This window comes from Erpetoichthys calabaricus, chromosome 16, assembly GCF_900747795.2.
Source record: "Erpetoichthys calabaricus chromosome 16, fErpCal1.3, whole genome shotgun sequence".
NCBI classification, from domain to species: Eukaryota; Metazoa; Chordata; class Cladistia; order Polypteriformes; family Polypteridae; genus Erpetoichthys; species Erpetoichthys calabaricus.
In genome coordinates, this window is record NC_041409.2 from 58,363,226 (window position 1) to 58,507,404 (window position 144,179).

The 144,179-nt window shown below is 40.4% G+C and overlaps 1 protein-coding gene across 1 annotated transcript; it reads left to right on the plus strand.

Annotated features, from left to right (window-relative positions):
• Positions 1 to 7,766: 7,766 nt before the first annotated feature.
• On the plus strand, positions 7,767 to 119,585 carry LOC114666611 (protein kinase C eta type-like). Its single transcript, XM_028821532.2, has 14 exons — positions 7,767 to 9,279; positions 61,743 to 61,806; positions 79,932 to 80,085; positions 80,421 to 80,455; positions 82,377 to 82,459; positions 83,603 to 83,732; positions 83,819 to 83,952; positions 84,625 to 84,753; positions 90,296 to 90,469; positions 94,698 to 94,852; positions 108,589 to 108,727; positions 109,725 to 109,913; positions 111,142 to 111,288; positions 119,105 to 119,585. Exons 1-14 carry the CDS (start codon positions 8,929 to 8,931, stop codon positions 119,252 to 119,254), a joined length of 2,034 nt encoding a protein of 677 aa, XP_028677365.1. The 5' UTR covers positions 7,767 to 8,928; the 3' UTR covers positions 119,255 to 119,585.
• Positions 119,586 to 144,179: the final 24,594 nt, after the last annotated feature.

Consider the following 144,179-nt stretch of genomic DNA (forward strand, 5'->3'; position numbering starts at 1 on the left):
TCCTATGAACAATTACATTCCAAATGTAATTTTCTAGCAACACATTTCTTTCACTATCTTCAAATTAGGAACTTTGTTAACAGAACCTGCCCGATTTTCCCCATCTCCCACCTTCCTCTATGCAGGAAAAAATATTGCTCAGTCTCGAGGACTCAGACAGCATTTCTGCAATATCTTAAGATATTTTACCGTCCTTCTCTTTCAAAGATCCAAGAGGACAATGGGAAAAGGATCTGTCACTCAACATATCAGAAAAGGAGTGGAAGGTAACAATGCAGAGAATTAATTCGAGCTCCATATGCGCAAAGCATATAATTATTCAACTCAAAATTATATATCAAGCACATCTGTCTCACTTGAAACTGTCCAAAATGTTTCCAGGGCAAGATCCAACCTGTGAACGCTGCAATCAAGTTCCAGCCTCACTGGGTCACATGTTCTGGGCCTGCAACAAATTAACATCATTCTGGACAAAAATTTTAAGTGCCTTTCAGACAGCCTTGGTGTCACAATCCCTCCTAACAGCTGTGTTTGGTTTTCTTCCAGATGGGCTTAAAGTGGAGAAGGACAAACAAACTGTGATTGCCTTCACTACACTATTGGCACGCAGACTTATTTTGCTAAACTGGAAGAATCCTAACTCTCCTCTTTTAAGTCAGTGGGTAACTGATGTTTTATACTATTTGAAACTGAAAAAAATCACATTCTCAGTCAGAGGATCTGTGCAGAACTTTTTAAAAACCTGGCAGGATCTAATCAATAATATTTTAGAATAAGCTCTTAAACCACTGAGGAAGCAGATTCTCTCCCATTTCTTTTCCTTCTCCATTTATCTTTATCTGCCTAATAAACTCATCAATTTATTTATTTTTACTATTTTTAAGTTTTAGTCCGTTGGCCATGCTCTCTTTCTCAGGGGAGGGGGTTGATTTGTTTTCAATCCTATTTTTTTGTAAAAATTGATCTATTTGTATGGAATGATTACAATAAAATCAATAAAATTAAAAAAAAACAAAATTTGAAGAATAACGGAGGTGTTTTAAATGTTTTGACCGGTAGTTTATCAAGTATGGGGAGTGTTACCAAAACAATCAACCAGCCCTTCAAGGAAGTTAAATGTAATTTTTATAATGAAATATTGTATTGAAAAATGTTTCATGTAAGCACAGCAGGCTAAGCAAATCACTGTAAAATTGTATTTGGGCTGGTCCTCGCTGCACTGTGGGATATTTTCAGTTTGTGTATTTTCAGACCCTTTCACATACAGTACATGTGTGTTAAAATTACAGGGAAACTAAACAAAGCTTGTTTGATATCGTACAAACATTACAAAGTTTTCATTCACAAATAAAGAAATCAATAGTCAGGTAGACAGAAGGAGAACTTTGGGGACCTTCAAAACTCAAAACTTCAAAAGCCTGATGTTCATTTTGAGGAAAACAGGTGAATACACTATAAAGAAAATCCTGTAAAAATACATTACATTAGCCGTATATTTTCAAAGTGAAAAAACAATACAATGCAATAAATGATTAAAGTAGTGATTTTAAACAGAAGAATGCATGTCCACTTACATGTAAGCAGTGTTGTAGCTGTCCATATCAACTAATTGTTTCAATGTGCAGGACTATATAATAAATATTTTGTCTTGTATTGCTGTACAGTGACAATGGCACAGAATTCCAAATTTGCATAAGAAATGTCCCCCCTTGCATCAATGCTGCAAGTTGTTCCCGGTGGCCCCCACAGCTTTGCACTGTGGGTAATAAAAATGCAAAGCTGTTTTCTTTGTGTGTGCTGAAGGTTTTTGTGTGGTTTGTGATAACCCGGTGAATGTGTAGCACACCCTACATCACAAAAGCAAGCTTTCCTTCTCCACCAGACAACATGAAATGATTCTACTAAACAATGAAATTCCGTTAAAGTATAAAGATGATAGTCTGTGAGTCTGTAATTCTCTGTGATGGATGAATGATTAGGATTTGAAGTAGTAGTTGATTTGATTGTTCTTAACTGATATGTTTTTACAATGTAGTATGGATAATTTTGCTAGGCTGAGTAACACATTTTAATTGAATTTGTAAATTTACAGTTAATTTTTGGCTATTCATTTGGAGTACCTCACAATTCAGGAAAACTATGTGAATTGGAAAGGATTAATACATGTAATTCAACAGTAGCATAGTGGCAGATATAGTAAAATACTGTGAAAATAATGCAACTAATAGCCAGTCGTTTTCTGTAAATTTCCAGTCAAATGTTGTACAGTGCAGAATTCTGTGAGTGTCAGCCAAGGCATTTGACCACTGCAGTGCACAGGGTCTGATTTGCTTTCAGGCTGTGTGGTGTAGTGGTTAAGGCTTTGGACTTCAAATCCCCCTGAGGTTGTGGGTTCAAATCTCACCAGTGATGCTGTGTGACCCTGAGCAAGTCACTTGACCTGCCTGTGCACTGACAAAAAGAATTGTAACCAATTGTATCATAAATGTTGTAAGTCACCTTAGACAAAGGCCTCTGCCAAATAAGTAACATGTACATTTTCAAAAAGCTTTTAACCAAGTGCTGAATAAGAAATTGATGCAGGGGTTCAAGGATCAACATATAAACATGTACGAAATGGGCATAAACAAAAGAAACAAGTTGCACTACAAGGACATTTTTCTAAATTAAGTGATGTTGAAAACAGTGTCCTTCAGGGGTCAGTGCTGGGGCTGCTGCCAGGGCCGGATTTTCCAATAGGCTAACTAGGCTTCAGCCTAGGGCCTCAAGATCAAGAGGGGCCTACATTCAAATTGTTAGCAAAATTAAAATTACACTATTCTAAAAACAGTGAACACTAAAACACTGAACCAAAAATAAGGAGAAATTCTACGCATATGACTAATAAACAAACATAAAAATGTATTGGTTAATCACAGTAATGATGTATTTTATTATCTCTCATGTAATTTACAAACTTAAAAATGGAAGGTGAAAGGGCCTCATAAGTGGAATAGCCTAGGGCCTCTTTTCATATAAATCCGGCCCTGGCCGCTGCTCTTTTTAATTTTAATAAATGGCCCAGATAATAATGTAATTAAAAAGCTGGTTAATTTTACAGATGACCTTAAAAGGAAAGAAATAACAGACAGATATAGCCGGCAAAAGTATTACATCAGTCTCAACACTGGTGCCCAGCTAAATTTAAGGCTGATTTCTACATCCTGCTTCTAACAAATTATAGCACCTATAAAAAGTATTCACTCCCTTGACGTTTACACATTTTGCTGTTATACAACAATGAATCTCAGTAGATATAATTTGGCTTTTTTGATACTGATCACCAAAAAAGACTCCTTAATGTCAAAGTGAAAACAGATCTCTACAAAGTAGTCTGAATTAATTACAAATACAGTATAAAACACACAATAACTGATCACATAAGTATTCACTCCTTTAATATAACACCCCTGTCCTAATCTGGAGCGATTCCTCCAGGCTTAATATGGTGAAGCCTCCAAAAAGAAGCTAGGAAGTAGGCCAGAAACTCAGCTGGTCTGCCTTGGAGACAAACCTTAACTTCAGCCAGACCCTAAGGCAAAGTCTGGGCATCAGCTGGAGCAAACCCTGGTAGCGGGAAGCTAGCAGAACAACTAGCAAAGTCCAAAAAATAGCACAAAGCCTTACAAATGGACTTTTGGCTTGTTATTTAAAGGCAAACAAAGAATCTTTATAAATAAAAAGATTTATTTTTCAAAAATAGCACCAAAGTCACAAAAAAGGCCTTGCCTAAAATAGGCAATCCTATTGTCCTGAAGAACAATGTGAAAGAATGGTCAAAAACATAACAAAGAAAGTTGTAATCCAGTAATTCAAATTCCTTAATACCAAAACACAAAGAACGCTCACCAACAGCAAGCTTTAACAGAGTCTCCCGATGAACTGTCTGTCTGCACAGCCTTTATAGGCCGGGGGCAGTTCCTAGACAGAGATAGGTAGGTGCCCCCCCCCCCCCCCCCCCCCCCCCCACCCCCCCCCCCCCTCTTTTGGAACCACCCACAAACCACAAAGAACAGAACAGAACACATACTTCTATATGGAAATGTAATAACATGGAGCTAAAATATTATGAACATAAAATAAACAGTAATTATAAACACATAAAACACTTTAAACTGAATGTAAGAGGCATAAAAGATAAGCCTAAGCAGAAAATTCAGAATATGAACTGGTGGACACATAACAACCCATAAATTATGACTAGTGCTGCCAATTGGTCTTAGAAGTGCCAGAATAAGTTCAGTGAACATCGCCTGTCTGAGATTTCAATTGATTGCAGTGCAAATGCAACTGTATCTGCCTCCTTTCAGTCTAGGCTGAAAGCCTGTTGCTTTAGTGTAGCATACCCTGATCTGTCTATCTATTGTATGTATCTATCAGCTGTTCATACTGAAGCTCTGCTAGATGGACATTTATATAAAAGTGGAAGTTTGCCAATCATTGCGAACTCTTACTGACTTTCCAGTTCTCTTCTCACTATCCCACCCTGGCACTTGGTGCCACCATCATGTTTCCAGATTACCATTTCTGAAACAGAAAGTGGATCTAGCAGTAACTAAAATAATACCAGACCATCTTATTTTATTTCACTTTCTACAAGTTATAGATTTTATGATGTTGTAAAAAGATGAAATGAGGAAGATTGCCTATTGCCCAATATAATTCACTGTGCTTATCCTCCATTGCAAACTAAACAAATCTCAATTCTTAGGCTAATTGACATAATTTTATTATATCAGCTGAGATTAATCCCTTGAGTATTAAAACAGGCCATTGGTGTATGTCTCCTGTGTCTCTGTTATTCCAACAAATGGAGCAACGCAAACATTAACTCCAGTTTTATTAATTCCATGCCAAATGGCATATAACAGAGACATAAAAAAATGCATGTGGATGGTGAATGACATGAAACTAATGGTGATATACAGAATGTTGAAACATCATGGCTGCAGAACCCAGATAGCTGCTTCTTATGGGTAGAGACAGATGCTTTAGTGTTACAGGTTTGGAGATTATTTGGAAAGGTAGTACTTGACTAAGTGTTTGTGTTAATTTTCAACATGTAAATAAATGTAAATAATTAATGTATATAATAAACATATACAGCATCCAGCATTGCATGGGTAAATCATTTTAAGCTTTGGTCCATTTTTCTGCTAGTCTGGCTTCAGTCTGTTCTGGTGTTTCACTTGGTGTGAGCCAGCAGGTGGCATTGCTTCTCCAAATGTAGGAAAAATGATTAAAAAAAAAAAAAATACCCCCATGGTAAAAATGTTGGATCAGGACAAAGTCTACAGTCTTCCCCTGTTCAAATGTGAGAGGTGTTCAAATTTTGGCAGAGATGTGTTGAATTGTGTGGATTTTTATACCGGACATAATCATTTTATGCCTGATTGCTGTGTCTGGGTATAGGAGAGTGGTAGATCCTGCTACAATAAATAACCGTGCTGCTCCTGTTTCAAGCAGAATAAAGTTGGTTCTGCTAAAGTACTGAGACTCACCCTTGTGTTTTGGGGTGTAAGACAGGGACTCATATGTCACATGATACCAGACGTGGGGTTCTTGCAGTGATAGATTCCCAAAAAATACAGCCACCCCAGAGCAAGATGAGGCTCCGGCAGTATGGAATCACACGTCACTATATATGTATATATATATATGTATATATATATATATATATATATATATATATATATATATATATATATATATATATATATATATATATACCATATATATATATATATACATATATATATATATATATATATATATATATATATATATATATATATATATATTTGTAGGTCTGAATCACAATCTGATTATTTGGATGGTTACCTACCAGGTAAGGCTTTTGGTTGGTCGTCCAGTCAGCAAATATCCGCCTCACCCTCTCAATTGCGAGAAGCACCTCATAGATATGTGATACAGTACCTGCCAAACAATACCAAGAGTACACGACATGATCTTCACCCTGTCAAGTAAACAAGTGTCTGTGTGTTCATATGATTGCTATGTCTCTGTCATTCCAACAGATGGCACATTGCAAACCTCCTCAGGGTTGGTGTGTCACGTCTGCGTTTGTCTGACTTCATGTCAAGTCCTAGTTTGTGTGACATCAAATTATGACATCAATCCATAATGGTGAAGTACATCACAAACTTTAATGAGAGCTGTAGTGTTATACTGTTTAGCACTTCTTTCTATTTGTTTCTCATTAAATCAGTCGTATGCACAGTATACTGTCCAACATCTAACTGTGGACATGTTCCCATGGTGTTTGGATGTGCAAAATGGTGTGCAATATATTTTTATAAACTGCTATTTATTCCGATTGAGCAATACAACAAAGATTTTCGTGGATGCATCCATGTTGATTTTCCAAATGTCTTACTGGAGCGTGGTCAGCTAGGATGTACCGTCATTCCCATCCTGGTCATCCAACTTCTGAGGTAAACAGAACACAACATTAGTGCATAATCCTGTGTAGTCTATGCATACAAGCCAGTAGCCTGAAATGAAAGTCTAGGCAAACTATGGGCTTGTGAGAATGGCCCACTGTCTTGGTGAGGCCATCGGGGAATGGGTGGTGTGTACCCTGTGGTCTTCATGTGGATCCCAATGTCCCAGGGCAGTGATGGTTATGGTGCTGTCATTCAGATAAGATGTGAAACTGAGGTCCTTACTCTCTGAGGTCATTAAAAATCCCTGGGTGTCTTTCAAAAAGAGTAGGGTGTTCCCCTATCACCTGGCTAGATTGCTCACCATTGCCTCATTCATTCTGCCCCTTTAATCATCCCCTGGTTCTAATTCAAGTATATATCTCTATATCTCGGAGCCTCCACCCTGGAGCTCCAAGAAGATGGAGTTGACTCCAATGAATGGTCCAAGTAGGTGGAGTTGACTTCAATGGAGTCTAGCTGTAGACCTTCAGAGTGCTGCCCAGATACAATGGTTAAGATTAGAGTTGTCGGAGACTCATCTGACACATGTAATACCAAGTACTGCTGGGTATGTCAGCACAACCTACTTGGAGCTCCAGGATGGACGTTCCATGTTACAGATACTTGACTCGATTACACTCAGTCACTCTCACCACTTCACCATGTAATAGCTGATTTGTTGTGAGTGTACTGGAGCAAGAATGGCTACTGCTACATCATCCAGGTGGATGCTACACATTAATGGTGGCTGAAGTGGCTCCCCTCTGTCCATGTATAGTGCTTTGAGCAACTAGAAAAGTGCTATATAAATGAAATTAAGTATTATTATTAGTGTTATTACTATCACTGGTGGAGAATTGGCCTTGAAAAGGTAACAATACAGTATATTGACCGTTCTAATCCCCTCTCCGGGCCTGCAGCACTTGTGACGCTATAATAAATGTAATCAGGCTTGAAATGGACAGGCGCACACTCGAGCACCAGAGGGGGGCGGTAGTTTAACGAGTCCGAAATTGGAGATCTAAAAAAGGCCCCCTGAAGTTTAGTTGTAGCGAAATAAGCCTTCCCTGGTCGTTTCAAAGCGCCCTCGATTCCTTGGGTAAACAATAAGAACAGGTTTAAATGTGGCCATTCCCCACTATTTTACTTTATGGTGCAATCGCCCTCGTCTGCATAAACGCATGTCTGTAAATGTTAGTTTACACGCATTGCACATTGATGTCCTTAAACGTGTCCCTCTATTTTTGCAGCCGTCCCTCAGTTTGCTGCCTTGCGTGTGCAGATCAGGGTGACGGGAAGCTGCACTCATTGGCCCTAAAGTCTTTCGGCCGGCCGGCTGAGCTCGCAGGTATATTCAAAAGCGCCTCTCCGCTCGCTCCTCTTCTCGCCACCCGTCTGAACCCGACGGCCGGCAAGGCTTCAGCACGTACTCTCGCAGTTTTGTTGCTTTTTAGCGCCTGTCTATTTTTATAGACTTTACCGAGAAGTGCTGGTCGCACTTTGCAGGGTGCGCGTGTGTAGAGGGTGGGGGCTGATGTCTGTGCATATTTCTTATTTTTAAATCACCTACTTCCCTGTTAGGGACATGCTTGGCTTCCTGATTCGAAGACGCGCGTCTGAGTGGCGGAGCTGTGAAAAGAACGCACACGCACCCTTGGTGACATCCCACAGCACACAAGACACCAGTGACAGGTGACAACCGGTTCAAGAATAAATGGAAAAGGTTAGCTTTGTGTGGAGGACTGTACGTTCCACTTCAGCGCCGCGACTTTGCCGACCTTGACCGCGATCGGAGGGAGACTGCAGATCAGCAGGTGCGCTACTCTCACTTACCAGCCCATGAAGTTGCTGTTTTGTTCATCTTAAATGTAAACTGGACTTAGATCAATCATCTGGAGGCTAAGGGTATTGATCATATCTGTTCTGATCAGAGATCTATCACGGACTCAGATCGACGAAGTGATGTGAACGAAGTGGACCTGAAGTGTGTACTGCGAAATCTGAATAACGGACACCGGACCATTTGGGCCGATCCGAACTAGGACTGTGTAATATGACTTGATTGTAACTTGCCTATCGGAAAGTAACAAAATATTTTCCTCCCTGTATGGAAATGCAGATTTTCTGATTAACCAACTGCCCTTCAGGTAAGCTTGAGCCTGGTTCACTAATCAGATGCAGTATTTTGGATATCTCAGGGTTTGGTTTACCTGATCTCAGCATAGGCAAGACTGAGAATTTGAACTTTACTTTTTCATTTTTTTTATTACTCCCGGTGGTGATCATTGAACTTCCATCGTTTAAAACTCGGTTTACTTGTCTAATGTGATATCAACCTCATTGAACTGATTTGAACTTCATTTCAATACAACCGAGACCATTAGGATTGTGCCGCCAGCCCAATGAACTGAAGGGGTGAACCGGAGCGAGCCCAGTAGCAACCATGAAATTCAACGGGTTTTTAAAGCTGCGTATCGGCGAGGCAGTGGACCTGAAGCCCACGGATTTCTCCCAGAGACACACCGTTCTGTTCAATAAAACTGCGGTCTGTCTTGATCCTTACATTACGGTCAATGTGGACGAATGGAGAATCGGACAAACCCACACGAAACAGAAGACCAACAGCCCCACGTACAACGAAGAGTTCTCCGTGAACGTGACCAACGGCCGAAAGGTCGAACTGGCGGTCTTTCACGACACGCCGATCGGCTACGACGACTTTGTGGCCAACTGCACCATCCTGTTCGCGGACCTTATCGGCGCCAGCAACTCGGATGAGACCTTTGAAGGATGGGTAAGTGTTCTGACCACACGCACAGGACCCTGGGAGGGCAGACGGGGCTTAAGTATAGCGAATGGCTCAAGGGTGGGATCAATCTGAAGTTCATTTGGAGAGACGATTTAAAAAAAAAATGTAACGACGGCATCGCAATTTACAGTACTGCCAATGATTGTTCGGGGAGCATGGCTTTCTGCCTCTTCACTCTTCTCCCATTTTTGCTTTTTTATGAGAAACCATGAGTTTAGTTCTCTGTCCATATCGCCCCGCACCACATTCTTTCAGATTATGCTCTATTTCATTTCCACTTCTTTGTTTACGCTTTTCGGATTGAGTCTTTGTGCCCCTAGAGAGGTTTCTCTTTCATTTGCATTTATGTTCTAACGTCTTTGTTCTCTCATTTGTTCATCATTCTTCTATCATTATCCTATCTTAATCCTGTGTGAGGCCTTTCATATTTAAAAGAGACTTTGCAATGATGCTTTTACCTGAATTTCAATCTGTGTGTATTTTTACACGTTCTTCCCAGTAAGGATAGTGATTTTCTGTACTGTGGTTTCTTCCCCCATGCCAAAGACAAGCAAGTTAGTATGGTGTCATCCGCCTGGAAAGGACCATCCCCTGCTAGCTAAAATAATAAAATCATAAAAGGGACAGTGAGGTGTTTAGTAAAGCACAATGCACTAAGGTATAGCATCAGACTGGAGATATTCCAGCCATCCATCCATCCATTTTCCAAACCTGTTTCATTCTGAGCTGGGTCATAGAGAAGCTGGAGCCCATCCCAGCAAGCATCGGGCACAAGGCAGGAACAACCCCTGGATTGACTGCCAGTCCTTCACATGGCACATTAGTAACTTATTCCTAAATATTGTATTCATATGCAAGACGTCAAGCTTTTTGAAGTGCACCCCTATTATAAGCCCTCTAGACCCCAAAAACACTCTCATTTTTGAAATATAGATTTTGAGGGAACTTCCACCATTATGATAAAAAAGTAAACCAATACATGTCTTAAGCAAAAATAATCAGACAAACCTGTATGCCACATCACCTGACCCCAGGGGTTTACCCACTAATGAGAAGCAAGGGGTCAAAGTTACTCCTTTTAACAAAACTTTGTCTAAATGGGGATTAGTAATATAGACATGTGGATTGTCATTTTATGCTGCTTTGAGGCTGCTGATCACAATTATGATTCTGTTTTTAATATTTAATTTTTTACTGGGGGAGGCATGGTGGCGCAGTGGGTAGCGCTGCTGCTTCGCAGTTAAGAGACCTGGATTCATTTCCCGGGTCCTCCCTGCGTGGAGTTTGCATGTTCTCCCCGTGTCTGCGTGGGTTTCCTCTGGGTACTCCGGTTTGCTCCTACTGTCCAAAGAGATGCTGGTTAGGTGCATTGGTGATTCTAAATTGTCCCTATAGTGTGTGCTTGGTGTGTGTGTGCGCCCTGCGGTAGGCTTGCGCCCTGCTCGGGGTTTGTTTCCTGCCTTGCGCCCTGTGTTGGCTGGGATTGGCTCCAGCAGACCCCCGTGACCCTATAGTTAGGCTATAGCGGGTTGGATAATGGATGGATGGATGGATTCTTTACTGGTGGTCTCAGCCCACTAAGAGCACAACCAGAAGGTTAAAAATGACATATGGCAAACATAAGCATGTGAGGTATCATTTTAGACAATTTCAAGGTCTGTAGTTATTAATATGATGTTGTTTTTGATTTTTGATCCTTTACTAGGTATGTACTCCCCTATCAGAAAAAATGATACATTTCTATTCAATCAAGAATATTTAGACTTTAAACAATTAAATTGAAGAATACATTTTAATATTTCAAATACCAGGTGGCATGGTGGCGTATTGGTGGCACTGCTGCCTCGCAGTAAGGAGTTTGCATGTTCTCCCCGTGTCTGCGTGGGTTTCCTCCGGGTGCTCCGGTTTGCTCCTACTGTCCAAAGACATGCAGGTTAGGTGCATTGGCGATCCTGAATTGTCCCTAGTGTGTGTGTGTGTGCCCTGTGGTGGGCTGGCACCCTGCCCGGGGATTGTGTGTGTGTGTGTGCCCTGTGATAGGCTGGCACCCTGCCCGGGGATTTGTTCCTGCCTTGCGCCCTGTGTTGGCTGGGATTGGCTCCAGCAGACCCCCGTGACCCTGTGTTAGGATATAGCGGGTTGGAGAATGACTGACTGACTGACTGACTGATTTCAAATACCTGAAGCAAGTGTTCTTGTTTTTTATGTACTTCTACCTCATGAAGTGAATCATTATATTTCTTTTGAAAACCCAGAATTAGGACAACTTACACCAACTCAGACTTTTATATATGGATTTAGTCCATTATATGCCATCATTTCATTTTATCCATCCATTTACAGAGCCTACACAATTGTTGTATTATAGGAAGCTGGAGCCTATCCTGCCAACATTTTAAGCAACCAACTCAGAATGGGATGCCAGTCTGTTCACCAAATCCCTCCTGAGCTCATTTTTAGGTTAGGTTAGGTTAGCCTTTATTGTCTCATTTAAGAGAAATTTGTCTTGGACATTCGAGAGAACACAGGCGTCCCAGTCACCTACATATCACTTACTCTAAATACATTACACAGAAAAAAAATCATCTCTTATTATTTAATAATTTAATTGATAGTGGAACTAAGGAAATTTGTATCTGTTCAAGTTACAGGCTGGTAACCTGTATCTCTTGGCTGAAGGTATTGTATTAGCTCATAGTCCTTATAAAGAATATGTTGTGGGTCACCAATTATTTTAAGGCCCTTTTAACTGCCAATGAACCCAACCTGAACATTGCTGGCATGTGGGAATAAACTTAAGCAGATTCAGAAGATTGTGCGAGTGCCACTTAACCCGAGTCATTTCCTGAATTTGAACCCAAAACAGTGTAACTTGCAGCAGTAGCAGTAGCCCCAACAAGCTAATTGAGCCATTTAAATAAATTGTATTTTTATTCAAAAAGTTCTACAAGCTATGTCCAGAGCACTTCTCATTAATACAGTGAATTTATCTCAGTTAAAATTCATCACATTCTTTCAATTTTATGAGCATTTGACTAAAACTTGAAAGTACCCCTTAAGAGAAGGACTAAGGAGACCTAACAGAACAGAAGCCATTAAGAAGGCTAGCAGAATGTTAGGTTATACAGGACCCTGATGTGTGGACTACAAGCCATGGGGGCAATCAAGGAAGCCAACAGCATGTTAAGTTACAGTATATAGTGACCCTTATATGTGGAGTACAAGTTAAAGAAGGTTTTGATTAAGGCATATAACATGCGGTGTGGTGAAATGGTAAAGATTTTGGACTTCAAACCCTGAGTTTCTGGGTTCAAATTCTGCTGCTGACACCCTACGACCACAAGCAAGTCACTTCACCTGTCTGTGCTCCAATTAGAAAAGCAAAAGAAATGTAACTGATTGTATCTCAAATGTTGTAAACTGATCTGAATAAAAGTGCCGGTCTAATAATAAAACATACTAGTGAGGCCTTATCTAGAGTACAGTTTTGGTGTCCATTTTACAAACATAGCAGCACTAGAGAAAGAGAAGAGTGACTAGACTGGCCCCAGAAGGAGATGAGTTATGAGGAAAGAGTGAAAGAGCAGAGCCTTTTCAGTTTAAGCAAAAGAAGATTAAGAGGAGACATGATTGAAGTGTTTAAAATTATGAACAGAATTAGTACAGGGGATCGAGACTTTGATTTTAAAATGAGTTCAAGAACACAGTTGGAAACTTGTTAAGGGTAAATTTCAGACAAACATTATGAAATTTGTCTTCACACAGAGAACCACAGACACAGGGAATAAGTTATCAAATAGTGTGGTAGACAGTAGGACTTTAGACACCATCATAACTAGTCTTGATCTTAAGTGGACAGGGCTGGTAAACTTTGTTGGTCTGAATTGCGTGTTCTTGGTGAGACAAATATTCTTTATTGCATGTAGCATCTTTTCACAAAAGAGCAACTCATGGGTTCAGTTTCTGCCTGTTATTGCCTGGTGGCCTATACCCCATGGTTGCCAGATCTTTAAAAATATATAGTCCAAGGGCAGCTTAAAGGTGGAAATTTGTCTAAAACAAAAGTAGCTCGGTACCTGATGGTGTCTGAGTAAGAGGCTTAAGTTCATACCATCGAAGCCCTGGAGTTTGGATATTCAAATAGATAGAATAGGTATACAGCATCACACAATGGAGATTTTACAACAGAAAAAAAACATGTACAAGTGCAAATAGCAGGAGAAACGGTGTCAAATGAATGAAAAACATGGTAAAAAAATTCAGTGGAGGGGGTTGAAAAATAGCCCAAAATACCACATTGTTTATGAAAAAGTAGCCCAAAAAATCACAACTTGCAAAAGCCCGTTTTTTCTGGCAAACGACGATCAAAAATAGCCCAACTGGGCGGGAATACTGAGGCCCTGGCGACCTTGCATATGAGTAAGTTTGGAAAATGGGTGGAGTGGCAGCAGTGATAGTAGTACTCGTTCAAACAACAAGCCTTATCTAAATAGCACCATCTGAAGATACTGTGCAAGTACCACATTTTATATTGTGGACATATTTATAATGTGCATTTTTGTTATATAATTGAACCACAAATAAATTACGTGTCTTTCTCAGTGTGATACAGTCTGAAGTGGCTGTTGAAAGGACCAAATTAAGACTTCGGGCCAAATGTCTTCCTAGTGAGTGATGTTTGTTTCACTGCCAATGGATCTCTTTGACTAATATATGAGAATCCATCTGTCCACTTTTGAACCCAATTCATTCATATCAGAGTTGTGGGTAGGGAAGACCCTGTCCCAAGCAACCCCATGTATAATGCAGGAACCAACCCTGTGCATTGTGTCCATCCATCTTGCTTTCTGCACATCTGCTTGGCCCTCTTGTTTGTTGCAGGAGTGGTTAGCAGTGCGGTCAAAAGGCCAAACCAACTAGACTCACCTACAAACGTAATTAAGCTAAGATTAAGAGAGCAGTAAATAGATGATGACCTCTCATTTTATGATTTGCACAGTAACTGTGGCGTGGCACAGTAGGAACTATTACTGCCTCACAGATTCACTGTCCAGAATTCAAATCTCATACCCAATTGTGGTCCAATATGGAGTTTGGTCTTTCTTTCCTCCTTGTGGGTTTTCTTCTGGGTATTCCAGTTTTAATGGATTGTTGCTGCTTTTATTCTGGCCTTTGTGGGAGTGGGCTCTGTGATGGACTCACATCCTACTTTGGGCCCAGTGCTGCTCAGACAGGGTCCAGCACCCCCATGACATTGAATTGAATTAAGTGGGTTAAAGAATAAAATCAGATGAGACATAGCAGTAGAGTGTTGAACCGTGTTAGCCATAGTTTGATACAGGAGAAAGTAGGGTGAAAAGACACCTTTTATTGGCTAACTAAATAGATTACAAATGCAAGCTTTTGAGGCAGCTAAGGCCTCTTCATCAGGCAAGGTGTAGTCAAGGTGTAACACCTTGCCTGATGAAGGGGTCTTAGCTGCCTCGAAAGCTTGCATTTGTAATCTATTTAGTTAGCCAATAAAAGGTGTCTTTTCACCCTACTTTCTCCTGTATCAGATGAGACATTAAAGGTGGCATGAAAATTGCCTCTTCAGCTGACAGAAGTAACACAAGTTTTGGGAAACACTGACGTTTAGTCTCGACTGGCCTTTTTAGAACATATGTGAAATATTTTTTGTTATTTAATCGCTTAGCCAGGTGACTCCTACTTGCTGGAACAGAATTAAAGGCACATTCGATAGATAGATAGACAGACAGACAGACAGACAGACAGACAGACAGACAGACAGACAGACAGATAGATAGATAGATAGATAGATAGATAGATAGATAGATAGATAGATAGATAGATAGATAGATAGATAGATAGATAGATAGATACTTTATTAATCCCAATGGGAAATTCACAAATGGGAAATGGATCAGAGCCATGACAAGTGACCTGTGGAGAGAACAATTCCTGACTGAGATTCTAATATCACCTCCTGCAGGACCACATGCTTAGTAATTGGGGGTCTCTGCTCCTTAATAATGCTTTTGATAATAAATGTAACTTCTGTGGTGTTCGGACTACTTCACGTTTGAAAGATTTTATTGATACACGTAAACCTGCAGAGAAAAATGAAGGACCCAAGTAATGCAAAAAAGAAAATGAATATTGCATATTCTAGTGCAATGTTTCTAAACCATTGGTTGGGTCGTGGGCCACTGCTTGTGGGTCACAAATTGCTATTGTTTATATTGCAAGTGGGTTATGATGGGTCGCAATAGGGTCTCGCAGTGGGTCATGGAGGATCATCGGTCTAACAAATACGCTCCACCACTCTGATGATTGCACTTGAGTCACCAAAGGGAAAAAGTGGGTCATGACACCAAAAAGTTTGAGAAACATTGTCTAATGCATCCAGCCTCTGGGTTGAGGGTGGTCTTAATGTAGGTTTTAGTGGCCTCTGTTTTTTTAAAGTTTCTTCACGCTTTCTGCGAATCATATCTACCAGTTTGAAAAGCTGTGTGGTCAGTGTGTGAAGGGCACTTTCCATTTCTTCATTGATTCAACGAGTGTGATTTTGAGCTCCTGCTGGCCGATCCTGGCTCACTTGGCATGGTTGGTAGCCCTGGTGTTGTCTGAACTTGTGTGCTGGGAGAGTTGGCTCTTTTTTATTTTATTAATTTTATTGATTTTATTGAAATCACACAACATTCCATACAAATAGATCAATTTTACAAAATAGGATTGAAAACAAATCAACCCCCACCCCTGAGAAAGAGAGCATGGGCAGCAGAATAGAATTTAAAGTTTGTAAAAATAAGTAAATAGATAAATTATTAAGTGAATGAAGATAAATGGAGAAGAAAAAGAAATGGGAAGAGAATCTGCTTCCTCGGTGCTTTAAAATATTAATCCAAAATGTTATTAATTAGATCCTGCTAGGTTTTGAAAAATTTCTGCACAGATCCTCTAAGTGAGAATTTGATTTTTTCCAATTTCAAATTATATAAAACATCAGTTACCCACTGACTTAAAAGAGGAGAGTTAGGATTCTTCCAGTTTAGCAAGATAAGTCTACGTGTCAGCAGTGTAGTAAAGCAATCACAGTTTGTTTGTCCTTCTCCACTTTAAGCCCATCTATGAGTACACCAAACACACCAGTTTATTGGTTTAGATGGTACTGTGACACCAAGGCTGTCTGAAAGGCATTTAAAAATTTTGGTCCAGAATGATGTTAATTTGGTGCAGGTCCAGAACATGTGACCCAGTGAGGCTGGAACTTAATTGCAGCGTTCGCAGGTTGGATCTTGCCCTGGAAACATTTTGGACAATTTTAAATGAGACAGATGTGCTCGATATATAATTTTTAGTTGAATAATTCTATGCTTTGAACATATGGAGCTCGATTTGATTCTCTGCATTGCTACCTTCCACTCCTTTTCTGAAATATTGAGTGAGAGATCCTTTTCCCACTGTCCTCTTGGATCTTTGAAAGGAAGGAACTGTAAAATGGTTTTATATATTACAGAAATGCTGTCTAAGTCCTCGAAACTGAGCAATATTTTTTCCAGCATAGAGGGAGGTGGGAGGTGAGGAAAATTGGGCAGGTTCTGTTTAACAAAGTTTCTAGTTTGAAGATAGTGAAAGAAATGTGTTGCTGGAAAGTTAAGTTTGGATTGTAATTGTTCGTAGGATGCAAAGACGTTGTCTATGTACAGATCTCTAAGTGATTTAATCCCAAATGTTTTCCAGACATTAAAAATTACGTACGTTTGAGAGGGTGGAAAAAGGTGGTTCTCGTGCAGAGGTGCTACAGATAAAAGATTCTCCATCTTAAAATGCTTCCTACATTGGTTCCATATTCTGAGTAAGTGAAGCACAATTGACTTGTGTGTTTGCTGCCCAGTAATAAAATTGAAAGTTAGGTAGAGCCATGCCACCTTCTGCCTTTGGCCTTTTTAGGGTCGCTCTTTGGATACATGGATGTTTTGAATTCCAAATAAATTAGGTTATGGTTGAATCTAATTTCTTAAAAAAATATTTATTGATGTATATTGGAATGTTTTGAAATAAGAAGAGAAGCTTAGGAAGGATATTCATCTTAACATCATTAATTCTTCCAGCTAAAATGAGATGGAGGGTTGACCATCTATGCAAGTCTTGCTTAATTTTTTCCATACACACGGCAAAATTTTGTTGATAAAGTGCTTTATGCTTACTTGTGATGTTTGCCCCTAGGTATTTAAACTGATCTGCAATGATAAAAGAGAAGGTGTCCAATCTAATATTATATGCTTTTGAATTCACTGGAAAGAGCACACTTTTGGTCAAATTAATTCTGAGACCATAAATCTTTTAAAATTCTGTTAGTGCTGTTAGGACTGCAGGCACAGTATTTTGTGGGTCTGATATACAGTATACAGTACCATATCATCTGCATATAGAGAAATTTTCTGTTCCAGTCCTTCTCTGATAATCCCCTTTATCTCATAAGCATTTCAACAGTGAACTGCCAGTGGCTCAATGGCGATTGCAAAAAGTAGTGGTGACAAGGGGCATCCTTGTCTGGTACCACATTCTAGTTTAAAGTAGTCTGAGCAAATGATATTAATACAAAAATGTTATTAATACAAACTGAAGCTTCTGGATTGGTATACAGTAGTTTGATCCATGCACAAATGTTCGGGCCAAACCCAAATTTCTCCAATGTAGTGAAAACGTAGTTCCATTCAATCATATCAAATGCTTTTTCTGCTTCCAAGGATAATAATATATCTGGGATGTTTGACTTTGAGGGTGAATATATTACATTAAACAGGCGTCGAAGAGAGTTGGCTCTTAATGGGCCACTTATAAGCTGTGGGGAATGAGTGGGGCAGTGGGCCGAGTTGTCCCCTGTCATCTTTATTCAAAGAAAATGAAGATAAGATCATTTTGTTATATTTTCTAATGGGGTCGGTGGGGACAGAAGGTTTGATAAATTAATGGAGTTACAATGTGTCACAGATTATGAATTGGTTATGCACGTGTCATTTTTGGGATGGGTGCTCCTCTCAGTCAATGGTTCAAACCGCTGAGGGGGCCCATGAATCTTTGAGACGAGCAAATCTAAAGCTTGAGTGACTGAGGCGAATGCATCATGTCTGCCTTCTCCTCTCAGCATCCATCTTGCATGATATGATGCACACTGGAAGCCATGGCTATGTTAAAATCGCTTGATGGTAGGAGCTGTCTTGGTCACTGTCCACAATCTAAGGTCAGCAAGAACAGCTTGGACAAGATGTCAAGAAGGCACAGAGAGAGTTGGAAAGATGTTGTAACAGTTGGACATAGAGATTGTCATAAATATTCTGTAGATCAGAGGTCTCAAAATGATGTCCATCATGGTTCCAGGTTTTCATTCTTATTAATTTAATAATAATTTTTTACATTTATATAGCACTTTTCTCACTACTCAAAGCACTTAGCAATTGCAGGTTAAGGGTCTTGCTCAAGGGCCCAACAGAGCAGAGTCCCTTTGGCATTTTACAGGATTCAAACCAGCAACCTTCTGATTGCCAGTGCAGATCCCTAGCCTCAGAGCCACCACTCCGCCTTTATTAATCTTTATTAGAAACCAATTCTTGAAATACTGTTTCATTCTATGTTTTGTTAGTTTTACCTGGTAAAATGGAGTGGCGCTGTGGTAATGCTGCTGCCTCACAGTAAGGAGACCTGGGTTTGCTTCCTGGGTCCTCTTTGCGTGGAGTTTGCATGTTCTCCCCATGTCTGCGTGGGTTACTTCCGGATGCTCCGGTTTCTTCCCACAGTCCAAAAACATGCAGGTTAGGTGCATTGGCGATCCTAAATTGTCCCTAGTGTGAGCTTGGTGTGTGCGTGTGTGTGCCCTGCGGTGGGCTGGCGCCCTGCCCGATGTTTGTTACTGCCTTGCACCCTGTGCTGGCTGGGATTGGCTCCAGCAGACCCCCGTGACCCTGTGTTAGGATATAGCGGGTTGGACAATGACCGACTGACCTGGTAAAATGTTTCTTATACTGTGAATTTTATTATTCTGAGACTGTCAGCCCATTTTTGTTAGGTGCACTCACTTATAATGTCATCATTTTGTCTGTTGGTCTGTCTGTCTTTCTGTCTGTCTGTCTGTCACTCTTCATGAAACAATTTGACTCCCAGTGGAACTATTTCTTAGCTCCTCATATTTGCATTACAAATATTTCATTGTAATAGATATATATGATGAAAACACATGGGTGCAAATCAGGGCCATCTTTTTGCAGAGATCAAGGTCTTAACCCTTCCATGATTTTCACGTGTTACTTAGGTTACTCAAATAGAAAATCCAACAGCTTTGGTCTGGATACCCTTTGTCCTTCACACAGTGATCAGTGGATAAATCAAATAGGATAGACATAAAGATCAGGGGATTACCAGTATTCTTGTAAATTCATGAAAAAAGAACATGGAGTTGGTGAAACATATCAGGATCTAAAGCCTCTGATACCCCCTCCCTCCTAAAGCCACTCATGCAAAGTTATCTGGTTAGCTTTTTACTTAATTTCCTACTCCATTTCTTAGCTAATAAACGATAAAAAGGATCAATGAAAGTTCTTTGCCTTAATAGGAAGTCAATTCAAACTTCGGCACACAAGCCTGTTCCATTAGCAGCAGCGATTAGTTACTAAATTAAAGAGTGGCAGAAGAAATACCTGCAGCACTACGTACTACACTTTGACTGAAACTGAGAGGCCCAGTTCCATTTTCTCCTGGTATCATTTGCAAGTGTGTTAAGGGTCTCCTGTGCTAAGTAATGGACTTCACCGGGGACTTTAATGCTATGACTATCAAGGCCTCCCTTACATTAGCTGATCAATGGCCGTTTCTCCAAAAGGAGACGGATGAATGCACAGAATTGTAAGAAGGCCTGCATCTTACAATCACAACATCCATCCATCCATTTTGTGAACTTGTTTTTTCAAAACTATTTTATAATTAGAACCATTTTTATCATCAGTCTAATTCAGGGGTGGGCAAAGTCGTTCCTGCAGGGTTGTAGTGGCTGCAGGTTTTATTCCAACCTTGTTGCTTAAGAAGGACTTATTGCTCAAGTAACACTTCTGCTTCATTTTAGTTGTCTTGCTCGTTAAGATTTTGAACCCTGATTGCTTATTTTAGTCTTAAACAGCTGTATTCTCGGCTCCTTATCAGCAATAGGATGCAAATGTCAAAAGAAACCAGATGTTCTCTATTTAGCTTGTTACCATTTCCACCTGTGTGTATTAATTGTGCACTATTTGGTTTAATTAAATATCTTGAAGGAAAGTGAAGAGAAAAAAGTGCAGGATTGATTTAGACTTCAAATCATTTGGACGATATCCTTGGAAAGGAAAAAAATCTAGGATATGAGAATGATCTGACATGCACTAGCAAGCAATGAAATTAAATTATTGGCAAGGATTGCTTTATAATTAAGCAACTGGGTTGGAAGAAAAACCTGCAGCCACTGCGGCCCTCCAGGACTGACTTTGCCCACCAATGATAAATGGAAAAAACAGCTGGCTAGCTTTGTAGCCACTGTATAAGATGCTTGCCACCCTATGAAAACACCGTTCCTTTGGCATTTCCAAGTGGACGTGGGTGAAGTTCCAAGCTGTTTAGTATGAGTATGATTTTGTGCCATGATGTGCACTTTGTATTATGATGTGAATCTTCTTTTGTGATCTGCATGCTCTAAAAATGGCAAAAAAGTATGAGGCCTCTAAAAGATGAATAAGCCAGGCCAGAGCCTCATCCCAGACAGCCTGACCCCAAACTCTACTGGCAGACTTCAACTTGTCCAGGCCACTAAAAATGGAGAAAAGGCTTTCAAAGTTCAAAAATACCTTAAATGTTCAAGCTTACCTTTTTAAAATGTCACTCAAGGGAAAGGCAAACTGTTAAAACACAGTAAATTGAGAAACAAGTGCATAAGAACCTCTATAAAAAAATGTACAAAGTTATTAGAAAATAATCAAAGAGAGCAAAAATGTCCAAAAAACAGAAAATACAAAAGGGTTTGTGTAAAGAGCTGAAACACAACAAACAAATGATATCTATAATCCAGTAATCATAACTCGAAGACAGAAACTATTATGATTTGGTGTTCTTTATTAATTTTTATTCACTTTCTTGAGGAGTTCCTGAGACTTTCTGGTGGCTGTTCTGGGATTTCTAAGGTTAGGGAATTTGAAACAAGTATTTATTTTTCCTGTATCTAAATTACCGATGAAGATGAAATATTTTAACGTCTTATTGTGTCTTCATTTTGAATATTGACAGATGGCACCATTATGGTGAGGTTCTCATCAGCCGTTGCCAAGGTAATCTTCCAGAGTTCCTCAGGAGCACCCTTATGTGACGTCATCAACGTGACTTTATATAAGATCATATTATGTGCCGTTTCGAGATACATGTTTGGAAAATTCTAAAAGACTTTAAGTACACTTCTCAGTATTTTGGTTTTTGGTTTTCTAAATTATTGTCTCACATTGCTGAGTTGTTGTAAGATCATTTTGACTTTTTGGTTTGGATCCTGGTGCATACATAATTCATGAAAACACATACATAATAATACATTTAGAAATAACAGGAAGGACAAACAAAAAATAAAACATAAGCCAGGGAGCACACCCTGGTCGAAATGTAACATTGTGTTGTTTTAAGGCATAATGGCTCAGAAAACATCAGTAATGAAATTTAAAACATTACAGGTCCTGCCTTACATGTGATGATTTCAGAGATAGTGATGCATTTTAATGTGCAATTTGCCCACCTTAATAATTGACTCTAGGCTGTACACATTTTTCCTGTCATAAATTTAATATTTTACAACTATATTATCTCCTAGTTATAACCCTGCAATTACATTTTATGACTGAAGTCCAGGAATCAAGTCTGAATTTTATTTGTATGCAAATACCTGTCATGGACTTTTATTAGATTGAAATGCCGTTTTTTTTTTTCATAATGTTGATCACATTAGTTTCCTTTCAAAGTCAACAATTCTTGATCAGCATGGCTCTTTATGGTTCCAGCCTTATTGTTTAACAGTGTCTGCAACTCAAAAACCGATTTGGCATCACTTTCACACTTACTGGGTGTTTGTCCCATCCATCCATTTATTACAAAATTCACCTAATTCAGTTCAGAGTCATGTAATATGAAGTCATCAGCACTGGGCCCACTGGAGGAGACACTCAAGCACACACCCACACTCCAGCAATTTAGGGGTGCCAGTTAAAAAGGCCATAAATCCTTGAGATGGTGATGGGAAAAAACTCAAAAAGGTAGCCATGTTGGCCCCCTAATCATAATATTTGGACTGCTCAACATGTGGGTGCTTTAGTCATGTCAACTTACCACAATGACCCCTAACCCGGGTAATATGCTGTATGCAGTTGGCTTGGGCACCATGTTCTGCAGGAGTGTACCAAGAAACTGTATACAAATATTTCTTCCAAAAGATACAGTAGACACTGTAAATAAGTAATACTGTGTGCTTTTTGCAATGGCTAGCAGGGAAGCAGAGACAGATCTATAAAGCAACTGCCATTTGGTGGCGAAATGCTACAATGGGACCCCCCATAACCCGAGGTCAAGGGGGGTGATGTATTCATTAATACTGGAGTGAGTGAAGGGCCCAGTGTCCACCATGATAAGTAGACCAGCACTGATATAGCCCCAGCCAACGTTTCTGTTTTATTTGAGTGAGGTCCATCAGCCGAATGCACAAGGCCTTGCACTTGAGGTCTTGTTATATAAGAGTAAATGAGGAATAGGAGCATGTTTGCAGTAGCTAAACTAAAGTATTACCAAAATATTTTTTGCCATATTGTTTCAATGCTTAATAACTCTGCCATCTCCTTTTCTTTTTCGTTCACTTTTTTCTTTGGAGTTCGATGAGCTGAGCAGACACACCATTGCACACAACATGCTAATGCTAATGGACTGCTACAGCATTTCACGAGTAGCCACTTATGTGATTATTAGTAAATAACAGATTAACCTACCAGAATGTTAAAAAGCAAAAAGAGTGATTTCATATCAGTCTACCTTACATAAATTTTTGTATTATTCTGTAAATATTTAGCATATCCAGTTTGTAATTACCGGATTAACACACACATAATAAACATGAACTGGGAAGTAGCAATTTGCTTATTTAAAGTACAAATGAAATTAAAAGCAGACGCTGGGTGGGATGGTAGTTGCAGGGGGCCCCCAGGACTGAACTTGAGAACTACTGTTATATAAATTATGAAAAGGAAAAGCAAGCAACATAACTAATTAATTGTAAGTAGAAATAAGAGTGAATTTTCAGAGCATTCAGTCTTTACCTTCAGTTTCTGCACACTTCATTATATTGTGGATTTAATTTTAAATTGATAAACTTACCATTTGTGCCCATCAATAGCAATGGATAACAACTAGTGTCAAACTTTAAGCACTGCATTAAAGATAAATACATGTAATGAGAAGTCAAGCAAAATGACACCTTTTATTGGCTAACTAAAAAGATTACAATATGCAAGCTTCTGTGGCAACTCAGACCCCTTCTTCAGGCAAATGTGAAAAGGTGATCTAGGCACCTTCATGTGATTAAGTCCCCTTCGGCCCCTTCTTGTGATTTAGGCCTCTTTAGGCCTCTTTGGCACCTTCATGTGATTAAGTCCCCTTTGGCACCTTCATGTGATTAAGTCCCCTTCGGCCCCTTCTTGTGATTTAGGCCTCTTTAGGCCTCTTTGGCACCTTCATGTGATTAAGTCCCCTTTGGCCCCTTCATGTGATTAAGTCCCCTTTGGCCCCTTCTTGTGATTTAGGCCCCTTTGGCCCCTTCTTGTGATTTAGGCCCCTTCTTCAGATAAGTTGTAATGAAGAAGGGGCCTGAGTTGCCTGGAAAGCTTGCATATTGTAATCTTTTTAGTTATCCAATAAAAGGTGTCATTTTGCTTGACTTCAATGGCTAACATGGTACAACACCCTAGTACTACAGATAAATATATGAAACACAAAGTTCTTGATAAGAATAACATTAAAAAATGTGAATGACAGTAAACAAACAGCATAGTTTGTGATGCCACCTGCCATCATAGGCACTTGGACAGGGAGAGTGACGGTGACAGTAAGAATGTCACTGTTGTTGTTGTTGTTCATTACACTTGGACAAATGTGGAAGTCCAACCAATAGTAAAGCATTGATGGGGCATTATTAATACATGGCGTTCTCACAATAGCTTTGATGGGTGATCATTTTGATTATTTTTTTTCCTCTTGGTGACTTAGGGAGTGTTTCAAGAGGAGGACATTCAAACGGCACTTTTTTGGAATGGTAGTGTGTCAGCTCTACTGAGAGTCGTTTTTGTACCCAGTGCCACATTTGCTTTTTGGAATCTGGGGTATTAACTCAGGAAAAAAAAAAAATCTAAACTTGTTTAATTTGAATTGGATTGACTGAATAATGGCAATTGCTACTTGAATTTTGTTTTAACAAAACTGTCAGAATAAACCAAGTAAATTTGCTGGTTTAATGTTGATTATTTTCAATTTTTTTTCCTTCGCCTTACTCATTGCAGGCTGAGCCCTGAGCTGTGATGAGCACATAAATGGCATCTTAACGTCTTAACAAACTATCATAGCGCCTTATCATGAGATCTTCAGAAAATTGTGAGCACTGCTAAATGTGAAATATTGGCACGCAAGTCAGTAAATGTGCTGTGTTTATGATTTCAGCTTTTTATGCAACAGTTGGCCGTTGGCACCTTCAGCCAAGATCTGTTGCATCTAGCCATAGCCTCAACAACTTTCCATTTGCTGTGTGTTTAGCGACCAACATGCATCTGCTCACACATGCACACAGCTACTTCTGACTTTGTTAGCCTCATGTACAGTGAAATGTGATAGGGAAGCCACAAGAGATTGAGAGAGATTGAGCTTGAAAGGCCTAGATCAGAACATTGCCTCCTGTTTCACTTGGAGCCTGGACTCATACTCTCTCATTCCCAGATGAAATTCTCTCTACTGTTGCTTGTTGCGTGTCTGCCCTCCTGAGCAGTGGAGGGAGAGGCCTGCATGGTGAAGTTGGGCCTGGTGCTGGCTCCTACTGTACTAGTGCTTTGCCGGTCCACTGACCTCACACCAATGCTGCCTCCTTTGAAGTCCCATGAGGATTTGTGTTGCCAAGGCTGTGTGGCATGAAAAGTCTGTTGTTTTCATTTGCATTATATTTCATATGACTACCTTAAATTTATAAGAAAGACAAAACTATTGATATGCACATGGGAGGGCACATGTGTGGACATCTGTGACAAAGTGGTCTTCACAAAGCAGCTGTCAGTATGCCACAAGCCTGGAGGGGCTGATGTCTATTATCCATGTTGGGATCTGTATTACATTGTTTGAATCAAAAAGTCATATACTCAGAATATTTATCATGTTTGTGTTATATATTTTCAATTTGCTGTCAAAAAAAAGTTGCACGATCAACAGTACAATGGACATCTCCCTTACTGGCTGGTTAAAAAAATAAGCAAAGATTACCGCTTGTGCTTCAGCTTTTCTATGTGTTTTGGTCACTTTCTGGCCCAAACCGATGCCATGCTCATATACTTCTGCCATTATAGACCTTGCAGGTAGGTGAAAGGTTCAGAGGAATTCCTCCCAACGTCTGGTGTGACTTCTTTATCTTTACGTGGTGTCCCCTTGAAATCAGTGTAACAGAGTTGGAAACATGTCCATGCATGTGACATTGCATGTGCACTATACTGCTATTATCAATACCTTTATGTTTAAATCTAGAAGGTTCCAGGAAATACTCACCCACATGGGCATAAAGATATACATAAGAAGGAAAACTGTCACAACAGTGTAATTGACTAGGAAAATTAATTATAATATTATAAGATTACAATACAAAATATCATGGAAATTTGTTTTAGTTTCAGTGCATCGAAGAGTTTAGTGGCTAGCGTGGCTGCAGGGCATCTGCAAGGACCGTGGTCCACATCCTGGTCCTGTTATTGTCTGTTTGAACTTTGCATGGTCTCCTTCTGCCTGTATGTGCATGTTTAACATGCAGGTTAAGTTTATTTATTTCTTTAAACTGTCCTAGAGTAAGTCAGTAAGGGTGAGCATGAGAGTGTGCTCCATGATGGAGTGGCATCCTATCAAAGGCTGGTCCACGTGCCCTGATCCTGAACTAGAGTACGTAAATTAGAGACAGGGGTGTCAAATATCTATAATATATATAATTCACTAAGACCTTGGCAAGCAAGACACACGCAAGACAGAGTCACGCCTGCTAACTCACAGAGCCCCGCCCACCAACAATTCACTAAGCAGACAACTATGGCATGCAAGACAGAGACCATGGGATAAGCATGACAGAGCCACACCCGCCAACTCACAGAGCCCCGCCCACCAACTCTAAGACCATGGGATACGCACGATAGAGCCCCGCCCACCAACTCTAACCCTCCTTCCACGTCCATTACCTTCACATTGTTTTCCTTTTATTTCTGATCCCGTTCAACAACTATATGGCAACATCGACTTCTCAACTGTGACTCCGGAACAACTCAGCACGCGAGCTATATTCAGCGTCACCAGCGAAGACTCGCTACACCTTAATGAACAAGTACTGAAACTTATCCCTACCGACGAAGTGACTTTCACCAGCGTTGACTCCATCGTCACAGACGATCCCGCAGATCAAGTTTCATTCCCCAAAGAATTTTTTAACAGTCTTACTCCCACTGGCATGCCTCTGCATAAACTCAAAATTAAAATAGGTTCAGTTGTCATGCTTCTCAGAAACCTCATGCCAGCAAGAAGTCTCTGTAATGGCACTAGACTGACTGTTACCAGCATTCATCGCAATGTACTGGAGTGTAAAACTATCGCAGCTGCTACCTCACAAACTGTCCATATTCCCTGGATTTCCCTGACCCCATCAGATTCAAATTTGCCTTTTACTTTTAGACGCAGACAATTTCCTGTTAGATTGGATTTTGCAATGACAATTAATAAGGCGCAGGGACAAACTTTCAAAAAGATATGCCTGTATCTGCCAAAACCAGTTTTCAGTCACGGACAATTGTATGTTGCTCTCTCCAGAGTTCCATCTTTTCATTCTCTCACAGTCGTATCCTCAAACCCACCCCATTTGGACAACTGTGTCTGTCAGGAAGCGTTCACCCATCAATAAATAATTATGCGGCGTATGCTACTCTGCTGGTTGGCTAGTATTGTATTATTTACCATCTTCTAGTATTTTGACTGTTTCACTGTTACATGTAATGTGTTACAATTAGCGAGGCTCAGAAAGAAACTTTACATGACATTTGTTCATGTTCACAGTCAGGCTGGTTGAGGCATAGAGACTCCCAGTTAGATCAAAGCACATACAGTTAGGTCCATAAATATTTGGACAGAGACAACTTTTTTCTAATTTTGGTTCTGTACATTACCACAATTAATTTTAAATGAAACAACTCAGATGCAGTTGAAGTGCAGACTTTCAGCTTTAATTCAGTGGGGTGAACAAAACGATTGCATAAAAATGTGAGGCAACTAAAGCATTTTTTTTAACACAATCCCTTCATTTCAGGGGCTCAAAAGTAATTGGACAATTGACTCAAAGGCTATTTCATGGGCAGGTGTGGGCAAGTCCGTCGTTATGTCATTATCAATTAAGCAGATAAAAGGCCTGGAGTTGATTTGAGGTGTGGTGCTTGCATGTGGAAGATTTTGCTGTGAACAGACAACATGCGGTCAAAGGAGCTCTCCATGCAGGTGAAAGAAGCCATCCTTAAGCTGCAAAAACAGAAAAAACCCATCTGAGAAATTGCTACAATATTACGAGTGGCAAAATCTACAGTTTGGTACATCCTGAGAAAGAAAGCAAGCACTGGTGAACTCAGCAACGCAAAAAGACCTGGACGAAGATAACAGTGGTGGATGATCGCAGAATCATTTCCATGGTGAAGATAAACCCCTTCACAACTAATCAAGTGAACAACACTCTCCAGGAGGTAGGCGTATCGATATCCAAGTCTACCATAAAGAGAAGACTGCATGAAAGTAAATACAGAGGGTGCACTGCAAGGTGCAAGCCACTCATAAGCCTCAAGAATAGAAAGGCTAGATTAGATTTTGCTAAAGAACATCTAAAAAAGCCAGCACACTTCTGGAAAAGCATTCTTTGGACAGATGAAACCAAGATCAACCTCTACCAGAATGATGGCAAGAAAAAAGTATGGAGAAGGCATGGAACAGCTCATTATCCAAAGCATACGACATCATCTGTAAAACATGGTGGAGGCAGTGTGATGGCTTGGGCATGCATGCCTGCAAGTGGCACTGGGACACTAGTGTTTATTGATGATGTGACACAGGACAGAAGCAGCCAAATGAATTCTGAGGTGTTCAGAGACATACTGTCTGCTCAAATCCAGCTAAATGCAGTCAAATTGATTGTGCGGCGTTTCATGATACAGATGGACAATGACCCAAAACATACAGCCAAAGCAACCCAGGAGTTTATTAAAGCAAAGAAGTGGAAAATTCTTGAATGGCCAAGTCAGTCACCTGATCTTAACCCAATTGAACATGCATTTCACTTGTTGAAGACTAAACTTCAGACAGAAAGGCCCACAAACAAACAGCAACTGAAAGCCGCTGCAGTAAAGGCCTGGCAGAGCATTAAAAAGGAGGAAACCCAGCATCTGGTGATGTCCATGAGTTCAAGACTTCAGGCTGTCATTGCCAGCAAAGGGTTTTCAATCAAGTATTAGAAATGAACATTTTATTTCCAGTTATTTAATTTGTCCAATTACTTTTGAGCCCCTGAAATGAAGGGATTGTGTTAAAAAAAATGCTTTAATTGCCTCACATTTTTATGCAATCATTTTGTTCATCCCACTGAATTAAAGCTGAAAGTCTGCACTTCAACTGCATCTGAGTTGTTTCATTTAAAATTCATTGTGGTAATGTACAGAACCAAAATTAGAAAAAAGTTGTCTCTGTCCAAATATTTATGGACCTAAGTGTAGAAGCCTGACGTTCCTCCAGAACCATAAGCTTGGCAGCCATTACCTCGGTCATTAAAAATCTAGAAGTACTCCATCCATCCATTATCCAACCTGCTATATCCTAACTACAGGGTCACAGGGGTCTGCTGGAGCCAATCCCAACCAACACAGGGCGCAAGGCAGGAAACAAACCCCGGGCAGGGTGCCAGCCTACCGCAGTGTGCCACACACCAACACCCATACACCAAGCACACACTAGGGACAATTTAGAATCGCCAATGTACCTAACCTGCATGTCTTTGGACTGTGGGAGGAAACCGGAGAGCCTGGAGGAAACCCACGGGGAGAACATGCAAACTCCACGCTGGGAGGACCCGGGAAGCGAACCCGGGTCCCCCAACTGCGAGGTAGCAGCGCTACCCACTGCGCCGCCATGCCACCAAATCTGAACCAACATAAATAAATTGACAATATTAAACCTGTGAAAGAAAAATGAGCATAACAGCCACAAAGATGATCGCGTGGCAATGCTTTTTGATAAAGCATAATCTATACTAATAAAAGGCAAAGCCCTCACTGACTCACTCACTCACTCACTCACTGACTGACTGACTCACTCATCACTAATTCTCCAACTTCCCGTGGGTGGAAGGCTGAAATTTGGCAGGCTCATTCCTTACAGCTTACTTACAAAAGTTAGGCAGGTTTCATTTCGAAATTCAAAGCGTAATGGTCATAACTGGAACATATTTTTTGTCCATACACTGTAATGGAGGAGGCGGAGTCACATATCGCGTCATCACGCCTCCTACGTAATCACGTGAACTAAAAACAAGGAAGAGATTTACAGCATGAGTCACACGCGGGAACGAAGGTAAATGACGTTAATTTTTGACTGTCTTTTAATACTGTGTAAGCATACATATTAACACATGTGCAATTAAACGTGTGCATTTACGGGGTATTTTCTCAGGCTTAAAACCTCACCTTTTATCAAACGCGGGAACAAAGGTAACTGACGTTGTTCACTGTCTTTTAATACTGTGTAAGCATACATATTAACACATGTGCAATTAAACGTGTGCATTTACGGGGTGATTTCTCAGGCTTAAAAGCTCGCCTTTTACTAAAAAGGTAAATGCAAAACTATTTTCAATCAGTTTATTGAAACGCTCCCGTTAAGGATTGCAATAACATATTCGCGACATAAAAGAACGAAGTAGGGGGAAATGGAGGAACAGCCGCAAACAGCGAAGAGCAAAAAATTAATTAAACAATTGAGAACGGAGCGAGTGAAGCATACAAGCATGTTCATAAGGGAAACAAACCACGGTGTAAAACGTAAGTTTAAATTAAGTTTATAGAAACGCTCCTGCTGCGGATTGCAATAACATTCGCGAGATAAAAGTTTAATGAGAAGACACGAGGTATAAACGAATCACACGCCGTGGCGCAACGTTAGGGGCAACAGTTTCAAACATTCTATGATCTGCTTCTCGCAACTGAAAGACGGCACATGGCGGATGTTAGCCGACTTGCTGACCGCAACGTTAGGGGCTTCAACTATGGCGCTGACGCCACATCTCAGTGCCAACACTTTGCAGACTCTACTTAAAAGACACGCCCTCCTCACTGGACAGTTAAAAAGACCAATGAAACTAACGATGACATCAAGTATTACCCAATCAAAAGTAGGAAAGGAGGCATCTTCATAAAATGCGTGTGGGATGATTTGCATCACACGCTGCTTTAAAAAAAAAATTATAAAAAAAATACGGGATAAATCCCGTCCAGTATTGATTCAAAACGGGACGCGCAATTTCATTCTCAAACGCGGCACGATTCCGTATTTTAAAGGACGGGTGGCAACCCTACAGTGCCAGGTAACCACCCATACAATCAGATTGTGATTCACACTAGGAATGCAATGAATGTAATTACCCCGATCTACATACAAGGCGAAAGTCTTGCAACATTCAAAGATGATGGTTTGGGATAATTAGTACTTATTAAGTACACCATGGAACATAAAAGAGCTTATGAAGCCTTGAACCGAAAAAAGCAAGATCTCAGAGATCGTAAAAAAAAAAAAGGAGGTAATGTCGTTTTACTCGCTGTAGATTTTAGTCAAACATTACCAGTTATTCCACGAGGGAGACCAGCAGATGAACTCAACGCGTGTTTAAAATCCATGCTTCTCCCACGGTCGGTTATATGTCGCGTGTTCTCAGGTAGGTACACCAAAAAATGTATACATTTAAGCATGTAATGGGCAAAGAAAAAATGAGGTATACCCGAAGGCACTGCAGTAGTACTCAATGTAACTTTACTTCTTAAATGTTAATGTTTTACTGTTTAATAATTTATACGCTTCTTATATATTGTTCAAATTCTTTTATCAAAATACCAGTGACAGCGCAATGCACGATAACATGGAGTGAATACACCATACGCATCTGCCCACGGCCGCCCTGGTGTGCGCAGATAGGAGTTGATTCTAAAATAAAATAAACATAAAAAGAGTAATACAGTCATCACCCATAAAGCAGATAGCAGACGTGACGTATTATATGTGTACCAGATTTCAAGTCAATAGGTGAAACGGTTTGCAAGCTACAGGTGATTTTAAATCCTGGACAGACCAACGAAAAGCCACGGTAGCAAATTATAGAAGAAGATTTTACTGTTTAATAATTTATATTTATATGAAATGTGCTTCTTATATATTACTTCATACTCTCATATGATAATGATGTTAATGTTGTTTATATTGATTTCTATGTTATTGTAAGTGCATCTATGTGTGTATATGTATGTATGTATGTATGTATGTATGTGTATATATATATATATATATATATATATATATATATATATATATATATATATATATATATATATATATATATAAAAAATATATGTGTATATGTATATATAATATATCTGTATATGTGTGTATATGTGTGTGTATATGTGTATATGTATATATATATGACAGCAACACTCATAACAATGACAACACAATTACATTGACAATCATGTTACGTTATTTTTAAAATGTTTCCTTTACTTTTTCATAACCTCTTTAACACACTACTTCTCCGCTGCGAAGCGCGGGTATTTTGCTAGTGAGAAATATTCACCATTTATCTCATTGTTGTCTGTTTTGTTTAGCAGACTTACATATTCTACATAATAATAATAATAATCATCATCATCATCATCATTTCTCTATTATATTAAAAAGATTGCCAGCGGCACAGTGGCGCAGTGGGTAGCGCTGCTGAGGTCCTCCCTGCGTGGATTTTGCATGTTCTCCCCGTGTCTGCGTGGGTTTCCTCTGGGTACTCCGGTTTCCTCCCACAGTCCAAACACATGCAGGTTAGGTGCATTGGCGATTGTAAATTGTGTGTGTGTGCCCTGCGGTGGGCTGGCGCCATGCCCAGGGTTTGTTTCCTGCCTTGCAGCCTGTGTTGGCTGGGATTGGCTCCAGCAGACCCCCGTGACCCTGTAGTTAGGATACAGCGGGTTGGATAATGGATGGATGGATTAAAAAGATTTCAAATATAGAATAGAAAGATTTCTATTCAAGAATATTATTAGATTGTGATAGAAAAAGAGCGATAAGAGCTGATAATGAACTTTGAAAAAAAGAAAATGAACAAAAAATGAGCTGCATATAATAAAAATGAAGAACAAAGAGAATCATCCAATAAGCAAAAAAGAGAAAAATATTGTGAACAATATCTGAACAGAAATGCAAAAAAGCAATGTTTATAAAATGTAAGTTAGAGGATAAAGTGATTTATAAGATTGTTTATGACGAGGCGTTAATGTAATGTAATTTAATTTTATATTTACTTTAAATTACGTTTTACTTTTTTACTTCTTCTTTTACTTTTTTATTTTTACTTTTTACTATGTTTTTTATTCATTGGTATTTAAAATAGACAGTTGTAGTGAAATACTGATGTAACTGATTTTCTATCTATAATAACTAAGTACTAAACCGCCTTCCTCCCGTGCGCCGCATACTCTTCCATACACCATCTCTTTAAATACACACTGCTCTTTCTAACGGAGGAGCGCCCTGATGCCGTTTGAGCTGCTCAGCCACGCAATAGGGGGCACCCCGCCCACCCAAAGGTAGAGCCCCTTTGTAATAATACTCATAATAATAATAATTTATGTATAGATGCAGCACATTTCATACATGATAATTATAATTTGAAATTTTCCTTGTGTGATGTAAATTGCCCCTGGCATTCATCCACTAGTGGTCTTATCTTCCACCCAACAATGCTGGGGTAGGTTCTTATCCTGGTGACCCCAAACTGGATTAAATATTTTCTTGGAGAAGAAAACATATTGAATTGTATTAATCTCTACTGTAGTCATCTTGCTCATCATTCTGACATTGTCTTTCTTATTTTCTTGTCAGTTGTTTTCATTTTGGTTGATTTAAATATTCATTTTGCCTGAACTTTAACTGGTTTTGCTCATATTTACCATTTTGAAAAGACTGTTGATTTGTTTTTTGTGACATTCTCTGCCATGAACCTTCAAATGCGTAAATTTATTTTTAAGGCTTTTATTAGTCTATTATCTTTAAGTTAATAATGTATTTTATTTATAAAGTACATTCCCCACATTCTAGGTGGTTAAATGAAAAGTTCACCATTTTGACATATGAACTCTTATCAGTGGCAGGGCACGGATTTTTAATTGGAAGGCAAGCTCATTGCATAACTTTCATATAATCAACCCCACCCCTCCATCTTAATGCACGTCTAGTGCACAATGCCTAGAAATTCCAAAGATTTAGCATATGATCAGTAAGAGGTGTTACGACATCAGGGGTATGTATCTGATTGTTGAACCAGAGTGGATTAGTTGGGTTGCTTTCTTGAGTGTTAAGCCTGAACCAGGGTGCTCAGTTGGCGTTGGTACATTATGATGTGTCACTGACCCTGTCATTTTATTGACTTGCTGCACATTCATCTCTTTCTCCTAACTATAGTTTTATCTTTATCTGTCACACTATTTTCTATTTTATGTGCGTGGTTGTTTTCTTCATTGGATTATCAGTCTCTGTCTACCTCACACTTGAAGCATAGAAGAGTGTGAGTGGAATCAATGCTGAAATAAAGAGAGCTCTTCCTTGCTGTTTTCTGCCTGACATGGGCTTACCCATTTTGTAAAGGCCTTGTGGTGAAGCAGTATGTTTATACAGTTAACATGTGCCCTTTTCAAACTCCAACACTGAATTCTCTAACATATTTATTATTTATGTGAGGCTTTATATATTGGGAATGTTGTTAAATAGATTTTTTAGTGTCAAGTTTGTCGGCCTGTCTTAATACCATACACCAGGCTTATATCCATTGTCTGTGCACACACCATTTCTTTCTGTGACTGGCTTGATTTCCTGTCAATCAAGTGTTAGCATTTTTTGATTGATTAATTTAAAAAAGAAAAGAAAAAAAATAAAGTAAATATCAATAAGTGAATTGTAATAAGGGGTGGTAGCCTAGGCCAGGTTGCTTCTTATTTCCTGTTTTAAAAGGCCTGCAAACAGATAAATGGCTAGGGTACCAGATGGATCCGTGTATGATGGATGAAGTAACAGGACATTTTTAACAGCAACTATTGCTCTCGTCAGTCTCTAATCCAATCTCAGTATTGACTAGTTGGAGACAATTCCAAGGTTCTTTGGTGCTAGCAGGACTATGGAGAAAACAGAAGGGTCAGTTACTCTTCTGTTTGGCAGTGCTGGTCCTTCCTGTCTTCAGTTATTCCTCCCCACACAGAAGGAATGATAATCACACTTGTGACACTGAGTTGAAGGTCAGCAGTGAAACATGCTTCCTTATCTCACATTTAGTAAGATGAGAGATAATGACTAAAGAAGATAAGCCAGGCTTGGACTGGCAAGAGGAAATGTACGTACAAAATATTATTTTTAAACATGTAATGATGCAATGTTAATAGCAAAGGAAACTGATGTGATTTTTTAGCACATTCTAGGGCATCTAGAACATTTTTTGTTCATTATGAAAATTGTAAATCAATAAGATGTAAACTGAGGTCATGAACTCAGCCCTGGAGAGCATTAAAATGAGCCCAGACATCAAAAGGATGACCTTCTCATTGAACGCTAATCACCAAACTTAAATGTAAAACCAGGCAATGACTCATTCGTTCTGTTTAGTGTTAAATCTTCAATCTGATAATTGCCAATTTATATTACATTCAGTACACAACACTACAGATAACATTTTAATGGATAAAAGGGTTCCTCTAATAAAACTAATAGCTTTATTTTTCCACTCTGATTTGTAGCACCATGTTTTCCACTGCCAGTATCATTTTGCTTACGTTTTGAGACTTGGACATGCAGAAGAGCTTCTTCTGTGCCAGACGACTGTGACCACAATACACCAGTAAAGCTCGACCCGACTCCATTAGGCCAAAATAAATGTACAGGGAGCCAATCAAATGTCCAAGAGAAGTAAACACAGAAAGAGAAGCCTACAGAAAATCCACATAGTTTGGCAAGACTTTTGATCGACTTGACTAATCTGAAATGCAGAACTCAGGGCTGGTGGTCCACACAGGCTAACATTAGTGAAGATGTATGAAAAAATGTTTAGTTTTGGTTTTTTCAAAGAAATGTTCCTGACATTAGACTTGCCAATCAAATCCCCTTTAACCCTTTTACGGTTACTCCTTAGATACCTCGTCCACTGCTAATCGCACTCACACTGTTATCATGAGTTTACTCATTTCCAGTGAACTGCAGTCGATGACAAAGAGTGGCTACTGTCACAGTATTTGTGACAGAGGTATACAGTGGTGTGAAAAACTATTTGCCCCCTTCCTGATTTCTTATTCTTTTGCATGTTTGTCACACAAAATGTTTCTGATCATCAAACACATTTAACCATTAGTCAAATATAACACAAGTAAACACAAAATGCAGTTTGTAAATGGTGGTTTTTATTATTTAGGGAGAAAAAAAAATCCAAACCTACATGGCCCTGTGTGAAAAAGTAATTGCCCCCTGAACCTAATAACTGGTTGGGCCACCCTTAGCAGCAATAACTGCAATCAAGCGTTTGCGATAACTTGCAATGAGTCTATTACAGCGCTCTGGAGGAATTTTGGCCCACTCATCTTTGCAAAATTGTTGTAATTCAGCTTTATTTGAGGGTTTTCTAGCATGAACCGCCTTTTTAAGGTCATGCCATAGCATCTCAATTGGATTCAGGTCAGGACTTTGACTAGGCCACTCCAAAGTCTTCATTTTGTTTTTCTTCAGCCATTCAGAGGTGGATTTTCTGGTGTGTTTTGGGTCATTGTCCTGTTGCAGCACCCAAGATCGCTTCAGCTTGAGTTGACGAACAGATGGCCGGACATTCTCCTTCAGGATTTTTTGGTAGACAGTAGAATTCATGGTTCCATCTATCACAGCAAGCCTTCCAGGTCCTGAAGCAGCAAAACAACCCCAGACCATCACACTACCACCACCATATTTTACTGTTGGTATGATGTTCTTTTTCTGAAATGCTGTGTTCCTTTTACGCCAGATGTAACGGGACATTTGCCTTCCAAAAAGTTCAACTTTTGACTCATCAGTCCACAAGGTATTTTCCCAAAAGTCTTGGCAATCATTGAGATGTTTCTTAGCAAAATTGAGACGAGCCCTAATGTTCTTTTTGCTTAACAGTGGTTTGCGTCTTGGAAATCTGCCATGTAGGCCGTTTTTGCCCAGTCTCTTTCTTATGGTGGAGTCGTGAACACTGACCTTAATTGAGGCAAGTGAGGCCTGCAGTTCTTTAGACATTGTCCTGGGGTCTTTTGTGACCTCTCGGATGAGTCGTCTCTGCGCTCTTGGGGTAATTTTGGTCGGCCGGCCACTCCTGGGAAGGTTCACCACTGTTCCATGTTTTTGCCATTTGTGGATAATGGCTCTCACTGTGGTTCGCTGGAGTCCCAAACCTTTAGAAATGGCTTTATAACCTTTACCAGACTGATAGATCTCAATTACTTCTGTTCTCATTTGTTCCTGAATTTCTTTGGATCTTGGCATGATGTCTAGCTTTTGAGGTGCTTTTGGTCTACTTCTCTGTGTCAGGCAGCTCCTATTTAAGTGATTTCTTGATTGAAACAGGTGTGGCAGTAATCAGGCCTGGGGGTGGCTACGGAAATTGAACTCAGGTGTGATACACCACAGTTAGGTTATTTTTTAACAAGGGGGCAATTACTTTTTCACACAGGGCCATGTAGGTTTGGATTTTTTTTCTCCCTAAATAATAAACACCATCATTTAAAAACTGCATTTTGTGTTTACTTGTGTTATATTTGACTAATGGTTAAATGTGTTTGATGATCAGAAACACTTTGTGTGACAAACATGCAAAAGAATAAGAAATCAGGAAGGGGGCAGATAGTTTTTCACACCACTGTAGTTGTATAGATAGATAGATAGATAGATAGATAGATAGATAGATAGATAGATAGATAGATAGATAGATAGATAGATAGATAGATACTTTATTAATCCCAATGGGAAATTCACAAATGGGCTGTCAGAGAGTAATAAGCGTGAAGACGAAAACAATTTGTCATGTTATAGTACTGACCATTCTTCAGAAACTGACAGTGACAGCATTATAGATTCTAGTTCTAGTAAGAGGGAAACATACGAGTGAGGAGAGGATTCTGTGCAAATCTTAAACTCTGACGCCACTTCTGAATGTGCGTGGTGTGACAAGAATGCTGGCCATTTTCAAAACTGGCCTTCACTCGATCTGCAGGGCACAAGACAGATGTATAGGATGCAGATGTTTCCTTTTGCATGCCATTGTGTTCATAAGTGTTGGCACATTAAGCCCATGTCACATTAGATGACTTTTCCACCAAATTTTAGTTGTAGTTGACATAATCTTAGCCAGTAGGGGACAGTTTGTGACCCTGTACCGATCGCCTAATGTGACTTACCTAACGAATGAGACCAACTAGTACTGGCTACAATTTAATCAAGCAGGGTTGATTTTGACTTTAGTTGTAGAGGTGGGCGTATCTGAAATGTCAATGCATAGAACATAGCAATGAGGAAAAAAGGAATATACATGTTTTAAACCTTGTGTTCAGAAGAGAGAATCTTCTTTCTAATGTCTTGTGTTTTACACATTAAAACAGAATGGACAAAAGATAAAAGGGATGTGATGCAGCTCAAGTCGCCTCAGCTGTTAACCCTTCGTACAGTGCTGGTACATCGCTGGCTCTGTCAGGCAGCACAAGGGCTTTGGACCCTCATCTGTATGATGTCTTGGATGACAAAATGGAGAAAAGTAATATACAATGGCCGAGATTGTTGCTGAACTTTCAGCAACTGAAATCTGTGGCACAGTGCTAGTACAACACTGGCTCCATCAGAGAGCACACTATTGGCTGTCAGTAAAGGGACAAGTAGTCAGGTAATTTTACAGGGTGCAGCAACGAGAACACCATCTGAGGTTAGTAAGTCTGACATGCCTCATGACAAAAAGTCACATAAAATGAAATTGACTTTAGAGGTAATTGTGACTCAGCCCAGCAAATGAACACCGGAGGTGATCCAGCAACACACACACTGAAACCAAATTACAGAATCTGAATGCTGCTTGATGTCAGTCGGGGGGAGCTGCCATCTTTCTTTGTAATTATTGTACAGGCAGTCACTCAAAAACACAATGTTGAAATGTACTGATCAATAAAATGTTTATTTGAAGTGCCTTATGAACAGCAGATCATAACTGAAAAACATTTCAGGTAACTTCTCAGGTGTTTGCCTTTTGTTAAATTTCACCTCACACGGTGGTGAGAAATCCTTTTTGAAAATGAAACTGTGCTTTTAAGTATTGATGGAGACGGTTCTCTACACTTTACATACCTGAGCAGACTTGTTGTTGTTGACATATGACATGGTTTGGAAAGGTTGGTTGGCAAAGAAGCGACACAAACATTGTACAATGACTGAGTTGGCTGTATCTCCACTGAAGAACAGGCCAAGTGTATTGGTAGTTCAGCAAAATTCTTGTGAAAATTATTTGGTCACAGAATAATGCTTTAAATATTTTCTATCCATCTCTCTTTTGTCTATCTTTCCAAATAGATGGTCTTAGGGTCAAACTGCCATTGTTTTTAATGACATGACATGACAGATTGTGCTGTGATGCTATCAAGTAGGGTTGTAGGCTTGACATTACATTGTTTCTCTCTCAGTCTCTCTCCCTCTCTCTCTCTCTCTCACTCTCTTTCTGTCTCTGTATATATATATATATATATATATATATATATATATATATATATATATATATATACCTATTCTCTCTATATATAAAATCCTAAGCCTAAAAGTTTAACGATTTTATGTCACGTTTTAATGTCACGCATTTTTTTCATGCTTTAAAATGGGCTTATTTTAAAACCTACATATATATGTTTGGTTTCATTCTTTTCAGAATTTATCGGACTTTAATGTGATATTGTTAGATTTCCAGATTCTTATTCCGTTTTTAAATTATAAACTATAAAATATCAAGAACTCACATCCCGCGAGACGAGTCAAGACTTTGTGCAAAGACATTTAACATTTTAAATGTTTGAAGCACCACACGAGATGCAGATTACGTGGCACGGCAGCAGCAGCAAGCCAGCAGCTGATCGAGCAAAGAGGAGGTAAAAAAAAATTTGTTTCTCATTGCATCACCGTTTAAGAGTGACCTCGTCTCCTTGGGGTGCATTCAGCCCCCCTCTTCACAACACGAGTGGCAGAGATGCAAAGTGGCTGGCTGGCCAGGGGGGTTGGCAAGCAAATCGCGCAGGGGGTAACCCCTTAGTATTATATATATATATATATATATATATATACACACATTTTTCCTTTAAAGGATAACAGGGAGCTATATCCTGTTGCCCATATATCCCAGGGCACACTCAGTGGACTCAGTATTTCATATAATGTGCGCAACTTTGGGATGCAGATGTCCATGGGAAAGAAGATGCAAGGGGGCAATGTACAAACTTCAATATTAGGTCCCTCCTCAACATTCTCAAACTACCCAGCACCATGACTGACGCACGCTGCTCACCACCAGTAAGTATTAAAAAGGAAACCCAATGGCCCTGAACGAGTTTAATAAATATAACACAAGCAGTCCGCCCCCTCTTCCCTTCCCCTGCCTCACCCACCATATATGGAGGCCAGATTAGGTCTGGAAGGTTGTGTGGGTGTCTTGTGGTTTTACTTTAATACAGATAATATTGTTTGTCACCACTTGCTGCAGCTTCTTTTCTGCTGGTCACTTGACGCTTAATGTCAGTTGTTGTAAGAGCAACAGACTGCCAAGGACCAAGAAGCCCTTGTGATGAGTAGATTTACACTGAGGGGCTTCTGCTGCAAGAAAGAAGTTATCTCTTTATAGTGTGTCATCTTCTCGAGTGCAGCTGTGTTAAAACAGCTTGACTACAAAAGGTCTCCTTGATTAATTTCATGACTTAGCAGACAAGATGCAGAATGAGCTCCAGGGTGGACGGCTTTGCTTCTTCACTTTTCTGCATGGATCAATTGCAACTCACCTTTATGTGTTTGTACTTTAAATATTTCTGAATTTCAATTTGTTCCTGCCATTCTCCCATCTATTGTTCTAATTCTCAGTTGTCTTAATTCAGTGGCTACCATGACTTGCCATTCTGCTTTAGACTTCTATTTTGGCTGTATATCGGCACACTGGTTAATACTGCTGCCTCCTGGTTCAAATGGCAGAATAAATGCAATCATGTGCAGTTTACATGTTTTCTTGTGTGCATGAGGGTTTTCTCTGGGTCTTCTCATATTCTGAAATGACTTTACCTCATCTAGAGAAGGACCCTGCTTTGTGCTAAGTGCTGCCAGTATAGGCTTAAGCATCCCATGACTCTGCACTGCAGTAGAAAATTAACCAACATACAGTTCATGCATATTTCTCCATTTATAGGCTGTCTGGCTCAGGTTTCTAAGTTGTCATCCTCAAATGTGGGTTCAAGTTCTTACTGCAAGGAATTTTGTACGTTCTTCTAGCATTAGAGTGGCACATTGTCTGGAGTCTCCTGCTTCTCACACATTTTCTGTTATGAGGGTAACTCAAAAAAGTGAATGCAATTTGAAAATACAATGATGAAAGTTGATGTAATACAACCCATTCACATTGGCTTATGGGTAGTTCAAACATGCACAATGCAGCACTCTGCCATTAGCCTAGTTAAAGCGAAGGTCAAGTGAACATAGATGCTGTGCTGCGAGACTGCAACATTGTTGAACAACATGTCGTAGTGAGATTTCTTTGGTCAGAGGCTTTGAAACCTGAGGAAATTCACCGAGGGATGTTGGCTCAGTATGGAGGTGAAAACAGCATAACTCAACAAAAAGTTTATGAATGAGAAGAAAGATTTAAAGCAGGAAAAACAAGTGTAACCCACGAAGCTCAGTTTAGTCAACCACCAACATCGTGTACACAAACCTACATCGACATAGTGAATGCTTTCAGCAGCGAAGGTCAACGGATTACGTTGTCCACTGTTGCTGCACATTTGAAAATCAGCTATGTATCTGTGCCTGCCATAGTGCATGATGACTTGAGGCACCACAAAGTTTGCACAAGATTGCTACCCAAAAAGCTTGTTGATCTCCATAAGCAACAGCAAGTGGAAGTTACGACTCAATTCCTAAAACAGATTGTCACTGGAGATGGGACATGGGTCCATTACTGCAAGCCGGAAAGCAAGAAACAAAATATGCAGTGGAAACATCTGTCTTCTCCAGTAAAGAAGAAATTCAAACAACAGCCTCTGCCAAGAACATCATGATGACTTTCTTTTGGGCTATGAAGGGTCCTATTGTGGTGCATTTTGTGGAACATGGTCAATCAAAGAGCAGCTTAGAGAGAAACTAAAACCTGCAATCCACAGACATTTTGAAACTGCTTTAGTTCAGAAAGAACAGCTGCCAAAACACTACCAAAGTTGACCACTAGAGTGGGGAAACACCATCAAAACACAACGACTAGAGCCAAAAAGGGGCGAGAAGAACCTTGATAACAAGCTTTATTTTCACAAAGGCTATGCAAGCCCCAGAGCTCCAAAGAGCACAAGGAGAAACCTAAAAAGGCAAGTCCTAACACAGTAACCAAAGTCCTAATACAGAACCCAAAAATCAAGGTCAAAAGCAGAGCAGAGGTTCAAAAAATATCAATCAGCTTACTCCCAATACGAAATCCAAAAAACAAATTGAAAAAAAGGGCAGGAGTTCAAAGTGCCAGAAAATCGAAAAGCAATGAGCAAGCACAGCAAAATCACAATAACTCTCCACTCCTCGCATATTCAATGAACAGCGAGGAATCAACCCTCCCCCAAATAAGGTGGTGGGCTGTTCCTGGCGGTGATGTGCAGGTGACCCCGCCCCTTGTGGGACCACCCACAAAGCACAAGGGACATAACTAAAGACCTTCCCTTTTCCCAACATACAATTAAAAAGATGTTCATAATAAATGAAATTAACATTAATGCAAATAAACAGCATAAAATAACACTTTGAACCCTTGCCAAGGGAGACATGCTGGCTGAAACAATACAACAGAAGAAGAAGAATGCTGCCAGAAACTGTCTTGCTACTCCATCACAATGCAACATCCACAATGGTGGAGTCAATACACCGTTTGCTGTTTCAACATCTTCAGCATCTCCCTTATAGCTCAGGTCTATCCCCATGCAACTATCAAATCATCTGTCCATTTAAAGAGGCTCTATACAGTTACAGCTTCACCCCTGATAATGAGGTTAAGGAAGTGGTGCACACCTGGATTTGGGAGCAGCTGAAAAGTACCTTCCCCAAAGAAACGACAACATTAGTGGTATGATACAAGAAGTGCATTGACATGCAGGGAGACTATGTGGAGAACTGATAGAACTGTTATGTTCATCTCTTCACAGTTGCTTATATTAAAGGGTAAGTTCTCTCTCAAAAATTTTGTGTATTTGCACACTTTTGCAATGGATGTGTTATCTGAGGTATTTTGAAATTATGATTGCAGTTCTGCCTTTAATGGCCTTTGCTCTAGTGCATGCTGTCAAAGGTGTTATAGTTACAGTATATATAAAAGTGTTATATATTATTTACTGTAAATGAAAGATTAATTTATTAAGGTGCACTATGAAAATGCAGAAGATATCTGTAGTGCTGTTTCTGTAATTCATGTCAGTGGCACAGGTAGATTATGCATGGCCTAGGCCAGTGTTCCTCAAGGTCTTAATTACTGGGGTCAGACAGAATGGTAATAGTAGTAGAACTACTACACTACTACTACTACTAATACTACTTCTATGCTACTATCACTAATACAACACTACTACACTATTACTACTACTGCACTACCTCTTCTACACTACTTCTATGCTACTACTTATATCACTACCACTACTATTGCACTACTAACTAACACTACGCTCCTACAATCACTATTAATATTACACTACTACCACCACTACACTAATACACTACTACTACCACTACTACTACTACTACTACTAGTACTACTACAACAGCACTACTACCACCACTAATACTACACAACCACTACTACACTACTACTACAACTTCTACCACTATGACTACTACTACACTACTACTACCACTACTACATTACTACGCTACTACTGCTACACTACTACTACGACTACTACATACAGTAATTAGTCTACAGTCTGTCACTTCTTGTTTAGCAGTCATATTGGATTATAAGCACTACCCACTGAAAGGCCACACTCATTTTGACAGTAAACATATATCTGGGTGACTGGTGATGACCTAGAGTTCGGAAAAAATGTGGAAATGTTCCGAGGTATGGCACGTTCAGCTGTGGGGTAGTCAGTGGGAAGGAGGACCTGAACTAGTTTTTTTTATGGTGCAATGGTCTTTAAAGTGTTGCTGAGGATTAGGGAAGCATCTGCCAGCTATGCTGAACTGATTATTGTGGTCACAAAGGTTCTCACTACCTAATCTGCACTAGATCGCAATGACCATAATACGCTTAACCCAGCAGTAAAGACACAACATACAATGAATCTGTGCAGAACAACAAAGTATTTTCATAATATTCTCATTATGGTTATTTAACGTAACCCTCAAGTGAAAATGCTGCAAGTTTTTTTTTTTCAAATTCACATGCGTGAAGCAGATCAGGCAGCAGCGTAGAGTATGAGGCTTACAGTACACATGCATAAAAGGCCTGTGCATCAATCAGGCAGGTAGCACAGATCGAGTAGTGACATCCCCATTCCACATTGGCTGCCACAACCCTGCTATGTCTTTCTGGGAAAAAAAAAGTCTAAGCCGACCACATGAGGAATTTTTAAGAAAAAAAATAAAAACAAGGGCACTGACCAATCCAGTGCATTCACTGCGATAAACACTTTGGTGAATTTCACCAGTCAGCACTAGTGGTGATGAAGGCCACATTCACTGGGTGAGAAAATGTCATTATCTCAAAAGCTAAACCATTGACAAAAGGAGACCAGTATCCCCCACCTGGACATCACCCATTTTTCAAATCGCAATTTAATTTCCTCCCTCTTAGGTGCATGAGAACATACTATAAAGTTACAACAGGTTTACTAACATCTATCAGAATGACTGATCTAAAAAAAGTAAATTTTGTATCCATTTCTTAATCATAAGAGGGCTGGGTAGTGGTGGACTTTGAGGTTTAGCAGTTAACCGTCAAGGGTTCTGCTTCTGTCCTGACCTCCATCTCACTTTGTGGCCATTCTTAACCAGCCAGTGTTCCGGTAGCAGAAATGTGAAAATACATGCACTCTGTCTTTAAAGCATTATAGGATGGTGTTTGCTTTGAAAGGCACTATATTCTGTACCGTGACGTATGCATTGCAAATTGCATGTGACCGAGTGATTAAGGCTCTGGACTGTAACCCACCAAGAGTGAGTCACAGCAGTGGCCAGCGTTACAGTTATGTAGACATACCACAGCTCTGCCACTCAGAAGCACTGCACGCATGACAGTAAACTTGACATTGACAGAGTTCACAATAGAAAGCACTATGCAAAATAAAGGAAGTTTGTTTCTGTCAATAAGTATGATTGATTAAACATTTATTTGCTGTATGTTCAACTTTTCATAGCCCCATTAGACATTAAGGGGTATTTCAATAGGAATATAAAACTAAATTGGTGGGGCCATGCTGTGCTAGTGCATGTCCAAGGTGCTGGCAGCCGGCAGAATAACTGGAAATTTCTCCATGGTTTCTGACAAGGCTCACGCCGTCGACTGTTCGGTGAGTCACAATTTAGATGAGCGTCCAGATTTTTTTACAAGTAAGTATCTCTTGGTTAATGTTGCTATTGCCTGTAGTGGTTTTAAGAAAACATGTTAGAAAAAAAAATTGGGGGTGTCGGGGCATATGGTCGGTTAATTCCGAGATCTATGTTCAGTTCCTAGCCAGATCGTGATACATGGGCAGTTTGCACGTTCTTCTTGTGTCAATGTGGGTTTTTCTCACACTTCTTATTTCCTCTTTTACCACAATGACATGCATGTTAGCCTAATCAGCAACTTTAACTTGGCCTAAAATGAGAGCGTGGGTGTGTGTGATTGTGTCCTGCGTTGAAATGGGGTCTCACCCAGAATGGGTGACCACCTTTCTGGTGATACATGAGTTAGCTAGGTGGTGGAGGACAAGGGTTCAACATGAATGGATGGATGCACTTTTACTGAATAACACCTTTCATGATAAACACCATTGCAAGGTGTTTTATGTTGTCCATATTATATATACCTCCTTTCACAATGAACACACATACAGTAGTTCCTTTTATGTGATACATTTCATATTGAACGTCATCACCATGTATTTCATTTCAGCTCTTTTGGTAGAATTAGTAGCAGTAATGTCACAGGGATTTTAGTGCAGTGAAATTCTTACATATATATCTGGCATATATTCAACTTGTTGCATATCGCTTCCTTTACACTGAGCACCATCACAAGATGGTTCATTGAGCCCCTTCTGTAGCATAATTCACAATGATTTCTGTCACAATGTACTTTATGCCACCTTTTTTTATATAGCAGCATTATCATCACTTTTATACAGTACCCTTCTCAGTGAACAACTTCATAGTATTTCTTGTTATATTTTGACATAGCACCTTTCTCCTTTTTTTTGATGGGTCCTAGGGTGACCTTATTCTTGACCTTATACTCTTTATTATGTACATCGGAGCTAAATATCCCATATCCCTGCTATAGCCTTAATATGTAACACTACCTTTTATATCAGTGACCTCAGGCCACAAGACAGAGCACTAAAATAGGCAATCCACGTAATTCAAAGTATAAAGGGGAGAATAGATAGATAGATAGATAGATAGATAGATAGATAGATAGATAGATAGATAGATAGATAGATAGATAGATAGATAGATAGATAGATAGATAGATAGATAGATAGATAGATAGATAGATAGATAGATAGATAGTAAGGTCACCCTAGGACCCTACCACAACACAACACTTGGTGTAGTCAGCAGGAATTTAGGTAACCATGTTTTGCAAATACAGTTTTCATGAGTGTGTGTATGTTTGATATGGAAGAAGATGATCCACTGTGGCGACCTCTAACGGGAGCAGCAGAAATAAGAAGAAGATGAGTATGTGTACGTTTGTGTGTTAAGTGGTTATAGGGCACCTTGTGGTGGGAAGATTGCCACTTGCTTTTCCACAAAGGGTTAGTAGGCTGAAGGTGACATTCCCAAAAAAATGGACCTCACAGTGAGAGTAAGCAGATTGTTGGTTAGTATGTGGTTTTAACCAAAGTCTTCCAGTCTAAAACTCTCCCAGCGACACCCTAGGTAATATAGCCACCTGCTGTTTGTACCAAAGCTAGTGAGGCTTTTTGTGGAGCACTGCCGGTGTAGCCATCACTCATGTGTATTTGTGTATATAGGATGTGCGTGTGTGTGTTTGTGTGGAGTTTAGGGTGCAAGAGACGAACAATCCAATAACAAATCCCATGATAATACACACAGTGATCACCATTGCTAAGTGTGTTATAAAGCACATAAGATACTGTATCATCCATCTCCAATGTGAACACTCATAAAATTATAATGGCCGGGGACTTTAATTGTGTTTTAAATCCACTCTTAGATAGGACTCCTGTCACAGGGGGGATGACATCTAACACTGCAAAGACAATTACACAGTTTGTAACTGACCACAACTTATCAGACCCCTGGAGGTTTCTAAACCCAAACTCAAGAACATATTCTTTCTACTGACCAGTACATCATTGCTACTCAAGAATAGATTATTTCTTTATAGATAATAATTTTTTGCCTACGATTAAATCTTGCAAGTACTGGATGCTATTGTTATTTCTGACCATGTACCTCTGATCTTAGAGCTAAAGTCACTATGCCCCACACACTCACCTCGTAGATGGTGTCTTAACCCGTTTCTGTTAGCAGACAAGAACTGTACAGAATTTATATCCAAACAAATCAGTTTCTTCATAGAGTCAAGCACATCCTCAGAGGTCTCTGCAGGAATACTCTGGGAAACTCTAAAGGCCTTCTTAGCAGGACAGATTATTTCATATCTTTCCCACAGGAATAAATTAGAAACCAAGAAAGTATAAAGCACATGAGATATCACTGTTGTATGCCATCTACTCAAGTATATTCATAAATGTATCTTTTTTGGTTGCTTGTTCTGCTGTAGTTAACTCATAAATGTTGTGGAAGACCAGCCCTGGCACAGACAGGCAGACACTGATGGTTCAAACACCATACACATTTTATTTACAATTATTTACAATGAATATAGTCCCACAAAACCCAGTGTCCTTCCACCAATCACCCTTATGTCCGGGCCTTTCAAAAGTCCTGTCTTCACCGCCTCCACTCCTCTCCTCCGAGCTTCGTCCTCTTCCACCCGACTCCGGCTAATGATTGGAGGGAGGCGGACTCTTTTATGCCCACCCAGACATGCTTCCTGATGAGCTTCCGCCAGCCCTTCCAGGTGTGGCAGAAGTGCTAATGTCCAGGGCTCCTCAGTCATCTGGGCACCTCCTGGCGGTGGCCACGGGGCCCTATAGGGTTGAGCTTCCATGCTCAATTCCCGTGGCCCCCACACAATCCAGGGCGGCTGCCCTCTCGTGGTCTGGGGGATGCATATTCCCTCTCTCTGTCCTTCTCGGCGTCCTGGCTGGGCACAGCCCCCAGCCACCCGCCACAATGTATCTTTTTAGGTTGCTTGTTCTGCTGTAGGTAACTATTCAATGATCAATCACATGAACATCCCGCCAAAGTGTGGGTCTGATTGCACCCAGAAGTTGCTCGCCAGTGAGATATCATAGCACAAGGAACTTGATGAGTCCTGCAGCAAGAGTGAGATACACAGAATGATGAAAAATATAAGAGAACAAAAGAGTACATTTGACCACCTTCATCGCTGGAACTCCTTCAGAAGCCCATGTAGAGGGAGAAGTTAAAAGTGGAGAATTCACAGAGGTGAATTAGTGCTTGTTGGGTGTTGCATAGTTGGACTTAGATATAATGAGAAATCCAATATCAGGAAATCTGCAGTGAGTGGCCTTCAGGCATTTACTTAATAATGTTCCAATTTTCTTTATGCATCAGGTAAAGTGCATTATGAAAGGCACTATATAGAACATTTAGTTGTTTTATGCTCTGGAACCATTCTTTGCTCTTGATTTAGACTATAGGCATAGGACATGAAGAAGGCCTGCATCTTGGGCCTCCAAAGTATCTTCTACAAACCACTGGAGCCCTTAATTTCACTAAGTAAAAATCTCCAAATCTAGTGGCCTGCAACTGCCCAGCTAAGGGGTGAACAAGGCCTGGAGAAGAAGTAAATGCTGTAATATCCAGACCACTAGACTATTTGGCACCTTAACATCTCTTCTGCATCCTTGAACATTTACAGGTTATTCATGTCGGGCAGTGTACCACCCTGCAGTGAGTCAAAAGGGTCAGTAGGTGTGTGGCCTTCTAGGGGGACAGAGCTGATATGTGAATTCCATCTGCTAAGCCCCTTAAATAGCATGCACTTTGTGTGTTCCTTTCTGTTTAAAGTTTGTCTGAGCAACAGGTTCATGGCCTTTTCCTTCTCAAAGTTTTGCTTGCCTGTGGTTTGGTTGTGTTTTTTTATCTTGATTTTTTTCCTGTTGAGGACTCTAAATAAAGCAAAGCTTGATTGATAGATGGATGGTGAAATATGCTTGGTGTCCTCAGATAGCACATTGTAGGCATTGGCATAGGATTATTGGATGTCACCTATTCAGTATATTCTATGCTTCACTATCCCAGAAATACCCAGTTTATCTGTCCATTCATCCAGCAGTTCTTTTTCACTGTAGTATGGAAGCATCAGATACAAAGCAGGACCACCACTTTTTGAAATTAAAACATGATAAGGCAGGTAGGAGGCAATGATAGAGAGATGTCTTCTTCTCTTACCTTAAAATTTTATACACATTTTAGTTTTTATCCACTGCAAGATCTGGAGCACACAGGGCTTTACTTGCCATGGTTCATTTCTCTGCCAAACTCATACACAGAAGAAAAGTGAAAGTGGGTAGTAAAATAATTACATGGAGAAACTGTGGTGTGCAGGCTCCAACCTTCAGTGGAGATTCCATGCGCTGGAATTTGCCTGCATCTGAAGAACAATTCACAGCTCCTTAAGATCCCTCAAGCATTATGTCACCTGGCTGGCCGAGAGACGTGATGTGCTGTCTTAAGTGCTTTTTCTTTTCTTCAAAAGAAGAAAAACTTGCTGAGCTGGTGATTCCCCATCGGGTTACATATTTTGCATTCTTTAATGGTACTTCATCAGAAGAATAAACTTTAAATCTTTGTGATATTCAAGCTGAAGATTTAGGGCTAAACAGGGCTGAGGATGCTGGTTTAACAGTAGCTCCACAGCCCATCATCCTTCCATGAAGTAAAACTGAAAGCAGGACAGTTGGGTCCCCTTCTCATCTGCTTGCCATCTGCTTGACACCTGCATGTTTTCATACTGAAGAACCTACACCCTTTCATCCACCATTTGCAATGCATGAAGGGGAGTTGGGCTGTCAATGAGAAATGGATGACTTCAGTTGGGCTGCTTGGTCCCCTAAGGTTTGGATTGGTGGATTTCAATATGGCTGCCTGGCTGTCACATTGCTGGGATGCATTTCATTAAGGCCTGGACAGAGAACCCGTCCATCACTCACACTGATTCAGTTAAGAGTCACCAATGAACAGTATGAGCACATCTTTGGGATGGGGGATTAAACAGGAGTACCATGAGCAAACCCAAATGGACCCAAGGACAGCCTGCAAACAGACAGAGGCTAGCTGAGATCTAAACCCAAGACTCTGGACAGTGCAGCACCATGATCCCCAAGTGTTGGCACAATGAAGTTATAACGTGTGCACACAAGCAGTTGTGATCTGAGAGGAAAAGATGAATATCAGGCACAAGTAAAGATTGTTCCTTTATTTTAGTTTATTGTCTCTCAGTTCGGTGACATGGATTTGAAGTTCAAACTACAAGAAGCAAACATCATGTCAGCAAAAATAGAAAAGGCCAGATTAGAATATGATAGACAGAAAAGAGATGTGCTAGCTCTGCTTTGAGCAGAAAACACAAAAACATTAGCTGAAGTGATTGGACTATAAGATACTGTGGTCTGATCTGTGCCATGAACAGAAAGAGAAGAATGACTTTAGAAATGGACAGAAAGATGGCGTCGGCCTAAGGACAAGAGTATACCTCCAGACTCAGTGTTGTATGCTTTGTCATGCAGAAGGATACTTGAGGCCTATCACACCAATGAGTTCATGGAATGACTGAGTCAATCTTCTGATTTCAGTCTAGTTAAAACTGAAAACTCCTACAAAGGAGAAACAGCCACCAAAATTGCCAGCAGTGATGGTACATCAAACAAGAACAACCTTTATTTCTATAACACATATTAATACACAGGATGTAGCTCAAAGTGCTTTACATGATGTCAAAGGAATAGCTACAAGAATAGAGAAACAAACCTTTTTAACAAACAGAACAAGAGTTTCATTACGCCACGCTTTACACAGATTACGTTTTTTATCCATCCATTTTTGAACCCGCTTCATCCAACAACAACAACAACAACATTTATTTCTATAGCACATTTTCATACAAACAATGTAGCTCAAAGTGCTTTTTACATGATGAAGAAAGAGAAAAAATACAAAATAAATAAGAATTAAAATTAGGGAACACTAATTAACATAGAATAAAAGTAAGGTCCGATGGCCAGGGAGGACAGAAAAAGCAAAAAAAATCTCCAGACAGCTGGAGAAATAAATAAAATCTGCAGGGTTTCTGAGGCCACAAGACCACAGAGCCCCCTCTAGGCATTCTACATAACATAAATGACCACAATCAGTCCTCACTGTAGTCAGGGTTCTCATGGAAGGACTTGATGATGACGGTCACGTGGACTTCTGGCCTTTAATCCATCAATGCTGGGACAGCACAGTGCTTTGATTAGGTGGTGGTGGTGCAGATCGCCACCATAGAAAACCGGAAAAAGAACAGAAGAGAAAGTAGGGGTTATTACGGATTGTGGAGCCACCATGAATAATAATGATAATTAATTGAATATACAGAGCATCAGGATTAAACTAAGATGAAGCTATGAGAAAGCCATGTTAAAGTAATGTGTTTTCAGCAGGGTTTTAAAATGCTCCACTGTATTAGCCTGGCGAAGTCCTATTGACAAGCTATTCCAGATTTTAGGTGCATAACAGCAGAAGGCCGGCTCACCACTTCTTTTAAGTTTAGGTCTTTGAATTCTAAGTAGACACTCATTTGAAGATCTAAGGTTATGATTTGGAGTGTAAGGTGTAAGACATTCTGAAATATAAGATGGAGCGAGATTATTAAGGCTTAGTAAACCATAAGCAGTATTTTAAAGTCAATTCTAAGTGACACAGGTAACCGATGTAGTGACTTCAAAACTAGAGAGATGTGCTAAAATTTATTTTCCAGGTTAAGATTCTAGCAGCTGCATTCTGCACTCGTTGCAATTGATTGCAGTTCGGGGGTACATAAACTTTCCTAGCATCAACTAAACCCAAATGCCTGATGCTTATGCTCACTTGAAATAGGAGTGGAGGTTCGAAGGGGGATCGTTCTGAAACATTAAGGTATATCTGTCCACAAAGGCCCACCAATAAGAGGTGAACTTCTGAAATGTGGCATCATTTTCATCTTTCATCTCAGAATTGTGTGTATACAACATGAACAGCACTTATGGTGGATGCGTTACATGGAGGCTTATACTGTGATGTTTAATTCTGGCAGACAGTGGAAATAATTTTTAAGTGGCTTGCAATACCTGCCTATTTCTAAATAATGCAGGGAAGTAATTTTGAGTTTTATTAATTACAATCACATGTATGTGTAGTTTTACAGATATGAAATATTTTCTAATGCCGTAAATATTATGAGGCGACGTCTTGAGCACTGTTTCAGGTTTTTATTGTGCATACCACCATATTATTGGTAGCATTGGTAGCAACGGACTGTTGTTCAGTTGCCAGCCGAATGGTTTGCTGACATTATTACACGAACCGTAAAATGCTGGCAACTTAATTATTCATTCATCCATGTACTAGATCTCCTACTCTTTCTCTCAACTGCCCGTGTAGTGTTAGAAAAGCTGAAAGACGCTTAGGACCTGTTTTGTGTTTTGGCCATTGTAACAAAGGCGCTATATAGACGCCCAACCCGACACAGATTCGCACTGGAGTTACACGTATAAAATAAATAAACTTTTAATTTTCTTCACCTGTGGGGCACTTCTTCCCCGTAATCCCAACAGGCACAACACAGTCCCAAAAACACCAAGTACACCACACACTTCTTCTCCTGCACCACCACTCCTCCCAGGCAACCTCGTCCTCCTCCACCCGACTCTGGCCCCTGAGTGGTGGTTGCTGGCCCCTTTTATAGCTCACCCAGAAATGCTCCAGGCGCTTGATCACCTGTTTCCGGTTGCACTTCCTGGTGGGGCTGAAGACTCATCCAGCTGGGCTCAGGGACCCATGCAGCGCCCCCTGGCGACCACCACAGATCCCAACAGGGCTGTGGAGAACTCCATCTCCAGCTGAGGCACCACTGTCAGCCAGGGAGGCTGCCACCAAGCATCCCGGGAAAGGTATTGAGCAGCCCATGGTTGCTCCCCCAGAACATATGTCGAAGGGGTGTCCCAGACGGGCATGGGACCCAACCGTCCGCCACACAATTTCTGCTTTAGTGTTTTTGGATTGATAAAAGATTCTTGCTGAGTTTTGACGTTGCCCTGTTATTTTGACTGTGGTCCTACCTGTCCAATTAAACATTTACATGTCCTGGTCATTTGCTCCTGCTTTCACCCTTTGCAGATTTCTGGTATCATACCTACCACATGCCTGGGAATCATTTAGAAGGAAAGCAAATATTAAAGATGTAGTGAATATAAGGCAGTCAAGACATGCCTCTTTACATGAGGATGCATGAGGATACATGATCATACGTACAGCCTTTACCAGCAGATGCTGTAGTTAACATTTTTATACATTTTTATGAAGTTCTCTTTAAGCTCCACAAATTATCTCTAGATCTGTTCTGGTGCTTCTTACTCAAGAGAATCCACCTTTAATATTTGTTTTTTCTTTGAAGCCATTGTTTAATATTTGTTAATTGAAAAATGTAATTTTTGACACTATTTTGTTTTCTTAATGGTCATTGCCATTTTGAGAGCTTTGTGTTACATATCACCTCCATAATACTCCCATCAGGCACTAGGACTACGCCTTATGAAAGGCAAAACACAAGCTTAAAAGGTTAAAGCACCGGAGATAAATGTATTTAATTGGCAGCCTTGAATTCCAGCAGAATAAAGAAAAAAAACAAGTTGAAGATTTCAACATTTGGTTGAGGTTGAGCATCTTATGCAGATGCGAGTTTCAAAGTGATTGACTTTTTCCAGTGTAGTCGGTTCTTTTGTGAGTCATGGGGCAGAAGAGGCAGGACTTCCAGGTGAGAGGAGGAAGTGATGTCAGAGCTCCTCCTTTCAACAATCCTCAGATCTGAGAAAAAAAGAGGAAAAGGTGCAAGCAACAGCACAAACCCATGTACCAGGGTGGAATTACAGGCATTACCGAAATCCTGAAGATGCCCCATACTAATGCATGCCTGACACATCATTCAGCTCACGCAAGCCCCAAAGCATCCCAGATTAGATAATTCTCTGTAATTGGTAATTATTCACCATTCTCTTATTGTTATTTTGGTATTAGATCCCTGCTTGAAATAGGACTTTGATTTCTGGTTTTGACCTCTGCTTTGTTTTTTGGTCCCTCCATTCAAGTTTCCTACTTTCTCCTTCAAGATTATACAGCAGACTCCATTGCATTATGATTTAATCAAAGATTCTAAGTTATGTCTTCCTAAGTTTATTTTTGCTATCTATTTATTATTTTTTTTTTTTTTACCATTTTAGCATTGTGCAGTAATGACTCTATCAGTTTTACCATTTTAGTTTTGTTTGTACATTGCAAAGGCAATACGGCGGCCATCTTGTTTAATGAATTTGTAGCATTTCTTCATTTTTTTCAATGCGTTATTCATTTTAATTCATGATTGCATATTATTCTAATGACACTGCACTGTAGCCATTTTGTTTGCTTTATTTTCTACAAGCACTGCATACAGTACACTTAACGGCATACAAACTTTAAGAAATTCAAGCAAAAAATTCATAAGAGTCTTATGGTTGAACAAACAAATCATTTACAGTGCATTCTGAATCTGGTTTTAAGTTGGTTTTCTTTTCAGTTTCAATTTTAGCCCTTAAATGTTGGTGTTTGCTCTAACATCGTGTTTACCAGGTTCTGTGAATTCAACCCAACTCTACTCTCACCAAACCCAACAAAGGATTTAACTTGATTAATGGCAGTATGACATAGTGGTATGCTTTTTTGTTTCCTCCAAGAGCAGTATTTAAGAGCAAAATTATGTTTTCACTGTTATAATACTTGCTTTTATACATTTTTCATGGTCTTAATACATTTTTCATTGGTACTTGATATTTTTTTTCTGCAGTTTTGAAATTTGTAGATCTCATTATGACTTTTATTTCATTTTACTGTCATATTGTAGATTTACAAAATATTCCATCATTTTGTCCAGCAGTTACTAAAATGCAAACATCTGTTGCTAAGGACAAGCCCCTAGAAGTGACATCATGTGATGTCATTGGCACAACCCTATTTAAGCCAGTGCTGTGTGGGATTTGGTGTTCCAGTGTAATGAGACGAGGTGTCTCTGATTGTTGGGAGGTGAAAAAATAACCAGGAGATGCATAATGTCCTAGAAACAAGTTCAATAAGCCAGGAAGAGGTCATTAATAAGAGGGGAGAAGTGATCGAAACATCAGACCTACAGGGCAAGGCAAAAATCACAGTCGAGAAACAAAAGGAGTTTGAAAACCTAACACGAGGACCTACTTGAATTGAAACTAACACTAAAATATCTTTTGAGACTTTTTTAAGAAAATCCACCGAGGGATACTGAAAGATACAAATGTCGTCTTTATAGCATCACTTACTCATACGTCAACAGAGTAAACAACGGGAACAAGATGCTTTTTGATTCAAAATGAAAGATCAAATAAACTAGAAAAACAGAATCCTTGACATAAAAAACCTTGATCAGACTAAAATTAACATATGCAATGCCCAAATACTACACCAAGTTTATGAATAAATTATAAAACATTCTATGAGTGCTTTTTATGTGGTTTTAAGAACTCTTGTCTGAGTCGTCTAAGACGTTGATTTTGGTTTGTACACCCGACTTGGTTATATGACAGTTTGATTCCTGGCTTTGACCCCTGCTTGTGATGAGGTAAAGCTTTCATCTTTTGGTCTTTATTCTGCTTTTGCCCTTGTGGCCTCTCAGTTTACAGGTGTGAAAGAACATTCTGCTGTCATCTGAACTTTATTCTTGAGGTGAACTTTTTCCAGCAACAGAACGCAAGTTTCTCAGACATTTTCTTTTCTTTTTGCGTTTCCTAATTTTATTTCTGGCGTCAAGCCTGTCTTTTCGAGTGTATTTGGAGGTCACTTATTTTTGTGTTTTAGTGTAATGACTTGAACTCTGCTCGGACTATTCTTCCAGTAGAGTGCTAAGGTGACCCTGGCTCATTCTAGTTTTTATAAACTTTCTGATCCACCATTTTGGAGAAATCAGAAGATTTATGAAACATTGTAGTTTTGCCCAAATGGACCGAGGACTTAGTACTGAGTTGTAAATTAATAATATATTGCAACTACTAAAGGCTCCTCTAAAATAGTAATTCTTTAGATGAACCTGCCATAATTATAACCCCACTTTGTATGAGAGAAGTTCTGAAATATAAATGTGGTCAACAAGCATGGGTTGGGGAGGCTAAAGTTTAAAAAAGCTTGAGCACCTCTGATACGGTGAGCTATAACAGGAGAACACCACCCAACATCTTTCATACTCTGAATACTGCCAAGAATGACAGGGCTATGAGAAATTATCAAAAAGTGTGATGTTTTTTAGAAAAGAAACAAACACACACACAAAATCAAAAAGGGATGACAATAGGGAAACACAAAGTAATAATAGAATTGAAGTGACTCAGACCAGGTCCTGTTGACCCACTGACCCTTCTCCTACAGGTTATTGTCCTGGCTGTCTGTAGGGGTAACTTCCCCATTTTCCCACCATGTGTCTCTCTAAAAAGGAAATAGTGAGTCGCTGGTTTCATATTTATTTTTAAAGTGGCAGAGATTGTGTGAAAATATAACCATTGAGGTGTAAAAAGAGGTGCGGTCCCAACCCGTGAAATGCTGTTTATTGCAGGAAAGGGGTGCAAAATAAGTCAAAAAAACATTCAGAAGTCATCCTGGAGTAGATTTACAGAGATGTGTTCACTCTGTCAAAATGGTGACAACTTCCTGACTTTGTCTTCTTATATGGAGACTGGGACAGAAGAGTTGGGGGCAAGGGAGAGCAAATGTGATGTTAGGAGTCTTCAGGTGGAACTTCCTCTGGCCCGGGAATAGGTATGGATACTGTTACAATACACAGTGTAACCCTATATCCAGTCCTCCCAGTTTTCATAAGGCTCTCACAATACTCGGATGTTTGATTAGCAGAATACACATACAAGAAACTGAGACCTAAAGATAAGTGAGTATCAATCTGTTGAATGAACTGTCTTAATACTTGCTTTTTCTTTATGGGTGCCAACATTTTGTCCAGCAGTTGCTAAGATGCAGATATCTGTTGCTGTGGACTGGCCCCTAGAAGTGACATTATATGATGCCATTGGCACAAGGTTATTTAAGCTGGTGCCCTGCGGGGTTTTGTCTTCAAATGTAATGAGGCAACCAGACACTGATTGGCTGTGTGAAAATAGCACCACAGACACATAAAAGGAGTTAGGAAGAAGGAGTTAGGGAGCTGATGTGAATTTCCATATGACCATCAACTTCCACCAAATTGCCTAAACTGATGTCCAGTATGGTTGAATAGCAGTCTCCTTCTTTTACAACTTCTCCTCCTCCTTCACCATCCATATACTGTATGTTCTAAGCCAGTTTTCTCCATTACAAAGCTGAAGAGAGGTGAAGCCTATGCTAGCAGCATGGGGTGTCAGGCAGAAACATACCCAGGAAGGAATGATGGTCCATTGCTCTCACACACACACACACACACACACACACACGCACTCACACACACACACATACTGGCCCAGTTTAGAGTTGCCATTTCAGATAATGTGCATGCCTTTGTAAAAGAAATGGAAAGTAGCCCTGTGAACATGAAGTAAACATGAAACTCCTGTTTGGCACCCACACTAAATGCAATAATCATATTTAATTAACAGGGATTAAAAATAACTTTGAATGCAATCCAGCCCCACATTTTAGTTCATAAACTGATTGATCAATTCTGTTTCGATCCTTACGTGGTGGAGTGGATTCTAATCTTTTCAAATAACAGAACACAGAAGTAAGTGTTAATGGCTTTTTCTCTGATAGTCTTAACTAATCATTGCGTTCACTTCAAGGCTGCTGTCCATCTCTTTGTCTGTTTACCTTATAAACAAGTAACAGGTAGGAGTTCATATGAGGACAGACATATCCTGGAATTTGCAGGTGAAGTTTCTACAAGATAAGAGGGATAGTCATGGACCAGTTGTTGGTGAGCTTGTTCAATGGTGGGGTCTGTCCTTTTACCCCTAAATATCTCTAAGAGAAAGGTTGCTGCTGCAGATTTCAAATGCTCCCCTACTCCAACGCTCTCAATAGTAAATAACTGTGGACATGGTGGAACACTACAAATATCTTGGGACCAGTAATGGTGCACTGCATAATAACATGCACTTGACTTGAGCATTCCTAGTTTTCATACTCTTTCTCTGTACCTTTAGCATTCCTTTGCTCAGAGGTTGATGCTCTTGCTGCTTCGTGAGCAGCTTTTGCTTTCTCCACCCTAGCGGCCCACACCTTCTCTTCTTTTGTCTGTATCTTTTCGCATTAAAAGTGATTAAGTCACTTTTTGTGTTGCAATACTTAGTACGTTTTCCTTAATTTTTCACTTAAGCTGGCACTTAAGATATGAAGAGGTAGGAAGTGACGGCGAATGTGGTAGGGATGAGAACTGTGTCCGTACGCATACGCCACACGGCTGCCCTGCTGGCCGTTGCCGAGAGTTGATTCTACAATAAAATTAAATAAAAATAAAAAGAGGAAAACCTTGGAGGTCAATCATCGCCCCAAAAGTGGATAATAGACGTCACATAGTATACAGTATGTGTACCAAATTTCAGGTCAATAGGTCACACGGTGTACGAGCTACAGGTTGATTTAAAATCCTGGACAGACAAACGGACAGCCACGGTAGTGTATTATATAAGGAGATAATCATTAATAACAGGTCAACTTTTCATCTGAGCACAGAACAAATTTATAAGAAGACACAGAACAGCTACTCCTTCTTAGTAATCTCAATAGTTTTAAAGTGGACAAAACCATAATGACACTTTTTTGTAAGTCTTTTATTAAATCATTTGTCACATTTGCTGTTGTATGTTGGTTTGACAACCTCAGCATTAAGAGTATACATGTAAACCATCTTTAACAACATTGTAAAAAATAGCTTTAGAATCATTGCTTAAAATAGCTGTAGAATCTTTGGTTTACAGCAGATGTCTGCCAATGAACTGTACCTCAGACAGGTTAGACTCAGTCCTGTCGCACAGTAGACATCCTTTGTCTCCCCTAAATTTCAGCCTTTGCCATCAGGTTTAGATTTCTGGGGGTAAAGAGCCACAGATTTAAGAACTCTTTAATTCCCAGAACTATAATCATTTTGAATTCTGTTACTTGTAGGGATGCTGTTGAAATCTGATGTATTATTTTGTGTACTGTTCCAGGCAATTATTCTTCTTTGTACTAATCTTCAGTGAATATACTGTACATATTATAAAATATTATACTGTAGTTGTAAGTTGCTGGCATATTTTCTTGTATCTGTTTGTTTCGTACCTTCCTGTGTAACAACAAGGGGGCACCACTTAGCCCCAGACCACAGACACAATAGCACCCAGCACAACTTTAATCTCAAATAAATGATTTTATTTGTTTCCTGACTCTGACTCCCTGAGGGTATGCGACGAGTTTCTTTTATCTTGGACTCACGAATGCTTTCAATGTTGCAGCAGCAGTGCTCCAGATCACTTCCGGGATGTACATAAACCAGGACAGTCTTCCCCCAGCAGTGTCCTCTTGAAGCACCCAAGGACCCCGACAGAGCTACTCTTCTGTATTGCAATTTCCCTACATGAGTCCTAACCAGGACCAGCCTGTAAGGACACTGCCACCTACCATATGTGGGAATGAACTGCCTCGCACATCTGTGTTTGTGCCCAGTTCCATCATTATCTTCTCATCATGACTGGGATAAGTATCATCACCCATCCCGGTCCATCCTCTTCCAAGCTCTCCTTCCATTATGGCTATTTAGCCAGGTAAGGAGTTGTTGTTCGACCCAGTCGGGATGCCAATCCCATTGTCTTGGCATTCACATCTGTTTCAAACCAAATAAATGTTGCCTAAACTCCATGAAGACCAGGACCTAAGTGGGATTTGAATGCACATCTTCGGAACTGTGAGGCAGAAGTGTGAACCGATTTTTCAGTATGGCAGCAGTTTTACCATTTTGCTATAGTGCCCTCATATCCCTCACCCACCCATCCATTTACTTTAACTCTTGTCTGCATGATTATTTTTATCACTCCTGCTTTTGTCTTTTACAATAACATGTATTAGCTGGAGGCTGACCCTTAATGCCGTGAACTCAGGTGCATTTTTCAACAATTTCAGTCATTTCAGAAATGCTGCTCATCCAGTGGATTCTGCACACCTGGAGGCAATAGGCTTGTCGTTCAGGATGGGCAGGTAGTTCTTCTCATTCTGTTGCCAAGCACTCAATCCATACTTGAGAAGGCAGTAGAAATTCTGACAACATCACCTTAACCTTCTGTTCCTGAATTTGATAGTTTATTTTTTGGAAATATGTGTTTGCTAGGGCACGTAGGCCTCCATTCACTTGTAACCCTTTGACTCAACTGCCACTAAACTAGTAGATCTGAGGCCAAAAGGTGAAAGAAAATCCTGAGTCTAAAAATGAAGCAATACAAAGTTGTGCTGAGGAACCAGATGTGAAAGACAATACTCTTTTAACACATCCTTGATCGTGTTGATATCTCCTCTGGTCACAAATCGAAAATGTGGGGGTTACTTTGTTGGTTCTTTTGTGTTGAGCAGTGACTGCTAAACTTCTTCAATGTTGTAGGTGTTTTCCTGAACACCATCATTCTCCACCAAACTACATTTGAGCAATATGTAGGACAATGACAAGTCCCTTCCAAAGATGTAGTACACCCTGGCATATGCTCTGTGGTGCCCCATCTCTGCAGTTTCTCCTGATGTCGGCCCATAAAGCTCCAAAATATAGGCCTGCCTCTCCCAGTGACACTCACTTTTAGGCTTCAGTCCTCTCCATCGCTATAGTGACTTCACGCTCTCTATCTGTGTTGTAAGATGCCTTGCTTTGTAAAGCATTTTGAAAGACACTATATAACATAAACGTTAATTGGTGGACTGAGAAGTAGCTTGGAGATTCAGGCTTTAATACCGCTGTCTTTTCTTCCCAGGTTGACCTGGAGCCGGAGGGCAAAGTCTTCATTGTCATCACCCTCACAGGGACCTTTGTGGATGGTAAGTAAAATGTGTTGTCCATCCATCTATTCGTTTGTTCTGTCTGGAGCATCTTTTGATTACTTTTGAATATATTTAAATAGTTGTATTTGGTTAGATTTGCCGTTTCTAATACATTTTTCCTTATAAGGAATGAATGAAGTGAAGGATTACTAGTTAACTTGGGTACATCGCACAAGCTGATGAGCATTGGTACTAGGAAGAAGACGAGGATAAAGAGCATTTGGAAAGGACAGCATTTAAGCAGTTAGAGTATTGATAGGTATTTTATGTTAGAAAAAAGGATACAGCAAAGAGAGGGGACAAAACAGAGACTTAAGGGAAAATCTAGTAAGCAACAGCAACACATCCAGCAAGCAGCTGAAAATGTGTCAGTAGTAGAGGGTAGTAAGAGCATCTGAAACATTTAATAGAGTGGCTTAGAGAGAGCCAGTAAGTATTAAACAGGTACTGTTGTTTGCTAAACTCATAGTTCATTTATATTTCATTTTGGAAGAGATTCACTGTCACACAAGCAAATTTAAATCATTACAATGCAAGTCTTGCATGATGTTGGACTTTTTTGGAAGTTGGCTTCGGTGAGGTGGACTCCCTGGATATCTACATCTGCCACCTCAGGTTAAAGACCTTTAGGAGGACGTAGCTAGCCTGCATTGTAGTAAATAATTGACTTATCTTGCTCAGATGTCCTTTAGGGAAATAGTGTGCACCCCAAAGTGGCACAGAAGTAGATTCCAGATTAGAGAGGTAGGAAAGGGTTGGTCACGGTCGGATTTAAGCGCAAGACAGGACTTACATGCTGTCCAGGGTCATCAAACCCAGAATTTGAGGTTTCCAACTGTTTTCAGTCTTTTGCAGAACAATATGGTGGTTCTGATGAGTATGAGGTGATAGGTAGGGATGAGGAACTTAAATGTGTTACCTCCAAAGCAGCATCTAGAAAGCAAGAAGTATTGATAGTAGAGGACTCAATCATCAGAGGGATAGAGATGCATGCATCAGTCCAGGAAAGGCTGAGGAGTTTAAAGGGCTTAACAGTTGGTTTTAAACTTGATGTAGGATAGAGGAGCATAGGTTTATGGGATGTTGGAACTCCTGGAACAGATGAGACCCATTACACTGGGATGGGTTATATTTAATCAGATGAGACACCAATGTACAGTATTGGGGAGGTGTATGAGTAAGTTAGTTAAAGACTGTTCAAAATACAGAATTTAGCACAGGCCCGGTTTAAAACAAAAAAAATTATGGACAGTAGTAAAATACAAATATACAAGATAATCTGGACATTTCTAGTACATTATTAAGAAGTCGAGTTCTACACTAAAAATTGTTTTCCTTAATGCTAGGAAATATTAAGAATAAACTAGGTAAGCTAGAATTATATGTAGCTACACATAACTTTTATATAGTAGGAATAACAGAAACCAGTCTAAATAATAGAGATGGACAGGAGTATAAAAGAGGGGAACATATTATTGATGAAAGGCAGAATAAGCCAAAACGGTGGAGGAGTCACCATTTATATAAGCAGGATTTGAGTGCAAGTTTTCTTCAATAAGATGGTGAGACGCAACATATTAAGGTTGTTTGGATTCGACTAGACAGCATTAGTGATTGAGGCCTCATATTAGGAGCGTATTATAGACATCCTAATGCGAACAATGGTATCAATTTACATCTTTTTAATAGCTAGGGGGCTTTGCCCCCTACTCGCTTCATTTGCCCACCCCCCAACCCTGCATGTTGCTAACCGACGATCATTTAAAAGCCTGTACAGCAGCTGCTGCTACCGCGCTGCGTGTTCTGCATGTCGCGCTGAGCGACGATCATTTAAAAGCCTGTATAGCAGCTGTAATTTTGTCTCACTTCCTTGTCTCCCGGGATGTTAAAGTGTCTCCAAGAAATTGTTTGTAAGTAGGGCTTGACATGCAAATAGTCTCGTGGGACTTCAAAGTGTCTCTCAGAGATGATCACGTCTCGACCCAGGATTTTTTTTTAATAATAGATAGATATCAAAATAGCAAGTTTAGAGGGAAACTTTGTAGTCATGGGGGAATTTAGTTACCTAAATATTAACTAGGATAAGCTTACAAATAGCAGAGCACAAGAATGGGAGTTTTTGGATGTAGTTAATGACTGTTTTTTAATTAAAGATGTTAAATCACCAACGAGAGGTAAGCCTTTCCAGATTTAGCATTAGCATTTAGCAGGATGTAGGTGTGATTGAACCTCTAAGATCCAGTAGATTTCACAGCATTGTGGCAGAATGCATATTTTAAACTTTAAAACAGTCAAGTTTAATTTTAGTAACGTAAATTTTGAGTTGATGTGGCTTGGCCTAAAAAAATAAATTAGGATAAGTGTGTAAGAGTGGAGGCAGTTGAAGATATGTGGAACAGATTTAAAAGTGTTTTATATGTAGCTAGCTGCATGTGGTCTTTGGGACATAAAGCAACCCAAAGATTCCCTAGCAGTTTCACTATATTAGTAAACTTGCAGAGGCATCAGCTAAGTGGGCAGGTGGGACAAGTGGCATCTTGTCTGAGACAGATGTGTAGTCGAGTGCAGCTGTTGCACAAATTGAGTGGGACAAGCTGGAACCTTTCTCAGGCAAACATTTGGTAGCTTGTTGTGTGAACGTACAACGTGCATGTACCACAAAGCTCAGTTTGTCTGCTTGGGTTGAATGGGAAGTGAGGTGCACGCAAGTGTCGAAAAAATTTAAAAGCGCACGCCAGGCACCATCTCACCAAATCCACCAAGTCACACTTGTATAAGCTTCTACATCTTACATAGAATCCACACCAACTCCCATGGCTGTGGCTGAGTGTGAGCAGAGCAGACTGCTAAATGCACACACAAATACGCACACACACACACACATACACACATACACACACGGGTCTTTCATTTATATATGTTGTAGCAAAAATGACCATCAGACATTGTGAAGGTTTGGGGCAGCCACCCGTATAATTTTTCCCGGCTGCAAAACTGATTCAAAATCATAGACATGTTCACACAACTGAGCCCAAAACAGAACTGTTTCAGTATCAACAAGATGGCAGCTTTAAAGGCCATTAGAGGAAGTGATGTCATCGAGACCGGAACCGGAAGTGACATCGATGGCTGCCCCAGAGCCGGGCGGGATTTCCCTAGAATGGTCTGCAAGAGATCAAGAGAGAGAATTAGTGCACTTCACCACCCCCTGGTCCGGCATGGAATTACATGTACTCAAGCCCTTTAGTTGCCTCCTAAACACGCGTGTGTGACAATGTCTAATGCTGGACAAGGCAATTCCAAAATTAAGAAGCAATAAGAAATTAAAGAATAAGAGCTAAAAAAGAAGTTATAAAGGCAAAATGGCTATATAAAGCAACAGTTAAAAAGAATATTAGGAAAGCTAAAAGTCAGAGAAATATTGCAGAAAAGGCGGAAGATGAGCAAAAAGGTTTCTTTTAATGTTTTAGTAGTGTAATAAGGACACAGAAACTCATAAAGTTTTGGGGTTTCCGGCCCCATATACTAAAACACGGTCAGTGATATGACTTTCAAGCATTACACCCAACGTCTTTGCATGTGATGGAGGGAGCATTTATGAGGTGGGACCAGAAACTGATGAAAGGAATGCTGGGAAGGAACAGAGGTGCTGTATGGGAGCCATGACGTCATTGAGATGGGACCAGAGGAATGCGGAAGTGGTAGTGCGTGGTTTAGGGAATCCGTGCAAAGTTACGGTGGTGTTGTTTCTTACTTTCTGTGGGAAAAAAAGAAAGAAAGATTATTTCCCCGCCTTGATTCCCTGGCACGATATGTTTCCTTGCTTGTTGGGTCTTTACGCGGCTCCCTATGCACGCGTGCGTGACAGTAGTACTGTAAATGTCAAGAGGGAGATGAAGAGTATTAGGAGTGGTAAAGTTGAGCTAGCATATATAGATAGTGAAATAGCAAATATTTGAATGTGTTTTTTTGAAGTTATTAAGTTTTAAGAAACCAATAATATCCCAAAAATAACAGGGGCTACTAAGGAGCTACTTAGTGATTTGGAAATTGTAAACAGGGAAGTACTGCTTAGATTAAATAGGCTGAAGTCTTTTAAATCACCCGAACAACATAACATTTATCCTCACATTTTAAGGAAGTCATTGAGTACATATATTAATCCTTAACACATGTTTTTTGAAAAGTATTGCACCGTAGGAAAATTCCTAAAGAACTGAGGCTAGCAAATATGATTCTGTTGTATGAAAAGGACGATCAGGCTAATCCAAGTAACTTCAGCCCAGTAAGCTTTACGTGCATCACAGGCAAATTAATGGAAGGAATTATTAAGGAAAAGATCGAGCCACACATGGCAGAAACAGGAGTATCAGCAAATAGTGCTTGGGCTCAGATGGGGATGGCTGTGTTTCACTAATTTGCTGAATTTCTACTAAGAAACAACAAGAGCGTACAATAAGAGATGCACATTATGTTATTTATCACATGAAAGGTTAGTGATCAAACTAAAACACGTGGGAGTTCAAAGTGAAGTGTGTGGGTGGGTATGAAATTGGTTCAAACACAGAAAGCAGAGTCATGATGACAGGAATTAGGTGATAATAAAAGTGGTCTCCCTCAGAGGTCAGTGTTGGGGCCACTGCTCTTTTTATTATACATAAATAATCTGGTTAAGAATATCATCAACAAGCTACTTAAGTCTGTAGAAGATACCAAGCTAAGTGGGTGTGCAGATAATGCAGTATCAATTAAATTGTTCCAGGGGGATAAGGACTGCATACATGCTTAGGAAAATTTGTGACTGATAAAATTTAGTTATATAATTAACTAGTGAGGCCTCACTTGGAGTACTGTGTTCAATTTTTGTCTCCATCTCTATATATTTAAAATCCAACATCTATCTGTCTGTATGTCATGAGAGAACTACTTAACGGATTTAGATTGGGTTTTTTTCTATAATTTGCTTGAACATACCGGTTGATTTTGCGTCTTCTCTCATTGCGCTAAGAATTATAGTTCACTTGCAGGAGTGATATATTCTCGTTAATCTGAGGCAGCGGTCGCTGGCCGAGGGGAGGGGAAGCGTGACGTCAGGAGTGGGGATCCAGGGAGGACCCTCCTCGCTGTCCTGTTTAACTACTATGCAGGCAGAGCCGCGGTGGACAGCTAGTGTTACATAAAAAACATAGCTGCGTTAAAAGAGTCCAGAGAAGAGGGACTAGCCTAGTTTTAGGAGACTGAAGAAGATGAACCTTTTCAGTTTAAGCAAACATAGGTTAAGAAGTGACATGATTGAAAAGGTTCAAATTATGGAAGGAATTAGTACAGTGGATCCCTGCTAATTCATCAACAAGAACACTGGGACCTGGTTGGAAACTTGGTAGATCCTCTAACACCCTGAGTAGCCCAGTACTGGGCTGAGCAATCATTTAAAACTCTTTCACTATATCGTACAGGAGAAGTATGCCACAGACCAAAATAAACAATACCTCATTTGCAAATGATGGATGTTGGATTCACACTCTTTTTAATCAAATTGTTAAAATATTTACAGTTGACTTTTAATCTGGTATGAAATCATACACGTGGTGTTTCATAAAATGGCACAAAAAATATTTCAAGAAATCGCAGTAATTGTTCTGTATAAGGAACACCCAATTATTATGCATCAATCAAAAAGTCCCGACCAATGGCTTTCAACCAGAGCTATGAGCCCTCCCACTGACAGGGTAAACGAGAGCTATAGGCTGAAAACCGCAAATAGAGTTACACCGCTTTTCTGATTCTCACATATTACTTCACAAAACAACACCAAATATCTAGAAGTATACACATCAGTACTTACAATAGATTCCCCCGATCAAAACAAGTGCAAGCACATTACTGTATGATGATTCAATAATGAGCTATCCTCCAAATCAGAGGAGTCACAAAGCCACCATTGGCAAGTACCATTTCACATTTCATTAGATCTGACTCAGTAGGTCACACACTCACAAACCTCACGCCATTGGATGGCAGCTGCTGTGATGTCTCCAATGGTACATAGTTGTCCATATATGGACATAATGAGACACAGTTGATGGTGTTCATAATGAAAAACTACACTGTTTGAAGCAGGAGCAAACAATGTAAATAGTTTTGTGTAAATGTGTAGGTGGGGTACGGGGGGTACTTGGGTGTAAGAGTGTATTAGGGGGTGGGGTTCAGAGTTTTTATATGATTCACTGTTTTATGTGCAATAAAACTGTTCTGAACCTGGACCCTCACTTGGAGAGATTTTACAGGGGGAGTGCGACCCACAGTGCCGAATGCTGTAACTAACTAACTTTGTATTATCAACATGAAACTTTAGACAGGTACAGTTGACATGTCTGGGAATATTTCAGAGCTGAAAAAAACTGCCCTGGCATTCCCTGTACATGAGATATACTGTCTCAGGAAACAAAAATTTGAAAATATTACTGTAAGCGTCTGTTTTTTTCCTACTTTAGCAGCAGTTTCAAAGTAAATGAATGTGGAAATTTGTCGCAAACACAGGTTCTATCACATTTGAGAAGTTCAAGTTTTAGTGGAAAATTGACTGTCCTGCCTTTATTTTTTGAATAATAAGGCTTTATTTTGGGGTATTCCCCTCAGATGGAGCTTACTGAAAAAAAGGGTGCAAGGGGATTTATTGAGGGCAGATGTTTCACAAACATGATAAAGTTTTCTTTACACAAGAACCATAGACATATGGAATAAATGACCAAGTAGTGTTGTGCAGAGCTGGAATTTAGTGACCTTCAAATGTCAACTTGAGGTTATTTGGACAGTCTAGCAGAAAAGAATAGACAAGCTTGTTGGTCTGAGTGGCCTGTTCTCGTCACAATTGTTCTAATGTTTTTATATAGGGGTTTTATTAAAATACAAAGGCATTAGAAATGAGTACATTAGGAGGGTCGGCTCAGGTTGGGCGGTTGGGAGACAAAGTCAGAGAGGCGAGATTGTGTTGGTTTGGACATGTGCAGAGGAGAGATGCTGGGTATATTGGGAGAAGGATGCTAAGGATAGAGCTGACAGGCAAGAGAAAAAGCGGAAGGCCCAAGAGAAGGTTTATGGATGTGGTGAGAGAGGACATGCAGGTGATGGGTGTAACAGAACAAGATGCAGAGGACAGAAAGATATGGAAGAAGATGATCTGCTGTGGTAACCCCTAACGGGAGCAGCCGAAAGAAGAAGAAGATTAAAAATACAAAGGCACTATAAACACGTATCTTCTGTTTTGTCTGATTTTATATTTTATCGATATTTTTGCTTGTCTTGTGCTTCCCCTATGCTTCTTTCAGGAGGAGTGCTTAAGATTTTCAGGGTGTGTTTGCCCAAAGTAGACTGGTACAGCTTCTTGAAAGTTCATGTTTATCCGAGCTGCTCTCACCTCCCTAATCAGCTATGGTCATTAGGCAGAATTGCTGTGAATTTTTCCATGATTTGTTCCTCTGTCCCCCTCTTCTATGTTTTGAACAATTTGTGTGACTTAACCAGGAGCAATGAACAGTTGTCCAGCGACCACAATACTTCACAATGCTATACCCCTGACACCTTTCTCCATTTCACCCCATTAACGTCCATCTTTTTTCTTTAGTTAAACTTGGCCTATCTTCTTTAGAACCTCTTGGGCCTCTTGGACCCAGAATTTACCTTCTGCTTGTGGGTGATAAGTAGGAAAGTCCAAAACCCACTACAGTGCCGAAGACTTCTTCAAGTGCAGGCTGGAAATTCAAGATTTCACAATCAGGCGGTGTCAGACGAACCCCTTCATTTAGGCATTTAGCCCTGAGGCCAGAGACATGCTGAGCAGTTGAACGTCAAGAATTCTTTAGACAATTAAACATCAGCCACTGCCTTTGATGGCCTCACTTTCACTTTTGATGGAAGTTATTTTCAAGGTACCTGCAATGTGACCTTGTACAATCCAGTGGTCTGAAATGTGCCTAACAATGTGCATGTACTCCTGGCCTCCCTCAAACCCCTTAACAGAGGACATGGCAGTGGTCCTAAGAGTAATCCTCATTAGACACAGGATTTAGGCTAAGGTCCTAACTTCAGGGTATTGAGGGAATCTGGCCCTCACTCAGGGTATGTGTGGCCTTTACACCTTCATCCCTTATATAGCACCTTTCGTCCTGCACCATCTTTTCCAGTTGTTTTCATATTGCATCAAAGGTTAGAGTGAACCTCACAGACATCGACATTCATGTGGGTTTATTGTCTACATGTCACACATATTTGTTAGTTACAATAAACGGCAACATTCCCAACATTCTGGGTGCCAATCTACGAGCAAACTAGTTTAGTGGCCTTCTCCATCACACAGGTCCATGCCAGCTCCATACTGCCTGTATAATCTTCTCACTTTTCCTCACTCCTGAGTTCACGCATAATCTGAGTGTCACTTTCAGCACAGCACCTCGTCACTTCTTGGCAGTACTCTGTTCCCCGTCCTGCCAGTCAGACCTGCTCAGCCAGCCTTTTGTCACTAAGCACCGTGTCACAAAACCCAGGAGGCGTTTCACTTGGGCTCAATTCTGTTTGTTTCTTACCAGCATTTAATTGTCAGGTTGGCTTGGCATCCACTAACTCAGCTTGACCTCTGCCCACATAAAACGGGCAACAATAAATGATCAGGTTGGTGTGACATTCACTACTTCAAGTTGACGTATGTGAACAAAGAACTGTAAGAATATTATGATCCTTGAAGGCAAAACATCAAATGCTTGAATGAACATGAGCCACAAAAAACACTCATGTGGGTTTTTTGTCTAAGAATCACAAATGTTTTTTTTAATTAGAGTAAATAGTGACGTTCCCCACATTCTGGGTGCCAGGTTAAAGCAGAACAATACACTTGCACATGTCAACAGAATGAAATTTTTAAACACATTAAATGCTTACTCACATTGTCTTGAAACTGAAGCTGTTATTCAAGATATTTGTGAAACAAAGCGATTACCCAGCTTGCACTTATTCATATTTGCATAGCCCATCCCACTACTGGTAAAAGCATAGTGACTGTGACACAGACTTTTTATGATTTTATGACACCATGATGACTCCACCTCTTCAATACCCTGGCAATGAGCCACCTGCTTAGTGCCAAAGCCTGACTCTGCTGATTCTCCTCCTTGACCACACCGTTGACCACCACATCCGCCCACAACATGGAGCCTTCAGGAAGTGTTGGCGTACTTGAGGCCACATATTGTCTTTTCAGTGCCTAAAAGAAAGCATATTCTTTAAGATGCACTTCGCTTTTTATAGCCTTTTATGGTGAACATCACTGCAGTGGAGTGTAACAAAACAAATGATATAATAAAGATTTCTAGGGGAATTTCTGATGTTTTCAAAATTATTTTCCAGCACAATTGAGATGAACAACCTCTGAGTGACTGGGATAGATGTAATGATCGAAGCATGAGAGAGTTGTTTGGTGGAAAGGGAAGAAGAAAAAGCATTGGATCGATGGTTCAGAAAGGGGGCAGAAAAACATATTCCACCCATTTTGAGAATAGATCTAATCTGTAAAATGGAAAAAGAGTATTGTAAAGTTGTCATTAAAAAATGGAAGGAGGTGATGTCAATTCTGTCAAATAAAAAGCCAAGCATGCTGGTACCTCATGAGGTCCAAGTTGCCCACCAATGTTTAGAGAGCTAGTGGCATAAATTAGTGGCATAAGGGAGTACTAATGCAAAATAGAGCCAAGGTGCTCTTCTACCCAAGGCATAATTCATAAGAGGAGCATATTCATCTACTCTCTGCTTTGTTTTTAAAAACTGCTGCAAACTATGAGCAGTTACACATTTTTTCTCCATAAGTAGCCAGGACGGAGGGGGAAGTGAGGTATTTAACCAGAATCGGATCAGACGTAGGGCGTATGCCCAATGGTATTGCTCAAAATTAGGATGAGAAATGCCTCCAATCTTACTCAAACAGGTCTCTCTTTATCATCTTTGCATATCTGCACACAGCCATTGTTCCTCATTCTTTTCTCCTAAGCTGCTCAAGCTCTTATCACTTGCATGGGGATCGTGATTGTGAGTGGCCAGTGTTTTTCAAGTTCAGCTGCAAAGGTGTTGACATCTGGCCACTAAAGGACATCCACATTGCTGTTTCCAAACCATTCCTGTGTAGCTTTTTTACTTTTTTCTTGCCATTGTCATCTTGCTGGAAAACAAATATTCTCCTAATGTGAAGGTTTCTTGTAGGCAGGTTTTCTCCAGGATTTCTGTGTATTTTATTGCATTCCTTTTATCGTCCAATCTCATGAAAGAAACATCCCCACCGAAACACAGGGAGAACATGCTAACTGCACACAGGCAGTGATGGTCACCAGGGGGGGGCCCACTGTGAGGCCCCCCCTCGCTGCCCATAATGTAATGCTGATTTCATTAGGACAACTGACCACAAAGTGCTTTAAACATTAACATGAGTGCCACTCAGAATAACCCAGGATTGTGAAGCAGAGTGTAAGACAAGGTAATGAACCAATACAGGATACTGAAGACTCAACAAACATGGTGTCATCAAGGCAGGTACAAAGGAGTCAGTTTCATGGATTTCCCAAAGGAAGCAGATCTATAAGAAATAGTCAAGGAAGCGCAGAGCTGAAAGAGATGGAGGCTTTAGAATAGAGAAAGAGAGACACGGCCTGCTTTGGAAATCAGCGGCTCTTTAAAATCTGCACCCTTCCACCACAAGCCCCCCTATTTCACTGATGCCATCTCATAACCTGATCCACGGCTGTTACAACACAACTTATTCATATGTGATGTTCTTCATAGAGTGCAGGCGCAGAGCATTGTGAGTAAGTTACTGAGAACAAGGTAGACGCTGATTAAACATGAAGGGAAACCGATAATATCTGTCCATTAATTAAATGATGCACTATGGTCATTTGACAACAGAGGAGATTAAAATGGTAAAAGAGAAAATCAAAGGCAAAATCAGACATGGCCACAGTGCAGGAGACTTCGGCTTACTGGACGCCTACCCGCTCCTGGGTTTTCTGTAGAGGAGTCTGGAGAATCTTTCCATTGGAGATTTCTCTTGAACACATCTCCATGTTAGATGCACCTCTTTAGAGCCTAGATGTTGACAGATTTTGTATAACTGAACACCCATCATGTTGCAGTTCTTCTTCCAGGACCTTTAACATGTTTATTGTTCTTTGAAAGCTGGATGCAATGTACTTTTACAGCCCTTCTTTGTGACCAGCATTGTATGTAGGACCTCATGGCTGCCACTACAGCTTCATATTGACTATGGTATGCTCTCTCCATTTCATTTTGGTTGGATACGTGCAGTTCTACTGTCAGACTCCAGATGTGAACATCTCTACATGTAGCATTCACCACATCACCCGTGGCCTCTTGTCAGGATCATTTGTTAGCCTTTCCTACACATTTGCCTTGATTTTAAAAGTTTGATCAATGAATATGGACACCAGCCAAGACCCCTTCCTAACAGAGCCCTAAACAACATATCAGGTAAACTCTCAGCACGAAAAGCTATTTAGGCACTACAACAAAGTCTAGTGGGTGTCCACTGCTATTTTATGTTCCTAAATTAAGAGTGCCACCCTCAAATATTTGAGAAATGCTTCTGCGCTTGTCTGATAGGCCCCTTAACACACTTGAAAGTCATTTCCTGTATAATGCCCACACGCACACTTTTAATAGTTTGTTGGCTTCCTCCGGAGCTGCAGCTCACTGGTGCGGTGCTTTCAGCTCAGTGTTACCTGCAAAGTGTGCTATGAGATGTGTGGCGTCAAGTTTTAGCAGGCATTTATGGGGGGATGTTAGTGCAACTGAGACGTGGAGAGTGACAGCTCAGGGCTCACCTACAGGTGGCCCTGGGAGTGAAACCTGACCGTCCTCTGAGACAATGGTGACACAAGAGTGCCCCCTGTCCCCAAATCTGGGCATAAAATGGGCTCTGATTCAAAAGTACAACTTGGAGATACAGCTACAGACACAACAGAGCCTTAAAAGTGTTTAGTAGAGCTTTCTTTTATCCTAATCAGAATGGTAATATATTTTATGGATTATATGAGGGTTCCTTATCTGTGCACCTTTTTTGTTTGCCTGTTGATTTTAGGATAGTGTTTACCTTTGTGTAGTTTTACTGTTACCCACCATAATTCTGGATTCATATAAAAGATTTGTATTTGTCACCAGCTGTTTTGTAATTAAATACCAACCAACATGTTCAAGTATAAACAGATTCTCATCCTCCTGATGAGTGTCGCTCACCGCCTCCCGACTCTGACTCCTCGAGCTGAGGCTGCGGGCTTCTTTGAAACTTGACATCCAGAGCTCTTTTGGGTCAGGTGAAAACTGGGGTAATCCTCCCTTGGCAGCACCCTCTGGCAGCACTCAAAGACCCCAGCAGGATTGTGCTTCAGGACTCCAAGTCCCATCCCATCCTGCGGGTGTCTCAGTTGTGTTCATCCTGGAGAAACACTGCCACCTGCAGTGTGGGGGAATGAACTGCTCCTGCCACTCACGATTGCCCAGTCCCTTCATCATCCTCGAAGATGAAGTTGAAGTTGAAGAATGTAAGGCTTTCCAACCAAGTCGAGTCTCGACTCCCGCCGTCCTTTCACTATGGCTGGGCAAGAAATCATCCTCCATCCCAGCCGAGATGCCTGTCTATACTGTCTGGCACTTACAGCATTTATATGTTAGTGTTTTTTTTCCATCAATTTGAAGCAAAGGATTTCATTCAGCTAATATTTTTTAATTTGTGTGTGTGGATGTCGCCTTTCTTGCATTATTTTACTTTTGTTTGTTATTGTATGATTGTACACTTCTTACTTGGCTTTGCTAATGGAAAGTGTGTGATTTTATTATTTGTTTTGATAAGATATCACCTGGGACTAATACCTATTTGTGGTGATTTCTGCTTCCTAGTTTTGTTTTCATTCATATTCTGTGCATTTTTTGTGCCGATGCTTATGTAAAGCTTCACTTGTTAAAGTTTGTTCTGTCGCTCATTCTCTTGAGCATTTTGCTTGGCGTTATTTGTGTACTGGTGGCTCTTTTTGTCTTCTCTGTAAATTGTACCCCACTGAGTGTCACACATCACCAAGTTGTGAACCAGATGCCGAACTTGTCATCAGCGGGGATTGTGCTGGTCCACACAGAAGGTGCCAAGACAAGAAGTCAGCTGTCAGGAGAGAGCTTTGGGGAATGTTCTCCACACTTCCCTTTTGCTTCACCGTTGTGCCGGTGAGCCTTTTTTTTTTTAGTGTGACTCATTTTCATCATGTGCCGTCACGAGTTCTGCACATCTTTGTCTCCGATGAGAAGTTGGAAAAGAAAAGAGCCAAAAGACCTTACAAAAGGGTTCAGGGGTTTGAACTCCCTCTAGTGGCGAAAGGAGGTTCCTGTACATTTTATAGTTTTCCCAGAATGCCATCTGCCTTGAAAAATTAACCTGATGTGAGGCAAGTGATGAAAACTGAAAGCCTGGGTGATAGGACTGGAGCTGCACTTTACACTTCACTGCGTATTTGTTATTGCACCGGTGGTCTCTAGTCTCTTTCCTGGAGGACTGCAGTGGTTACAGGTTTTTTTACTCCACTCGGTCTCCACATTAGGTGTCAGTTTCCGCTGTTAATGACCTGAGTTGTTTCATTCTATGCCACAGAGTTCTCATCCTACTTTGTCAAGCATGTTTGTTTTCTGAGAATGTCATTAAGGTGTTTTGTGGTCATTTTTTGGTCTTTTATTTCTTTCCAAGTGCTTCAATAAAAAACAATTTATTTTATGAACACACAGATACACACAGGGACAAATGGAACCAATGTAATTACTTCTGCAACTGCTTCTTTATTATTTATCATCAGTGTAAGCAAACAGGAAGCAGATAGAGCTATGAATGCACCAGTCTAAAGGGTTCAGAAAGAAATAAAGGACTGTGAGTCTTTGTAGATGAACTAAAATTAAGTCCAGATGAAGTGTGCCTTAGCAGCAGTACCTGCATTCTAATTAAAAAACTGGCCAAACCAGTGCAAACCAGCTGGCTGCAGCCCTCCACAGCCATGACGAAGAACCCCTGAGTTTGAAAAACAAAATCAGAAATCTACGAAAAAACAGCAGGGTGGGTATACAAATAAGGAATAGCACTGAAGAAATTAACAGCAGAACTGGGCTTTTAATGTCTCCAGAGATTAGTTGGAGCAAAAGCCTGCCACCTCTGGGGCTCTCCAGGACTGAGACTGGGCACGTCAGCATGTAACCACTAAGATGATAAGAAATCTGTTTTCTGTTATTTCTGAATTGATTTTACATTAGTGACTTTAGTCTTAATTATTTTTGTATGCTTATTTGTATACCCTAAATGAGCACAGAAATTCCTAATTTAGTCAACATAATGTTCTATCTCAAGCACAGCCTTTCAAGAGTTTATGTAACACATTTTATATGTGGCAGTAAAGCACCTCGTGTTGGTTCAACTCATAATGAACTCATAATGGAAAATTAAAGTGATCGTACATTTAGATCACAAAGATATTTAAGGAAAATGCAATAAAGCTAATGAGCACAAACAACAAAGAAGCCCAGCTGCTCCTGACTCCACACAGACGTACCTTTATGACATCACAGTTATTTGGCCATCTGTCCACCCTTAAGGGCCTAAAAATAATCCCTCAAGTTCTCAGTTGCACTCCTGCTCACCTCCTTGTGGTGACACTTCTTCTCTGATGATAACCCTTCATCCAACTCCCCTCCACAGGCGTTATGTACCAGTAGAGAGTCATCTTTCAAAACTTCAGGGTAGATTTACCTTTCAGACAGGCCTTGAATTTGAAGTGGCAGTCCATATTTGCACTGATGTTTTGGTGTTATCTAGTGGCCTTGGAGTATGGAGCTGCTTTCTTACCCATCTCCATATTCCTGTCTGCCTGGTCTGTCTTTAGGATGGTACTTTGTATAGCTACTGTATGCCAAAGGCAACCCTATTTATCAAAGGTGAAATTTAGGAACCTCTCCAGTGTTCTGCCAAAGTTGAAAGCTAGCAGACAAGGGCAATATAATATAATATAATATAATATAATATAATATAATATAATATAATATAATATAATATAATATAATATAATATAGGCGGCACGGTGGCGCAGTGGGTAGCGCTGCTGCCTCGCAGTTGGGAGATCTGGGGACCTGGGTTCGATTCCCGGGTCCTCCCTGCGTGGAGTTTGCATGTTCTCCCCGTGTCTGCGTGGGTTTCCTCCGGGAGCTCCGGTTTCCTCCCACAGTCCAAAGACATGCAGGTTAGGTGGATTGGCGTTTCTAAATTGGCCCTAGTGAGTGCTTGGTGTGTGGGTGTGTTTGTGTGTGTCCTGCGGTGGGTTGGCACCCTGCCCAGGATTGTTTCCTGCCTTGTGCCCTGTGTTGGCTGGGATTGGCTCCAGCAGACCCCCGTGACCCTGTGTTCGGATTCAGCGGGTTGGAAAATGGATGGATAGATGGATAATATAATATAATATAATATAATATAATATAATATAATATAATATAATATAAGAAGACAAGAACCTGGAACACACTTACAAGCAAAAAGTAGTCCTAAATATAAAATTTTAGGCAGCAGCAACCTGGTGCCAAATAAAGAAGGCAAAGTGACCAGAAGTCATGTTTTTATGGAAAAGTGAATGAATGGCCAACTGATGACCACCATAATGGCATAAAGAAAAAGAAGAGCAGTGACATCTGCTAAACATCATTCAAATTGCAGAATGCAATTAAGTGACATAGAACAAGAAAGAATAAGAAGCAAAGATGCTGAACCACACTGACAAACAAGAAGTAATCCTGAATATAGAGCAATTGAGCAGAAAATAAGCATGATGGCTCATAAGCATGCAATATAAAGTCCAGGAAATAGAATATAAAAATGTCACACAGACAGAAATGTGCGCCGACAATCAAGCAGATCACTGAATAGTCAAAGTTTCCAACCGTTTGAAGTCATTGCTTTTACACCCCATACATCAGTGTTTCTTTGAAGACCACTGCTTAGCCAAGTGACACCAGCGATGTGATCAATGTCACACTATATTTTTTCATACTGAAAACAAAACATTGTGTTGCCAAAATAGAAACATTCCACTTGCTCTAGATGAGCCACCAGAATTAATCAAACGCATTATGACTGCTACAGCAACTTAAAGATGTAACTAATCAGAAAGCATAAGTATCAACAACTTCTTTTCTTTAACTTGATTTTTATTTGCATTTTGTTTAATGAATGGGTTCTCCATGGTATCCAAACATTGGGCCAAAGTCAAGGGTTCACCTTTGTGGTTAAATCTGTGGTTGTCTGTTCTGGAAAGCTGAGTAAAGAGAGATGCTCTTAAGTCATCAGCACCTTCTTGTGGTCTGTCTTTGGTGACTGAACTGACATGTGACATTAATGGCCCTATAAACCTGTTAGTCCCAAAGAGGTATTAAGGACATCCTGAGAATGCCAAGCATGCCCTTCTGATTGAGCTGAAGTTACCTATCACATTCACCTTTCTTCTACATCTTAATGAGAGCCAGGGACATGGAACTGACCCAGGTGAAAACCACTGTAGTTGGTGCAGATGAAAGATTATTAGTGTCTTTCATGGCGCAATGGTATATCAAATTGGTAGACACAAGTGTCAAAAGAAGCTGTTAAGTTATCTATATCTATATATATATATATATATAATCCAACATCTGTCTGTATGTCTGTCCACTTTTCATGAGAGAACTACTTAATGGATTTAGATATTGCTTGAACATTCCGGTTGATTTTGCGACTTCTCTCATCACGCTAAGTATCATAGTTCGCTTGCGGAACTGATTTATTTGCGTGAATCTGAAAGAGTGGCTGCGGGCCAAGGGAAGGGGGGCGGGGCCCTCCTCACTCACGCGCCAGCCTCCATTCAAGTCGGTCTACCTCTGTTGGAGTGCACCTTGCCTCCACTTAGCTAGCGATACCTGTTTCTTCAACAGACATTACCATCTACAGATTGTTAAGGAGTAACGTTTGATGTTTTTGAGTGAGAGATCAGAGCTACATGTGTTTAGAGGGTAGCTGCTGATTGCCAGAGATATCATAGCCATGTGCTTTTCTCCTCACGCGGGGGACAATCTCCCGTCAGAGCTGAACACGATCAGATACTGTGCCAACGTTTGATGTTGGGATGTACCTACTTCCGCTTGGCCAGAATTACATTTTTTTTAATGATTTTTAAAGTTTCTCCTGTTTCACTACTACGTGGGCGGAGCCGCGGGGGACAATTAGTACAGTATGTTATATTAGCAAGAGTGTCTGTAGATTTGAATGAGAGATGCAGATCGGAGGAAGCAGCAGTGACCAGAGTGAAGGCCCAGAGGTGAGAGCAGCCTAGTTAGGCCATGAACCACAGACAATCCATGACCCAGGAAGGGGGCTAGAAATGAAAAGTTTGATCAACAGTGAAACCTGTCATTCCGGAGAAGCAGTGTACTTTCCATCTAAGCCATGGCACACTGGATCAGCTCTTTGCCCTTAAATAGGTGCTTGAGTGGGTCATGGGAGTTTCCAGTCCTGTCTGTGTTTATTTTGTAGTTGTAGAGTGATTAAGAGCAGTCAACTGAGATGATATGTGTACAGTATCTCTGGGAACTCCCATCAAAACAATATCTCAGACATTAGTTAGACTTAGAATGCATGGAAATTCCTCAGGAGTAGCTGGAGGCTCTGACTGCAGATCAGGAAGTCTGATCTGAGCAGTTTGGCCTTCAGTCATCTCGACTAAACAGAGAGAGCAGCATTTGGTTTTTATGAGTTACCCTTGGTGTTGTAATGTGAGCTACCTTCATGCATTGTGTGATATTTGCCTTATAAATTAACAAATTACTCACAATAATGCAAGTGCTGTCAATCTTTTCTATTTGTCTGCATTTCTGTGTCTTATTTTGTTATGTACGTCTTGTCTCTCTTATTGCTTCTGTTCCTGTGACAGTATGTATGAGTACTGTGCGTGCAACTACTTCAAAACAATTAGACAATTTCTCCACTAAATTCTTGAAAGTGAAGCCCTGATTCGGACTTATTTCTTCAGAGTCAGCGACCAGCAATGGCCGGATCTACAAACAACTGTCCAGGAAGCGTCAAAGAGCGATGCGCCGACGAGTGCACCAGGTGCACGGACACAAATTCATGTCAACGTACCTGCGGCAGCCAACCTACTGTTCCCACTGCAAGGACTTTATTTGGTAGGTAGAAGAAAGCGTTCCTGTTTTCGGGGTCTACTCTGGAAATAACCTCAGGGACACCTGGTCCACTCGTTCGCACTGAACAATTAAATATAAGGAGAAAATGCTTTCTAGGTGCACCACAGCAAGTGGGCCACTGCTGCAGCCTTGTGTCAGAAAGTTTCTCAGTTTGCAGATAGCAAGACTACCAGATCAATAACTTTGGGAATGAGACATGGAGACTCCTCAGTTACCCAAAATGCAACACTTCATGTTAAGGCTTACCTTTTCTTAAACAACTTGCTACTTGCAAGCATCAGTGCTGCTGCTTAACTCTTTGCATGTTTATCTTCTAGGGGAGTGTTCAACAGACAAGGATATCAGTGTCAAGGTATGCATTGCCACCTTTGAAATACTTAAGCTTAATTTGTTTCAGAGATTCATCTTTTGGATCCAGTAGATTTGTTCACAGTGATTCAAGCTGAGTTTTGTATGTGTTTACTATTGTAACAATTTTCATATAACTTTTGTTAAACTTGCAGGTCCGCATGATGTTGCGTGGTCACCTTATTTCCCAGTGCCCCTCAGTGTCCTCCAAGTCACCTCACGTTTAGTTTTATCTGAATTAGCTTCTGGAGGTACTACAGAGCAGACCCTGAACCCGAAAATGACCAAGAGGATTTCAGAATTCCCAAATGAGGGGAACTTTTCTCACTAAATAAAATGCAAGGGAGGGCATACATTCAAGATGAGCAAAAAAGTTAACATATATTTGTCATTAATTTAGACCACAGAGATCTGTGTTCACTTTGACATTAAAGAGTCTTTATCTGTTGATTAGTGTCAAAACAGCCACATTACATCCACTGTGATCCAATGCTGTATAACAATAAAATGGGAAGACTTCCAAAGGAGTGAATGCTTTTCATAGGGCCTGTATGACACAGTTCTGACCATGCCTAATGGTGCTCCTGCAGATGTCTACTCATCCCATTTCAGACACTTCTCCCCAATGTATCTCTGAATCTCATCCTAGATCAAATTCATTATCCCAATGTGCCTCTAACTCTCATCACTGTTCAGACACTTTGCCCCTTTGTCTCCCTGAGTCTCATCAATGTTCAGACGCCTTGTCCCACCATGTTTTTGACTTTCATTTCAGGTTAGACACGGTGTTGCAGTGTGATCTCTGAATCTCATTCCTGTTCAGATTCATTGTCTCAGTGTGTCTCTATGGCTATTCCCATTTAGACACTTTGTCCCAATGTGCCTCTAACTCTCATCACCGTTCAGACACTTTGCCTCCCTGAGTCCCATCACCATTCAGACACTTTGTCCCACCGTGTCTCTAACTTTCATCTAAGGTGTGGATAGGTGAATAATTGCAAGTAGAGTCCCAAAAGTATTGGGGCACTAATGGTGTCGCTCCTTTTAATTCTCAAATAAGACAACTCAAAATCAGTGCTCGAGGGCACAAAATAGAAACAAAAATAAGCAGCCTTCTTGGCTCTGTGGAATGGTTTGGTTCTTAAGAGCAGCTCTGTCACAAGAAGCTCCATCCTTTCGCCAAGTCCAGGTCTAAATGAGACGTCAACATCAGTAGGCATTGGACCTTTATAGCCATACAGGGTTTTTTTTTTGCCTCTTGCTGCTGCAGAGAAGGAGAAAAAAATGACAAGGCTGTTAGCAATAGGGCCTTCGCTCACCCCATTGGGGTACTGTGTACCTGTGTACCACCGGTAAGGTGGTCCTCTGACGCACATATGTGACACGATCCCACAGTGTGTCTCTGAATCTCATTCAGACGCATTGTCCCAGTGTGCCTCTGAGACTCGGCCTATCTCAGACACTTTATCTCAATGTGTCTCCAACTCTCATTACAGTCTAGACACTTTGCTCCTTTGTCTTCCTGCACCTCATCCCTGTTCAGGTTCTGTTTCCCATTGTTTCTGCAGGCCTTTCTGGTTTCTAGATTGAGCATGAGTTATGTTATATGTAAACCTAATGAACACAAGTAGGGGTGGCTGATAACATGAAGGACTAGTAGCTGTTCACAGGGGTCAGACAGTAAATAGCAAAATTAATATAATAAAAGTCTAAAATTGACATTCTTTTTAAAGTTTGGGTGCTTTTGGCGGCCCTATGCCTGGATGGTGCTGCTTTTCATATGATAGCGTTAACATGTGTCCAGTTCTGCTATTATTGTGCAGCTACTTGTGCTCAGACATGTCAGTTCTAAGTCTGGTAGTAATAACATCAGATGACCATTCCAGCTTGCCTCTAATCCCACCTCCAATTTTATCTTTTTTTAGTCTGCACGTGTGTTGTGCACAAGCGATGCCACCAGCTAATTGTCACAGCTTGTCCACGCATGAAAAAGCTCTCCAACGATGAGGTATGGCTAACAAAAAGATTAAGATAATTCCATTTCTGAAATCAGTTTTGTGTGACTCTCTTGCAAAACCAAACAGGCAATGAGATTTGCTTGAGTGAGATGCTGTACTTTCAGGTATTAGGTGGATGTTGGTTCACTTGCTAACCGGCATGGTCAGCTGGCATGTCCTCTAAGATGAGTGGGCCAAGCTTGCCAGTAGAAGGACCATGTAGCAGGACTGATGAGTAAAATATAAAAGTGTATCTGTTGCCACATAGACCCAAGAGACTGGGTTTAAATTACGTGTTTAGGCACTATCTGTGTGGAGTCTGCATATTGTCCCTGTATCCCTTGTGACAAGAATACGTAGGAGACATCAAAGGTTTGGGACTGCCACCCATATAATATGCCCTGGCTGCAAATGGGTAAGTTGAGTTGTGCTCCGTACAAAGTTCAAAACAGAACTGATTTAGATGTGTAAAAATGGCGGCTTTAAAGGCCGAGACAGGAAGTGATGTCCTTGGGGCCGAAAGTGCCATCATCATTGGCACCCGGAACCGGAAGTGTTTTCATGGGCACCAGAACTGTGTGGGATTTCCTGTGAATGCTCTGCAGAGGATCGTGAGAGAAAGTCAGTGCATCTCGCTACCCCCTGGTCTGGCGTGGAACTACCATTGTTCAGGCCCTTTAGTTCTCTTCCATGCGCGCATGTGTGACACCCTATGTGTGACACCCTATGTTTTTTTTTCCTCTCACATTACAAAAATTTATATGTGAGGAAGACTGTCAAATAGGAATTGGCCCTGTGTGAGTGAGTCTGGGTGTAAGCATGCCCTGTGAGGACTGGCTCGCTGTCCAATGTTGGTCTCTAACTGCTGACAAATTTGGGCCTGTGATCCTTAACTGGACAAAGCAGGAGCAGGTAATGAATGAACAAATGGTCTGAAACTGTCCCCAGGTGTTATCCTAGTGTTTTAGTCAGGTAAAGTGCACTTTATGCGCAGGCTTTGAAATGTAAAAATTGTAATCAGTATGCATTTATGAACTAAATTTAATCTTTTGAGGTCACATAGCCAATACATAACAATAAGAACAAGGCCCTGTTGTGTTTGGTTCTTAGGTGTGGTATAATGACATTGCTGAACGTTTTGTCATGTTTGCTAGGTCACTGCCAAGGGGTTCGGTATCAACATACCTCACAAGTTCGAGAGCCACAACTACAAGAAGCCCACATTCTGTAACCACTGCGGCTCCCTCCTCTGGGGTCTAATGAAGCAAGGACTGCAATGCAGAAGTAAGCCAATGAACATCCCATCTTGTGACAATTAAAGCCCCTACCGGTGTATGTAGCCTTATTTTTTTTTCCAATTTTTTTTTCAGTGTGCAAAATGAATGTGCACATTCGGTGCCAGGGAAATGTGGCACCCAATTGTGGCGTGAACAACGTGGAGCTGGCCAACAAGCTGGCAGAGATGGGCCTGCAGGCAGGAGGGCTGTCCAAACGTCACTCTATGGTATTGTGTTTTGCCGTTTATTGATGATATAGTGCCTTCACAATGTGATTTGTTTTTTGGCACATAGATGTGTGTGATATGTGTCACTGTGACATTTATATGTTTGGATGTTTATAGTGTATGATTGAGTCTTTGGTGGTCTAATGAAGCTTTCTCAATAGCACTTCAGCTGGGGTTAGAAGATGGCCAACCCTCTTAGCAAAGTTAGGCACTGGGCGAGTGTTAATAACAGGTCATTTGACATTCAGTTCCATGTTTAACTTTCATTTCCATTTATTAATTAATTTTCAGTAAATCAAACTACTGCCTGCACACAAAGTAAAGATATTTTAAAAGAACAGGCAAGTGTTAATTTTAAACTCTAAAGTGATTTTTTTTGCAAAGTGCAATCAGCATGAATACAGCCAGCTTCCATGACTTTGAGAGACTGACCAGCATGATTTTAATCATGTTAGACTTTGCCCATTTCCATATAGTGAAACAGAACACCAGCAGAGGACAACATGTAAGATGTAAAAAGCCAAGTTCCATCCTAATAAGAGTGCTGGTGTGGAGGAGAACTCAGCCATTTCAATGTGTGCACATTTTGTGGTGAAATTGTAACAGGCTTTCTGCATGTGCACATGAAGCCACTAGAGGTCACTATGACACTTTAGCAATTGCTGTTTGCAGAGACCCAATCCTGCTAGAGCACACATGGAGTCAGGAGAGCAGCAGATCAGCTCGGAGTCCCAGGGGAAGAAACTCTGCATCTATGATTTCACTTTCCTGCAAGTTCTTGGCAAAGGCAGCTTTGGGAAGGTTAGTATACTACAAAGGGCATATGCAGATTTTTTTTCTCCTCCAAAGTTTTCTTTCCCTCTTTTGACTACATTATGCATTATAATGTATGTCAAACTAGTGAGTTCCTATCTCTCTAAATTCTCCGCTATAACTGTAATGTAGTTTACCAACTATTCTGTCTCTCCATACACTTCCTGCACTTGTGTTTATTTCTTAGTTATAGTGAGTTTAAAATTAGTTTTATTTGTGGTTATACTGTACACATTGTTTCATTTCATCCTTGGTGCCCATCCATCCATCCATCCATCCATCCATTTTCTACCACTTATCCAATCAGGGCCAGCAGTCTAAGCAAACATGCCTAGATGTCTCCAACCCACTTCTTATAACTTCTTCAGGGCGATACTGAAGCTTTCTCAGGCCAGCTGGGAGATATTATTATTCCAACATAGCCTGGGTCTTTTCTGAGGTCTCCCCCCAGTTGGACATGCCTGAAACACCTCCACATGGAGACATCCAGGAGGCATCCTAATTAAATGCTCAAATCACCTCAGCTGGCTCCTTTTGAGCAGCTGCTGTACTGTGAGCTCCTCCTAATTGTCTGTGCTCCTCACCCTATCTCCAGGACTGAGCCCAGTCACACCAATTGTATCGGTAATTTAGTTCTTTCAATAACATCAACAACATTTATTTCTATAGCATATTTTCATACAAGGGATGCAGCTCAAAGTGCTTTACAAGATATCAAAGAAATAGTTACTGTACATGCAAAGAAACAACAAATTAAAATTAGATAAGAATAATAATAAATAATCAATTCTTCTTATTCTTCTTTAATTTTTCCCACTTCTATATGCTGTGAATATCCTTTATAAACTTTCTCCATACAGCTTGGTCCTGTACCTCCTCGCCAGATACTGTACATGCAAAGAAACAACAAATCCACATTACTAACCGAGAATGATAACATAAATAACAAATGACACACAAAGCCCCATTTCTAAATGAACCGTCCCTATTAAACATACGTCATCTCAACACGTTCACACTATGCAGCATAGGTGGATCTCATTACAATGTGGCACTATTAACCGTTCAACCGCAGAAAAGGCTCCATATTAACAGTGAGTGCGATCCTCCTTATTACTTATCCATATATCTAACGCTGAAGAACAAACAAGTCATGAATTCACGATCATGGGTACAACATGAACGTAGACGCATGCAGCGCGCGTCTCACAGTGCTGCATCGATACAGGCATGGGTTCAAAACGAAACACCTCCCGTCTCAGACATACAGAAACGACAGCAAAGGGACAAAATAAATAAACACAGACGTCTACACCGCGCATCTGGAATGCCGGAAAACAAGCAGGCAAGGCTCCAAAAAGAGAAAGCTCAACTGACCTACATACAAAAACGGGCAAGGCTCAATACAAACAATGCACGCCATAAACTACAACGGGCTTCTCACACAGCACAGGCAAATCGATTACAGCTCCAAAACAACACGTCCCAAATACTGGACATACAACGACGCGCCTCTCAAACGGCACAAGCAAAACATACAGGTCACGGACATCAACGACAGACACCTGCTAAACGCTTACGCCACTTAGCTGACAACGCGTTCAATAATGAGTCCACTATTCAGGAAAATTCATTCGGATTAATGAATATCATTTGCAATCATTGTCATTCACTTAACTTCCCTGAAGAAACAACTGGCAATACAAGTAATGAATTTACACGTTGTTGTCAAAAGGGTCAAATTAGACTGCCTCCTTTACATTCATATCCTGAATATCTACAGAAGCTTCTACCTAACGATGTACCTGAAAGTAAAAACTTTATGAACTGCATTAGATCCTACAAATCGGTACCCACTATGAACATGAACAGTAGCACTGCACGTGACATCCGTCTTGCAAAACTGTTAATTATTGATGAATGTACAATGGCATGAAGTCACTTACTCAACACCATTCATAAACTTCTACAAACGTTGATGAATAATAATATTCCCTTTCGATGAAAGGTACTTTTATTAGGAGGAGATTTTAGACAGTGCTTAGCTATTGTTCCACATGCCATGCGCTCAGCTATTGTTCAGTGCACCTTAAAATACGCATACAATTGGCATTGCTTTCAAAAGATACAGTTAGTACAAAACATGCGATGTCCAGATCCAGATCATAACAATTGGTTATTACAACTGGGAGATGGTACACTCACCAATACAGATAGACTTCACCCACATATTATTACAATTCCTCAAGCCTTTATCTGCGACGACTTAGTAACAGAGATATTTGGAACAGCAATCTCATTAGACCAAATGCCCCTTTTAACACAACGCACTATATTATGTCCAAAAAATATTAATGTGTAAAACATAAATACCCAAGTCATTGCATTACTTCCTGGAGAAACACAACTCTTTCTAAGCTCTGACAAACTTGACTCTGATCACGACAATGACCATCTTCATTGACCTTACAAGTTCTGACCTGGAATTACCTTTTACACTTAGACGGCGTTTACAAAGAAATTTTCCAATAAACCTTTACACTGTGCCACACACTTTATTGTTTGCTTTCTATATGCATCATCTACACCTTCACACTATTCTACATCTCATTCATACATCATGCTCTTTGTCATTTCCCAACACCAGGGGTTGGCGAGCGAAGCGAGCAGGGGGCGGAGCCCCCTAGTTAAAATTAGATAACATTAATAATAAATAATCAATTCTTCTTATTCTTCTTCACTTTTTCCCACTGTGAATATCCTTTATCATTTCTCCATACAGCTTGGTCCTGTACCTCCTTGCCAGTCAAGCCCTTTTTCTTCAGATCTTCTTTTACTGTGTCCATCCATCTTCGCTTTGGCCTCCCTCGCTTTCTCATACAGCTTGGTCCTGTACCTCCTTGCCAGTCAAGCCCTTTTTCTTCAGATCTTCTTTTACTGTGTCCATCCATCTTCGCTTTGGCCTCCCTCGCTTTCTCTTCCCCTGTATTTCCATTCCCATCACTCTTTTGGTGCATTTTCATTGTCTGTCCTCATCACATGTCCATACCACTTTCCTATACCTTCTTAGGTATCTCTCACAATATTGTTGTACCTCTGATTGTCTCATTTCTCACTTTGTCCTTCTTTGTAACTCCACACATCCATCTCAACATTCTCATTTCTGCCACATTCATCTTCTTCTCCTGTGCTCCCTTTACTGCCCATTTCTCAGCTTCATACGTCACTGCTGGTCTTACTACTGTCTTAAAAACCTTATCTTAAGCCTTTGCCTTAATTCCTCAATCACACAATATTCCTGATATGTTCTTCCAATTGTTCCATCCACACTGCACTCTGTGGGTTATCTCTGCATCTAATTTTCCATCTTGAATTACCACCGATCCTAGATACTGTATTTAAATGTATCCACTCTTTTCAATAGCTCTCCCTGCAGGCTAACTTCTGAATCCTGATCATCATTAAACCTCATATATGCTGTCTTCTTCCTATTTATCTTCAGTCCTCTGTCTTCCAAAGCCCTTCTCCATTCTTCTAACTTCCTCTCCATTTTCTCTTTTCTAGTGCTATACAACACAATGTCATCAACAAAAAGCCTGCACCAGGGGGATTGGTCTTTTATCCCTTGACTCAACACATCCATGACAAGAGCCAAGAGTTAAAGACTTAAAGAAGATTCCTGGTGCAGACCTAATTTGACTGGGATTTTGTCTGTTACCCTAACACTGCTTTTAACTCGAATCCTCACTCCGTCATGCATATACTGGACAAAACTTAAATACATCTCTGGTACCCTTTTCTCTCTCATGCACCACCAGACCTTTTGACGTGACACACTATCATAAGCCTTCTCTAAATCATAAACACCAAATCTAAATAATACCATATGCGATACTTTCTGTTTTTCTCGATGCTTAGGTATCATCTGTGCAATACATGAAAATAAACCGTTACCTAACCTGATGGTATCTGTGTCTTCCCTGATTAAAATATCTTTTGTTGTCATTTTGTAGTCTTAACTAAAAATAAAACAGTTTTGACCTTAATTTCCAATTTTCCCAGGAGTTATTGCCATGGACCCTATTGTTATGTTGGCACTTATAATTATAAGGATTAAAAGGACTGATTAGAGATAGCTTGCTCTCTTTCTGTCTGGACCACACTTCACAAAGTCCCAGTCCTCTGACATACATAGAGACAGAGCATGTCCAAAACAAAACAAGCCCCCCAGCAGTGGCATATAAGGATTAAAATAGAGATATCTATTGCCAATACAGTTCAAATACTATAAGCATAAAATCTAATCTTGAGATAGAAGTCTTGAGATAGCAAACCCAGGGAATGATGTTAAACTCTATCTATCTATCTATCTATCTATCTATCTATCTATCTATCTATCTATCTATCTATCTATCTATCTATCTATCTATCTATCTATCTATCTATCTATCTATCTATCTATCTATCTATCTATCTATCTATCTATCTATCTATCTATCTATCTATCTATCTATCTATCTATCTATCTATCTATCTATCTATCTATCTATCTATCTATCTATCTATCTATCTAAACAGTAGCCCTGGATAAGCATAGTAAGCCCTGATACAACAAACCAAGGGTATGATGTTAAACAGTCTCCTTTAAATAATTAATTAATTAATTAATTAATTAATTAAAAAATTACACATACATACAGTATATGCATTTAAATGTAATTAAAGCATAAACAAAAAGTGGATGTATAATTATGGTACCAGTATCATTGCATGCAGATCAAACAGCCGGTAAAATCTTCTTTGCCATGCCAGGACAGGATGCAACTCACAATTATATTTCAAAAGAGTGTTGGGATCAGTTTTCTTAGCTCTTTTGCTGCTTCTTCCATAGAGCTAAAAATGTAGAGCTTGCCAAAACATCTTTTAAATCCATTGCTGAAGTTTCTTGTGACTACAAGGAGCTGTGATAAGAGAAGAGACATAATTGACTCCATAGAAAAAAACAGTGGGGGGGTGGGGTTGGGATCAGGGGCCTAACTACTACAAGTAAAAGCAAGTGGCCTTGAGTTGATAAACACAGGCAGTTTTCTAGCTGTTTGGAAGAAATAAAAGTACAGCCATGAGCCTTTAATAATTAACTCTTATATAACCCAAAGCTAGCCAGTTAAACAAGTTTTGCTTTAACTCAATTAAAAAGCATACATAAGAAGGCATTGATCCATAAACTTACATTCTCTATAATATGTGGAATCAAAGCTAGGATCTCTGAAAAAGACTTGAAACTGCTATGAAGTGTTTCCACTTGGTGGAATCTGACTACAACATCAAAGCTTAAACACCCAGCAAAACCTTTCTATTGCAGACCCTAAACTTTGTTCAGGTTATTTTCACTGCTGTATCCATAGCAGCAGAGAATCGAAAGCTGGGCCTACTCCAGCCCTAGTGCATAAATATGCAAACTTAGTGCTGCCTTTAGTCAATGTCATAGCAATTTGTAGATTTGCAGCTAATCTCTTCTGTTTACTCTTAGGTAATGTTGGCCAGGTTGAAAGACAGTGAACAAGTCTTTGCAGTGAAGGTGCTCAAAAAAGACATAATCCTACAAGATGACGATGTTGAGTGCACAATGACAGAAAAACGTGTCTTATCAATGGCTGGAGATCACCCATACCTCACCCAGCTGTTCTGCTGCTTCCAGACTTCAGTGAGTATTAAGGAACTGCTCCCTACAAGAGTACTATGCTGAACGTATTCAAATGGACACTGGGGGGCAGTATAAATCCATTTCAGGACTAATTTGCAGTAAAAGCTTCACATGAATTTTACTTCATATACAGTACACTTAGGCCTGCAGGTTGATTGGTTTCCAAAATGCAGAAGCTGACAGACTCAGTTTTCCCCCCTGGCATATCAAACCTGTTCTGACTAGTTTCTGTAACATTAAAGGAGGCTGACACTGCTGAGTGCCTGGCCCATAGCTGAGCCAGCAGCAAGTCAGAATGTATTCTACCATATGAAAGCCCACTTTGGCAAGTAGTCCCAATAGTAATGCTTGAGCAGTTCCTGTTGGGGTAACTGAACATTACAAAAGGTGAGCAATAGATGACAAGCACCAAGGCAACCCGTCCAAAAATTGTTATTCCAATGTACTGCCAGATGTTTGTGTTCTTGACAGAAAGGATATATTGCTATCTGTGGTGCTGTTCATTAGGGGTCTGTAGCCGTGCAGGATTTTTTTTTATAAACACAGTGTGACTCAGGCTTGTGAGTGTATCTGTGCCACTGCAAAGCTGCACAGCCGTGCAGTGTTTAATGGTGAAACTAGCTTATTGCTTGTTAACATGCTCATCTGTTCCCCATTGGCACTCTACAGGTTGTTAAGCAAAGAACCTGAACCTACCAAGAATTAAAGAGCCTGAGTAGGACAAAGAGGGGCAGAAAAGGATTGATAAAGAAAGAGTGGAAAAACTGTGTGAATAAAGAGAAGATTGGGAGTGTGAGCCAGTGGGCAGGGTCAGGTGGTCTCGCATGGGAGTGAGAGGAATGGCACTCCATGGGGAAGGTTCCTCTTGTTGAGCAATTTGGAGGAGCAGGAGCAATTGAGTGCCTCCGTCTTAGCCCCACACTTTGTAATGCACCGGTTTTGCTGTTGTGTGTCCTCATTGCATCCATCTTGGTCCATCCCAATCATGGCTAACAATGACCTGGGAAAAGGATGACGCCAGGACTGCAGCCAACCAGGCATTACACTCATACCTACCCTAATGCTTGATGGCTAAGATTATGGCACACAGAGCTTCTGAAGATACATTATTTCTTAACTGTGGATTTCTGAACAGGTTGTGACCTGAAATGTGTGAACATTTTCACACCTGTACCTGCCACTGTTTGGTGTGGTAACTAAACTAACAATTTGACATCAAACCAAAATTTCACTAATTAAGCCCATTAAGGTGTACAACTTTACATACTGTGCCAAGCCCCAAAAATGCATCCTGGAGGCACAACATTGCTCATAACGTGTAGCTGCGGTCAGTAAATAAAATTCCCCAAGGAGAAAAATTACACAACGTAACCTATCCTACTGAGAAGGTTTTATGCAAAATCATGGTCCTGTTGTCTTCACTGGGCTGTGAACTCAAGTATGCTTTGGGGGCGGTGTGCGACCAAGTGTGAGGTGGCAGGAATGAGGATCAACACCTCTAAATCTGAGGCCATGTTCCTCAGTGAGAAAAAAGGTGGACTTTCCTCTGTGAGTGCGTGGTGAGGTACTGCCTCAAGTGGTGGAATTTAAGTACCTTGGGGTCTCAAAAGGGACTGTGAGACCAACAGACAGATTGGGGTGGTGAACACCGTTATCTAGTTGCTGTACTGATCCATAGTGGTGAAGGAGCTGAGCCAGAAGGCAAAGTTCTCGATTTACCAGTTGATCTACATGTCTATCCTCACCTATGGTCATGAGCTTTGTGTAATGACCAAAAGGATGAGATCGTATAGAATTTTAATGAAATATTTTTAATCAATACATGATAATTTTCACAGTTTAATACAAGTATATACTTAAATGAAGTTGTATCAATTGATTATTAAAAGCATAAGTAAAAGGACTGAAGGAAACTAAAGGGTTAACTAAACATGGCTTAAAGCTTGAGCACGTGAGGGTTGCCTCATCTTAATAGGAATCATCAAGGTAATTACTAAGGTTAAAATAAAGTAAATGAGTAATAAACACCCCCTTAAAAAGCAAGAACAAACTAGTGAGAAAGTCCAAACACTCCTATTATGAAGCGATGATAAGATCAATGGGAAAGCCCGTAGGACACCCCTATTAATGAAATAATGTTTAGAATAATGGAAGAATCGACATGTATACAAAGTCACTGGTGGCTGTAGTCGATTGGCTAGAAGAATGGAATTCTGCATATTAAGAGTCAAATGACATGATGTTTTAGATAAGGTAATGGTAATTGAAAAGTATAAAAGGGAATAAATTATTTTATTAATTGCTCTCTCCAGAGACTGAGACATTTGTGCATATCTATGTGCAAATAAAGAATTGTTCTGCATTTTTGTCTGGTCTCCGAGAATGATTTATTTGAAAATAGAGGAAAGTTTTTTCCACAACAATCGCAGGTATACTGCAAGTGGCCAAAATGAGATTTCTCCACCGGGTGACAAGTGTATACATCCAGGCGAGACTTGGATTAGAGCCACTGACCTTGCATGGAGGAATTGAGGTGATTCAAGTATCTGATAGGGATGCCTACATATAGAAGTTTTACGAGTACAGACACCTGGGACAAAATCCCTAGGGTTGACCCAGGGCTCACTGGGCGGATTATACCTCCCAGATGGCGTGGAAATGCCTTGCGATCCCATAGTATGATTTATTAAGTGTGACTTGGGAAAAGGACATATAGATCTTACTGCTAAGACTGTTGCACCCATGAACTGGTCTTGGATGAGCGATTAAAAATTAAATGAAATAAGCCTAGCTTATTTTCTTACCCTGTACAAATGTGGAATCTGTGCAAAATCTAGCACACCTAGGTCCAACAATCTGAGTTTGCATACACATTCAGCTTTCTATATTAGATTTACAGTCACTCTCCTTTGGAGTTGCAAGGACAGCAGACTCCACAAGGAGGAGCTCTAACCACTTTGTCTAAATACTGGCTAGCTCCCACCGCAGAAGTGGCTGTGATGGGACCGGAAGTGCATTAAAAATGTTTGTGGGTTGGTGTTTAAAAGAGACAGATAACTTTGAGCTGGGAGCCGGGAAATGAGTGCTTTGGCAAGGGCTCAGTTTGTGTGGCCAGAATGTGAACAAGCATAGGCTTTATAAGAAGGTGAACAGAGAGTGTTCTGGACTGTCCCTTAGAGACAGAAGCACTGACATCCTTGCGAGGCTTGGAGTGGAGCTGCTGACTCTCTGCATCAAGAGGAACCAGTTGGTTCTGTGGGCCACCCCATGTGATAAGCAAGGGTATCCTCAGTGTAGTCAAACCCTGCTGGGCTCTATTAATTATTTATCCTGCTGTTACTATAATATGTGTTCTCCCTCTTCTTCCCTTTGTAATAAAACCTTCCTTCTTTTTATAACTTTGGCTTATTTGGGGCTTTATTAGAATGGAGAACAGCTCAAGAGTGTCCACTGACGTCAACAGCCTATAGAGACAGACACATTCATCCCCACATGCACTCACCAACATATACACACATACCTGCTGTATTTGTTTGTCTGGCTTGAATCTTGAAGGTCCAGCTCTAGTGGCCTTGAATGTGTTTAATGAACCCTGGAATTCCTCCATGGTTAATGAGTAACTACTCTGCCTGCAGTAATCTTCAGGGTGAGCCCCTGGAGCTCAGCAGCAAAGAGGATTACATCGCAGAAGGCCAGATGTGTTTCTCTACCAAGATGCATCAGTTTCCTCAAACATCCCAAAAATGTCCAAGTTAACTTAAATTGAGGTTGGTATGAGTTTGTGAATGTTAGTGTACCCAGTGGTGGACTGTAATACCATCTAAGAGTACTTCCTGCCTTTCTCCTGATGCTGCTGAGATAAGCCCCTTTTGATATAGTGTTCATATCAGAAAATGGATGAATGAATAGAATTCACATAGCCTGACTGGAACAGGTATTGACGCAGTGGTTATGAGTGCCTGTGACAGACTCTTGCATGTCAGATGCTTCTCAACTGTCGATACAATGTGGTGTGTTTATGCAGTCATCCTTTTGGTTCAAGGAGAGATGTACTTATTCCCCAGTGGTCCAGTTTCCTCTCTCTGTGCACAGATGGTTGAATTTGTGGTTTGTGTCCTGCCTTGTGCTCCTGCTGCACACATGCAGGTATATCTTTTCATGAACCCCTTGTGGTGTTGCTCCATTACTCAACGTCAACACTTATTTGCCTCTACTTTTAACTCTGCAGGACCGTCTGTTCTTTGTGATGGAATTTGTGAATGGCGGAGACCTCATGTTCCATATCCAGAGATCACGCAAGTTTGAGGAGAGCCGCGCCTGTTTCTATACTGCTGAAATCACTTCAGCACTCATGTTTTTACATGCTAAAGGAATTATTTACAGGTAAGCCACTCTTCTGGCATGCTGAAATGATGGCTTGTTAGCTGTAGCATGTGTAGTACCCAGGCAGCCACTAGATGGAGCCAAGAGAGAGAGTACAATGAAATTCTTATTGCATTTCTGTCCATCATCCAACACCTCAGCACTCTCTGGCACCATGATAAAGAAGAACAAATTAAAACATACACATATTGCACACTTGGTCTGTCTCCTAATGCTCCCACTTGCTGAACTGTACATGGATCCATTAGTGGGCAACACACTTCAAATCATTCAGCTGATTTTTCCACTGCTAAGCCTTTTTCTGAATGAGCCAAAAAAATGTGTTGCAGACACCTCATGTGCATCTGCGTTGTCTGGTGAGTAGAGCAGGGAAAGAGTGACATGGTTCAAGGTTGTCCTGCCACACTTGATAAATAAGGGCACAGATGAAAGGTAAGGTGGAGGAGGAGGTTAGGAGCATGCGCTGATTACAGCGTGTTGCCACACCCACCACATAGCAAACCACTCGGGTGCAATGGGTGACACCTCAGCACCACACTGAACAGTATGAGGTAAGAACCAGGAGGAAAACATGGTCACAAAGGAAGAACTGGGAAGTCAAATGAACTGGCACCAAAACAAAATTGATAAATTGGAGACGAGGTCAAAAACAAAGCAAGATCTCACAGAACTGAGAACACAATAACAACAGGATTTGCTCTATTCAGAATTGAAATTATAGTATGATACACTTTGTTTTTTTTTTTACCATGAATCATTGTACAACTTCCCAAGTTTTTTTTTTTTTTTACCATGAATCATTGCACAACTTCCCAAGACATGCTCTTAGTAACCTATTGTCGCATCCTGACGACAGTTCCCACAAAATGGTACTGCCCAAGTAAAATCATAACCATTACAAAGGCACCTTATTTCGAAGCACAGTCTAGAAAGGATAAAATTATAAATACTGAATCTCGGATGTTCAAAAACCCCCAAAACTCTGTGAGGAAGATTTATCGGGTAAGAAATACGTAAAATTTCCATATATCTTTACAGAAAGGTGTTTGGATAATGAAGGTGAATCCAGTTGGTTACTACAGGAGACGCGATGGCGGAGGCAGGTTGACAGCTACAATAGGTATATACAGGACCCCTATGACCTGAGAAGAGCCAGCACATCTTTAGTGGAGAAGTAACATGGCTTTTAGAAGAAGTGGGGAGATGTGTGGGCCTGTCTGTCTCATGGAAAAGCGGCCCAAGTAACCAAAGCAAGGTGAAGGGTTGGTGCAGCCTAAACTAGTCTAAGATGTTCCATGTCCATGTTCATGTCCTATCTTTACTCAGTTTGATCTTTTGATACTGAAGACAAACATCAGTCACAGAACTACACAAAACTTACCTCCTCGTCAGTAAGGCTGCTTGGAGGTTAACAGTGAATACGTTCATCCAGTAAGCCTTTGATGCATGAGGTTCAACTGTAAGCATAACACTGGGCTTCTGTAATCATATATAGTCTCCTTCAGGTCAGCAGAGTGGACAGTACTTGAAGTGAATCCCATGTCATGCTGAAGCTCTTCAAAAGCTGGATACTTCATGACATGCTGCGTTACTCAGATGCTAAATGATACAGCTTCACATGATAGGACTGTTCTTCTCCATATGGTAGGAATCTTAAAAGCTTATCAGTCATAAAGATCAAGTTTAGATCAGAGCTGTCAAAATCAAACCCTGAATTTTCACAGTGCTTGCAGGTTTTCATTCCTGCCACTTCCTTTACTAGGAGCCAATTACTGATGGTAAAGGAACATGCAAGATTTTGCCTTAATCTCCTAGGTGTTAACCCCAAATTCTATGTTAATAAGGGTAAGCCTGAGTCGGACTTGGGATGACGTGTAATGATCTGCTTAGCAGTGTATAGCCCAAATAATGTTTGGGAGAGTATTCTGCTGACATGAAGTGGATGAAATAACAACATACTGCAAAAAATCATGAATGTTTCTTTGTGTTTTGCCAGTCTAAGGCAATTCATCAGTATTCATGAATAGAGTGAAGCCTTCAACCAAAATACAATGGGGTGTAAACAAGAAGCTGTGAAGCCAGTTTTCGATCAAACTGAAACTGAACCATTAGTTGAATCAAGTGAAACTGACGATAATGTCATTAGACGTGGATATGGATTGTGAAACTGATCCATATAACTGAACCACTGTAATAGGCCTGGTAAATTCGATCTTGTGAAGCTTCACCGTTGTGCAAGTAGGTGTGTAATAAAAAGACAAAATGAATGCAATCAAGTAGAAGGATTAGAAGGACGTTAGCCGCCCAAGCACTGTTCACAATGAAGCAACTGTCTTTTCAGAGGAAATGTGAAAGTTACTAACCCTTGCACTGTGGTAGCCTACAATAATACAAGGGGCACGTCTATCGTGCAGGTCAGGCACTGACATTCTACCCTTTCACGCTCAAGCAACAAGAAATGTTATAAGAAAAGTGCCAAAGAAATGCTCCTGATTGTGACGTTGGGCTGTGCATTGTTTTAAAACATGTCATATAAAGGACGTGTACTAACTCTGCATCAGTACAACAGTGGACACTTGACCAACATTTTCTGCTGTATTTATATTAGTATTTACATATTTCTCTTACACTCAATAATATTTTTGCTTTACGCCCTCCCCCCACTATAACCTATATGTCTATGGGGGAGCAGCGAAAGCTTTAGATTTGTCCAAAATTTTGATCTCCGGATTTTGATGGATCTCAACGTTTGAGGGTCCCCTGATATCAAAAACATTGATATCTTGATGATGGGTGTGTATGTGTCTGTTTGTGTGTCTGTCTGTGTGTCACAGTTTCTTGAGGACAGTCTAGAGCTAAAATGGCTAAACTTCAGACTTAAGCCTGTTATGAGATGTCAGTGCGCTGATTAGTTTTTGAGCCAAATTGTGCAAGAGAAAGAGGCACCCTAGAGGAACCCTCAAGTACCATAATTCTGCGATTAATTATGAATTCTTCTTGTCAATTGCTATCGTAATGGCCTATTTTATGATCAGTAAGATCAGCATCAGAGCAATAAATAATTACCGAAATGTTGTAGAATAGTTTGGTAACTTGGTTCCTAGGGCGCAAAGTCTACTAACGCTCACATCCAGATTTTTTTCTACTTGAAAAAAAATCAATGTTTTGGGCTTGTTTTTTCTGGGAGTAAGCATAACATTAAGGAGGCTAATTTTATTAGGCTTGCATTTGATGGTGAGAACCATTACGTATTGCTTTCTTTCTTGTCCAGCAGGCAAGAAATACTGAGATGCAAAGCAAGCCAACAGATCTCAATCTGGGTTCTTGGTGGGCCACCATGACTTGCTAGTTTGCTTATTCTGACATAGATATACATTTTCAATATGGCTGATGCTATTTTCCGAAGCAAACATTAAAGGTTCTTGTGGGTCAGGCTGGATCCATGCTTCTCAGACCTTCTCTTTTTTTCTTTTCATTTTGTTTTTTTTTTGAAGCCGAGACTCTATGATAGACTCATAGGTGCAAAGAGAACCAAATTAGCTGGTCTTCTGTTGACTCAGTGTTGTTGGCTACTGGTTAAGGACAAAAGAACAAGTCAGGAATCTGAATCTTAAAAAGTAGACAAAAGGAGTAGGTGACTAATTAAAAAAGTGGCTGGAATGAAAATCTGCAGCTACAGTGGGCCAACCAGGATCTGAGTTTCATACCCCTGGTTAATATAGCTCTTTTCAAGAGCAAAGCTAGTTGAAAGTAGTGCACATCTAAAGCACAGAAATAAAGCACAGAGGGCCAGATTGTTTATGAGGACACTTGAAGCTACAGCTTTCTTTGCCTTAACCATTAAGCTATCCCATGCATTGTGGCTACTTGCCATGCAGGTGGCATCAAACTTAACCTGTGGATTTTCACTCAGAATCCTACACACCTTTGGGAGTTGATCAGTGTATATCCATCTGTTTACACCACTATTTATATTGTTACCCTCATGGACAGTAAAGCCCATGACATTGTATGGTGTTCTCCTGTCATTTCTCAACCAAGGTTCCTCCCCTGGCCTGGCATGTTGCGTATCTCTTTTGTTAATTTTTGATTCTTTGATTTATGTTGTTATTGTGCACCATTCTTTATTTTTGGTTTTGTTTGTGTATATGATCTACCTTTTTTTATGTTCAAGTTGTTGTGTCAGTGGTCCCCCAGGAGGTGAGGCCACCTGCCAGTCACCACCAGGAACTGCCTTCCAAAATGCAGAGGGTCTTCCACAGTTCCTGGTGGCTCATTTTGAATATGCTAGGGAGTTGGTGAGTTTAGTTGTCTTTCTTTGATTTGCTGGATTTTGTAGCATAATTGCTCTGTTTTTGACTGCATTTCTGCTTTACTTTAGTGGGACTTTGTTTGCTTTGGACTGCCTTAGTGTTTTTGTGCAATTCTTTAGCGTCTTATGCTCCATGGACCTTCATTGTTATTGAAGACCATTTCGTGAAAATAAAGTAATATAATTGAATATTATTTATTGTATCAGTATGCTGCTGCTGAAGAATGTGAATTTCCCATTGGAATTAATAAAGTATCTATCTATCTATCTATCTATCTATCTATCTATCTATCTATCTATCTATCTATCTATCTATCTATCTATCTATCTATCTATCTATCTATCTATCTATCTATCTATCTATCTATCTAATAATGGTGCTTCCCCTTATTACTAACTGCTGTTTTAGAATGATATCCCCCTCTAGTGGGATTTTTTGGAAGTGTTTCTGGAATTTATTAGGGCTTATGTGCTTTGGGACAGCTAGTTCATGACATTGTCTAATATTTTCTGAGTTTCTGTCTAAATTTTGCAGTGCCCACTTCACCACCCCACACCTTACTTATATTAGCTAACAAGGTCAGTCTAACTCCTTTTCATGCCATCTTATTCCTAATCCAAACTGTGCCCACATCACGGATACCTAAAATGGCCAGCCCTCTGTCACAATCTCATCTTAAAAGCCTGGCTTTCTGTCCTGCAGGTCCATCCCATTATTGTTAATTCAAAACCAACAATGTCCTATGTGAAATCACCCCAATTTACTTCTTACGTGAGATCTAAAATTTGCTGGCCTTCTTCATACGTATCATTAGCCATAATCCCTTTATCACAAGTGTGCCATGATTAAATGCTTATTTGTGGTTCAGAGAGTTTGTGGTTATTCAGCTCCATATCCTATCCTGTGTCATTACCCAGTTGGCGAAATTGCCTGGATCTCACAGCCTGACTCTGAGCAGCTAGTCTAGGCACAGCTAGGCCTTTCCTTTTTTTGCATGAAAGAGCTCTGATTGTTCTTGTCAGCTTTGTCAGTAGGTTGCTACTGTGAGACCACCAGTGAAGATAAACACTTGCTGGGGCTTAAAGTTGTTTTTATTATTAAATGCAAGAAAAGATCTTTGAGTTGTTAGACCTCACTGTGTGTTATCCTCCCTCAAACTTGAAGACACCTGGCCTGTGGCTTTGCTTTGCTTCCGTAGTCGTGTTTCTTATTGTGGCCTTCATACATTGCAGTTATTTCGACATAAGCAGATGAACATCAATTGGGGACCTCTTTCCACCTAGCACCATCTCACAAAGCTATTTTATTATACATTTGTGTTTACAAAGGGTGGAACAGTGGGACAGAAGTTAGACCTCGTACATACAGAGAGCCAAGCTTAATTCCCAGTACAACCATATTCAGTGTAGAATTGGCCCACCCATTCTCCTTGTGTCTGCATTGGTTTTTCTCTGATGAGTTTGGTCCCCCCGCCCCATCCAAAGGATGTGCATTTCAGTTGAATTGGTAACTTTAAATTATGAGTACCTGTGAGTGTGTGAATTTTTTCTCTAATGATCTAGCTTCCCATCCATTGTTGCTTCCTGCTTTATACCTGATGCTGCCTGGGCTCAAATTTCCCAGCAATCCTACAATGAGATTATAGGATTCAGAAAACAGGTTTGTGTTACTGTATGCTATCTCTGCACATCACTGTGGAGGTCTCAGGCCACCCAGCACACTATTGTTGAGTGCATAAAGGAAATTAGGTGTGTAAAGCAGATGTGTCAGTGTGAGGGGCAGATGACACGTTGTAAGTGGTGCAAATTCAGTTTAGGGCAAGGCAGCTGGGAGCCTATGAATTTGGAGATTTTGTCAGTACGTGGTTCGAGCTCAAGTTCAAGTTGAAGTTTATTGTAATGTGCGCAATGTACAGTGAGATTCTTACCTGTGACCGTGTTGAAATACAAACAACAGACAATGAAAGCAACGTTAGACTTAGATGCAAAATGAAGACCCCCTAAGTTAACCTTTTGGACTCCCTGAAAACCTGATAATCAAAATTATGTGCGGCCCTTGGATGTAAATATTATAATCACATTATGGTGTTATAAATCACTCATTTCTCCTAATTATGTTTGCAAAGAAGTATTATAATTGCCAGCAGACAGCTTTTCATCTGCACTGTAGGGGGGCTTGATGCTTGAGTGGCAACAGCCCATCTGGCAGGAAAGCAAGGCAGGATTCAAGAAGAAGAGTTTAAGTGAAAAAGTAGCAATAGCATCCCATGCAGCCATTAGTGCTTACCTTGGTCACAGTAATGCTGAGTACAGTGATGATGGACTGTGATGATGGCTGGGTAGTGAATTGCTTCATCTACGTGATGAAATAGCCATTTTCGCATTGCGCACACAGGATCTGGATATGCCAGTGTTGTGAAAAGATCCGGATATGCTTCATGCTGGTCAGAAGTAGAAGGTGGCATGATTTGTGTTTGCAGATTGTGTATCCGTATGTGGCATAATTCATCGAATTAACATTTGCATACGGTAAGTGTTAGCATTCTCCATGGCTAATTTATTATATTTTCCATTGTACCAGAGTAAGGCCAACAATGGAGCACTAACGGGACCCCCTAACTACCATGGAGTATTTCAAACTGCCTTAGATGATATATACTGTTGAAGAACACACATCAAGTATTGTCAAGCAGTTGTCAGTATGTGTAGCTGTTAAGAATCCTTAATTTCCCAGGAATAAAAGCTGTCTCAGAATCTACTTGTGCGAGTGTCAATGACAACTCAAAGTTTGTCAGAATGGAGAAAGAAACATATTTGTCTTCATTCAGTACTTCTCTGAATCTTCTCATTAATATTCATGCTTGCCAACAGTTGAAACCTATTCTTGTTAGTTTTGGGCACAAAGGTGGTACCAGCCTTGGACACACCCAATCATTCCAAGAGCAATTGGAGTTGCCCAAGAAGATATGACACAAATCTTTAAGATCTTCTAGGAACCTGGAGTGCCCAGGGAAATACCCACAGTTGAAAACATGCAGACTCCATTCATGCAGTGACTAGGTAATGAAGTTTTAGGAGACAGCGCCAACCACTGTGCCTCAAATCTCACCTTGGAGGAGCCTGGCATTGAAATAAGTCTCGGGACTTTCAGATGTTAGTTCAGTTCCTGTATAAGTAATGCATAAGCAGCACAGTGGATCAGACGCTGGCTTGTGGATGCTGGATGTATCCAGAAAGGACCGGCACATGCCACTTTGTTATGAAGACTGAGGCTGCTGTTTCTCACGCTCTCTGTTAGGTACCCTTTACTCATTGCTCTCTAATTGTTGTTTACTTTCTCCTGACTCCCGTTATATTTTTCTCCTGCCAGTGTACTTATGAATGTCGTTCTCAGGTTTATACTGCCCACTGTGGTGCTGGGATAGTTTGTATAGAGCCAAAAACAACTGGCACTGCTGCAGCTTCGAAGACGTGCAGAGAGACACACACCCTGAGTTGTATTTCCAGGCTTTCTCTTAAATCACACTTTTTTGTTTTTCCTTTGCTTCTTAGGTTATTTGAGGTGGTTCAGTCAGTCTAGCCTCATGTGGTCACTGTAATAACCCAGAATTAGACTTGAGTGACATTGTTAATGAGGGTCCATCTTCCCAGCCAGCTTCCCTTTTTTTAGAATTTTTTCTGGAAATGGACAGTTGTGAGAGAGCACCATCTTCAACAGATAGCATGTTTATGTCTGCTTAGTAAGTGACAAGATAGCTCCAGAAAAAGACAACGGATCATTATGTTAATTACACAGCGGCTATACTCATAATAGTTTTGCAGATTTGTTGATTTTACTGTTACAATCAATAAATTTCACTTTAGCATGATGTGTATTACTTCACATCTTTGTCATTTTATTTCAAAATAATCTAATAATGACCCAGGTCTTAACTACATACAATTATGTATGTAAAATAGAAATGTATAAAAGAAATATAAAAATGTATAAAATATAAGTAAATAATGCTACCTGTTTTTGAGGTGTGAACATTTCCTTATCTCTCACAGTTACTGTGTTAACTATTGTTTGTTTTTAACAAGAATATTGAGATTATTTGTTTACAGCATAATCATTTGGGCTGACAATAAAAAATTGTAATTTAACTGAAGGAAAACCTGAAATAAAAGTGAGTAATCAGAAGTTAATTTAGTAGCAATTATCTACAGTTATTTTCTTAGCCGGCCTCCCTTTTTTCATCAACGGTCTTGATGTCTAGGTGTGTAGCAAAGGCCGAGGGCAAACTATAACCCATTACCTGTAGAGCACAGCACAACAACTCCTTCATGAAGTAAAGTTAGTTCTATCCCTTGTGATTATGATGGCACTACACCAGCGCTTAACCCGACACAGACAGACACAGGAGGCACACTTATAAAAACAAAGAGGCTTTTTATTTTTCTTTGCTCATGTGGAACATCTTCCCCATCCCAACGAGTCCACAACACAGTCCAAAGCACAAATCACCTCTAAACAATACTTTACTTTCTCCTTCTTTCTCCTCCACTCCTCTCCTGCAAGATTAGTCCCCCTCCTCCCGACTCTGGCTCCCGGAGTGGTGTTCTTTTATAGCCCACCCAGAAGTGCTCCAGGTGTTTGATGACCTATTTCCGGCTGCACCTCCAAGTGTGGCGGAAGTATTGCCCACACGGGCTCAGGAACAACTGCAGCACTCCATGGTGGCACCCCCAGATCCCAACAGGTTTATAGAGAATTCCTTCTCCCATGGAGCCCTGCGGGAATCTGAGGCACCACTGCCACCCATGGGGACTGCCATCTAGCGTCCCAGGGGAGGTACTGTTCTGTCCGTGCTTGCTCCCCTCGTTCCCTCAGTGAAGAGACGTCCTGGCCAGACAAAGACCCCGGCCATCTGTGACACCCTTTTTTCAGCAGAAACTGAACATATGCTAGAAAATCATCATAAAAAAAGAAACAAGTGTATGTCTGTTCTCTAATACAAACCTGGCTTATTTCATGTATGTGTTCTCCTAAAAAAATACTTCAGTCATAAAACAGCAGATTGTCCTTGTTGTCCACACATAAACAATTTAATTCCTGCAGAGAATTTTACTTTGACAAAGTAACCCCCTGCAGTCACCTCACAAAACAGCCTCTTTTGCGCAGCCCCCATTACCCGTGCAAAGAGTCTATAGATCCCATAGGGAGAAATAACAGAACTTGAATAAAACAACAAAGAGAACAAGTGACTGAACATCACAACCTAGGCTAGGCACTTTTAGGTGTGTTCACATATAAAATAGAAAACGCCTACTGTGATAGCCATGTCTGTCTGTCTGTGTGTCTGCCCATCTGTTGGTGTAAAGCAACTGGGCTCCCAGTGGGCCGATTTTGTTAAAACCTGGCATACTTATTCTTCAAGGAAATTTGTTAGTACAGGTCAATTTTCATTGAGATATCTTGAATACAGCACACCGTACACATTTTTGAAATGTAAAGTCATCTACCTTGAAACAGAAACATTTGTGGCTACAACTACGAACTAGTTTACTCTGTCAGTTTTACCTTGAGAGTGCTTTCTTAAATGTGTATATTTTTTATATTTTTTTTACTCTTTCAATAGCTACATTGCTGTCAAAGCAGTGAAACACCTGTAGTTGTGCACACTGAAGCAAGTGTACCTTACTGCAGGACACAGGATGGGGTGGGGTCAGATGTGGGTGTGGTTGGATGGATGATTGTTATTGTAGGAAAGGTATAGTATTAGATGTGTATGCATTTATTTAATTTATTAGTAATGATATCATTACTGTTCTATTCCATAAATAAAGAATATTGGTTATTCATTCATTACTATACAAGGTAATCACCATTTCTTACTCTACCAGTATGCAGCGATAGTTCTCATTATATGCAAGCAATCTGGTCTCTGTCTCTGCCCAATCCCATCTGAGCAGTTCCATGGTGTTGTGTTTGAAACTCAGTCACAGCAGCTCACTTCTCCAGCTTCTTAAAATAGCAGCGGATAAGTGACATCACATTCAGATCCTAAAAAGTAAAAAATAAAAGCAATTTAACTTATGTAGAAATTTAAGAAAGATAGATGTGCTTGTAACTCAGCATGTCTGTCTTGGTAAAAATCTCATGGCTGCATTACGGAAAGATTGTAATGATTCAATATTTCTCTAACACGGCAATTTATCAGCAAACTACCACAACGTTCCACTATCTATCATGTTCTGATTCAGCCAATACATTTAGCTTAAGGATTAAGCACAGATGTAACATCACCAATCACTGTGAATTTCCCATTGGGATTAATAAAGTATCTATCTATCTATCTATCTATCTATCTATCTATCTATCTATCTATCTATCTATCTATCTATCTATCTATCTATCTATCTATCTATCTATCTATCTATCTATCTATCTATCTATCTATCTATCTATCTATCTATCTATCTATCTATCAGGTACTTCTTTGAAAAATGTTGTGTTTAAGAAATCTGAACTGCAATTACTTGTTCTTTTTCCTGGAGGAAAGGTGGCCAATGGCCATGTGCCTCATGAACAATAACCGTCTGCTGTCGATCACATTTAATAGAAGAACAAGGTCTTTCTTTTTTCTTTTTTTCTTTTTTAAAAAGAGGTTTTATTTTACAGCATGTGTCCATTATTTCTTTTACATTTGTCTTAGAAACTGTAGCTATTTCATGATGTGCCTGTTCATATGCTTATGGCTAATTGGTTACCAAATTATGATCTCCCATTTCCTTCATATTACATTTCACTTTTTATTTTGTTCCACTGAAGAAATGGAAAACCACACAAAATCATAAAAGTGTTAACAATCGACTTTGTGTTTGGTTTTTTTGCTAAGTGAATACTGGAGTTAACAAAGAGGTACTTTATACTCAGTCATACAATGGCAGATTAAGAGAAGTTTGGGGAAACACTACAAAAACTAGTACATATGTCACATGTGTAAAATGTAAAGTTGTCTCTTAATCTGTAAGATTCATATTTTTCAGGGAGGTCCTCAACTGCCAGATATGTCCACACTAACTCCTTATTCATTTGCACACCACATATTTAAATATGGTAACTTACTTTCTTAACAGCCATATAAAAAAGGCGCCCTGTCTGACCTGAGCTCAAAAGCATTAACATATCACTGCTAAACTCAGGGTCACCCTATAGTCTATCTATCTATCTATCTATCTATCTATCTATCTATCTATCTATCTATCTATCTATCTATCTATCTATCTATCTATCTGTCTGTCTGTCTGTCTGTCTGTCTGTCTGTCTGCCTGCCTGCCTGCCTGCCTGCCTGCCTGCCTGCCTGCCTGCCTGCCTGTCTCCTTTTTTTGTTAAAAGTTGATGCACAGTTTTACCACTATTAATATTCAAATGTCTGTCATTCTTTCTATTTCCCTATTGTACTGCCTGCTTCCTTTCTCAGAAGTGAAGATTTTCAGTGTCCCCATCTGACTTTTTCCAGAATCTCAGCTTATGTGTTAAATGTTCCGAGAAGTGGGAGGTGCGAGTGCTGTATTCTGGCCAAGTGGCAGCAGCAGCAGACCTTAATGCTGTGGACGCGGCTCGCTTGCCAGCTGAGGATTGCTTGAGCAGCTGGATCATCACAGTTTAATGCCTAATAAAGCAAACAGCTTTGCTGGTGACTCTATTTGTTGATTTTTTTTCTCACACATCTTTTAGCAGTTTCAGTTTGAATTTTAAAAATATACTTCCACACTGCAGTAGGCACAGACTGTCTGCTTGGCATCTGAAGAAGAAATTTTTTTGTTACAAGCACGGTCTGTGCACATCACCCCATGTGATGGTGGTGTGATGTGTTTTTAGAATGACTTTATTTATGGCAGACTGGGTCTTTCAATGCACCTTTATTCTCTCATGGAAAGAGATGCGATGTGACAGTGGCAATAGAAATGCAAACTGCTTGTTGCCTGTGTCTCTAAGAAAACATCAAAATATGTTAAGTTTGATACTCAGTGTAATTTAGATGGAAGCCCTTTTGTCGTATCACAGAGCCATATTTCCTATAACATAACATAACATTCTCAAATTGCTCACTCAAATTCAAGATCACGAGACCGGGGCTCCTCCTAGCTGAACCAGATGCATGACACACTGGATGGGATGCCAGTCCATCATATTGCCCATTATCACATACTGAACTGATTTAGAATTGGCCAGCAAAACCAGTACTATGCAAGCAAAGCTGGAGTACCTGAAGAAAGACTCATAAAGGTAAAAGGAGAACATGCAGACTCCCCATATTGAACAACAAGTTGTAAGGTCTGAAGCCAGGACACTGGCTCCATGAGGGAGCAGCACTAACCACTGTAATGGTATGCTACCCCCCAACATACATTTCATTTAAATATGGTATATCACTTTTTGCCCAGTCCTTCTTCGTTCTATATATTGGAATACATTGGTCTTTGGAAGTAAAAGAATGGTTATTATTTTTTTACTTTCACCTTTGTAGTCCCATTGCTTTTCAAATTAGTGTCTTAAACAAGCCACAGGTTAGGGGTACATGAAATTGGGCTCTACCCTTCAAATATAATATAAACCTGTATTTACATTACTATGTGCTTGTGTTAATAGGTGAAAGATGCTACATAAAAACAAATACAATCTACAACTTGAACTGATGTTGTAGTCAGTAAAGACTGGAGTTCCTTGGCTCTCTGATTTAGAGCTAGCTATTTGGTCAGACCTGCGGTGGGCTGTCGCCCTGCCCGGGGTTTCTTTCCTGCCTTGGAGTTGGGGGCAGCCCTGTTGGGTCCCGCAGGTACCGCCAGGGGGTGCTGTGTTTGGGACTCCTGAACCTATGTGGGCAACAAATTCATCACACCTGGAAGTGCCGCCGGAACTCGGTGATCAAACACCTGGAGCCCTTCCAGATGATCTATAAAAGGAGCCAGCGACCACCACTCAGGGGCCAGAGTCAGGTGGAGGAGGACAAGGTTGCTAGAGAGGAGTGGTGGTACCAAGGAGGAGAAAGTATTTGTGTGGTACTGGTGGTTAGCAGTGCTTGGGACTGTGTTGTGGCTGGGGGGTTTACGGGGAAGACGTGTCCTCCAGCTGAAGATAAATAAAAGTCTTTTTATATTACACATGCCTCCCGTGTTCAATCTGTGTCAGGTCAGGCGCTATATAGCGTCTTCTTACAATGGATATTTGGTCAGACATAATGACACATTCATGAACTGCATTGTTGTTAGCATTAGGGTGTCTTCAAATGGAGACATGTCCTAAGGTGCAAGTATAAGGATGTTCTGGTCATCAAATCTTTGACACAAGCTATTGGTTACCACTGAAGCTTCATGAAAGGAGATGGATCTCAGTCATGTTCACCCTACATGCAAATTCTCTCTGTTCTCCTCCTAGAGACCTCAAACTAGACAATGTGTTACTGGACAAGGATGGCCACTGCAAGCTGGCTGACTTTGGGATGTGCAAGGAAGGAATGTTTAAAGGGATGGCAACAGGGACCTTCTGTGGAACGCCCGACTACATTGCCCCTGAGGTAAACTCCCCTTGATTGACCCTGACTTCAGTAAGACCCTTTATGTTTTCTTTGGCTGGTCCGCTTCAAGGAGACTGTGTTGTGACTTTCTCATTACAACTCTTTCACATAAAATTACTAGCAGAAGCAGTGCCATGGTGGGGCAACTTGAGGGATTCTGGGGACTTGTGGGCACTAAAGCCACCCCTAGAAATGCTAAGCCACCACAAAGCCACTAGGCAGAGTAGGCTATTTTAGGCACAATTAATGGTGTTTGTTTCACAGATTTTAAGGTGAAATTTGTTTTACTGTTTTAAATATAAACATGTTTAATTTCAAAATTAAACTTTTCTAGGAGTGAGCCCATTGTGATTCATCATATTATTCCCAGAACCCCTTGGAGCTTCCTCTATTGGCACATAGCCATGTGTCAAGACCTTCTGGCACCCCACCTTTCCATCAATGAAAGTCAATGCAGATAGTTTTGTGTGTGTCACTCCAGTTTAGTCCAGAGAGACCACAGCATGGGCCACTCCTCACCTGCACTCTAGGCTTACAACTGTAGCAGAACCAACTTTGAGATGACCTTCTGAGCATATGGACCAGCTTTAGGCCCTCTGCTTAATATTAGTAGAGAGTGCAAAGAGATTTCCTGAGTGTCCCCATCGTTGGGGCTGCATAATAGAAAATGCACCAGGTGATGTTATTTTTTAAAGTAAATTCAGGAAATTGATAGAATATGATTTTCTGATACCGTGAATCAATGTTTTTGTTACTTTTAGAGATAGCAAGGGGCAATAACAGGGTGTGTGTGGAGTAAAGAGTTTGAATTCTCATGACAAAGTGGCGGCCATTAGCTTAGTTCCTGCTGTCTCATAATTGTTTCCAAAGCTTGAGTTCTCCTAAGGCATTGAGCCTCTTATCTATATAAAGAAGTTGATAGTTCTATGACATAAAGCAAACTCATCTAATTACTTCAGATATAATGCTCCAGCACAATTTTTGATTTCCTTTTTAGATCCTACAGGAGATGTTATATGGACCTTCTGTGGACTGGTGGGCTTTGGGCGTCCTTCTGTACGAAATGCTGTCAGGTCATGCACCGTTTGAGGCAGAGAATGAAGATGACCTCTTTGAGTCAATCCTCAATGAGGAGATCACCTATGCATCCTGGCTGAGCTCCTGTGCTGTGGACATTCTGCAAGCAGTAAGTTTGGTTAAAGACCACACAAGTATTAAAAATGAATTTCTGTGTCACCAAAAACCTGAAATGTGTCAGATTTCTCAGTATGGTGTGGGGAACAGCCTGGACACAGACAGGTAGACACGATGGTTTCACCCAACACACGTTTATTAATCATATTTACAGTGCACTGACCCAGTGCCGCAGCACCAATCACCCCTCAAGTCCTTGGCCACAACACAATGCCTTAATAGTCTCTGGACCGCCTCCACTCCTCTCTACCAAGCTTCGTCCTTCTTCCACCCGACTCTTGCCCCTGACTGGAGGGAGGCGGCCCCTTTTATTCACCCTGGAAGGGCTCCAGCTGCATCCTGAGGGCTCGTAGCTACACCCACTGTGTGACGGAAGCTCCAGCAGTGAAACCGGAAGTCCACCGGGTGTCTCCAATTCCCTTCCCCCCAGCACTTCCCAGTGTGGCGGAAGTACTGAGGTCCAACACTCCCAAGGCATTGGGGCGCCCCCGGGCAGTGACCACGGGCCCCTACAGGGATGAGCTTCCAAGCTCTGTACCCGTGGTCCCCACAGCAACCAGGCAGGATGCCCCCTCGTGTTCCGGAGGATCCACAAGCCCTCCTCCGGTCCTCCTGGGCATCTCGGCCGGGCATGAACGCCCGCCGGGCACCACAATGGCCATTGGTGTTTTAATGAGTTACTCAATGTCCTCCCTTTGAATCTATTAGACCCCCCTTCTGACTACTCATATCACTCTTGTCTCAACTCCCCTTGTCCCAGATTTTATTTTATATGACCTGTTTGATGTCACTGCTCTAGCAGTCCTGTCACATGACTCGTCTTAGTCCCTGTTGTCCCAACATCTTCACTCTCTAGGTTTCCACTTTCCATGACCTTAATGCAGCATGTGAGTTGAGAATCAAAATCAAGACCTTCATATCTGCATCCATTTTCCTAAAGTCAACAGTGAAGGCCCTGTAAACCATCTACAATCTGTCCTTCTTTTAGATCTTCATCACCTACACCACTGGGGTACTTCACTGATTACTGTGATTAGTATTTCTCAAAGTGGTGCTCTCCTTCTGTTCCGTCTTTATGAGACAGTACTCTTTATCAGTCATCCATCCTTACAATCATAACCATTACCTTTCCACACTCACAAACTTAAAATATTTAGCCATTTCTTTGTCTTTGCTCATTTGTTTGTGAAAATTTAGCTAATTATATAATTTCCTTACAGTTTCTGACAAAAAATCCTGCCAAGCGACTGGGATGTGTTGATGCCCAAGGTGGTGAGAATGCTATACCTGATCATCCATTCTTCAGTAAAATCGACTGGAAGATGCTGAACCAAAGAATGCTGGAGCCACCATTCAAGCCTAGAATTGTACGTATTATATGGGAAAAATGGTGTATGAACATGAGATTCAGAATCAATTCCTCATAGCACAGAATTTGAAAAGCAGTTTCTGACCTTGGAAACATGTCTGCTCTTTTCAAAGCTTACATCCCTTGACATTGTGGGTTTGAGTTACACACAGTTATGTGAAACGTCTCATGGCTTTACATCTAGTTAGAGGAAGCTTCAAATGCACCTTTGAATATATTTATGTCCAATTAGATGAATTGTCTAACATAGAAAACAATTTCTCAGATATATTCAAATCATCAATTACCAGTCTGATCAGTCTTCTAATAAATGTATCCCAGATAAATAAGCATTTTAATTTTACAGTACATAAAGATTCTTCAGGATTTTTAAAACATTGTGTTCACTTAGGTGAAACGTACAATAATTTTTACCTAGTAAGGTTAAACATCTATTGCATTTATGCCTGGTTATTTGTTGTTTTTAATATATTTGCACTCAATTTGGTACACATTTAAAAAATTAATACCAAGCTAGATATGATTTTTAATATACTGTAACTAAGAGGGGCAATGAAATAAAGTTGTGAGCCCATTGAAAGAGTCACCATTAAAACCAAACAAGTTATGACTTTCAACATCATCCCATGAACACTGATGCACTTGTTATAATGTGCAGAAAGATTAAAACATGGTTTGTAACCGCTCCGCTGTGGCTGCCTTGAAGTCAGCATCGTTGCCATATGGAGGTAGCTTCCAGATCAGGGAACAAGCAGTAGACACACAGTGCCATGCCTGGAGAACAGAGTGGAAGTGGCATCTCCTGGGAGTCACAGTTTTGCAGAACAGCTCTTACAACTCGGGCGATGTTAAGAGGGATGCTCAACAGCTTTCCTCACAACTTTTCTCCAATTGACTTACAGATTCCCAGTCAAATATTGACTAAAAATGCGTATCGATTGAGACATGAGCCACCTGTCAATATCGTAAAAGACTGTACATGTGTCACTTGCTGGCACTGACTCGCACCCTTTGTCTTTATGGTCCTGACTCCAGATCATAACAACATAAAACTAATATTTTTCACCCAGTTATGTGAAATTTGTACCTTCTTTATATGTAGTTAGGCACACCTTCAAACATTTATACCCAGTTAGGTGAAATATCTACCATATAATATTTATAAGTATTCAGACAATCTTCTATTATATCTCTCTATTATAAAAAAAATCCTACCAGGGAGACCAGACGTGATCTTCTTGGAAGACAATATGACGTCCTGCGAGACAAGGCAGTGAGATAGAAGGACAGCTGCTGTACAGGCTTTTAAATGATTGAAGCACAGTGGGAAGCAGAACACACACCTTGGCAACAGCAGCTGACCCGTCCGCATTTCCTTAGTGTGCAATCAACCCCCTTCACAACGCAAGCGGGAGAGACGCGAAGTGGCAGGTGGGTTGAGCGAAGCGATTGAGACCTGATCATCTCTGACTAAACATTACAACCTTAGGAAGCAAAACCCTAGGGGTTTTGCCGAGTTTATGTATATATATATACCGTATATATTGTGACTGGGGAAAGCAAATCAGAAAATCACACACCAAGCACACACTAGGGACAATTTAGAATCACCAGTCCACCTGGAGGAAACCCACGCAGACATGGGGAGAACATGCAAACTCCATGCAGGGAATTATGTAAAATGTCTGATACATTTATGTCTGTTTACTCAGGACTTCCTAAAGGCCTATACCCAGTTAGATTAATGTATTCATATCCAGTTTCAATGAATTCTAACATATGCACACCCTGCCTGATCAATTTGTTTATTCCAGTTAGGTGAAGTTTCCAATATAGTTTTTTCTCGTTACTTACAGTCTTGTTTAGGTAAGCTTCTAATGTATTAACCTGGTTAAGTAACATTTCTGACTAATTTAGCCATTAACATGAAATGTTTACCATTATATATTTAGGTGAAAGTTGTAGAGCTAGAGCTAGTGACATTTTTACCATATTTCTATCCAGGTATGCCTTCAAGTATACTGTACTTATTCCCTGTTAGTTTATACAGTAATCCCTCCTCCATCGCGGGGGTTGCGTTCCAGAGCCACCCGCGAAATAAGAAAATCCGCGAAGTAGAAACCATATGTTTATATGGTTATTTTTATATTGTCATGCTTGGGTCACAGATTTGCGCAGAAACACAGGAGGTTGTAGAGAGACAGGAACGTTATTCAAACACTGCAAACAAACATTTGTCTCTTTTTCAAAAGTTTAAACTGTGCTCCATGACAAGACAGAGATGACAGTTCCGTCTCACAATTAAAAGAATGCAAACATATCTTCCTCTTCAAAGGAGTCAGGAGCAGAGACTGTCATAAAGGCAGAGGAAAATCAATAGGGCTGTTTGGGCTTTTAAGTATGCGAAGCACCATGGCACAAAGCTGTTGAAGGCGGCAGCTCACACCCCCTCCATCAAGAGCACAGAAAGAGAGAGAGAGAGAGAGAGAGAAAAACAAGCAAGCAAAAATCAATACGTGCCCTTCGAGCTTTTAAGTATGCGAAGCACCGTGCAGCATGTCGTTTCAGGAAGCAGCTGCACAAAAGATAGCAACGTGAAGATAATCTTTCAGCATTTTTAGACGAGCGTCCGTATCGTCTAGGTGTGCGAACAGCCCCCCTGCTCAATCCCCCTACGTCAGGATCAGAGAAAGTCAGCGCAAGAGAGACAGAGAAAAGTAAGCTGGGTAGCTTCTCAGCCATCTGCCAATAGCGTCCCTTGTATGAAATTAACTGGGCAAACCAACTGAGGAAGCATGTACCAGAAATTAAAAGACCCATTGTCCGCAGAAACCCGCGAAGCAGCGAAAAATCCGCGATATATATTTAAATATGCTTACATATAAAATCCGCGATGGAGTGAAGCCGCGAAAGGCAAAGCGCGATATAGCGAGGGATTACTGTATTTCCAATTTTTTCATACCTGGTTATATAAAGCTTATAATTTATTTCTGTCCAGGTAGATTATACTTCTAAAATATTTTAACCCATTTTGATAACACTTAAAATGTTTCTAAGTAGTTTAGTATAAATTTGGATAGATTTATATGAAGTCTGGGTAGGCTTCTAACATTTATATCCAATTTTTCACTCCCTGCTTAGATCAAATATGTATCAATGTAACATATATCTACCAGATTAGGTGAGCTAATAGGATATGTTGACTCAATTAAGTACAATTTATAACATAATTTTAACAGTAATAACTGGCTTAACCCTCCTAATTCAGATTCTGTTTACATCTAATATAATCAGACGAAGTGGAAAAAACAGGAGGCAGTCTGGAGACTTAGGTGAATAAGATGTACTGAAAAAGTGAGTACCCTACAGTTAAAGTTAAAATGTATGATCCAGACTTTGAAATGTAGCCTAAATTCAATGTCAATGTCAATTCATTTATATAGCACATTTAAAACAACATAGGAATGTTGTGGCCAAAGTGCTTCACAATAATAGAAGAAAAAACATACAATTAATATTAATAGAAAAAAAATAAATGAACATAAATAAAATAAATAATAAATAGAAGTAACTTTACATAATCACAATGAGGAAACCATCAGTATTACTGAAGGTCACGGAAAGCAAGTGAGTAGAAATGAGTCTTTAATGTTGTTTTGAACAGTTCAATTGTAGACAACTCCTTTATGTAATGAGGTAAAGAGTTCCACAGGCGAGGAGCAGCAACTGCAAAAGCCCTGTCCCCCTTAGTTTTACACTTGGTACGAGGGACAACAAGAGAGCACTCTAGATGGCTGGTGTAAAGCACACATTTCAGATAAATAGGCAGGAGCAAGCCCATGTAAAGATTTAAAAACTAGCAACAAGATTTTAAAATCAATTCGAAAACTGACAGGCAGCCAGTGTAGAGATATTTATATAATATTGGAGAAACAGAATAAGACTGGATCAAAAATGAACCAAAATGGATCCCTGAGGAACACGAGATTTTAAAGAAGCAGTAGACAAAAAAGAGGAATTTAAAGTCACTGAAAAGTGTCTACCAATCAGATATGACCTGAACCAGTTAAGAGCAGCCCCTTTAAGCCCAACAAGATGTTCAAGCCACAACAGCAATATCTCATGGTCAATGGTGTCAAAGGCAGCGGACAGGTCAAGGATGACAAGGACTGCAGCACCACTCGAGTCAGTAATAATAGAGAAGTCATTGAACACTTTCAGGAGGGCCGTCTCAATACCATGATAACACCCAAAGCCAGACTGGTAGATCTCAAATAAATTATTGGAGTTAAAGTGATCAACCAATTGATTTTAAATAATTCTTTCTAATATTTTAGCCAGAAATGGCAATTGGGAAATCGGGCGAAAATTGGCTAAAACTTCAGGATCTAATTCAGCCTTTTTTAGACAGGGACGCGCCGCAGCATGTTTAAAAAATGAGGGCACAACCCCCTCATTAATAGAACCATTGATAATGGCTAGTAAAGGTGGACCCAAAACATCAAAGGCTTCAACTAAGAGGCGTGGTGGTACAATATCAAGAGGACTGAGAGTAGGTTTAAGGGTGTCAATAGTACTTTTTAACTGTGAAAGTGAGACAAGATCAAAGCATTCCAAGACAATGCCATGATTAACAGTAGGACGTTCATAGCCAGTTGGAACAATACCACAGCGGATTGTACTGACAAAGAATGAAAGAAGCTGCTCACATGAAAGAACAGTACTATTTAATCCCGTCACAGAATGAGTGTGAATGGCCGCATTAATTGAATTAAATAAGACCCTAGAATTCTTAGAATGACAGGATACTAAATCAGTAAAGAAATCATGTTTAGCTTTCTTAACGGCAACCTGGAAGTTGAATAGAGAAGTCCTAAAAGTCTGTTTAGAAACTATCAGTCCATCTTTTTTCCAACGCCTTTCCTCAGTTCAACAGCCGTGGCGTAGCAATCGCGTAGTTTCATTCATCCACGTTACTGACTAGGAGGGCGTTGCATTATGTTGTTGATGATTATTTTTAAACTTGGCAACAGAAATGATCCACTCCATTGTGAACACTCTAAAGATGAGTCATTCTGAACACGTGTGTCTTCAACCAGGCAACTTTGGATGGAGCAAACTTCTTACAGCATCTTCAATTTGTGGACGCAGCAAGCTGGACCTGCTGTATGTTAAATGTTAACACCTTTATGTGTAAACCTGTGGAACATCAGGACTGGCCTCACCATCTTAAAAGTCTGTTATTGACAGCGACACCTTTTCATTATTCAAGCCAGATGTTCTTTTGTGTGTTGGGGGGGTGTTGTTTGTTTATTGTAATATTTATATTTATATATATATATATATATATATATATATATATATATATATATATATATATATATATATATATATATATATATATATTGTAAAAACTTGAGGTCTCCATGACCCCTTGAACCCTTGGATCAGACGTCAGACACCAGATAAAAGTCCAATTATTATTTATTATATAATAATAATGTGCACCAAGCACCCTCCACTCCACAATACTCATATAATTAATCAATACACAATACAATAATCCTCCACACTCCCAGACACTTCGCAACCCTTCCTCACAGCTCAGCTCAGTGTACTGGGCTTCCCAAAGTCCTTTTATACACCCTGACCCGGAGGTGTTCCCATTCAACAGTCCACAGTTCCTTTTCCCTTCCGGGTCAGGGTAAACAGTCCTTTTCTTCAACCCGGGAGTACATCGTTTCTTCCTGTCACGTGACCGTGACGTACCCCCGGGTTATAGGGCACATGCGAGCCTACGAGCCCCCCTACAGCGACGCCTGGTGGCCCCCAAGGTATCCAGCAGGGCTGTGTATAAAAACTACATAGTCCATGAGGCCCTGCTGGAACTCGGGGCATGTCCACGCTGCTGGGAGAGCTCTTCCTGGCGGCCTGGGGGTGAGGGCCGGAGAAAGAAGCCGGCAATCCACCACAATATATATATATATATATATATATATATATATACAGTATATACCGTATATATTGTGACTGGGGAAAGCAAATCACAATATGCTGAATTAATGTTGGGGTACCAGCTGGGTCACCCTTTTTAAAAAACAAAGGAACAATTATAGGCACTGAGGTACACAAACAGAAAATAAAGTGACTTCAGGCAGCCTTAAGTACTTGTTTCAGTCTAGGGTGCTTTGTCCACTTTGGTTGTTGGGTCAAGATGTGATGCCACCTTCCAGGAGTCACTCAGTTTTATGGAGTCTGTACTGGAAGAGGAGGAGTCTTCTTGGGCATTGTGGGTGAAACTAGGTGTCCTCCTTGGGTGGCTATGGGGAAAAGAGATGATAATGTTAGCGCCAGCACCCCCTCTCGTCCTGTGGTGGTACTGCTTACCTCCTAAATGCCTGCAAAGTGGTCTTCAGGTGCATATGCTTGACAATATATACCTTATTTCTTCTCTTGTGCTTCTGTAAAGTTTTATTTTATATCTATATACCATTACAGGAGACTTTTAATATAGTTGTACCAATTTAAGTATGCACTCCTTTGACCACAATTAAGGGCAGTTATATGAGGGGGCTAATTTATTTATACCTACTTGGTTGTGTCTGCCAATGTGGTTATAGTCAGGTGAATCATCTGATATACCCAGTTAAGTAAGACACCCTGAAAATTGCTCCATGGACGCTGTACAATGGCTGACCCTGGGCTCTGCAAAAAGGTCATGCGAAAAGGTCATTTCCTCTCTGGGATTAACAAGTCAAATCTAATATATGTATTCTAAGCTAGCTACAGTAACATACTTGGTGTTATTTGGGTGAGAAAGTAGAAATGTGCTAGATAAAAATGGAAGTAAAAATTACGTATTACCAACCTTTATTACATTCCAGTCTGTTTTATTTAGTGTTGAAGTATTGTTAGAATTTGAAAGTGTCTTTGTACACAATTTTCTTGCTTTTCCGTTGTATTGCAAACAACCCCACATATCAATAAATCACTTTAGAATCAATATGGTCCCATCTGAGTGACTTGGGGCCTTGAAACAAATCAAGAGACAAATGTTTGATGAAAGAAAAGTTTAAATGTAATTGGCAGCAGTCAAACCCGGATGTCTTGTTTGTGATGTAAGTGCGCTAAACACCACACCGCCATCACAGCCTGAGCAGCACTATGTCTCCGTTGGTTGATCACACTCTAGCATTTCTCACCACTCATTCCAAATCTGAGCCACCCCACCACCCCTGGGGTACGAAAGACAAAAATGATGTGTCAAAAACATGCCTTGTAGTGAGAGGTAGCTGTCTGCTAAATGTCAAGTCTGTAGCCTAAAAACAAAACTCTTCATAAAGAACATACAAACCAACAGAGAGTGTGTTTTATACCGTAGATAGAGATGATGCTAAATTTGTTTCTTTTTGATAAATCTTCACTTGGTATGGTAGAAGGTGTTTGTCAGGTGTTTGGTAAGTAGTATGGTAGAAGGTGTGAAGTCCAATGAGTTGTATGGTTGAACGTTTACCAAGCAGAGTATAAATTGTGTCAGTCTGAATTCTTGAAGGCGTGGGCTCAATAATATGCTGAAAATGCTCCTTATGATTTGTAAGCCATGTCCGACAACAGTTGTATGGTGCTTTTTTGATTAATATATAATTATATTCATCAGTTTATGGAGACCTTTTTAGTTTTTGTCTGTTTCATTTGGTGACATATGCAATAATCAATATAACAATTTTTTTTTGGGGGGGGGGGGTTCAGAACTGTTTCCCAGAGTTGCCTCATGGACCCTTTATTAATCAGAGTAAACCTCTGTTGTGTTTCAGAAATCATATGATGATGTGAACAACTTTGACCCAGACTTCACCAAAGAGGAGCCCATCCTGACACCCATCGAAGACCAGATGTTTCATACTGTCAACCAAGATGAGTTCAGACACTTCTCATTCACTCGGGCGGACCTGATCAGCTTGTGACCTGCAGGGAGCTACTCAATGCCAACCCATATGCCAACCTGACAAAGTTTTGTTTACTTAATTTCAATATTTCACAAAAGGACCAGCAAATATGCTGTACTTGAACACATGGACTACTTTCTGGGTGTTAGCTTTGTACTGTAAATGTTGCTTCAGTGATATTTATTAACAAGTAGATGGCAAGGAAACTTGGAGATATGTTCAACAAAGAGCCGCTTTTATTTTTGATGAACAACGGGCATATTATTATTTAAGGCTTTTTAGCCAATTTTCACCAGTATTTGCAACATGAGGGATTATCGTTATTTAAATAAAATTGACATTTTATTGACTTTCGTGCAAGTCTATTGTCTTTCTTGCAACTTGTTGTTGACATTCATATGAAGGCTGACACAAACACAAGAAAACTGTGTCTGTAACTCTTTTTATTTAACAAATTAAGAAAATTAACTATAATCACGTACAAAATAGTTCTCTTTTGAGTTGACACACAGCTGCATACGTTTCTGCCAACGTTCAAAGTATTTCCACAGATCATTTCCAGAGAGGCTGTTGAGGATCTCTGTCGTTTTTGCTTTCACATCTTCTACCAACGAAAAATGGGTTTCTTTGTACCACTCAAAAGCGCGTGCACACTGTAACCCTCAGTCAATAACTGAAAAGTTTCCATTGTGAATATCTTCAGCTTCACAAGAAACTTGATGTTAACTTGCTGTTCACTCTTGAACTCCGACATTTTCCGAACGAGGCTAAGAAAGCATCTTATGTGAAGACGCGACCACTTGTACTGAGTGAAGCAACCGAGTTGAGCCTTTTCTCACTGTGACATGTTATAAAACATTCTATAACAATCTTTTTGTTTCTCCCCGCCCACTCTTGGTTCCTGAACTATTGGGTTGATGTTGTTTTCTTTGTGTAAGACCACATACAGCCCTTACTATTTGGTTGTAAGTTTTCAGGTGATGCTAATGACAGCAGTGGATCTGATTGGCACGTATTTGTGTCATACTTGCTTGTTTTCTCATCTTAACCACATAATGTTGGTCATAATTTTCAGACTTGCCGTTTTGTTCATTTTGAGTTGTTCATGAAGTCTGTACAAACAAAAATATCTTTTTGGTATGGCATTGGCACTTCTCTTGTTTCAAGGGAACTGGTGGGCACAAAGTGTCTTTTGGCAAAGTAAGTATCTTACAATAATGAGAAAGTATTATCATTGAAGTAGATCTTGAGAGGGTTGACTTCCCCAAAATTCTGCTCCTGCTTCTCTAGTGTTGCACATCTAAATGACATAGATTTCTTTAAAATTGTCTCACTGCAATCTAGTGTAGCTACCACAGGCCAAGATCGCCATCTTAGAAAGGTCCTTCAGCTAGCCAGCTATAGACTGAAGGTGTTTGTCCCTATTGTTTTCATAGTGGTCAGTCTGGATTTCTTTATTTTCACACTTTCTTAGACTTTGTCAAAACAGAAGACTATTAAGCTCTGAATAAAGCATGTATTTGATGCCACTTGTATAAGCAATTTTTTTTCACGTAATGCAATACAGTACTCTAATTTAACTCATCATAAGGTAACTCATAACTGTTTTTTATTTTTTATGTTTTCTAATGACAGCTGTGTTTATTTAATACTTGTCCAGAGGTCTCGTCCCAATGATGTCATCTGTCCCCCATCATACTGTTTGGATGTGCTAATGATTACTTTTTATTGTAAGTCCTTTATTTGTGTAACTGTGGTCATAGGGCAGTGAGGAACACAAACAGGTAAATATTGACATTACATGAACATGGAGAATGTTTGGTGAGGACAAACTTTGGCTGCTCCAAACTCACATGCCATAATCCTTTCTTATGTAGAAATGAATTTGTCAGAGAGAAGAGAGAGAAGCTCGCATTTTGTGTAGATACTTTATTTATTGCACACTAGGTTGTTATACAGACTCACATTTAGACAGTCTTTTATAAATGTTTGAATTAAACTATAGTGTTTGTTATCAAAACAAATTTATCTTGCTGTTTTTAAAGATTACAGAATAAGTGGTTCAAATCTCAGTCCAATTATTGACTACAACAACAAGAATAATATTTATTTAAATAGCACATTTTCATACAAATGATGGAGCTCAAAATGCTTTACAGGATGAAGAAAGAGAAAAAAGAAAGAATCTAAAAATAAAATTAAGCAATACTAATTAACATAGAATAAAAGTAAGGTCCGATGGTCAGGGAGGACAGAAAAAACAAAAAAGAAAACCCAGGATGGCTGGAGAAAAAAAAACAAAATCAGCAAGGGTTCCAAGGCCACGAGACCACCCAGCCCCCTCTAGGCATTCTACCTAACGTAAATTATCTCAATCAGTCCTCATGGTTCTCAGACTTCACATGGAAGAATTTGATAATGATGGTCATGTGGATCTCTGGCCTTCAATCCATCAATGTAGTGTTTGCATGTTCTCTTGGTGTCCTCCCTCATCACAAAGACATTCATATACAGTGGGGCAAAAAAGTATTTAGTCAGCCACCAATTGTGCAATTTCTCCCACTTAAAAAGATGAGAGAGGCCTGTAATTTTCATCATAGGTATACCTCAACTATGAGAGACAAAATGAGAAAAAAAAAAATCCAGAAAATCACATTGTCTGATTTTTGAAGAATTTATTTGCAAATTATGGTGGAAAAAAAGTTTTTGGTCAATAACAAAAGTTCATCTCAATACTTTGTTATATACCCTTTGTTGGCAATGACGGAGGTCAAACATTGTCTGTAAGTCTTCACAAGGTTTTCACACACTGTTGCTGGTATTTTGGCCCATTCCTCCATGCAGATCTCCTCTAGAGCAGTGATGTTTTGGGGCTGTCGCTGGGCAACATGGACTTTCAACTCCCTCCAAAGATTTTCTATGGGGTTGAAATCTGGAGACTGGCTAGGCCACTCCAGGACCTTGAAATGCTTCTTACGAAGCCACTTCTTCGTTACCCGGGCGGTGTGTTTGGGATCATTGTCATGCTGAAAGACCCAGCCACGTTTCATCTTCAATGCCCTTGCTGATGGAAGGAGGTTTTCACTCAAAATCTGACGATACATGGCCCCATTCATTCTTTCCTTTACACGTATCAGTCATCCTGGTCCCTTTGCAGAAAAACAGCCCCAAAGCATGATGTTTCCACCCCCATGCTTTACAGTAGGTATGGTGTTCTTTGGATGCAACTCAGCATTCTTTCTCCTCCAAACACGATAAGTTTTTTTCATCGGACCATATGACATTCTCCCAATCCTCTTCTGGATCATCCAAATGCTGTCTAGCAAACTTCAGACGGACCTGCACATGTACTGACTTAAGTAGGGGGACACGTCTGGCACTGCAGGATTTGAGTCCCTGGCGGCGTAGTGTGTTACTGATGGTAGCCTTTGTTACTTTGGTCCCAGCTCTCTGCAGGTCATTCACTAGGTCCCCCCGTGTGGTTCTGGGATTTTTGCTCACCTTTCTTGTGATCATTTTGAGCCCACGGGGTGAGATCTTGCGTGGAGCCCCAGATCGAGGGAGATTATCAGTGGTCTTGTATGTCTTCCATTTTCTAATAATTGCTCCCACAGTTGATTTTTTAACACCAAGCTGCTTACCTATTGCAGATTCAGTCTTCCCAGCCTAGTGCAGGTCTACAATTTTGTTTCTGGTGTCCTTTGACAGCTCTTTGGTCTTGGCCATAGTGGAGTTTGGAGTGTGACTGTTTGAGGTTGTGGACAGGTGTCTTTTATATTGATAATGAGTTCAAACAGGTGCCATTAATACAGGTAACGAGTGGAGGACAGAGGAGCCTCTTACAGAAGAAGTTACAGGTCTGTGAGAGCCAGAAATCTTGCTTGTTTGTAGGTGACCAAATACTTCTTTTCCACCATAATTTGCAAATATATTCTTTAAAAATCAGACAATGTGATTTTCTGGATTTTTTTTCTCATTTTGTCTCTCATAGTTGAGGTATACCTATGATGAAAATTACAGGCCTCTCTCATCTTTTTAAGTGGGAGAACTTGCACAATTCGTGGCTGACTAAATAATTTTTTGCCCCACTGTATTTTATCGAAGGAGTATTGCCTGTTTTAAGTTTACTTATCTTGTTTTTTAATTATTCTGTCATATAGTTCTTGTTATTATATAATTTTTGTTAATATGGTTATGTTTACTTACAGTTTAGTATTTATGTACAGTAGAGTCTAGCTTATCCGACATAAACGGACCGGCAGAACGTCGGATAAGCGAAAATGTCAGATAATGGGAGGTGTTAAGAAAAAGCCTATTAAACGTCAAACTATGTTATAATTTTACACATTACGAACCTCGGTTCACAAACATCTCTGAACACGTACAAATTGGGTTACGACCAAAAAAGTTCGCAAAACTTTTGCCTCTGTTCACGACCACACACACGGTATGGGAGCAAGCCAGTTTCCCTTTCGGTTTGTGCGTGCTGATGATTTCCGCACGTGTTCAGTCTCTCCCTGTGCATTCCCTGTGCAGCGAGAGAGCGCATGAGGGAGACAGCGTGAGAGAGAGACAGTGCAAGAGAGAGACACAGACAGACACGCAAGTGAGAGACACACACACACACACATGCGCGAGAGAGATACGTATGCACACGCACACACATGCGCGAGAGAGACACACGCACACATGCACGAGAGAGACACATGCACACACGTACACGAGAGAGACACACAGGCACACACGTGTGGGAGAGAGACACACACGTGCGAGAGAGAGACACATGCGCATACACGCATGAGAGAGACACACAGGCACACACACACGCGAGAGAGACACACGCACGCACACACACACACACACACACACGAGAGAGGGTTGGCCACATAATCCACTGTAATCATGTTTTACAACAAAACAACAGAAAATTTTAACTGAAAAAATGAACTTAGCAACAAAAAATAGACTACGCTCACAACTTGCAGTTCCTGTTGCCAATTGATGCGTTTTTTTTTTTTTTTTGCGGTGGGACGTCGGATAATACAGAGTGTCGGATAAGTGAAGGTGGGATAAGTGAGACTCTACTGTATTGTGTATTTTTGCTGTTCACTTATATTCCTTTCTTTCTGTGAATGGAACCCCAAGAGGCAGGCCTACTATTATGTCACTGCTGAGCTGGGCAGCAGCCCCTCAGAGGTCCATTAACTGCTGTTAAATGTGTTTCTAGTAAGTATTGTTCTTCAGATTTTTCTGCATTTTTTTAATAATTGTTTGCTTTGTATTTAGGTTTGATTATCGGATTTCAATTTGGATTTGTTACCCTTCCGTTGCCTTATTTTTATTCTCCTTTTTCCAGTGTTACCTTATTCGTTTTTCTTTTTGATACCTAAATAAATTCTAAATTTTATAAAAATTCTTTTTTCCTGTTTCTCAAGCCTGAGGTTTGATGGTTTATCCTCTCCCTTTAAGGGCATTTTCTGTATTTTGAACACTTAAATCATCTTTTTGAACCTTAAAATTTTGAACCGCGTTTTGGGCTTGTGCAGGCTGAAGCCTGCCTGTTGCATTTGGGTTAAGCTGTCTGAGGTTAGGTCTATCTCTATGCAGGCCAGTGAAAGACCTAGCCTGGTGTTATGAGACAATGTCTCACAATTCTTATGAGAAGGGAAATAAACCAGGAGATGCCAAGCACACTCCATGGCTGAGGTCAAAAAACAGGTAGAGGTCACAACTATCGCAACAAAAAGTATAAGTAACCAAGAGTAAAAGGCAAAGCAAAAGTCAAGGAATAAAAGGTGTGATAGATGGCCAGGGGGCCAATATTTTTCAGAAGGACCTGGGGAGTAGATGTGCACAGGGCACTTCCTCCCCCGGAATGCTAGAGGGCTGCCTGGGGCTACAGAGCCCTACATTGGGCTTCCACCACTTCTGGGAGAGATTCTAGATCTGGCTAATGAGCCACCTGGAGCACTCTCAGGAGCAGCATAAAAGGAACCACCTCACTGCTCTCGGGGAGCCAGAGTCAGGAGGAAGAGGGACAAAGCTTGCCAGAGGAGGAGTGGAGGTGGAACAAGAAAGAAAAAGGAAGAAAGAAGGACTGTGTTGCATTGTGTTATGGTGCTTGTACTGTGCTGTGTTGTGGGGAGTGAGCAAAAAGGGCTTCCCCACATGAATAAAGGTGTCCTGTGTGGTAAGACTTACTGTATGTCTGTGTCAGGGAAGGGTGGCTATAGCGCCCTCTGGTGGCCACAAAGGATTTTAGAAAACCTTACACTACAAATTACAGTAGAGTCTCGCTTATCCAACCTTCGATTATCCAACATTCTGTATTATCCGATGTCCCACCGCAAAAAAAAAACAAAAAAAAAAAAAACGCATCAATCGGCAACAAGAACTGCAAGTTGCGAGCGTGAGCGTAGTCTATTTTTTGTTGCTAAGTTCATTTTTTCAGTTAAATTTTTCTGTTGTTTTGTTGTAAAACATGATTACAGTGGATTATGTGGCTGGCCCTCTCTGCCGTGTGTGTCACTCACGCACGTATGTGTCTCTCATGCACGTTTGTGTGTGTGCGTGTGTCTCTCACGCGCGCGTACGTGTGTTTGTGTGCGTGTGCGTCACTCTCTCGCGTGCGTGCGTGTTTGTGTGCGTGTGTGTGCGTGTGTGTGTGTGCGTGCATCTCTCTCGTGTGTGTGTGCGTGCGTCTCTCTCGCACGTGTGCGTGTGTGCGTGTGTGCGTGCGTCTCACGTGTGTGTGCATGTGTCTCTCTCGCGCGTGTGTGTGCGTGTGTCTCTCTTTCTCTTGTGCGCGTGTGTGTGCGTGTGTCTGTCTTTCTCTCGTGCATGTGCCTCTCTTGCGTGTGTGTGCGTCTGTGTCTCTCTCTTGCGCGTGCATGTGTCTGTCTGTGTCTCTCTCTCGCACTCTCTCTCTAACGCTGCACAGGGAATGCACAGGGAGAGACTGAACACGTGCGGAAATCATCGGCGCGCACAAACCGAAAGGGAAACTGGCTTGTTCCTATACCGAGTGTGTGGTCGTGCACCGAGGCAAAAGTTTGGCGAACGTTTTGGTCATAACCCGATTTGTACGTGTTCAGAGATGTTCGTGAACTGAGGTTCCACTGTATTAGGCTCGTAACGCGTAAAATTATAACATTGTTTGACGTTTAATAGGCTTTTTCTTAACACCTCCCATTATCCGACATTTTCGCTTATCCGACGTTCTGCCGGCCCGTTTATGTCGGATAAGCGAGACTCTACTGTACTTGAATTGAAAGCTGACCTTTGCTAATTACTTTGGAGAGTTTTGTCAAGAATATCCACCGAGGTTCAGTACAGTGAAGGATACAAGGACACCATATTTATAATGTCATATTCAATGCCATCAATAATGTGAGTTACTTATGTGATGGTGCTCAGATTATCACATAACCAACGAAAACAAAATGTTCATAAAAATTAACTTTCGAAAATTCAATTCAAAATAACATTTAAACCATGGAAATGAATTCTTCAGTGTAAAAAAACAAACTGAATAAACTAACACAGCCTTTAAGCACCATGCCTGGTTTGTGGGTCCTTTTGGAGGTCTTCGTTCCATTTTACCATGTTTGCAAAGCTAATCAATCCTTTAGGTGACATAGGCAACCAACTAGGGTGCCATCATACAAGGGGCTCCATTTAGATATGAGTACTCCGGACACCAAGTAGCAATGTTCAGGTAAGCTGAGGCCTTCGGTCATCACTGCGAGTTTTTGTCGCCATTTCGTAGCACATGTTAAGTTATTTGGAAACTCAGCAATATCCTCATGTGACTGACTGTGGTGTGTGCTTGAATGTGCCCTGTGATCGATCCACACACCATCCAGGGCCACTTCTCACCCTGTAGCCAATGCAGCCAGGATTAGCACTGGCTACTTATGGCTCAAATATTGATTAGTGGTTAGAAAATGAATGGAGGGGCAATTTGCAACTGTTTGACTCTCCACTGTATATTTATACAGTGATAACAAAAAGGTATTAACATCAACATCACTATACTGTATATCAACATCAAAACATTATCAACACAGTGACAGCCAGCTTTATGCTTATACACAATTAGAATTAAAACATTGATTGTCTACAGTTAAAATTTCAATGTGTGCCGCGATTCTGTGAAGCGCTGCCAGTATGGATTGTTTTTGTTATCAAAGCCCTCTGTTAGCACACTACTTGACTTGTAAAGGTTTTCAAGGATATCTGTTAACTTATCAGACTTACTTACAAATACATTTACAATACGTTTCTTCACTATTTAAAGTGGAAGTACATGAGCGCATATTTTTAATCTTTGTTTAGGTTTCACATAGCTTATTTTTCTGTATTGCCTTATTGTGATTTTAAAGAATGTGCCCCCCTGACAAGTACACTGCATTAATCAAGTTGTAGTCCAATTCAAGCAGACTTAATAATTTTGGCCATCAATGACAGCCATTCTAAACTTTTTCCTTTAATGATGCCCAGCATTGTGTAAAATCAAGTGCAGAGCTCATGTTGCTTAGCGCCAATGGTGATTTCAGTCTCAACCAGCCACTAAGTCAGATGCTTTCTGCTGGAACCATTCACTAAAGGAGCGCCAAGTTTCTGACTGAAGAAAAACTGGCTCCTCACTTGTGTGCTTCAGTGTTCAGCGGTGCCCAGTAGCTTGATTTATAGTTCCCATCTGTACTGTTTTCCTAATGTTCTCATCTGCTTGATTTGCACTTGATTGCCTGTTACCTATTGTCACACATGTGTGTCTGAAGATCTCATCCAAGGTATGTAACCACCTGCCAGGATGGGAGAGGGTGCCATCACTAATCGTATTCTCTTCTTTTTCCTCTGCAGCAGCACAAAGCCGCCAAATGAGGGCACTTGACCATGCCCCTTCTGGTACATCAAAGACCTGGATGTCCAAAGGAGAATGTTACTTAGTTGACAAACAACCTGCAAGACAGAGCTCCTGAAGGACAGACAATTCTTCCCTTATTCTGAGATTACTTAACTCTCAATTGTCTTGTTTACTTCATTAAGCCCTAACTTGGGCATAATATGCCAAGACAGGCATCAGCTTCGTTTTTTTTGGCTTCTTGTTAAACTGGACGACCTGATTGGCTTCCCAACTATTGATCAACTTGCCTATCATTCCTGCATTTGGCCATACGTTACAAAAAAAATCTGCAGATTAATAACATTTTAAAATTTAGACTTAGGAAGAACTGCCTAAATGAACCATAAAATATAATTTCATTTCTTTGAATGTCAACTGTTGTGCTGTAACTGTATATTTAACGACAAATGTCATAAATTGTATACATTATAATATGAAGTAAGTTTTACATTAACACATTTAAAACTTCGACATTACAAAAAAGTACACAAATACTGTTAACGATGTTTTAATCACAGAAAACATTGTGACAAACTATGCATTTTCTTATTTTAACTAGTTACAAAATATACAGTTAGGTCCATAAATATTTGGACAGAGACAAATTTTTTCTAATTTTGGTTCTGTACATTACCACAATGAATTTTAAATGAAACAACTCAGATGCAGTTGAAGTGCAGACTTTCAGATTTAATTCAGTGGGGTGAACAAAATGATTGCATAAAAATGTGAGGCAACTAAAGCATTTTTTTAACACAATCCCTTCATTTCAGGGGCTCAAAAGTAATTGGACAATTGACTCAAAGGCTATTTCATGGGCAGGTGTGGGCAAGTCCGTCGTTATGTCATTATCAATTAAGCAGATAAAAGGCCTGGAGTTGATTTGAGGTGTGGTGCTTGCATGTGGAAGATTTTGCTGTGAACAGACAACATGCAGTCAAAGGAGCTCTCCATGCAGGTGAAAGAAGCCATCCTTAAGCTGCGAAAACAGAAAAAAACCCATCTGAGAAATTGCTACAATATTACGAGTGGCAAAATCAACAGTTTGGTACATCCTGAGAAAGAAAGCAAAGCACTGGTGAACTCAGCAACGCAAAAAGACCTGGACGTCCACGGAAGACAACAGTGGTGGATAATCACATAATCATTTCCATGGTGAAGAGAAACCCCTTCACAACAGCCAACCAAATGAACAACACTCTCCAGGGGTTAGGCATATCGATATCCAAGTCTACCATAAAGAGAAGACTGCATGAAAGTAAATACAGAGGGTGCACTGCAAGGTGCAAGCCACTCATAAGCCTCAAGAATAGAAAGGCTAGATTGGACTTTGCTAAAGAACATCTAAAAAAGCCAGCACAGTTCTGGAAAAACATTCTTTGGACAGATGAAACCAAGATCAACCTCTACCAGAATGATGGCAAGAAGAAAGTATGGAGAAGGCGTGGAACAGCTCATTATCCAAAGCATACCACATCATCTGTAAAACATGGTGGAGGTAGTGTGATGGCTTGGGCGTGCATGGCTGCCAGTGGCACTGGTACACTAGTGTTTATTGATGATGTGACAGAAGCAGCCGAATGAATTCTGAGGTGTTCAGAGACATACTGTCTGCTCAAATCCAGCTAAATGCAGTCAAATTGATTGGGCGGCGTTTCATGATACAGATGGACAATGACCCAAAACATACAGCCAAAGCAACCCAGGAGTTTATTAAAGCAAAGAAGTGGAAGATTCTTGAATGACCAAGTCAGTCACCTGATCTTAACCCAACTGAGCATGCATTTCACTTGTTGAAGACTAAACTTCAGACAGAAAGGCCCACAAACAAACAGCAACTGAAAGCCGCTGCAGTAAAGGCCTGGCAGAGCATTAAAAAGGAGGAAACCCAGCATCTGGTGATGTCCATGAGTTCAAGACTTCAGGCTGTCATTGCCAGCAAAGGGTTTTCAACCAAGTATTAGAAATGAACATTTTATTTCCAGTTATTTAATTTGTCCAATTACTTTTGAGACCCTGAAATGAAGGAATTGTGTTTAAAAAAAATGCTTTAGTTGCCTCACATTTTTATGCAATCATTTTGTTCACCCCACTGAATTAAAGCTGAAAGTCTGCTCTTCAACTGCATCTGAGTTGTTTCATTTAAAATTCATTGTGGTAATGTACAGAACCAAAATTAGAAAAAAGTTGTCTCTGTCCAAATATTTATGGACCTAACTGTATGCATTGCGCAAAATTCTGGTGCAACATAGTTAACTATCTGTTATTTATTTGCTTCTTCAAAGAGACAGATATCACGTTTTTGCTTTTAAAATATTTTGTCACAGGGGTATGTGAGTGGTGTGTGATGAAGATTTACTCTGACCGCCACTCTGCAGGCCTAAGCACCAGGCACGTTCCTTCAGCCATTTCAGTTGCTCGTGCTGACTACTGCAAATCTGTTTGGCTACAGGAGCATTCATCGGATATGTAAATGAGGAAAATACTCTCATACAATACAATAAATAATAATAAATAATCTCTCTCAAGGTACAGTAAATCTGTATCAATAAACTAATCTATAATTGCAATTGTGCAGAACCCACAAATTCCTGGAATTGTTACGCAAATGTTTATTACATACATGTAAGTAATTCCATTTTAGTCACCATCAAAATACTCCCCCTAAGATGTAATATACTTGTCCCAGTGCTACTTCCATTCCTAGAAACATTTCCTATACCCATATTTTATTTCCATGTCTAACACCCATGTGATTTTTCCTGTATTTCTATTTCTGACTCATATTTCCTTCAGTCTCAGTTTGAATTTCTGGAACCAAAAGAAGTCACAGAGGGTGAGATCTGGTGAAACACATTGTTATTGCTAAAAAAAAACCTCTTTGACTGTCAACACAGTGTGTGCAGATGTGCTAAATTCAGCTTTGCAAGCTCTACCGGTCAGGACATTTTATCCAGATGCTTTCATGTAGATGTTTCAGCTCTTCAGTGTAATAAGACTGATTAGCAGTTGGTTCACAGTGAACAAACTCTTTATTAATAAGTTCATTGATGCAGAAAAACACAATCATTGTCTTGATGTTTGATATGATCTGTTTTGGGCTTGGAGAAAAAAAATTGCCAAAGTCATACACATGATTGTAGACTAAATGTCAAAAATACAGTATGCATTTTGATGAACTCAGCATAATGCCACTTGGTGGACTGATTAACAAGACTGTAGGCATGCAATACTTAGCAGAATCTATACTAACTAGGGGGCTCCGCCCCCTGCTCGCTTCGCTCGCCAACCCCTGGCGTTGGGACATGAGAAAGAGTCAGATGTATGAATTAGATATAGAATAGTGTGCAGCTTTGGATGATGCCCATAGAAATAACAAATAGAGTTTTTGTCATATATTAATGTTTTATTGGAATATTTCTTTGTATACAACATTAGTAGTAAAGATGGTGTCTTGTCCTTGAATGAGTCTTCCTTGGCATGGATTATTTTGTGTGTGTCCCGTCCGTTGCTTGTAGGGTCTGTGGGGTGGGCTTCGCTCGCCAACCCCTGGTGTTGGGAATGACAAAGAGCGTGATGTATGAATGAGATATAGAATAGTGTGACGGTGTAGATGATGCAAATAGAAATCAAACAATAAAGTGTGTGGCACAGTGTAAAGGTTTATTTGAAAATTTCTTTGTACACGCCATTTAAGTGTAAAAGGTAATTCCAGCTCAGAACTTGTAAGGTCATTTAAGATGGTTATTGTTGTGATCAGAGTCAAGTTTGTCAGAGCTTAGAAAGAGTTGTGTCTCTCCAGGAAGTAATGGAATGACTTGGGTATTAATGTTTTCCACATTAATATTTTTTGGACATAATATAGTGCGTTGTGTTAAAAGGGGCATTTGGTCTAATGAGATTGCTGTTCCAAATGTCTCTGTAACTAAGTCGTCGCAGATAAAGGCTTGAGGAATTGTAATAATATGTGGCTGAAGTCCATCTGTATTGGTGAGTGTACCATCTCTCAGTTGTAATAAGCAATTGTTATGATCTGGTTCTGGACATCGTATCTTTTTTACTAACTGTATCTTTTGAAAGTAATGCCAATTGTCTGCGTATTTTAAGGTGCACTGAACAATAGCTGAGTGCATGGCATCTGGAAGAATAGCTAATCACTGTCTAAAATCTCCTCCTCATAAAAGTACCTTTCCTCCAAATCGAATATTATTATTCATAAACGTTTGTAGAAGTTTATGAATGGTGTTGAGTAAGTGACTTCATGTCATTGAACATTCATCAATAAACAACATTTTTTCAAGACGGATGTCACGTGCAGTGCCACCGTTAATGTTCATAGTGGATACTGATTTGTAGGATCTAATGCAGTTGATAAAGATTTAACTTTCAGGTACAACGTCAGTTATAAGCTTCTGTAGATATTCAGTATATGAATGTAAAGAAGGCAGTCTAATTTGACCCTTTTGACAACAACGTGTAAATGTATAACTTGTATTGCCAGTTGTTTCTTCAGGGAAGTGAACTGAATGACAATGATTGCAAATGACATTCATTAATCCGAATGAATTTTCCTGGTGTATGTTTTGCTTGTGCCGTTTGAGAGGCGCGTTGTTGCATGTGTAGTATTTGGGACGTGTTGTTTTGGAGCTGTAATCGATTTGCCTGTGCTGTGTGAGAAGACTGTTGTAGCCTTCCTTGCCGTTAACGTATGTCTGAGACGGGAGGTGTTTCGTTTTGAATCTGTGACTGTTGCGATGCAGCACTTTGATTGATAGATTGCGTAATGTGGATCTAGGATGTAGATTTGTGCATATTTGCGTTGTTGATTTGTTTCAGGGTGCACTGTTCCAATGCGATGCAGTATTTGTGCACATATGCGAAAGCAGTATGGTCCATTGCCTTTTGGTGGCCTGATATTTACTCCGGTATATGCAAAAGCAAATGAACTATTGTAGGATCTAATGCAGTTCATAAAGTTTTTACTTTTAGGTACATCGTTAGTTAGAAGCTTTAGTTGAGCTTTGCGTTTTTGGAGTCGAGACATTTTTTCTTATGGATGTGTGGGGGGGATCGTTGTTGCGCGAGCGTTTTGTTTCTTTTTGTGTTCCTGTGTCTTGTTTGAATCCCCCTCTTTGTGTGTGTCCCGTCCCTTGCTTGTAGGGTCTGTGGGGTGGTTTTGTGTTCTTTTTTTTGGTCTTCCATGGGCTTGTTGAATCCCCCTCTTGGTGTGTGTCCCGTCCCGTCCCGTGCCTGTAGGGTGGGGGGGGGGGTATGGTCGTGCCTTGCTATTGTGCGCTCGTCTGTTCTTTTTTTTTTGGTGTGTTTAGTTTCGTGTGCAATGTGTTTCGTGCTTTCCCCTCGTTTGAGTACTCTTTAATGTTTTTTTTCCTTATTTTGGTGCTTGTTGAGCCTCATTTTTGTGACTCCTTTCTGTATGTGCTCACTCCTGTTTTCTGTGCTCTTGTCGGACTCTTTTTGCGCCTGCGTCTCTCGCGGCCCCTCATCCGCCTCTCTCCCCCTCTTTGTGTGTGTCCCGTCCCTTGCTTGTAGGGTCTGTGGGGTGGTTTTGTGTTCTTTTTTTTGGTCGTCCATGGGCTTGTTGAATCCCCCTCTTGGTGTGTGTCCCGTCCCGTCCCGTGCCTGTAGGGTGGCGGGGGTATGGTCGTGCCTTGCTATTGTGCGCTCGTCTGTTCTTTTTTTTTTGGTGTGTTTAGTTTCGTGTGCAATGTGTTTCGTGCTTTCCCCTCGTTTGAGTACTCTTTAATGTTTTTTTTCCTTATTTTGGTGCTTGTTGAGCCTCATTTTTGTGACTCCTTTCTGTATGTGCTCACTCCTGTTTTCTGTGCTCCTGTCGGACTCTTTTTGCGCCTGCGTCTCTCGCGAACCCTCATCCGCCTCTCTCGCCCTCTTTTGTCCGCCTTTCTCGGGTCCTCAGCCGACTCTCGCGGACTGTTTGTTGCGCCGGCGCAGTACGTCTTTTTGCAGCTATGGCCCATGGCCGGATGTGCCTGCGTCCATCATCCGGTTTAGCATTCTCGGTTAGTAATATGGATAAAAGGCAAAGCCCTCACTGACTGACTGACTGACTCACTCACTCACTCACTCATCACTAATTCTCCAACTTCCCGTGTAGGTGGAAGGCTGAAATTTGGCAGGCTCATTCCTTACAGCTTACTTACAAAAGTTAGGCAGGTTTTATTTCAAAATTCAAAGTGTAACGGTCATAACTGGAACCTCTTTTTTGTCCATATACAGTAATGGACGGCAGCTCGCTGGCCGTGGGAGGCGGGGTTGCGTATCGCGTCATCACGCCTCACACGTAATCACGTGAACTGACTGTGAAGGAGAAAGGACGGCCTTATATGGCGTTTGTTTATAAAACAGCGGACAGGCTGTGTAAAGGCAGCTTCACAAAAAAACAGATCCTTAACAATTGTTATTGGTATATTTTCCCTCAGTTTAAAAATGTTTTCTTTTCTTCTTAATAAAAATTTAAAAGCAGAACTTCGCCGCTGCAAAGCAAGCCTGACTTTATTAAAAAGAAACTAAACTTGCAGCACCGCCGCTATTCAATGACACTTGCCTAACGCCTGACTTTATTGAAAAGAAACTAAAGTTACAGCGCTGCTCTTCAATGACGCGCCACTATTCAATGACACTTGCCTATCGCCTGACTTTATTGAAAAGACACTAAACTTGCAGTGCCACTATTCAATAACACTTGCCTAACGCCTGACTTTATTGAAAAGAAACTAAACTTGCAGTGCCGCTATTCAATGACACTTGCCTAACGCCTGACTTTATTGAAAAGAAACTAATCTTGCAGCACCGCTATTCAATCATGCGCCGCTATTCAATGACACTTGCCTAACGCCTGACTTTATTGAAAAGAAACTAAACTTGCAGCGCCGCTCTTCAATGACGTGCCGCTATTCAATGACACTTGCCTAACGTCTGACTTTATTGAAAAGAAACTAAACTTGCAGCGCCGCTCTTCAATGACGCTCCGCTATTCAATGATACTTGCCTAACGCCTGACTTTATTGAAAAGAAACTAAACTTGCAGTGCCGCTATTCAATGACGTGCCGCTATTCAATTACACTTGCCTTACGCCTGATGAGCCAAGAATTAGGGTGAAACATGTGTCGCGTACTCTTTGCATTATTTGACAGTAAACTATTTTCAACCATTCTATGATCTGCTTCTCACAACTGAAGGCAACGTGGCTGATGTTAGCTGACTTGCTGGCCAACCATAAGCGTTACCTGGTAGGTAACCACCCATACAATCAGATTGTGATTCAGACTACGAATGCCGTGAATGTAATTACCCCGATCTACATACTAGAGAAAACCTCAATGAAGAAGAAACAGTGTGTAAGCATACATATTAACACATGTGCAATTAAACATGTACATTTACGGGGTGATTTCTCAGGCTTAAAAGCTCGCCTTTTATTAAAAAGGTAAATGCAAACTGTTTTCATTCTGAAGGGCACAAACCACGTTGGATTTCAGCCGTTAAACGCGCAAAAATGTCGGTACACCAGATAAATAAGCGCAACATATTATCAGTTGTATGCTTACAATCCATATAGAAATGTGTTAATCATTAACTAATAGTATCGGATGGTGTTTTTCGACTCGTGCCTTGATTTAAAACGATTCCATGTCTTGGTGGGTTTGCGTAGCTTATTGTCAATATCTTTACACCTGTTTTTAAGATTTATTGACTGAAACGGGCTTTGACGAAAAAAGTTAGGGCTTTGCTACATGATACACCCTCCACAAGTTAAGGAAGTAAAAATAAAAGGTATATATTTCTGTTTAATTTAAACCTTTTAAGTTCGTATGCATAGCCCCATTTGGCTATTTTAGTTTTTTTTTTATTTCTTCAGTAATATTTAATCACCTTAAAGAAAAACAACATATGCATTTTACTTTTTTTGTATCTGTTTAGTAATATTTTAGTGTAAAAGGATAACCAGTATTTAAACCTTTTATGTTACTTTATAAAGTTATTTTACACAATGTTGAAAAATTAATAAGAAAGCTACATATTTTGGCAGCTGCTGCTTTAATTTTCAATGAAATGAAAAAAGCTCTCCAAGAGAAAACCTCAATGAAGAAGAAACAGTTTGCACTATCTAAAAAGGAGAAACCCTCATTTATAAAGGTTTGCTGCAGATGACTTAACTGAAAATAAATTAATAGTTCCTATGTGTATAATACATATTTATCTATTTGACTTATGCCTTTATTCCAGCAACTTGTAACATCTGAGGTATAATTTGTTACATTACTTTTGTTTTTTGCAGCACAGGCAGGTGAAGTGACTTCCTCAGGGTCACACAGTGGTGTCAGTACCAGGATTTGAACTGACAAGCTCCGGGTTTGCTGAAATATTACTGAAGAAAGAAAAAAAACGAAAACGGGCAAATGGGGCTATGCATACAAATGTCCATCCATCCATTATCCAACCTGCTATATCCTAAATACGGGAGCCAATCCCTGCCAACACAGGGCACAAGGCTGGAAACAAACCCCGGGCAAGGTGCAAGCCCACCGCAGGGCGCACACACCCACACACCAGGGACAATTTAGAATCGCCAATGCACCTAACCTGCATGTCTTTGGACTGTGGGAGGAAACCCAGACAGACACGGGGAGAACATTCAAACTCCACGCAGGGAAGCGAACCCGGGTCTCCTAACTGGCACCTTTCACTGCGCCACCATACCGCCCGCATACAAACTTAAAAGGTTTAAATAAAACAGAAATATATACCTTTATTTTTACTTCCTTAACTTGTGGAGGGTATATCCTGTAGCAAAGCCCTAACTTTTTTCATGAAAGCCCCTTTCCGTCAATAAGCCTTAAAAACAGGTGTAAAGCTAAACTTGCAGCACCGCTATTCAAATACACTTGCCTAATGCCTCTCCTAAGGGGAGATACTGTGGGATCTGGGCATCAGTCAAAGCACCAATCACAGGCCTGATTAGAAAGAGGGAAGCTGTGATTTGTCGTCTCCCTCCCATGTAACAATCACAGCCCGTGTTACAACGCACTATGTATGTATGTATATATATATATATATATATATATGTATATGTAGATATGTGTATATGTAGATATGTATATATATGTATATATGTATATGTATATATATGTTTACATAACTTCTTTAACACACTACTTCTCCGCTGCGAAGCGCGGGTATTTTGCTAGTAATCAATAAATACAGCCTATTCTAGTAATCAATAAATACAGCCTATTCCTGTGCTATTGACCAGTTCCAGGAAGTTTTAGGTCCTCCTTCATATTCTTTAATCTGTTTTAGGGATTGGGGATTTGCAAGAGAGAGCTGCATAGGACAGGACAGATTATAAAATTTGTTGATCCATCCATGCTCTAGACCCACTAATCCAGGGCAGGGGGTAGCTGAAGCCTATCCCAGCAAGTGACAGGCACAGGCTGGAACAAGGATGGGGTGACAGCCCATCACAGGATGAACTCACAAACGCTACACACACACACATCAGGAAGTGATTTAGCATTGACAGTTTACCTAACCTGCATCTCATTGAACCAAAGCAAACCCAACGCAGAAAATCCATTAAGAGAGCACCCAGGGCGAGACACCAAGGGTCCTTACTATGAGGCAGTGGTGTTACCATTGTGTTATTAATTCACTAATTGTTAACATACTGTGTTTACATTACCCGTGGCATAAAAAATGAGGAAAAATATCTTTTATTTTATTTTAGTAGCATAGTGCATTCATTGTGGGGGCTAGGCCCCCCTGACCACCCTTTAAACTCCGTCCAATTGTGGTTAGAGCCCATTATCATTCCCACTGGCATCTTGCAATTAAAAAATGTTTGCCTTCATAACTGTAAACTGCCAAGAAATACACACATTTACACTGACATGTTCTAGACACACTAATCTGTACTTACACACACTGCTTGACACTTTTAACAGATAAACAGGAAGAAAGCAAAGTCTTGATCCCCAGATTAAGAGATGAATGCTTATAGTGAGAATGTGCACGTTCTGAGATTGCCTGCTGTTTCTTTACCCTAATTAGGGCTTTCAGTTCCTGTGGTTTGACTTCTTTCTCATTTAATGTCCAATTAGCCTTTTCATTGTAATTAGAGGAGGTCTTTTTAGATTTCCCCTCATATGACTCTTCAAGATGCACTTTTTTCTTTCTTTGAATTTTATATTGTGTTTGATTTTGCACAATTTAATATGCTTTATGATATTTGGAGCAGCAGGTGATGGCAAGGGTGGTCTTCACTTCATACCCTGTAACATCTTCAAACTTCAGTTGGCTGAAATTGGGTGTGATATTTCTATTTCCTCTCTGATATTAATTATTAAACCTTATGTTTCTGCGAATTAAGATGCCCAGAAGAGATTCAGTTTCAGTGACGCATTACCAGTGTTGCAAGACCTTCCTTTTCCTGTTTTCTACGCAAAACAATTCTTGTGAAAGTTATCAAGTGCAGATGCCTGTCAAGGAGTTCATATACTTGGTGATACAATTCTGAACAAATATGCAATGTCTTTGAATTGAACATCCTGCAGACTCCCATTAGGACCAGAAAAGTGTCTGCCAGAAGTTCTCATGCAGGCTACAGAGGTAGGGATAATGGATACTGAATGCAGAATTTCAATATTGCAAAAGATTATTTATGTCCCACCATGTCAATTTCAGCTGTACCCATATGTGACAGATATTCTAGAACAGACACTGGCAATCCATTCTCAATATGCCATCCTAAACACTCAACTGGATGATCCTTGTGCCCACCTCATGGCTTACATGCCCAGTGGTGATACACAAGGAATCTCTAAGTCATCTGTAAGTGACCATTATATACAGTCTGCATTTTCTGGTGTTCCCAGAGGCATCATCACTCTGCCGGGGTACTGTCCAGATCCTTCCCATTAATGTTCCCTTGGTAGTGAAACCTCATAATAGGGACAAGTAATGTTTTCTTCTTTTTTCTAATTTTTTGTGTGTATTTGAAAGAGGTTGTTTTAGTTGTTTGTTATATTATTAATGAACTTCTGCAAAAAGCTAAATTTCCACCTTGAGAAAATCTATCTATCTATCTATCTATCTATCTATCTATCTATCTATCTATCTATCTATCTATCTATCTATCTATCTATCTATTGTCACAGGTACCCAGCCGGGATGCCCCGGAGGACCGGAGGAGGGCTTACGCCTCCCCAACACCACGTGGGGGCGACCGCCCTGGTGACTTTGGGGACCGCGGGAACTGAGCTTGGAAGCTCAACCTTATAGGGGCCCTTGGTCACCGCCAGGGGGCGCCCCAATGCCTTTGGAGCCCTGGCCCTCAGCACTTCCGCCACACCCGGAAGTACTGGGGGTAAGAAGACCAGGGACATGCGGAGTGCTTCCGGGTGCCCAGCCAGTACTTCCGCCACACTGGGGAGTGCCGGCAGAAGATAGTCGGGAGGTACCTGGAGCACATCCGGGTAGGGATAAAAGGGGCCGCCTCCCTCCATTCGAGAGCTGGAGTCGAGTGAGGAGAAGGACAGAACTCGGGTGGAGAGGAGAAAAGGCGGCCTGAAGAGAGTGAGGCATTGTATGAGGGCCTGGACTTCTGGGGAGTTTGGGGGTTGTGTGTTGCACCTTGTATATAGAAATTTGTATAATAAACATGTTGTGGGTGATTATATAATGTCTGCCTGTCTGTGTCTGGGCTGCTTTCCACACTATCTATCACATAATGACACTTCTTCTTAATAAGGAAGTTATGAAGAATTAGCACCCATTTTAGTGACCTTTGATCTGTTGTTCATTTTGTCTGTTATAAGGACAAAAATACATTTCCTTACAGGAATCTTGAGCTAAATGAGGTCAGCAGATTTCAGGCAAAAGGTCAGCCTGACACCAGCAAAACCACAGCCAAAACACAGCCTCCACCAAAATATTTCATTTGCTTGTACCAGTTAAACAAAACCCTGTATGCCTTGTGTCTAATGCTACAGGGGTAGTTAAAAGATTAGATGCGTGGATCATCTTCTTCTTCTTCTTCTTCTTCTTCTTCATCTTTTCCCACTTCTTTCTGGGGTTGATGTGCTTGATTATCCTTTTCTTAACAGCTCGGTCCTGCACCTTCTCGCCAGTCAAGCTCTTTTCCTTCAGATCTTCTTTTACTTTATCTATCCACCACCACGTTGGCCTTCCTCGCTTTCTGTTCCCTGTACTTCCATTCTCATCTCTCTTTTGCTCACATATTCATTGTCTTCATCACATGACCATACCACTTCAACCTACTTTCCTATACTTTCTTAGATATCTCTCACATTTTTCTTGTACCTGTGACTGTCTCATTTCTTATTCTGTCCTTTTTTTGTAATTCCACACATCCATCTCAGTAATCTCATTTCTACCACATTGTAATTCTTCTCCTGCACTCCCTTTGCTGTCCACATCTCATCTCCATGCATCATTGCTGGTCTTATGACTGTCTTAAAAACCTCACCTTTAACCTTTGCCTTACTTCTTCAATCACACAATACTCCTGATACCATCTTCCATCTGTTCCATCCATACTGCACTCTATGGGTTTACTGCTCATCTAATTTTCTATCTTGCACTACTACTTATCCTAGATATTTACATGTATCCATTCTTTTCAGTATCTCTCCATGCAGGCTAACTTCTACCTTCTGATCATCATTATACCTCATATATTCTGTCTTCTTCCTATTTATCTTCAACCTTCTATCTTCCAAGTCATTCTCCACTCTTCCAGCTTCCTCTCCACTTCCTCTTTTCTTGTGGATATGAAGCTGTATTTACAGAATATTCAATTCACATTTTAATAGAAATGTTTAAGAATGCTACCTCTGCCTCATCATCAGATTTCTATTTTTGCCTGTCTTATTCCTTACCCTGAGTTCTGGAATCAATTATAAATGTGTATTTAGCCATACTGAAATTTTTTATTGCAGTTTTTTAACATGTAAATTCTGTCTATCCATAGTTCAGGGTCAATGGGGCCAGAGTGTCAGGGACTCCTGTTTTGAATATTGCTTCCTTCTGATTGGCGATTTTATACCCTCAGGTATCCATTGGGTTCATTTGTTTTTGAAATATAATTTTATTTAGATTTTTAATTTGAGTCATTATACTGCCTCCATTGTGACAGTGCAATTGTTAATTCTCGTTGCTAGGACCGTCCTGGAGTGAGTGTGTTCTTAGACGTTGTGGTCTGTCAGTCACAATGCAACAGGAAAAAAAGTTATTCAGGGTTTTGCTTCCCCATCTCATTAAATGAATTCCTAAAATCTTCGAACCTTTTTGAATTTTTTTTTCTGTCTGATTTTTAAACTCTCTATAATCCTTTTGACTTTGGGTGGTTGCTGATAGTTGTTCTCCTGGGTTTGACCCTCATTTTGGTTCTTGACCGTGTCCTTGTCTTCCAGTCGCCTACTTAAATTTTTTGCCTGCTGGCATAACACAGCAGCTCTGGGCATAAGACAGGAACTAAATCCAGATACGTATTATGTTTTACCACAATGAATTTTAAATGAAACAACTCAGATGCAGTTGAAGAGCAGACTTTCAGCTTTAATTCAGTGGGGTGAACAAAACGATTGCATAAAAATGTGAGGCAACTAAAGCATTTTTTTAACACAATCCCTTCATTTCAGGGGCTCAAAAGTAATTGGACAAATTAAATAACTGGAAATAAAATGTTCATTTCTAATACTTGGTTGAAAACCCTTTGCTGACAATGACAGCCTGAAGTCTTGAACTCATGGACATCACCAGATGTTGGGTTTTCTCCTTTTTAATGCTCTGCCAGGCCTTTACTGCAGTGGCTTTCAGTTGCTGTTTGTTTGTGGACCTTTCTGTCTGAAGTTTAGTCTTCAAGAAGTGAAATGCATGCTCAATTGGGTTAAACAGAAATGTTGCGTACGAATGTTTCCACGCTCAAATCGCGATGTATAAAACCTAAACTTGGCATAAAGCCACACACATTTCCATGGTACCTCATACCCTGGCGTACACAATTTCTCCGCTCGGTTTTGCAGACTGGCGGCATCCAGCGTTAAAGCAGTGCTACGGTTCCTGTGTGGTTACCCTTTCTTTCTTAGCTCCACATTCCTGACGCGGCTTTATAAATACACTGAAATTAACTGCATATTGTTTATTAGTGTAATGCATCTGATTGTAATTAGCCTGTAGCAATATAATGGTCCAGGGAATAGCCATAGTATTCCAAATACCATAACTGCTTTAGCGTTGTTACGCTCACTGCATCTTCTTCTTCTTTCAGCTGCTCCCGTTAAGGGTTGCCACAGCAGATCATCTTTTTCCATATTACTCTCACTGCACCACTCGGAGTATTTATATCACTGTATCTGAGTGGGGAATCGCAGCAGCAGCTGATCGGAAAGAGAATTATCGGTCTACAGCATGAAGCAGACGCTGACTCAGAAACCCGGCAAAACGCGTCAAAGCCTTTCCTGTACGGACCTCGCGTTTCAGAAACAGTTTCATCCCAAGAACTCTAAACGCACTCAATCAGTCCATCAAGTGCTCCTTGTAGAACTGTTTGTACTTATAAGTACAATTACCCCACTGTAAACTTGCACTACAGTTATAATATTGCACAACCTGCGCCACTTTATAAAGTGTGTATGATGACGATATCATTTTTAAGATGAAATGCAGCAAAATATGTTGCTTGTAGTATACAGATAAAACTGTAACTTTATTTAAATAATCTTTATTGTTAATAATTAAATATGTGAGGACACGGTGCCGCAGCACTAGCTAGTTCACGGATAGCTCCTGCCTTGCGCTGTATTATTGCTGGTGCTGACGCGACACTGGAAGGATAGACGGATAGAATAATTAAACATGTACTACGAAGATATTTCAATATTCCTTAAAAGTTTTGAAGAATCTGCGTTCTAAGCTTACAGATGGCTTAACGTCTATTACAGAGCTGATTGTGTGGCGATTGGGTATTTGGAGAAAGAAAAGTAAGGACAGGAATTGGAGGTTAGTACGTTTGAAAGAGACAGTACTGCTGTAATAAATTATTTCATCGAAGGTCGCACATGGCACAGCAAGCCTCTTGCGTGAGATATGAACAATCACTGCGCCACCGTGTTCCCATGTTTAATAACATGCTTTCATTCCTATCATCATGAAAATGATATCACGTATACATCTCAGTATTTTAATTATTCAGAGAGCTGTAATATCATGAATGCAATGGATTCTGTGTCCTGTCGGAGAAAGAAGAAGAACGGAAGCACGTAGTGATTCACACACATAGAGCACATAGAAGATCAAATACAGAACAAAGCATTTAACGTGCTACTTTTTTGTGTTTGCTTTCTTATTTTGACCTTGTCTGCACTCTGCTATCAGTCTTCCGGTTTTGAGCCTTCTTTGCCTGATCGCTCCTCTTCTGGTTCTCACAAAAATTGCCCTTGTAAGTACACTGGCATAACAGTTATATGTCATTACTCACCAGTTATCACTCATAACAATCCAATTTAAAATCGCCAAGAAGCTAAGCACAATCAGTACAACTGACATTTTTATGGCAATAACACCTTTGTGAAATGGTTGCAAAATGAGGCTGACAAAGAGAGCGCAAAGTGCCCAGGACAGCATTTGAAACCAACACTCTGAAAAAGTGAGGCAGCAGCTCAGCATCACGCTGCTGTTTCAAATTCAAACTGAAAGAGATGATTTCAATTTGTATATCTCTCTACTATAAAAAAAATCTTGGGATGATACAAGACTTTTTTCCTGCAACGAGACATGATCTTTTGAAGAGAGACAGAGAGACACTTTGACGTCCTGCGAGATGGTCAAGTCATGTCATACTTACAACTTTTGGAAGCAAGTCCCGTGAGACGGTGACTTTTGCAAGTTACGCCCTACTTGCAACCATTTTCAAACAAGATCACGGTCATCTAACCTCTCAGTTGTTGGAATGCTTTTGGCAGACACACTTACTG

What these genes read in the sequence shown, in the direction of transcription:
- LOC114666611 (XM_028821532.2), top strand. Translation starts at nt 8,929, where the DNA reads ATGAAATTCAACGGGTTTTTAAAGCTGCGTATCGGCGAGGCAGTGGAC. An exon ending in CACTGCAAGGACTTTATTTG is followed by an intron (nt 80,086 to 80,420) that starts GTAGGTAGAAGA and finishes TTTATCTTCTAG; the next exon opens with GGGAGTGTTCAACAGACAAG. An exon ending in GCAAGGACTGCAATGCAGAA is followed by an intron (nt 83,733 to 83,818) that starts GTAAGCCAATGA and finishes TTTTTTTTTCAG; the next exon opens with TGTGCAAAATGAATGTGCAC.